At 33.2% G+C, this 144179-nt stretch overlaps 3 protein-coding genes, 1 long non-coding RNA gene and 7 pseudogenes across 5 annotated transcripts; 6 read left to right on the top strand and 5 right to left on the bottom strand.

The window, feature by feature from the left end:
• The window catches only part of LOC128166044 (uncharacterized), a 1732-nt pseudogene extending 166 nt beyond the window's left edge, over positions 1-1566 (top strand).
• A 989-nt stretch (positions 1567-2555) lies between these two features.
• On the top strand, positions 2556-4036 carry LOC128166043 (heat shock 70 kDa protein 12A-like; annotated as a pseudogene).
• Positions 4037-12735: 8699 nt separating this feature from the next.
• LOC128166750 (heat shock 70 kDa protein 12A-like) lies at positions 12736-15844 on the bottom strand. 2 transcript variants are annotated; one of them, XM_052832101.1, is made up of 4 exons: positions 15518-15844; positions 15117-15335; positions 14876-15026; positions 12736-13953 (listed from the first exon to the last, which is right to left on the bottom strand). In XM_052832101.1, exons 1-4 carry the CDS (start codon positions 15836-15838, stop codon positions 12884-12886), a joined length of 1761 nt encoding a protein of 586 aa, XP_052688061.1. In that variant the 5' UTR covers positions 15839-15844; the 3' UTR covers positions 12736-12883. The 2 variants fall into 2 exon arrangements, with proteins under 2 accessions (XP_052688061.1, XP_052688062.1); XM_052832102.1 differs by having other exon boundaries at positions 15561-15694.
• A 5140-nt stretch (positions 15845-20984) lies between these two features.
• On the bottom strand, positions 20985-23275 carry LOC128165261 (heat shock 70 kDa protein 12A-like; annotated as a pseudogene).
• A 279-nt stretch (positions 23276-23554) lies between these two features.
• On the top strand, positions 23555-29789 carry LOC128166042 (heat shock 70 kDa protein 12A-like; annotated as a pseudogene).
• A 368-nt stretch (positions 29790-30157) lies between these two features.
• LOC128166041 (heat shock 70 kDa protein 12A-like) lies at positions 30158-33487 on the top strand (annotated as a pseudogene).
• A 32815-nt stretch (positions 33488-66302) lies between these two features.
• Positions 66303-67576, bottom strand: LOC128165262 (heat shock 70 kDa protein 12A-like). Its single transcript, XM_052829641.1, has one exon. It carries the CDS (start codon positions 67401-67403, stop codon positions 66303-66305), a length of 1101 nt encoding a protein of 366 aa, XP_052685601.1. The 5' UTR covers positions 67404-67576.
• Positions 67577-69854: 2278 nt separating this feature from the next.
• On the bottom strand, positions 69855-132787 carry LOC128165259 (heat shock 70 kDa protein 12A-like; annotated as a pseudogene).
• On the top strand, positions 95799-97397 carry LOC128165264 (disabled homolog 1-like). The gene is made up of 2 exons (XM_052829643.1): positions 95799-97107; positions 97315-97397. Exon 1 carries the CDS (start codon positions 95825-95827, stop codon positions 96506-96508), a length of 684 nt encoding a protein of 227 aa, XP_052685603.1. The 5' UTR covers positions 95799-95824; the 3' UTR covers positions 96509-97107; positions 97315-97397.
• LOC128165268 (uncharacterized) lies at positions 117687-126385 on the bottom strand. The gene is made up of 2 exons (XR_008241039.1): positions 124693-126385; positions 117687-117979 (listed from the first exon to the last, which is right to left on the bottom strand). It is a non-coding gene; the product is annotated as an uncharacterized LOC128165268 (long non-coding RNA).
• Positions 132788-132956: 169 nt separating the features above from the next.
• LOC128165267 (heat shock 70 kDa protein 12A-like) lies at positions 132957-141134 on the top strand (annotated as a pseudogene).
• The last annotated feature ends 3045 nt before the right edge of the window (positions 141135-144179 follow it).

The following is a 144179-nucleotide window of genomic DNA, read 5'->3' as shown; positions in this document are numbered from 1 at the left end:
ACCGGCAGAACGTTGGAATTGTTTTGATGTGAACTACACGAAGAATTATACAAATAATCATACCCTTTCAATTTTGTCTTTGAAGCAGCTTCGATTATTTGTTGCAAAGCTCATACCATCGTGTATTTTTATACCTCGAATAAGTGTATGAAATATTAATGTGTGTCAGGTTCTTACGCTCGAAATTTGTAATATATATTTTGAGCTTCCGTGATAAGCAAAATTCATTAAATTTGTTAACTGTCGGAGTTGAAAAAGTTTACTGCAGAGTTTCATTTCAGGAGGAACAGTCGACGTCAGCGTTCACGAAACTACTGATACAGGAAAAAAGTCCATTTACGATGTTTGCGGGGGTCCGTGGGGTGGTGCCAGAGTTGACCAGCAATTTATTCAATTTCTTATCAAACTTGTGGGGGCAGATGTGTTTACTGAGTTTAAGAATGAGAGTAGGTCTGAATACCTGGAGCTGATGCGAATCCTAGAGATCAAGAAAAAGCAAATTGATTACAACTCTCAAAATAAGATTCCTGTTAGGGTGCCTACTGCTTTGTTTGAGATCTTAGAAGAACACACCGGATGCGGCATATCAGATATGATCGTCAACTCTCCCTTTGCAAATGCAATATCAAGCTTGCAGGATAAAATAAGCTTTGATGCAAGTTTGTTCAGATCCTTTTTTAGAAGTCCAATACAAGATATAATATCTCCTCTACGAAGTGTATTGGAAGACCCAGTTTGTAAAGATTTGCTGGGAATAGTTGTTGTTAGTGGTTATGCAGATAATGTGGTTTCATCAATATTCGTTGAATACCAATTTTCGTGGATTTCGTTGTTTAGTTGATCCACGAAATTAAATGTTCATTGAAAGGCAATTTTTATTAATATTTTGTATTGATAGGGTCATTGGCCACGAATTTACGTATCCTTAAAACTGTGATTTTCACTTTATCCACGAAAATTGATACCCTAGAATATTGATGAAACCACAGTAGTCGTCTAGTAATAGCCAGCATTAAAGACTTTTTTCCTGGAAAACGAATTATCGTACCTATTGAAGCTGGTCTTGCTGTTGCCAAAGGCGCTGTTCTTTTTGGTCACGATCCAGATGTTTTTTGATCACGTGTGTGTCGCTATACATATGGGGATGATATTTGTTTACCATTCAATGAAGACAAACACCCATTTAGCAATTTAACCTTGATAAACAAAGAGCGATTTTGCAAAAACATTTTTCAGAAGTTTTTTGAAAAGGGAGAAAAAGTCTTTCTTGGTCAGACACGATCTTTTTCCTCTGATTATGACTTCCGTGACAAAGGTAGAGCTGATCAGCGGAAACAACCATTGACAATTAAAGTATATATTTCAAATAGAAAAAATCCTGTGTTTATTAATGATGTGGGGTGTCGCACATTGGGCGAAATTATTGTTGTTTGCAAACACAAATCAAAACTTTGGCCAAAAACGTTTTCGTGTACGATAGGAATGGAAATAGCGGGAACTGAAATTCAAGTTACCGCAATCATCAGCAGTGGAGAAAAAGCAAAAGCAAAGTTTAACTTTTTGTGATTCCTTACTTTAATAAAACATGATTATATGATTAATGAAGCCCGTCTGCAGATTTGATTATTTTAATATTACTTTAAAAAGAATGCCTATTGAATACAAAGGCGTATTCAAAGGATTTCACTAGATTATGTTTTTATTCACATACTCTGTAATGAATTCTAAGCTTGTTTGCCTCTTTGTTTATAACTACTTTTTTATAACCTCGCATTATTACTCAAGTTATTTGAGTCTGAGATTGTATGTATGTTATAAAAACGATATAAAGGTATGGCCTCATTGGTGTGACTGTTTATAGACAAACAAGTTGGTAACACGGTTATAATTTGAGCAAAACAGAAAACAAAACAACTACAAAAAGTACGTACAGTGTCAAATCTTTAAGATACTATGTGTTCAATTTGTTCATATACATGCATTAGAAAAATCAATAACTTTGATGAACGTAGGTACTGTGAATGATTCATGTTTCATTTATTTGACATATGTTTTTGCAATATGTTTAATATAAAACATATCTGCAAATTAAAAGACTTGAAAAAAGAACCAGATATATTTTTGTAGTAACTCTGGTTTTTATATTTAAAAATTCAAAATTTAAAATTCAGGTAAATCTTTTAGAAGAGGAGAGTTTTGAGCAAGATGTTTGAGCAAGTTTTAAAGCTAAATTTTTTAGACCAGACAAATTTCAACAACATAGGTCTGCATTTATGATTCATTGCATAATTTAATAGTTCATATAATCTCACTATCGTTTCTTTAAAATCTCTAACATCCAAAGTATAGAATGTTTGTTTGGTCAAATGAGTTTCGTCATTCTTGCTAAGTAAACTAGACCATTTTTTATCAAATCAGCTATGTCCTATCCATTGTGTTTTTTCATAAATGACAACGCGGTTATTTGTTTCAATTAACTTATTATTAAATGTATATGTTTTTTCTTAAATTTTGCTTTACTATTCGATCGTTGTCATCCCTAAGGGAACATATTCATGAGTTGTACGATTATATAAAAAGCTTGAATAGTCGAATACGCTTACCAATTTAGTTCATATTAAATTATCATTCCCATGAAGCGGCATTAAAAATAATAATTCCATAATTCTTAATCTTATTTTAATTTCAATTGAATAGCATTGAATTGAATTTAAAAGTTATATCCCTCTTTGATCATATTATGCATGCTGTTTTACAGGGGGAACAGTTGATATATCTGTACAAGAAACAACCAACGCTGCCAAAATGAACACAATTTACAAGGTTTGCAGCGGAAGATGGGGTGGAACTAAAGTAGATGAAAGTTTTCTGAAATTGTTAGATCAGGTTATTGGATCAGAAAAAAATGGAACACTTTAAAAACGAAGGCAGGTCAGAATTCCTGGAATTTTTGCAAGGATTTGAGCTAAAGAGGAGGACGTTCAACAAAGATTCGATGAAAAGAGTTGTCCTGAAGATTCCCCCAGCTTTAGTGGATATTTTGTCAGAAAAAAGCGGCGAAGAATTTGAAGAAAAATTCAAAACATTAGAACGAAATAAAGCATTATCATTCAGTGGAGACAAGCTAAACATCGACAATTCCCTATTTGCATCTATTTTCGAGAGTTCGATGAATGATATAATTTCTCACATTGAAGATATTTTCAATGCAGACATTCCAATCATTCCAATGGAAGCTGGTTTGGCTGTTGCCAAGGGGGCAGTTCTTTTTGGACACGATCCTGACATCATTTTTTCCCGAACATGTCGATATACATACGGACACCAAATTGCCGTTCCCTTTGATGTTTTTGTACATCCAAAAGAAAAGTTACGAATTATAGAAGAAACACTTTTATGCATGGGAATCTTTTCGAAGTTTTATACCATTGGCCAACAAGTATCGCTTGATGAAGCAGTAGAAGAAACTACAACAGATTCGTTTGTCGATGAATATAGGAAGCATTTGCGCGATGAACCTATCAATGTAAATGTCTTCATTTCAAAAAAGGAAGCACCTATGTATTTTGATGAAAGTGGATGTGAACTACTCGGAATAATAATAATAGAATGTAAAAACGACGAAAGAAAATGGCCGGAAAGAGTTTTTGTCAAAACAAGAATGGAGATTGCCGGAACAGAAATAAAAGTCACAGCTACTACTTATACTGGTGAAAGCGTGGATGCATCTTTTGAATTCCTTTGATGAGATCTTGAACTTTCTTAAGATACGTATTTTTTAGCAAGAAATTATCATTAAATTAATGTTATATTGTTTTTAAACTTTATGACATCATTCAATTTTCCTGGTGTACATGAATTTTAATCTCTCTGGTTCACGTTTACATCCTGATCATGCAAACTAAGAATAAAACTATAATTACCAGCAATTATGAAAGATCGCGTGTAAATCAGTTGTAACATAAGCAATGCTATCTTACGGATTGTAAAAAATAGCTGGTATTCTGTGACCATAGGAAATTTACAATAAAGACCATTTATTAGGTGTAATCGACTTATCATTTTTATTACGTGCTAACTTTATGTAAATGAAATAAGGGTAGGTACATATCAAAGCATCGACAATCCATTTGGGTATTTTGATTATTATTTTAATGTTTTATGTGAATCATTTATAACTTTAAAGTAACCGTTATAATAGGTGTATTTGGAAATATGCATTTATTTTATCATTATAAATAAAAATTGTTTTTATCAGATTGTCTGAATCAAGAACTCGATCAGCTCATTGAGCCGTCCCGGTATTTTTGTGGCGTTATCTAATACCTAGAATTAAGGAATTTGGATACAAATAAGCAGATGCCATTTCAAATTACCTATGGTCATTTTTTGTTGTATACTACCAAATACCTCACGTATAATGACCAAAGGCAATGATCTAGGTGACCAACGAATCCTTCTCTTAGGGATATATATAGCAAGCGTCTTCCAAAATACTGTCATTTTTTGACATTTGGTTACATCGATTTTTCATTCTGCAATTTTACCTAGCATTAATTTATTTGTCATTTTTTCAAAACTTTTTATATTGATTAGGACATGTTCACTATGTTTGGAAAAAGAAGCTGGGACTTTAATAGCTATTATCGGATCTTAATTGCTTTTCATGTCAAAGAGGATCGTTCCAAGTATATTGTTTGCCCTAAACGTGGTACTGTTTGCCCACTTTTCCTACCTTTGATGGTATAAAGTAAAATAAGATATACATATTCTCCTTTATTAAAAAAGGTGTTAAAGTGTCCTACAATTTTGTAAGAGTTTATATAAAAAAAAGATCTATTATATCATAAAAAAATATTATTTACACCTAGCGTCTACAAAATAAATTATAACACCCAGATAGGCAAAATACGACTGACAAATTTTATATAAACGAAAACCTTACTTATTAAAATTATCTTCCTTGAGTAACGTTTTTACACAACATACGCAAACCAGAGAAAGATATACACCAAGCGAACAAAATAAAACAGATTGCAATGCACACGGTATTATTATTAATTTTTTAATCAGTTCCTGTGTAAACTTATTAATCCAAGCATATGATGACATTAAATTGAAAACAATATTTACATATAATTCATATGTGGATAATGTACGAATGATTTTTAGTTCTTTAGCATATCGGAAGTTAGTGTAATGTTCTACTTGTATGAATCTCTTTAGCTAAATTGAACTTTGAAAGAGTCATTTAGAGACCCGTAGATATTCATCATTGGTTTTTATCAGTGTTTAGAAGTTTATAGTATAGAATTTCAATTTTCATTAATAAGATATAATTAATTCTGATAAAACGTCATTAGACGTAATTCAATGAAGCTCACGCGTCACATTTAAGCATACATCCTGTTTACAGTTGCAATGGAGTCTTTACCTTAACTCCATGTTACCTTAACTGTGGAATTGAGGTACAAAATAATAATAAAAAGTACTAAAAGAAAGAAATCTTACTTTCATACCGTAAGCGGACAAAAGTTTTGACAAAAACATTTTACCCGCAGAAGGTAAAACGTGTTTGACCAATGTACAACGCTATTTCTATCCTTAACCGCAAACGTCATAAGGAATCACGTGATACTTTTAAAAATAGATAAACACATGGTCATGTGGCTGATAAATGATGGTGATTATTTGTGATTATCGTAGATTGCAATGGTTGGTAAGTGTAACACTCAGTAAATTATGGCTAGTTTTAATGAAATAGAAATGTTGCAGTTTCTTAGAGGATCGTAAAGAATAAACTGTACGAACATGAATTTTTGAAAGGGTTTAAAAGAAGAAAGAACACTTCAGAGTGTTAAAAGAAAAAGAAAATTAGCTGTCGTGATATCAGAAGAATAGATGGTGAACTGTTAACTTTCAAACGCGTTTTTGTTGTTGTTGAGAAAAGCGGGCGAGAAATGGACACCAGACTTGGTTCCAAAACAAAATAGAGGCATATTCAGTGTAAAAACATGGCGGTGTCTTTGTTTTGGTTGAGTCGAAACTTTATCGAGAGTTAATAGCAATATCAACGCTCAAATATATACATGTGTATTGAAATTTAGACAATGATTTCTGGCCTGTCCTTGTCCGTCATTTTCCCCTGGAGATTTATACATTTCTTAATGCCCCAATCTATAGGACGAGGGTTGCCAAAAAATCATTGTTAGTAACCACATTAAAAATATGAGTTGGTTGGCTCAATCATCCGGTTTAACCTTTTGAAAATATTTAGTGGTACAGTAAAAGAAAACTTCACCCACCAGCGCATTCATCGCATAACTTCGGAACATGCATGATCGACAAGACGCAGCTAAAAATTATGTACGGAGCCTCTACAAGTCTATTCCAAAGTAAGTTGCTTAAGAAGACACTTGACTAAATACAAAGGTACAGTTTTATGAATTTTATTCAGTTTGCTCAAACAGGATTTTTTTCGAGTTATTTTCCTTACGTCCGTTGCGCGACGCTATTTTTTATTATACTTGTTTATTATTTTTTTATTTGGAAATTGAGGGAGAAGCAAATGGCTTTTACGGTCAATTAGTGAATTCGCAATATATATCACTAGATATCCATCTCCAAACATATTTTTGTAACCGTGCGTTAGGGTTCTAGTAATCTTTCAATGAAAGTGCATTTACACCTGAAACTGAAATATCCTTCTGCCATTAATTTTACCACATATTTTTTTTTTTAATTTCGTTTTGATTTTCATCAAAGTCAATACCAAGAGATTCCAATGAAACATAATCAAAGTGATGAAGCGCTGCTATTTTTCTCAAAAGTGATAATGTGTTTAATCATATTATGAATAAAATTAGACATAGTGATTTAAAAAATCTAAATTTTACCATCCTAGCATGAAATTAAAAATATTAAATGCATAAAAAAAATACAAATATAGCTATATACAATGTCAAATCATCTTACAAAACATAGTGAAGCGCTGCTTTTTAGTTCAGAATGGCACTTGGTTGTATATGATTTAAGCAAAAACTACTTCAATTAGCAAGAGTTATTTTTCTTCATCATGAACTATTGAATGTATATGATAAATTACTATAGTTTTTAATTTTTCAAAAGAGGTTTTCTTTTTTTTAATTTGGATAAGATAAAAGTAAATGGATCCATATGTTTTGGAATGCTAAAAAAGTAAACCAGAGCATTTTGTTATAACACAAAAAGGAGATCAAATGAATGATCTTCCAGTAATTGGTATTAATTCAATACAGGGATATATTATCTTGAATAAAATGTGATATTGTTCTTTTTTTAAATATTGTTTCCCATATCTGATCTTTAAGAAAAGAAAAACCTGTTTCAACTTTAAACATTTGAAAAGTTATAAGTTTCAAATGATGATGATTAAGTCTATAGTTTGTAATTGTCTTAATATGTTTTTTCCAATCATTATTCATTTACCTTTGTGAACGAGCTATTAAGAGAGAAATAAAAAAAATTCCATCTATAGATTCTCTGGCCAAAAATATCAAATACGTATTATTCATGTACTGTTGTAGAACATATACTATTTAGTTATACATGTATTTAAAAAAAATCCATTGGGTGATGGGAGAACGGGAGGAGGGGTATAGATATTAACTAAAAAAAAATTGATCAATATGATTAGTTTCTTGTACCTTTTTGTAAAACTTTTCTTACTTTTTGCTCCCCTCCCCCTTCCGGTTAAAGTTGGGGCTCAAATTTCCGTTCAAATTTCATCTTTTAATATTTGAATAAATGTCGCCTTTTTTTCAGCATAAAGTGGGGCTGAATACCGCCTCCCTTGTTGTTACATACCTTGGTAATTGTGAGTTATCAGAAAGAAAGTGGGAATATTTTTTACAGAAGTTATCTCTCTTATCAGAGAGACATTCCACCTTAAAAATCTTTTCATTAAACAACAAATAAATAGCAGGCAAACTGGGTGTATCATAATGATGATAGGTAAAGAGTTTCAAAGCATTATTATAGATAATATAGACAATTTATTGCTGAAACAAGTCTTTGACATACAATGCTTTAAGGTATCCGATCCATAATAGCAGCAGATTCAAAGAATCTGGATGCATAACATTTATGTATGGACTTAATACTCAGTATAATTTTCATGTTTAAGTATCAGTATGTAGGAGTGGAATGTGTCCTAATAAATGACCTTTTCCTGTTCTCTAAGAGTTGCCTCCCATTGATTTTAATCTATAAAAATCAATTTGAATAAATTTATGTATGTTATAGAATTTATTTTTGATGGTTTTTGTACTCCTAAGGATTAAATTAATCTTTTCACCAAGCATTTATTGATATTCTTAGTATTCACTTTTTTTTATTTTAATACATGTGATCGTCCTAAAATACCTTAATGCAATATTTATCAATTTATTACTGCTTGGTAAATAATATTTTTGAAAATTTCTTCCGGCAAATATTTTTCTATACTAAAAAGCTTTGAATTGATATATAAATCTTTACGTATATTGTTAACTTTTTTAACTCATAAATTTATTTTGATTTTGCATTCTTTTTTATGATTGTGATTACAATTACAGGGGATGTCCGATATGCCATGTGCATTGTACGATATCTCATGTTACTCAAATAGTAATATGAACATTAGATCCCTTCAAAGTCTTCTCTGTGGATTAAAATCTGTAATTTCGTTATTTTAATCTCTTTCTAAAATGTGTTTTATGCTGATTTAGAAAGACGTCTAAGGAACCGACAGATGTCTTTACAGGACTTGTAACGAATACGAGATAAAAACTTTTTACTTTTTGGAAAAAGGAAAAAGTCACATGGGGTTAGAAAAGTTTTACAAGCTTTGCTCATATGTATGTGATAAAGCATTTTATTTAAGTATACGAACACGCCCAAATCCTGACACAGTGGTTCGTTTACGATAATATTTCTTGAGCTTCTTAACTAGAACCGACTTGTAACACTTTTGCCCTTCGGTACAGAATTTAAACTATATAATGACGAACCTCCTTTGTACTTATGGTTCTTTTGACAACTTAAAGCCTTCTACAGTGTTAAGTAAGCCTTATTTTGTTTCAAACTTCCTTACTGGTTCAAAACACTACACCCATGTTTTTAATTCAATTTGTGATACATTTCTAGGAATTACTTAGCCGTTTGAATTCGTACTAGTTTGTCATTTGTAATTAAATGTAAAATCCATGTGACAGACATTTTTTCAAAGTAGCTTTAAAATGCAATGCATCCGCGATAGGGATATGCCAACAGCTTTTGCAATATCACGATTCGAATGTGTATCTGTCATCACTATTAATTATTTCCCTGACTTATGAGACATTTGCCCAGCTTGTTACAGTCACAGGTCGGCCAGAATTTGCTGTATTTTTGAAGGACTTTGTACCAGTCAAAAATGTCTTACCGTCTTCAGAGCCAATAACCTTCGCCAATTCATCATTGAATGACCTGGTTTTGAACAAACTTTTAAACAAGGTCTAATTTCTTTGATATTCTTAACCCGTCTCCAACCATTTTTACAACAATGGTTAAAGACAATTGAAATGACGTTAAGTTCAAAATTATGTGGACCTGAAGACTCGTGTTTTTACTGTACGAAATGTGTTAAATAGAGCTATCCAAATGAAATATTATTGGCGAATAATATGTTTTATATCCTCATTGTATCGCTAATCCTATTTTTAGAAATTCTAATTATAGTTTCAATTTTTATGATAATTTTTGGCTAAGTCGTTGATCTTGTACCTATTTATGAATGTCTGTGCTTGTGCCTTGTTATAAGCCAATGAAATCAAGTATTCTGATCACGTGAATATCACTTTTGTTTTCATTTAAATGTGATAAGGACGTGTTTTTGTAACTTAAGCTATTGGTTGCTTTGTAAAAGTCAACCAACCACCATCCCCATCTAACCGTCGAAATTTTTTTATACTTTTAAAAGTCATGATAGACTGTGCCAATATCAGAAATTCATGCTAATGTTTACATTGTGTGCATCATGGTTGTCATTATCTATGCAGAACTGTGCACAGTATATGCCACCATAATTTTTACATTTTTATATTAAGAGAGATCACCCTGCCATTGTTGTTTACTAAATATAAATATATATATATATATAAATATATATGCTACTTCTTGTAATAGAACCTTATTTGACTCTGTTTTATTTAGGCAATAGTTTTCGATCTGTAGTGTTACCTACTTCCTTATTCCGGAAATATTCTATCTGCACTGTTTGTATTTTTTATTTTATGTTTGACCCACATGTTCCGGATAAGTTGTACAGTGTACATGCAACGGGTAGCCAAGCAGGGCTGCATTTTTATTTTCACATACCCATTTGTTTGACAAGCATTGGAACACAATGGAGTGAGTAAAATTTGTAATATGTCTAATTTCTATGAATGAATATATATGTTTTCTGATTTACAAGGCGCTATTTTTTTGCAGGTTTTGACTTTGTTTATTGTGCCACCAGTGTGCTATTTTAGAATCTCTCTATTGCAATGTTTAGTGTATTTAAGCTTAATCAGGTTCATCATTAGACTTAACATTTTTTAACTTTTTATAGTAATCAGATTAAACACATTGACAGAAAAATGTAGGAAGAATTCAGTGCATTATGACAAGTATACATGTGTATTAGGCTGTTTATTTACATTCAGAAACCGCGCGAAAATGTAGTGCAAATGGCATGTTGTAAAATGTGGATTTTCCTTATCAAATAGATCAGGTTCATTTGTTTCACACCAAAAGAGTCAAATATCTAGTCATGCAATCTGTCTTGTATTGCACAATACATCTGTACTGTTTTAGTTGTATTTTTGTATCTTAATGAATGCTTTGTTATGTTTTCAGATTTAACCACACTCACGTCAATAAAGGTTAAACTACTGCAATAGATCTTGATGTGTAGGTCTTAGGCAGCATGGCATAAAAATGACTAAACATTGTTCTATTTTGCGGGCTTGGATTTCATGCAAGCTAGTTTCATAAGATTGTGTCAATTTACGCAGATATCATTTTAATCATTTCTGTAGTATCAAACAAATGTAGATGGCAAACAATAACAAGAAATTAGATTTAATCGGTCATAAACAGATCCTCATTGTCAATTTTTTAAAATAAACTACAATGTTTTAAACTTTATACCTTTAATATTGTCTCAACTCTGGAGTCTGTTTCTTGTTGATGAATCAAGATAAACTCAACCTTGTTAGCAATACGCTTTTTATTTATTATTACTTTAGTTATACAGACTGTATGGATCAACCTTTAACGTATTCTTGATATAACTCTGATATGCATTTCAGATGTCTGAATTCGACAGACGATTATTCTATCACGATCCAAATCGTTATAATATAAAGAAATTAGAACAAACGTTTTAAGTTAAAATTGTTTTATATGTGAATTTTAACATAGTGCGTATGTCAAGTATTAAAATCAAATATCTATAAAATTTGTATCAATGTTCACAAAATTTAAATTCAAATCAATGTAATTGGGACATTGGAGTCATCGGAAATTCACTTCTCAGTTTATTTTCTTTATCTCGTTACACACTAGATTTGGTCCATATCATTTACGGATTTTTAGGAGAAATCTAAATAATCAAAAATTAACGGTCAACAAGCAACGAATAAATGTAGAAATCTGAATTTTCATAAATGATTCATATTCCTTTTCAATATGGAAACTAGATTGAGTCATGTTTTGGTGTTTATCAAAAATCAATGAAATTATTATATTCGTCCCGAGTTTTTGCTTCCACCAATTTTTGCTTGATATTTCAATAATAGTAAATACCCTTGTGCTCAAACTACGTTCATCCACTAATATGAAAAATGTCCAGATTATCTGTTTTAAAACCCCCCTCTACCCCTTCAGGTTTCAATACACATCCCAAAATTGAAAGTCTACGGAGATTTTGCATTGCATCAGCCATTAATAAGCCCGGATGATAACGTTAAAAAATTGCGCGAGGTATCCCGAGTAATTCCGAATGGAGAAAAGATGTAAACATTTCCTATTATAAATCTCCGTAAGAAAATTGTTTTCGTTCCTGTGAAATTCTATGAGTGAAAAGGGATAATTGTTCAATGAAGATGTTTTGGATATAATCCCTTTCATCGATTTCAATTGTATTTCTTTCACAGGCATGTGTATTTTTATTGAAAATCATCAAAAATTGATCAAAGCAATAATTGGGACAGACTATAGACAAGTTTCTGCTATTTTTCAAATTTTGCAGATTTGTTTGAATAGTGTTTCTTAATTCTTTTATTAGAAATAACATAAAAGTCCATCGCAAAATTCTCATTTAAGAATACAACAAAGCATTGAGAGAATGACTCCCTAGTTAATTCATGAGTTCCAGTCTAATAATTTTAGTCCCTTTCTTGTCTCTTAAACGAGCGATAATTTCTGTTCCAGCAAACTTAAGTGCAACAGTACCTTCATATTGAACCGGAAATCCATTTTCTGGGGCTTCAATTTCGATTGTTCCGTGTTCCATGCACCCCTTGTCGGTGACATACCTAACATCGTTTTCATTCGATATAAACATAGCACAACGTATTGGACGGAATCGCTTATGCTTTCTGTTTTCATCTTCAAATGACTCTTTCAAGTCGTATGAAGACCCGTCTCCTAGTTTCACGAGATCTCCAGCTTTGTAAAGAGCTCTAAAGCATTGTTTACACCACGTTTCTCCTTCTTGAACAACTTTTTTATTTTCATCATCTCCTTTCATAATCGATCTTATCGTTTGAATACCATAAGAATAAGTCCTGTCGTGAAAATACAGATACAATCAAACATAAACAGAAAGGATATAATTTTAAGTCATAAATTCTAGCCTGATGGTTTTGGTCCCTTTTTCGTCTTTTAAACGAGCAACAATTTCGGTTCCAGCAAACTCAAGTTCAACAGTACATTTATAATTGACCGGAAATCCTTCTTCTGGGACCTCAATGTCGATTGTTCCGTGTTCCTTGCATCCTTCGTCGGTGACATATCTTATATTTTTCTCCTTTGATGTAAACAGAACGCATCGTATTGGTTTAAATCGCTTATGCTTTCTGTTTTCATCTTCAAACGACTCTTTTAAATTGTATGAAGACACGTCACCTAGTTTCACAAGATCTCCAGCTTTGTAAAGAACTCTAAAACTGTGTTTACACCACGTTTTTCCTTCTTGAATAACCTTTTTCGTTTCATCATCTTTACCATCTATAAACGGTCTCATCGTTTGAATACCATAAGAATAAGGACAAACTCTTGCCTTAATGATATTATTCTCGTGTCCATACAACACTGCACCGCAGACCACTGCTAACGACGAATCGAACGGAACATACACAGGTATGTCTTTGACGTATTTCCGGATCTCAGAGACAACAACAGGATACTGAGCTAAACCTCCTACAGCCAACACACAGTCGATATCTCCATGTTTTGAGAGAATATGTTGCAGTTCCTCAAAAACGTGTTTAGCAATTGGGATAAAAAAACTTTCTAACAAAAATGAAGATGGGAAGAATAATTTCCCGCGACCTTTAACCTGCACGGCATTTATTTCCATTTTTTTAAACCGGTCTTGGATAGAATACTCCCAAAATTTTTCTGCCATTGATTTTAGAGATAAAGGAATCTGAAAGCATATCTGTTTGTCAGTGCTAGGGTCGATTAAACGTTTTTTGTTTTCAAAATTTTCAATCAGCAACAAATAGTCAGATCGATGTTCTGTTTTAAATTTCTTTAAAATTTCTTTTCCAAACACGTCCTCCAGCCACTGTATAAATTTTTCGTTGATGGAGACTCCGCCAATTGCGCCTCCACAAGCTCTTTCTACGATGTGAATTTCTTTCTCACCTTTGATCGCAATGACACTTATATCCGTCGTGCTCTCTAATAAAAAGTTTAAAAGAATTGAATATAATTTGGTTATTATTTACATTTGAATTCAAAAGTAAATGTCTGGCTGTCCTTCATTCTGTCTATGTGTAATACTTTCGTTTCTGGGTGATATCTTAAGGTGGTGTCGAACACGCGATATTCATGAAAATTAAAATTAAAGGACATTATAATCAATATACGTTCATCATTTCAGAATTAAAAAAAATATTTTGATTATATTATACTTTTATTCACATGTATATCGCTAGGTGTCCCATAGCACCTCATAATATCATCCGGAAACGAAGTGTTACACATTGACAGAATGATAGATTACAGGCAGTCAGATCGACGGACATACCCAAATTCATTATTCCCCACTTTCAGTGAAATTTAGATCAATCTTTATTTAATAGTGATTTTGGTTCAATAGTGGTTACAAAGCGCTATTCATAGTAAAATTCATTCCGAACTGCTATTTAAAAAATAGTTCAATAGTGGTTGTATTTCAAAAGTGGTTTACAAAGTGATTCTTATAATGAAATACATTTCAACCAATGTTAGAATTATTTATTTCCAAAGAAGTTGTTCTTTAGTAGTGGTTGCAACAGTGCCTAATACATGTATATCCCACATAACCAACAGCTCAAGATTGATAAACACTGTAATTTTTCAATATTGCTTCTTAATTGAGAATATGTTTTTTCTTTTCATGTATATTTGTTTTTCAACATTCTTACACATCTTTTGACTATGTAAGAGTTGATTTTAAATATGCAACAAATTTTGAGTAACAAACAATAATTTCACACAGAAAGCTTACATTAAAATATACGGTTAGTTTTTGTTTATGTAAACAGGTAAAAACTCCATTTCTCAAAAGATATACATCCCTTTACCATAACATTAAACACAAGACAATGTATACTCTTACCTCCCATATCAAACACTAACATCTTCTTTTTCTTCGAAAGATTGCTTTTATCTTTCGCATTGGCAATATTTTTCATATTTTGAAATCGGCAATACAGTGCTGCAGCCTCTGGTTTATACACCAGCATGACATCATTAGGTTTTATTCCCGCCTGATATAAAAAAGCGGATGTTTGTTATTTATGCGTTGGATATACAAAGATATATTCTAATACTACAATTACAACAACATAGTCGTATACCTCTTCTGCAGCTTCTTTGGTAAACTGTTTAGCGGCATCTGACCAAATGGCAGGAACTGTAAGAACCCAAAGGATGTCTTGATCTCTTGAAGGCATTCCTCTCTGCTCCAATCTTTTGAATAAATTATCCTTAAGATATCGGATGATCATACTGAGAATGGTAAGCCCTAGCATTGGTTTACCGCATTCATCGTCAATTGTATCTGTTCGAGAAATTTTCTGTTTTAAAGAAAAAGACGCAATTAAACACATATAAATATATTTTTTAAAAGGTGTACAATTTGTTAGTTGACTTTTATATCACATTTTAAGATCTCTCTCTCCCCTCTCTCTTTCTCTCTCTTTGGCATAAGATATTATGGCGATGGTCATTGAGGCTTTTTATATTTGACGTACTTTACCTCATGACAGAGCAGTTTCATGTTAATCTTCGTAAAGAAATACCATTCTCGGTGCTTCCCATTCTCGACAAGATTTGAATATTCTTCCTCTGCCGTATATCCAAACGATTTGAAGGTTTTGTCAGGATTTAAGAGAACAGATGAAGGAGCCTTTGGTGACATCGTTTGGGATCCATTTCCGGTCCAGTGGTTTACTTCAATCTTTAAGGGATCAAGTCGGTAATCATTCCGAAACGAAAAGGCATAACCACTGTATGCTGTCCCAAAGTCTAAGGCAACAACAAGAAGATTCCCGTCCAAAGAGCTTGTTCCGCCAGCCATTTAATTGATTATAAACAAGAAGGGTGTATTACGGTAGACAAGGAGGTTTAAAAGCTGACGATAGATTTTAAAGGTGTATAAGTTGCCAATAGAGCAATTAACGGACGATTGATTTAACTCAAACGCAATTTCTTGTATGTTTACGTTTACTTGACAATTTTCCAGAAACACCAAGAATGAAACAACTTAAGTGGCTTCAAATAAAGAATAGAAATGCACTGGTATTCTGTTTTCTCTTACGTAGGCCATATCTCTTTTAAAGATTTTAGAATTTTTTAGTTAGGTACAAGTATTTGATGTAGTTCTTTTTTAAATGGCCACTTTCCTATGTTCATTAATAGGATAGATGAAAAAGAGAGTGATTATTTATTTACTAAACTTATCAGAAGTATGAAAATAGAAGATATGGATGGTAAAAAGAAGTCATTTATGACTAATTCAACGCAGGCCATTCGATATCTCAAATAACACTTATAGGGCCGGTTAAACGACAAAAAACATTCTAGAGGCAATGAGCGTTGACGGCATTTTTATGGGTATTGACTGTTCCCGTCATTTGGCCAGACTCTGCTAATGAAAAATGACAATAACAAACTATCAAACATCTAAAAAATTCATAAAACGAAATACAAATTCAAAGCAGAGCAACACGGACCTCTAAAAATATAGTGGTAGGATCAGGTGCCTAGGAGACGTGGGCATCCTCTGCTGACCGGACTCACCCGCCTTTGCTCAATTCACAATTGGGCATGTCATAATCGAAGTAAATGTCAAATTCGGGAAAATGTCATAATAGGGAAAAAACGAAACGTTGATGATTTGGTCATCAATCATCTGCTTCCGAAAATCTCAAATATTTGATATTTTCATTAAAGCTCTAAACAAAATAATATAAAGACATTTTAGTTGGATCGACATTTTCAAAATCTAAATATTGATTGAAATTCAATCCTTGATAAGGAATTGGCGCAACGCGTTTAATAGTAAGGTTTTTAAGCAAAATCATAAAACAAATTGTAATATGTTTCAAGCAAAAAATAAAATTTCACTGGTCTGTATTTATGTTTCATTCTATAAAATTATATTGACACTTGCAAAGGATTTTCTTTATAAAACACTGTTGGTGCAATCCGTTGTTATTCCTACATAACAGCAGCCTGTGTCAAGAGGTCAAAGGACCGTATGGATAACTTTGGTCAATTCTTTTTGTATGTACTCAAACAAACCGACTTCCGCTAAAATACACCTAGGGCCTTCTATCGTAAAGAAAACAGACCTTAAAGCATAACGAAAAAAACTTGTCTGTATTTTCCTAAACGAAGTTTTATTCGTTTTTTTTAATATATGTACCATTTTTTTTCCGGGGAAAAATGTTCATGGCGTAAGATTCACGTAAGATAATGTTTATGGATCAACATTGTAACAAATCGTTCTTTAAAAATTACAATCGCAATTTGTCAAATTAGTTAAAATCAGTTATAGTTCATTTCTAATTCTCATAATAAGTCTCGATCAAAATCCCAAACACAGTATCAAAGACCTTTTGTGCTTAATGTTAGTCCATTCACAATCAGTTTTAACTCTATATTTCTAAAAAGGATTGGTTTATCTTTGTGGATAAGTAGAGGGTCTATTGCTTGAAAAAAAAATTAAAATAGAATGTAAAAACAGTCAGTTTTTTGGGAGAGTTCATGTCACAGTTAAATTGGAGATCACAGGGACAGAAATACCTGTGATGAACACCGGTAAGCAAGTCACTGCAACGTTTGACTTTCTGTAAAACTCAGGTTTTATCAGAGGTTTTCAGATAACTTTGTCTGAAGAAGTACAATTCAACTTTATGAAATGTTCATATCATTAAAATTATGTAATTATTTCTCATCTTTAGCATGAGAGAAATGCAGTGTCAACGTCAATAACATTGGAATTGGTGGTATCCATTGACGGAGATCTAGAAACTCGCATAATCTTGTTGGCCCTGTTTGAATACCAAACTAGGATGTTTAGGACGCATTCAACATTATAAGTCCATATGACTAATCTTTATCTTATTCTAAACGCTTCCTTTGATTAAAATTGTTTGCTACATTTTATTGAATTTATAAAGATCTTGTTAATGTCAAATTATGGGTTTCCCTAAATAATCATTAAGGTAGTTCTAAAAAAAGGTAAACGCTCCATATAAAGCGGTTAAACTCCTAATCCTCGCAAAAGATATCTCTATTCCAAGGAAATCAATCATAAATTGAAATAACTTTTATATATTTTGAATATTAGTTGTATTATTTTTATTTTTTAAATGTGTCGGGTGGTATGAGACACCTCCATGTTGTGTCGTATTGTTTATCGAAAAAACAATAAAATGAAGTGTACTTATATGAGTAGTTTCATTCCCAATATTGCCACCTAAAAGAGTAGCAAAGATTTACTGTGAACATGTAAGTTTTGAGTTCGAATCTCGCCGTGGGTTTTACATTTTGTTTAACCTCATCAAATATTCTTAAAGACTATTTGTTTGGTTAATAATTGTCAAACTTAAAAATTTTAAACCGATGAAAGTATTGTAATCATACTGTACTTTAATGCGTTATAATATAAATGGAATGTAGATAAAAAAAATAATTATTGTGAATCTTTGAATTAAGATTATTTACTTAATAATTTAAGAATTATTCTTTAGATAGTTGGTATAAACAATGTTATATCTTGATGATTCGCAGTTATCTATGAAATGTTTACTTGATATTTTTGTCATTATTGTAAATGTGACACAAATACACTTCCGTGCAATATCTATATAATTTATAAAAAAAAACGGACTTAAACGAAGTAAGACGTCAGTGCACCTGACTTGCAAACGACGAATGACGGTTATAAAGGCACTGCAAGCGTTCTGTTGTAATGCATTCGAGAGACTAAAGAATGTTTTTATGGGAATCACCCTTTGCGAGTGGCATCCAGTTTTGAAGTGAAATAATACAAACGTTAAATTTTAAAAAGGCATGTCAATCATTTGACTTACGATGCACTTGCGATGACTTGAATACCATTTTCCTCCTACGACCAGCCACGGTAGCCAGGACTCACAAGGTTATTTTTTACAGAATTATTTTTATGTAAACAGGGAAAACAATATTATGCAATGAATGTCACCAAAATTTACTATAGTAATGTTATTAAAGAGATTTCTTTTAATTTAAGAAAGACGTTTTAGTACGAGTATAGCGATTGTTTGGAAAGTGACCCATTACAGTCGTATGTACAGCACGAGCTTGATCGTGCATGTGATTGACAACCAAATACACGCTAAATTGTTGACGAACGGATTTATTTTTTATTTGGTGTGGACGAAAAATAGACAGGTATTATTATACACACACGAAATGAGATGTAAAATGCACGTTTCTTTTGGAGTACATATTTATTTTAAAATCATCATGTATATATTTTGCTGCCATGATGTAAATTTTGAATGTACTGCCGCCGGGTAAATTCAGAATTAATAACATGATATTGGGAATACAGATGAAGAAACAAAACCAATTGTACAAGTTATTCAACAAATATAAATTCAGACAAAATCATAACTTGAATATCACATACTCAAGTTATGAACGGATTCAAACACTTCGATTGATAAAGATGGGGATATGATAAAGACTTAATTTTTAGAAATTGTTTAATTGTTTTGAATTATAATGCATATCATGACTTAGATATTATTATTTAATTTGCCAAAGCATAATCAAAGTGCAATAAACAATGCCGTTTAGAGAAGAAAAAACCAGATGATATAAGCTATATGCTATAACGTCACAATCAGCGAACGGGGCAAAAGTGTACATCCAGGATACTAGATGCTTAAAACCTTCATAATTAATAGAACTGGAGATTTCTTGTACATATCAGCTGTGAAATATGAATAAGTATTTACTATATCTAAAATAAACTGGACGCTATTATTTTCTAGGTTTATTTTAATTTTCAGTTTCAGTTATATGTCAACTTTGTTCATTTACGAAAATCATGAGCTTAACGTTTCTTTTAGATTGTGTTCATTTTATGCCGAATGCAAGTTTTAAGTTCAACAAGAAACGATTTGACTCAAGGTCATTGATAACATCCACAAACATTGAAAAATATTTCAAATGCGTTGATTTTTAATTAATCGTCAAATGATATTTTCTGAATGATATCTATTAAAATTAGGGTATTGTTAATAAAATTACCATTAAAACTATAATAATGATGTAATTATCTTAACATTCAAATGATTTTAACAAAATAATATGTAAAACCTAATCAGGTAAACTGAATATCAAGTATTTTAACTCGAGTAATGATGCGTCGTTCACTCATTTACATATGGTTTAAATTTTCTCATTATTCATTGCCGTTTCAAAATTCCAGTAATATCAAATTATCGATTCTACGGTTTGCAAATTTCTAATTTTCTTGGTGTTGTTTTTATACGCCTGTAACCTAGTTTCCATAAGAAACCAAGTTTTAACCTTATGTTTAAATGGAAGCAACATTTTTCTTTCGGTGAAATTAAAAAGATTTTGCACTCAGTTACTATTGACAGTAAGATATTTACGACATTAACATTCCGCATAACGTGGCACAAAGGAGGGCGTTCTCTGCTGTAGATTGAACTAAATCTGCACCAATTAAGATACAAATTATGCTACTTGCGAAATTTAATTCAACGCAATTTGGTTTTATGTTTTGTAAGCACGTTGCTTTTTTCGTATACAGTTGATCAGGTGACAACCGAAATATTTCTTGTTGTTGAAACAAGATTAGCACAATTCTATACAGCCAACATGTTATTTCTTTTTGTTACCTTTAGATTAAAGATGTGTACAATTTTAAGATATAACATTGTGACTAGGGTAAAAGACTTGTTCGTACAACTCGTTGCCTAAATTTTGGCAAGTATTCTAATTCCGTTTGGGCTTTTGTGAAAAAAGAGTTGATATACAATAAATGTAAATAAATTTTGCCCTTTTTTGTCATGCTGTTTTTGCATTACTCAATTCTAAAACAATAAATCTAAAATTCCTATCATTATACTTAAACTGAGGTATGATAAACATAATTTTTTGAGAAAATACAAATACAAATAAACATAAACGCTTCATTTTTAGTTAATGAATTCTAGTCTGATAGTTTTAGTACCTTTTTCGTCTTTTAAACGAGCAATAATTTCGGTTCCAGCAAACTCAAGTTCAACAGTACATTCATAATGAACCGTTAATCCACCTTCTGGGACGTCAATGTCAATTGTACCGTGTTTCTTGCATCCTTCGTCGGTGATGTATCTTACATTTTTCTCCTGCGATGTAAAGAGAACGCACCGTATTGGTTTAAATCGCTTATGATTTCTGTTTTCATCTTCAAACGACTCCACTAAGTCGTATGAAGACACGTCTCCTAGTTTTACAAGATCTCCAACTTTGTAAAGGGCTCTAAAATTGTGTTTACACCACGTTTCTCCTTCTTGAACAACCTTTTTATTTTCATCATCTCCTTTAATAAATTGTCTCATCGTTTGAATACCATAAGAATAAAGACAGACTCTAGCCTTAATGATATTATTCTCATGTCCATACAAAACCGCCCCACTGACTACTGCTAAGGACGAATCGAACGAAACATACACAGGTATGTCTTTGACGTATTTCCGGATCTCAGAGCCAACAGCAGGAGACTGAACTAAACCTCCTACAGCCAACACACAGTCGATATCTCCATGTTTTGAAAGAGCTTTCCGTAGTTCTTCAAAAACATCTTTGACAATAGGGAGAAAGAAATTATTTAGTATAAATGAAGACTTGATGAACAGTTTTCCACGTTTCTTAACCTGTACACTAGATATACTCATTTTGTCAAAATGTTCCTCCAAAGAGTATCCCCAAAACTTTTCTGAGCTAGCTTTAAGGGATAGCGGGATCTGGAAGCATATGGGAGTATCATCATCAGGTTTAATTAAACGTTTTTTGGTTTCAAAGTTTTCAATGAGTAGCATAAAATCAGATCGATGCTTCTTTTTGAATTCCTTTATCATATCTTTTCCAAACACGTCCTCCAGCCACTGAATGAATTCTTCGTTAATGAAGACTCCACCAAACGCTCCTCCACAAGCTCTTTCTACGACGTGAATTTCTTTCTCACTTATGATCTCGATAATGCTGATGTCTGTTGTTCCCCCTTAACATAACAGTAGATAACCAACTGAAATCAGCTGGTATAAACAGATTGCAAAGGTATTCAATGATATTAATTTTATGTTTAAATATGTAAAAGTCGCAAACGTTATGCATTGTAAACCACAGTCCATAAATATGAGCAACTTTTATTTTCTATTAAATATCAATAATTTAAGTTTTTTGTAATAAGAAAAAAAAACCATTATATCTAATATTTGACTCAAAAGAAGCAAAGTTAGCATATTTGTATTGACCTAATTTGCAAACATTTGTAGAATTGAACATTGTTATCACAATTAGATAAATGCTGACACTAAAATGTTAAAGTAATAGGTCCCCTACCTCCCATATCAAACACCAACATCTTTTTCTTCTTAGATAGATTGCTGTCGTCTTTTGCATTGCAAATATTTTGCATTTTTTGAAATCGGCACTACAGTGCTGCAGCCTCCGGTTCATATACCAGCATGATATCATCTGATTTTATTCCCGCCTACAATATGATACAGTTTTTTTTATTGCAATTACCAAGGTTGAGTAAATCAAAATTATAAGCATATTTTATTACTACAGCTATATACACCTCTTCTGTTGCCTCTTTAGTAAACTGTTTGGCAGCATCTGTCCAGATAGCTGGAACTGTAAGCACCCATAGGATGATTTGAGCTCTCAGAGGCATTCCTCTTTGTTCCAATCTTTTAAATAAATTATCCTTAAGATAACGGATTATCATACTGAGAATGGTAAGCCCCAACATCGGTTTACCGCATTCATCTTCTATAGTGTCTGTTCGAGAAATTTTCTGTTATAAATAGATAAAACGATTAAACACTACCCTGCAGTAAATTAATACAACGTACCTACGAATGTTTTTCCAAAACATATTCTTATCTATAATATATACCTCCTTATAAAGCAGTCTTATTTTAATCTTTGTAAAGAAGTACCAGTCTTGGTGCTGTCCATTTTAGACCAAACTTGAATATTTTTCTTCTGCCGTATATCCAAACGATTTGAAGGTTTTGTCAGGATTCAAGAGAACAGATGAAGGAGCCTTTGGTGACATCGTTTTGGATCCATTTCCGGTCCAGTGGTTTACTTCTATCTTTAACGGATCAAGTCGATAATCACTTCGAAAAGAAAAGGCATAACCACTATATGCTGTCCCAAAGTCTATGGCAGCGACAAGAAGCTTGCCGTCCAAGAAGGTAGTACCGCCAGCCATTTTGATCAACCTTGTTTTTATTCAATAAGGAAGTTTCAAAGAAAACGCTAGGTTTTATACATGATTCATGACTTCAAAGAAAGCACGATGAATAAATTTGATTTTCAATATATACTTTGACAATTTTCCAAGGTGAGAATCTCATTTAAGTTGGTATTGCGTTAAAATTCTTTTAAATCTAGCAAGTTGGGTTTTTTAACCATTTGTGCAGCATAAAAGATCGTTGTCATATAGAAGCACCACAGCACTAGAGACAGTGTTTAGAATCGGTGGGGGAGAATGGCGCAAGAAAAAACAAATCCAAAAAGGGTAAATAAACTTTTTATTTCCGACATGTTACAATTCATTTTTTTGGTGTAAATGAAATAATTGAATGGAAATTTAATTCATTTACCATTTATCTACGATTAATCTATGTTTCCCATAAAGAAGGTGGCGAGCAGAAGAGGGAGAAAATAGTTGTTGCCGCCATTGACTTTGGGTCGACCTACTCTGGGTACGCCTTTTCGTTTCGCGATGATTTCCAGACGAATCCTTTGAAGATTCCCACCAACCACTGGTCATCTGTACAGTCTGGTGGAATATCATACAAAGCACCGACAACTGTTTTGTTAAAACCTGACCAGACGTTTCACAGCTTTGGTTTAGACGCGGAAGATAAATACGCAGAGCTGTCTGAAGCAGAAGAACACCAAGAGTGGTACTACTTCAGTCGCTTCAAGATGAAACTCATGAATGCACTGGTATTGAAATTACTTTAAAAGATCCTCCTAATAATATCAATAAGGCTTGGGTTTAAAGTTTATGCTATTTTTTCTTGTTAAATTGTCTAATTCCCTCTGTTTGTTATCAGGACATATCTAAAGATCAAACAGGAAGTGATCATCTATTTTCTAAACTAGAGCGAGATATGGAGATAAAAGACATAGATGGTAAAAAGATGTCCTTTATGACCATCATAGCACACGCCATTCGATATCTTAAAGAACATTTATTGCGCCAATTAAACGACAAGAACATTCTAGAAGCAGTGACAGCTGACGGTATTTTTTGGGTATTGACAGTTCCCGCTATTTGGACAGACTCTGCTAAACAGTTTACCCGAGAAGCAGCAAGAGAGGTACATATCTTCGTTAAGTCAAATAATTTATTTTCCCTTAATTTTGCCGTTAAAAATAAAGCAACATATCCACCGAAAAATATATGGTGTTTGATAGTCTATTCGGTCAATCGATCTAAAAAATTGTATCAAACATGATTTAAACAGTATAATAAAAAAGACGCAGTGAATAATAAGATTCAAATCAAATTTAACAGTCCTAAGCATTTAATAAGTGAGCATTGATTCCAGTGATATGATTAAACATGTATTTCGTCAAAGGCATTCAACAGTATTAGTTTAAGTTAATGATTATTTGGAGTAAAATATCATTTTCAATAAAAGTAATAAAAAAATTACGATAGAAAAAATAAAAGTAAAATGAGGTTTTAAAAACAAGTAAATAATAATATTCAAAATAAGCAGATCGACAAAAATTTACAATATCTTGCGTTATCTAGGCCGGAATTCACGACGATCAGCTAATGCTAGCATATGAACCGGAAGCTGCCGCCCTGTACTGCCGCCTACTTCCGATTGATAGATTTGGGAGTGGGGGCGAACACCAGGAGCTAGTGCTCAAAACGTTTGAACGAGGGAAGAAATTCATGGTAATCGACCTAGGGGGTGAGTCATTGACTTTACGTTTATATATAACATGTCTTGATGATTATCAAGAAAGATAATAACATCTCGGGTCTTTTGTTAAAGACTTATTCATACGCAAACAATTTTATTTCTTTAAATTCGGAAGCATTGTATAATATATTATTAACATAATAGTACTATTAAAGTAGTGTTTTTGTGAATATCAATCTAAATTTCAATATAGGCTTTATTCCATTTTTAGAGAGATTTTTTTAAGACAGACATGAATAAGCATTAAGTTGTCTTTACCTACAGAAGTAGGAAAATGCTTGCTAATAAACTTTTTTAAATAATTTATTTTCATCTTATCTAAATATAGGAGTATCTGATTAGATTGTAGAATTTCCATTTTTCATCAAATAGCAGACCCTCTAAACAACTAAACTAAAAATAAGTTTACTGAAATCAGTTTACAATGTATCAATGTACTTGAGTTATCCATTTTGCGGTGTGAGAATAGTATTAGGAAACAGATTTGTGCTAAAATGTCAAATCCTGGTGATTGCCATTAAATATCGTTATACCTTTAAACATATAATGCCACTAAAAGTATTCGTTCCGAAATCTTCTAATTTTTGTCAAAACAATGGCAATTGTTTCACATGTTTCATAGTGGATTGATGATCATTCATAACTAAGGTATGGTCACAGTTGAAAAATGTTAGTTTTATAGTAAAGGTAATCTTTTTCTTAAGTTTTGATGAACATCAACATGTATGTTATAGTCGGTGTCATTTTAAAAGAAAAACACAAGATGATGTTGCTAAATATTCTATAGGTATATTTATTAAAATTAAACGTATGTCATTACCATTAAATAATCGCAGTATCTTACTTATAAGACAATTTTATGGTTAAAACATGTTAATGTTACTAAAATTTCAAATCAATACTTATCACTTAGAAAACACCATGCTAGTTGTGAATCTTAATATCTTGAATCAGCTTATAAAGAAAAAGAAGAAAGAAAAAAATCAGCTAAAAAGGAACAATTGCTATCATATATTACAGTTAGTATATATCTGATTTGCTTTCGGGCGGTCAAAAATGCATTATGGGCACACAAAGAATGCGGTTACTGCTGACAAGCTGTCATAAATGTATTCCGTCGCAATATAATTTTGGATATTTATTTTTTTTTAACTTTTATCGGGTACGTAGGCTGGTCAATATAGTTGTGATTGGGTGCTCTTTTATTGTAAAATTAAAAGTGCGTGGCCTATTAAGTATATGAACAAAAGAAGTAATATCTTAATGTATTGTCACATTATCCAATTTACAAAAATCTTCCACCGAAATAGTAATTTGTCCTAATTTACGTACATAACAAACAAGCGTTCAGCTAACACAGAAGAGTGTACGGCGCCTTCCTGGTGCTGTGTTCCCGGGCACTCTTTCTTAAATAGTATACAGCGATTTATTTTGTGCATTTAATAACACCAAAGTTCCAAATTGATCGTGGGTTGAGATATTTCAATTAAAATATTGGTAATGTACCCACTACATTCAAATTCAATGAGTTTTTTGCAAATATGTAAGCTTTCATTTCCTAACACTTCACCTCTTAATAAATGTTTACACGGACTGAGCATTTCCTAATGTATATGGGTTTTATCGTCACTGTTTCTTAGTAATCCTGTTTGAGTTTAATTATTCATAAAATACCCAAATCACGATTAATGTAATTGAAATCAATTCATCTGTTTATTTATATACGTATTATTATAACTTATTCAAAACATCTTGTAGATGGATTGGTAAGCTCTTTTAATACAAATATTTGATTGAAAACACGTATATATTATAATTTATGTGTGCATTTCAGTTTGTTTGTTTCTCATACTATTACCGTTGAGAATCACTTATGGACATAAAAATCATTACTTGATCAAAACTTGAGATGCGTGGAACCTCAAACATTTGGATTATCTGACATCCGAATTTTCAACAGCTTTAGTAACTATGGTGACATTTAGATGAATTGAAAAATGGTCGTTCTTTCTTTTTAACGCAGTGATAGACATTGGCGATAATTCAAATACATGTACCATTATTCACTTCATATTGATAATTAAGGAGAAATTCAGATGAATATATAAACAGTGAAATGCAGTTCTTATTGGTGTTTCAGATAGGCTTTTGCAGGAGAAATATACACTTACAAATTCACACGGAATTCGCATTCTTCTACATACGCCTGCTATTTTTCCATATGGCTGTTTGTTCTAAGGTTTCTCGGCATATGATTCTAAAAAGTCGATTTACCAAAAATGCTTTGTTAGATTAGTCAAAATTATTCACTTAAAAGAAAAATAATGGCTTTTAACATCATTCATTGTCGAGATGTTAATGAGAAAAGAATTTGGTTCTGAAAACCTAGAATGTTCCATTTTTAAATAAAAAGGTATACCCCAACAGTTATTAAAAAAAACTTCATGATAAAATTTGCTATTTGTCAGTTTATGGAAGAAGTGTTTTCTGCTTTCTAGTCATAGTTTCTATCAATACCCCCAAAAAACCTGAAAAGAATTTTAAAATTTGCTTAATGTATAGATAAAGAAATATGCAAAGTCTTCTGTTATTCAAATGTCTTTTGCTTCAACTTAAAATCGATTTTATTTTAACGAGAAAAATAAGGTCAAATTATTTGAAAATTAAATGTCGATATAACGTCTGTGGTTGTACAAAAAGCCTTTTGACACGACTTGTCAAACCCGTGAATTGTATGTCGTGTGACTTCATACGAGAAAAAAACCCAAGCTAAAATATGTTGACAAACATATTGACTAGTCAGATGTGAGTTATTTATTATGATTCGGAATCTGTTTTAAAATATGCTAGCATCAGACAGAGGTACTTGAAGCGTAGTTGTCTGTGCATAATTCTATTTGCTATAATCTTATATTGACATATTAGAGGATGACCTGTTATTTGGATGATAAAATTTAGCACATAAAAGTTGTGCACCTATAAATTACAAGATACCAGAACGACCTTAAAAGTCAATATAAATATCTAACAATTATAGATTACAAAGGACCTGACAAATCAACATTTTAGTATCAGATTTAGTAACATACGTATTCTACAACCAAATAATTGTTTCCCGAGGAAAGCTTAAAATTGAATCCTAATGAGAATATTGCCATGTTATATTTAACAACTTCTTTAAAATACCAATCAACTACCGAGTCGGAATCAACCATTAGTATGGCTACTGTCCCATGTATTTTACTGGTGTTGATATAAAAAAGTTGTAATAATACCACCAGTATTTTTTAAATTATGAACATACATGTATATCTACAGTTTGCAGTGTCTTTGTCAAAAACACAAGAATTAGGTGTTGGCCGGAATTATGCTTGTAGAATAACACCAAGTGCCGGAATTTTTTTGATGTGCACTACACGAAGAATTATACAAATAATCATACATTTTCATTTTCGTCTTTGAAGCAGCTTTCGATTGTTTGTTGCAAAGCTTATACCATCGTGTATTTTCATACCTCGAATAAAGCGTATAAAAATATTAATGTTTGTCAAGTTCTTTAGCTCACCGGTGAACTACGTAATATATATTTTGAGCCTCCGCAATAAGCGAAATTCATTAAATTTGTTACCTGTCGGAGTTGAAAACGTTTACTGCAGAGTTTCTTTTCAGGAGGAACAGTCGACGTCAGCGTTCAAGAAACTACTGATACAGGAAAAATGAAGTCCATTTATGATGTTTGCGGGGGTCCGTGGGGTGGCACCAGAGTCGATGAGGAATTTACCCAATTTCTTATCAAATTGTTGGAGCAGATGTGTTTACTGAGTTCAAGGCTGAGAGTAGGTCTGAATACCTGGAGCTGATGCGAATCCTAGTGATCAAGAAAAAGCAAATTGATTACAAGTCTCAAAATAAGATTCCTCTTAGGATGCCTACTGCTTTGTTTGAAATCTTAGAAGAACACACCGGATGCGGCATATCAGAGATCATCGTCAATTCTCCCTTTGCAGACTCAATATCAAGCTTGCAGGATAAAATAAGCTTTGATGCAAGTTTGTTTAGATCATTTTTTAGAAGTTCAATACAAGATATAATATCTCATCTACGAAGTGTATTGGAAGACCCAGTTTGTAAAGATTTGCTTGGGATAGTGGTTGTTGGTGGTTATGCAGACAATCGTCTAGTAATAGCCAGCATTAAAGACTCTTTTCCTGGAAAACGAATTATCGTACCTATTAAAGCTGGTCTTGCTGTTGCCAAAGGCGCCGTTCTTTTTCGTCATGATCCAGATGTTATTTGCTCACGTGTGTGTCGCTATACATATGGAGATGATATTTGTTTACCATTCAATAAAGACAAACACCCATTTAGCAATTTAAATTTGATAAACAACGAGCTTTTTTGCAAAAACATTTTTCAGAAGTTTTTTGAAAAGAGAGAAAAAGTCTTTCTTGGTCAGAAACGACCTTTACCCTCTGATTATGACTTCCGTGACAAAAGTAGAGCTGATCAGCGGGAACAACCATTGACAATTAAGTATATGTTTCAAATAGAAAAAATCCTGTCTTTATTTATGATGTCGGGTGTCGCACATTGGGCGAAATTATTGTGATTTGCAAACACAAATCAAAACGTTGGCCTAAAACGTTTTCGTGTACGATAGAATTGGAAATATCTGGAACTGAAATTCAAGTTACCGCAATCATCAGCAGTGGAGAAAAAGCAAAGTTTAACTTTTTTTTGATTCCTCACTTTAATAAAACATTATTATATGATTAATGAAGCCCGTCTGCAGATTTGATTATTTTAATATTACTTTTAAGCAAAGACATATTATTCAAAAGTACTGTTTTCTAAAAGCTTAGAATTAGATTATGTATTATTCACATACTCTGTAATGAATTTGAAGCTTGTTTGCCTCTCTTCAAAGGCATGAAAAAAATATCAGTTATTTGTTAATTACTACGTACCTGTTTATAACTTCTTATTAGTACTCAAGGTATTTGAGTCTGAGATTGTATGTATGTTATTAAAAACGATATAAAGGTATCGCCTCATTGATGTGACTGATTATAGACAAACAAGTTATACATTGTAATTTGAGGGGAAATAAACGTACACGTACACTGTCAAATCTTGAAGAAATTATGGGTTCACTTTTGTTCATATACACGCATTAGAAAAATCAAAAACTTTGATGAACGTTAGCACTGTGAATGATTCATAGCGCTGTTTCATTTATTTGACATTTGTTTTTGCAATTCGTCAATAAATAAAAAAATACATCTGCAAATTAGAAGACTTTTGAAAAAAAGATCCGGATTTATATTTGTGATAACTCTGGTTTTTACATAATTTTTTTTCTTCTAAAATTCAGGTAAATCCTTTAGAGGAGGAGAGTTTAGAGCAAGATGTCTGAGCAAGTTTTAAAGCTAAAATTTTTAGACAAGACACATTTTAACAACAGTGGTCCGCATTTACAATTCATTGCATAATTTAATAGTTCATATAATCTCACTATCGTTTCTTTAAAAATCTCTAACATCAAAAGTATAGAAAGTTAAATTTACTCAAATGAGTTTCGTCATTTGCTAAGTAAACTAGACTGTGTGGTTTTTTTTTTTTTATCAAATCAGTAATGTCCTTTGTTTTATTTTTCTTGATATCCATTGTGTGTTTTCATCTATTCTTTTTTTAATTAAATAATTATTAAATGTATTTATTCTTGTTAAAATTTGTCTTTGCTATTCGATAATTGGCATCCCTAAGTGAACATATTCATGAGTTCTACGATTATATAGAAAGCTTGAAAAGACGAATACGATACGAATCAATCAAGTTCATATTAAAGTTCATATTAAATTATCATTCCCATGAAACGGCATTAAAAAATAATAATTCCATATTTTTAATCTTATTTTAATTTCAATTGAATAGCATTTAATTGCATTTAAAAGTTATATCCCTCTTTGATCATATTTTGCATGTTGTTTTACAGGCGGAACAGTTGATATATCTGTACAAGAAAGAACCAACGATGCTTAAATGAACACTATTTACAAGGTTTGCGGCTAAAGATGGGGTGGAACTAAAGTAGATGAAAGTTTTCTAAAATTATTAGATCAGGTTATTGGATCAGAAAATATGAAACACTTTAAAAATGAAGGCAGGTCAGAATTCCTGGAATTTTTGCGAGGAATTGAGCTAAAGAAGAGGACGTTCAACAAAGATTCGATGAAAAGAGTTGTCCTGAAGATTCCTCCAGCTTTAGTGGATATTTTGTCAGAAAAAAGCGGCGAAGAATTTGAAGAAAAATTCAAAACATTAGAACGAAATAAAGCATTATCATTCAGTGGAGACAAGCTAAATATCGACAATTCCCTATTTGCATCTTTTTTCGAGAGTTCGATGAATGATATAATTTCTCACATTGAAGATATTTTCAATGCAGACATTTGCCGTGATTTGTTTGGGGTTGTGATGGTTGGTGGATTTTTCGGAGAGAGAGAGAGAGAGAGTTGTCTCAACATTCGATAAGATTTCTCACGGCACGTGGTCAGAGCACGGGTGCTGTCACAGACAGGAAGTGTTATGTAATAGTTATACACACCCGTAAACACAAGGATAACTTTTCTATTAATTGTGTCGTTCTTGTGATTTTCTATATACCCTTCTGAATCAGGCATTATTTTATCTTCATGCAGTAAAAATAGAAGGCGCGTATGATCAGGGACTTTTATATATACGTCCCTGGTATGATATTTCTGAAAACGCCCGTTACGGAAACATGTGCTATTATGTGCATTTCAATTATGCGCCGTTACGGCTATATGCTCTACTTTAGCAGTTCACATAAAATATTAGTTATTTGAAATGAGAGAGAGAGAGAGGGGGGGGAGAGTCTCAGCATTCAAGAAAAATCTTCACGGCACGTGGTCAGAGCACGGGTGCTGCCTTGGTCAGGAGGTGTTAAGTCATAGTTACACACCCGTAAACACAGGGATGACTGATTGTCAATGTACCTGTCTGAATTATGAATTATTTCGCTCTAAGTGAGTCTCCACTCCATATCCTCCACCCCAATATTACAAAGTAAATCTATCTCTTGATCTCTTAAAACCCTTGATCCATCGAAGTCAAACTGCCGTCCCGTTATTCATAATCTGTTGTTCTTTTACTCTCGATAATCCGAAGTGGCCGATATATGCAAGCGTTACCTAATTTTAACACCTACTTTGTCATTCATTAGACGCGGGACCCGTTTTACGGGATTTGCTTCAGGTGACACTTGTAGTGCAAGGTGATAATTGTTCCATGATTGACCATACCGTTGCCTAGACTATAATAAACACCGATCGTCCTAAATGATTTATTTAAAACGAGAGAGAGAGAGAGAGAGAGAGAGAGAGTTGAGTTGATGCCTACGGTAGCGACGTTATAATAGTACATCGCACAATATTTGTCTTCCTTAAATCTGCGGCATATTTTCAACTCATAATATGCAAAAAATAATACTTTAAAATAAAATATTAATAATTTTCAAGTACATGTATATGCATGATTTGCGTAATACATTGCTTTGTTTGGGACTCTTGAACAACATTAACAAAATACATGCAGCAATAGTTTTCTAGAAGTTTTTGTTTAAAACAGTTCAAAGAAAATAATGAATTTTTCTTCTAATGATATTTATATCTAAATTCTAACAATAAATAAAACAGCGCTTGTAATCGACTTCTTGGTTTAATCCCTGATACAGATAACACGCTTGTTACGGTGTCTTACACCATCGCGGTAAAATCGTGGCCCCGCGATCACCGCGATGACAATACCGCAACGGTGTATAGCGGAAAGGATTAAAACACCATCACGGTGTCGCGGGAAAATACGGGATCCGCGTTGGCTGTAGTGTATAATTATTAACTCTGCCGTTAAAACGCTTTCCCTGGCAAAAAGTTTATCATTCCAATGCAAGCTGGTTTGCCAGTTGCCAAGGGAGCAGTTCTTTATGGACACAATCCTGAAATCATTTTTCTCGAACATGTCGATATACATACGGACGCAGAAATGGCGTTCCCTTTGATATTTCTGTAAATCCAAAGGAAAGGTTAATAATTATAGAAGAAACACTCATATGCATGGGAGTCTTTTCGAAGTTTTATACCATTGGTCAGCGAGTATCTCTGGGTGAAGCAGTAGAAAAGACTACAACCTATTTTTTTGTCGATGAATATAACAAGCATTTGCGCGATGAACCTATCTATGTAGACATATTCATTTCAAAAAAGGAAACACCTATGTATGTTGATGAATGCAGATGTGAACTACTCGGAAAAATAGAATGTAAAAACGACGAAAGAAAATGGCCGGGAAGAGTTTTTTTCAAAACAAGAATGGAGATTGCCGGAACAGAAATAAAAGTCACAGCTTCTACTCATACTGGTGAAAGCGTGGATGCATTTTTTGAATTCCTGTGATGGCATCTTGATTTTTCTTAAGATACGTATTCCTTAGTGAGAGATTATCAATAAATTAATGTAATATTGTTTTTAAAACTTTATGACATCATTCAATTGTCCTGGTGTAAATGAATTTTAATCTCTCTGGTTCACGTTTGTAACAGGTTTATCCGTTGATGTAAATATCACCGTGCAAAATTCACTGTTCAATTATAACATTATTTTGGACTTTACTTTTAAAATTTAACATCTGTTTCGTAATATTTTCTCACAGTTTATTTCTTACAAAGTTACTTATTCATTTAGTGATTGACACTTTTCGGACTCTATATGTGATTTCAAAGAGACAGATAGCCATGTCTCAAGAACTGCTAATCTCTTAAAACAACATTGTGCAATTATCAGTTTTTCATGTCTTGGACATCAAAGACTCATTGAGTTTATTTAATTATTTCATATCTGTGAACCTTTCACTCAGCTAACTTATGTCATCACCTGTCAATTTTTACTCATTGTTCAGATTCTTATAAATAGTTATGTACAATTGTCAATCGGCAGTCTGGAATACGGCGGCCAGCCTCGGCCACGTCCGACTCACTCAGAGTCTTGAGTCCGGAGGCCACTACTGGCCATATCCGACTTGTTTGTGAAATGTCTGTCTGTTAAAATGTTTTAATGTTGCCATCGTTGAGTCTCGACCAATAAATACGGAATCCTTCATCACTTGGTTTATTTCTCTGGAACTGTATACTGGTGGACCTTCGGGAATACGGCAAACCTACCCTTCGTTTTTACCTTACGGCCCACAGCGCGCCTCAACCTTATACTACTTATACATTCGACGCCAACATTCCCTCACCCCGTCCGTACTGCACACGGCGGATATACAGCTCCAGACGAATTCCCTAGCACCGTAAAATCTACGCGGTCACATAAAGAAGAAATCAAAACTCCTGTTAGGGTTCGATTAACAGGCTATTATTATCACCAGTTATATAAATAGATTTGACCCTGTAAAACAATATATATATATATATATATATATATATATATATATATATATATATATATATATATATATATATATATATATATATATATATATATATAACGAATATGAATATACGGCATAAAACACATAAACTTCAAGTAATTACGTATCGATGTACAATCAATATATTGAAGTAATTTAAATTTATAAAGGGAGATAACTCGTATAAGTAAACTACACTTTACATTGTATCTCCTTTATGTCAATTTACATGCATTTACATTTCAGTTATAAAACCATTGCTATAATTATGTAATGCATATAATACATTAATATGATATTCTAGGCATATGAACATACACATACCATTCTATGGGAATAGGCCCCATGTACAAGTTGAACCAAGTTCAATACGACTCAATTGCAAGGTTTATGTGCATTCTGTAATTGATTATATAACTATAACACTATCATAAAAGTAGTTTTAATTAAAACACATTTAGGGAGACTTCAGTTATAACTATTTTAACTTTAACTTATTATTTCAAAAGTCTCTCTCTCACTATTCATTGAATCAGAGAAAGTGCAAAAGAATTATAAATAGGATTAAATACTGGTTTGACATTTAGTAGAAATATTATAAACGATATTAATATTAGTGATATTAGATAAATTTACCAAGAAGAGATGTAATTTTTCATAAACGTCTGTACACTTTTATTACAGTCTGCTCTCTTCAAAATATTGACACAGATTAAACTAAAACCCAAAGAACTTTTGGAGGGAAATCGACCAACCAATAGACAAACAAGAAACAATCTTAAACACCAATGAGATTAAAAGATACAACTTAACTTTGACCAAAATATAATGACTGCCCTAAAGGCAACTCTGGACCTCTCTACAAATTAAGTTGTCATGAATGAATATATCAATTAAATTATCATAGAATCCAATATATATGCATTCAAAAAAATCATGAAAATATCAAAATGAAATGATGCATATGTAATATAAATGTACTTGTAATTAAATCATAAAATATGAGACTGCGTTCACATCGTGATCATGCAAACAAAGAGTAAAACTATAATTATCAGCAATTCTGAAAAACATTGTGTGTAAATCAATTGTAACGTAAGCAATGCTATCTTACGGATTGTATAAAATAGCTGGTATTCTATAACCATATAAAAATTTACAATAAAGTCCATTTATTAGGTGTAATCGACTTATCATTTTTATTACGTTTTAAATTTATGAGTCAAAATTTAAGTAAAGATTGATTATTTACTTTCATCAATCTAAATTAAATTTTTTTTTTACAAATGAATGAAATAAGGGTAGGTACATATCAAAGCATCAACAATCCATTTGGGTATTTTGATTATTATTTTAATGTTTTTTCTGAATCATTTATAACTATAAAGTAACCGCTGTAATAGGTGTATTTGGAAATATGCATTAATTCTATCATCATAAATAAAAATTGTTTTTATCAAATTGTCTGAATCAAGAACTCGATCAGCTCATTTAGCCGTCCGGGCATTTTTGTGGCGTTACTTAGAATTAAGGAATTTGGATACGAGTAAACAGATGCCATTTCAAATTACCTATGGTCATTTTTTGTTGTATACTACCAAATACCTCACGTATAATGACCCAAGGCAATGATCTAAGTGACCAACGAATCCTTCTATTAGGGAAATATATAGCAAGCGGCTTCCAAAATATTGTCACGTTTATGCTATTTGTTTACATCGATTTTTCACTCTGCAATTTTACCTAGTATTAATTTATTTGTCATTTTTTTTTTCAAAACTAACGATATTGATTAGGACATTTTTCACATGGTTGGTAAAAACAAGCTGAAACTTTTATTGCTATTATCGGATCTTAATTGCTTTTCATGTCAAAGAGGATCGTTCCAAGTATATTGTTTGCCTTGAACGTGGTTCTTAGATGGCACTATGTTGCCCTCTTTTCCTACCTTTGACCGTATAAAGTAAAATAATTCGATTTAATTGCTAAAGAATTGAATCGCTTTATTGGAGAGACCATTATTTGGGTTTGTTGGGGTGATTAGCATACCCTAATAGCTACTTCGTCAATTAGTCAACCCCACTTTTCATCGACGGAGTGAAGCAGACGAGAAATCGCTTATCTAGTTTGAAATCTGTTTATTTTAATTCTTTATTGTTAAATTTAAGTCATTCTATCGTAAAATTTTAAAAAGAGAAATATTTGACCAATATCTTATAGCTTTAGTTTCTCCATTGTTTATTTATTGCGTTTGATGATGCACGATTTTAAACAGTGTTAATCGGCCACATGTTTGAAATTTATAGTGGGCATGAATAATACATTTTCAGTAATTAATTTTCAAGTTACTTTGTTTTTTCTCATAGTTGGAAGTTAGTTTCAGATAAATAAGAGAATGCCAAGGGGGAAACCTGCTCGAAAGATACATGCTGCGTCCGCCAGCGCCGAGCGGCAACCAGCCCAAAGTACTAAGGGGAGGCATACCGATAGATCGACCGCAGATCCTGTTCCAGCTGTAGAGGACAACATAAATGCCGTGTCAAACAGTGAATCAGCTACCAATGAGGCTACTGATGCTGTCTGCACTCCAAGTTTTGATTCTGCCTCTGTCAATGGTCCTGGATCCTCTATCCAAGACAGTACAGCAGGTAATGAAGTTGCCAGTATTTATGACAGTTTGGGGGCAAATGTTTCAGAATCAGTAAAACAAAAAATAGTTAAGGGAGATTTTATTGATTTAGGTCAGCTACTATCCAATCCGATCCTGATGGATGGTAAGCAAACCCTTACAATATCAAATGGTCAAGTGGTCATTGAACCTAAGCGGGCCTCAGTTAAGATTACAAATGTACAGCAGTGGACAGATGCATTCTTGATTTTTTCATCTATATATTCTGTTGTTTACCCTGAAATTTTTTTTAGGATTGTTGAAATACATCCACACTATAAGGCTAGGGGCTACAAGGTGTGCAGGAATAGGGTGGAAATTTTATGATGAGCAATTTAGGATGAAAATGGCTAAAAATCCTAGTGCATCATGGGGAGTCGTAGACCAAGAGCTCAGGCTTATGTATATGATTCCTTCAGCTAACCCAGTGCAAAAGCCTTTAATAGGAGGACATTTTCTAAAATGTTATGATTTTTACAATTATGGGGTGTGTGTAAAACAACAGTAAAAAAATATACATATTCTCTCTTATTGAAAACGGTGATAAAGCAAAAGGTATCAGACGTTTCCCACAGAGGGATGTCTTAAAATTTTGTAAGAGTTTATTAAAAATAAAAGATCTATTATATCATAAATTTTTTTTATTTATTTTAGCGTCTACAAAATAAATTATAATACCCAGATCTATAGACAAAATACGACTGATAAATTCTATATAGACGAAAACCTTACTTATTAAAAAATTATCTTCCTTGGGTTACGGTTTTTACACAACATACGCAAACTAGAGAAAGATATACACAAAGCGAACGAAATAAAAAAGATTGCAATACACACGTAACTTATTGAAAATATTTGGTGGAACAGTAAAAGAAAACTTCACCAGCGCATTCATCGCATAATTTCGGGACATGATCGGTACCAGCAAACACTAGATTTTTGACAAGACGTAGCTAGAAATTATGTACGGAGCCTCTACAAGTCTATTTCTCGACGAATTTCGCAAGCATGTTGCTTAAAGAGACACTTGGCTAAACACAATGGTATAGTTTTATGAATTATATTAAGTTTGCTAAAACAGGTACCGATTTTTTTTTCGAGTTATCTTTCTTACGTCCGTTGCATGACGCTATTTTTTAAAAATAATACTTGCTTAATATTTTGACGGTCAATTATATTAAGCTTTCAGCAGAGCCCGGCTAAAAATTAAATTTTACATCGTAGCATAAAATTAAAAATATTAAATGCATATAAAAATACATATATAGCGATATACAATGTCAAATCATCTTACAAAACATAGTGCGTTTTAGTTCAGAATAGCACTTGGTTGTATTGGATTTAAATAAAAACTACTTCAATCAGCAAGATTTATCTTTCTTTATCATAAACTATTGAATGTATATGTTAAATTACTATTGTTTCTAATTTTTCAGAAGAGGTTTTCTGTTTTTTAATTAGGATAAGATAAAAGTAAATGGATTCATATGTTTTGGAATGCTGAAAAAGTAAACCAGAGCATTTTGTTATAACACAAAAAGGAGATCAAATGAATGATCTTCCAGTAATTGGCATACTTTCAATACAGGGATATATTATCTTGAATAAAATGTGATATTTTTCTTTTTTTAAATATTGTTTTCCCATATCTGATCTTTAAGAATAGAAAAACCGGTTTCAACTTTAAACATTTGAAATGTTATAAGTTTTAAATGATGATGATTAAGTCTATAGTTTGCAATTGTCTTAGTTTGTTTTTTCCAATCATTATTCATTTACCTTTGTGAACGAGCTTTGTGAAAGAGCTATTAAGAAAGAAATTATTTTTTTTTCCATCTATAGATTCTCTGGCCCAAAATATCAAATACGTATTATTCATGTACTGTTGTAGAACATATATTATTTAGTTATATTAAAAAAAATCCATTGGGTGATGGGAGAACGGGAGGAGGGGTATAGATATTAACTCCAAAAAAATTTGATCAATGTGATAAGTTTCTTATACTTTTTTGTAAAACTTTTCTTACTTTTTGCTCCCCTCCCCCTTCCAGTAAAGTTGGGGCTCAAATTTCCGTTCAAATTTCCTCTTTTGATATTTAAATTTGAATAAATGTCGCCTTTTTCAGCATAAAAAGGGGCTGAATACAGCCTCCCTTGTTGTTACATACTTTGGTAATTGTGAATTATCAGAAATTAAACAACCGATAAATAGCAGGCAATTCAAACTGGGTGTATCATAATGATGATGGGTAAAGAGTTCCAAAGCATTAATATAGATAATATTGACAATTTATTGCTGAAACAAGTCTTTGGCAGACAATGCTTTAAGGTATCCGATCCATAATACATGTAGCAGCAGATTCAAAGAATCTGGATGCACAACATTTATGTATGGGCTTAATACTCAGTATACTTGGACATAATTTTCATGTACATGTATAAGTATCAGTATGTAGGAGTGGAATGTGTCCTAATAAATGACCTTTTCCTGTTCTCTAAGAGTTGCCCCCTTTGATTTAAATCTATAAAAATCAATTTAAATTCATCTTTTCACCAAGCATTTATTGATTTTCTTAGTATTCACATTTTTATATTAATACACGTGCTTGTCCTATAAGACCTTAATGCAATATTTATCAATTTATTACTGCTTAGTAAATAATATTTTTGAAAATTTCCCCCGGCAAATATTTTTCTATACTAAAAAGCTTTGAATTGATATACAAATCTTTAACTAATAAAGTTATTTTGATTTCGCATTCTTTTTATTAAAACGTATTGTGATAACGATTACAGGGGCTGTCCGATATGCCATGTGCATTGTACGATGTCTCATTTTACTCAAATAGTAATTTGAACATTAGCTCCCTTCAAAGTCTTCTCTGTGGATTAAAATCTATAATTTCGCTATTTTAATCTCTTTCTAAAATGTTTTCTATGCTGATTTAGAAAGACGTCAATGGAACCGACATATGTCTTTTCAGGACTTGTAACGAATACGAGATAAAAACTTTTTACATTTTGGAAAAAGGAAAAAGTCACATAGGGTTAGAATTTTTTTTACAAGCTTTGCTTAGATGTATATGATAGAGCATTTTATTTAAGTATGCGAACACGCCCAAATCCTGACACAGGGGTTCGTTTACGATAGTATTTCTTGAGCTTCTTTACTATAACATCTCGGTAATACAGACTTGTAACACTTTTGCCCTTCAGTACAGAATTTGAACTACATTATGAAGAACCTCCTTTGTACTTATGGTTCTTTTGGCAACTTAAAGCCTTCTACAGTGTTAAGTAAGCCTTATTTTATTTCAAACTTCCTTACTGGTTCAAAACACTGCACCCGTGTTTTTAATTCAATCTGTGATACATTTCTAGGAATTGCTTAGCCGTTTGTATTCGTACTAGTTTGTCATTTGCAATTAAATGTATAATCCATGTGACAGACATATTTTCAAAGTAGCTTTAAAATGCAATGCATCCGCGATAGGGATATGCCAACAGCTTTTGCAATATCACGATTCGAATGTGTATCTGTCATCACAATTAATTATTTTCCTGACTTTTGAGACATTTGCCCAGCTTGTTACAGTCCCAGGTCGACCAGAATTTGCTGTATTTTTTAAGGACTCTGTACCAGTCAAAAATGTCTTTCTCCACTCTCGAACTGTCTTCAGAGCCAATATCCGTCGCCAATTCATCATTGAATGACCTGGTTTTGAGCACACTTTTAAACAAGGTCTAATTTCTTTAATATTCTTAAGCCTTCCAACCATTTTTACAACAATGGTTAAAGACAATTAAAATGACGTTAAGTTCAAAACTATGTGGAACTGAAGACTTGTGTTTTTACAGTATGAAATGTGTTAAATAGAGCTATCCAAAAGAAACATTATTGGCGAATAATATGTTTTATATCATCATTGTATCGCTAATTCTATTTTTCGAAATTTTTATCATAGTTCCAATTTTTATGATAATTTTTAACGAAGTCGTCGATCTTGTACCTATTTATAAATGTCTGTGCTTGTACCTTGTTATTAGCCAATGAAATGAAGTATTCTGATAACGTGAATATCACTTTTGTTTTCATTTAAAAGTGATAAGGACGTGTCTTTGTAACCTAATCTATTGGTTGCTTTGAAAAAGTTAACCAACCACCATCCCCATCTAACCGTCGAAATATTTTTATACTTTTAAAAGTCATGATAGACTGTGCCAATATCAGAAATTCATGCTAATGTTTACATTGTGTGCATCATGGTTGTCAGTATTTATGCAGAACTGTGTACACTATATGTCACCTTAAATTTTTACACTTTTATATAAAGGGAGATCACCCTGCCATTGTTGTTTACTATTTTTTGCATATATTTTACCTGGTGATCTCAATATTTGTTCAGGTGTTTTTAACTAATAAGGGAGATCCCACAGTACCTGTTCAATAAGTTATTTAACTAGACTCTTGTTGCTATAGCAACAAAAATGTCTTCCGTTCCTCATGTATTAATCTGTACAAAGATCCATTTATCTTGTTAACAAAAAGTGGATATAACATATATCGTAAAGGAATTCCCAAGAAATCAACAAAAAAAAAGGACAAAATATCAATTTTTGAGTACTTTCTGTGACGACAGGGAGTTGCGCCGGATCATACAGAACATAGTAAACATGTCTTCATATATTGCCTTGTCTTTCCCCAAAGTTTGGATGTTCAAGTTTTTGTTAGTTATAATATATCGGTGAGAAATGTTTTTTTCTCGGAAATGAACCAATGAAAGTGATTTAAGAAATTGAAAGAACATATTTTAGTACATTTACCTACGATACGTTACTGTTCATTTCATTGAGTAAAATGTTAAAAAAATCTAAAGTTAAAAAAAATACTTCTAGTGCTTGAACGCTTCGAGTCAGAACCGGAAGTGACGAACGGCCAAATGAAACCTGTTTAACATATGTTTAATCAAATGTCCATTATCCGTACAAGTTTTGTGTCTTATTCTCTCACAGTTTCTGAAAATCTTGTGGGTAGTTTGTTTTTAAAAAAAGAAGGCTACCTGAGATATTTAAGATGTCTCACCGGAAGTAGATTTTTGTTGTTGATTTTTTACCATGTGTAGATGACCTTTTGTATTTCTAGAGCTAAACTGTTACTTCCATGCTAAATAACCAAAATAATTTTAACAAATCAAAATTGGGTGTACTTCCTGTGACGACCGAAAGTTACGCCGGATAAAACACAATAGTGTAAACACATATAAAACATAGGTCTATCATCCCACGAAGTTTAGTTGTTAATGTCGTTACCCTTTTTGAAATCTCGTCGAAATAAGGTTTTTTGTCTCGGGACAGGAAACGGACAACTGGAAGTGCTCAATGAAAATTAAATTTATTATTTCTTGTTTACTTGCATATCTTACATTATTATTTATCGAAGTAACTAGAACTTTCAAATGACAACAGTTAAACGGATAAACAGCTTGATTTGTTTGAACTCTTCCGGTGTGGACCGGAAGTGACAGTTGACAAAATGAAACTGTTTAAACACATCTTCAATCAAATGTCTATAATCAATTAAAGTTTTGTGTCTTGATCACTTACAGTTTCTGAGATCTTGCGTGTACAAAATATGTTTTAAAACAGCTTCCTAAGATAATCGAGATATCTCACCGGAAGTAGAATTTCTTTGTTTATTTAACATTGCATAGATGAAATATGTAATGGTAGCCTTCTGTCTTACGGATCCAATCGAGGGTCAGCTCAAACTTAGTGATCACAAGTACAGTATTTCTTTCTCAAGCGCTTTTATTAAGCGTGATCGTATAGTTACAACAATTAAAAGCAGCCCAAATCAAGAGTCTCAGAATCTCTATAAGCGGAATCTGTTCAACATCATTTTACATGAGTATATATAATATTTTACTTATGATGGACAGTTCTGACTAGTTCGGCCCATTTACGACGATCATGAGTGAACATTTAGTGTTCAAAATTAAGATTAATATTTTATTTCTAAATAAAGTAACAAAACTGTCAAAACTGCCAATCAAAGAGTCTGGATGCAGGATTTGAGTCTCCGAGTCCTGGGTCTCAGAGTCCCCCACCTAGTATGAGGCATCACTTACTCATAATACGTTCATTCATATATTGCATAAAAGGTTACAAAGGTTAATATATAGAATACACAGACCATGACTCAATATAGAGTACCAGACCTATCGTTGCAGACATAGAATCGCCAAATATGACAATTGTTTTTAAACTCTCAATTTGATTATTATTATGCCCGTATTATTCACCTGGTTTTATAACATCATTTAGGAATGCTACGCAGTGCTACAAGATTCACAGAGTTCATTCTGTTAATTATCATTAACACCATTCAGTGCGCAGTACCTAGGTACACATAAATATCATTAGTGACAATTATGTAATACTAGCAATTCCAGGTCATAGCATGGCTATATGTTTACATACGTCCCCCAAACAAAAGAAATTTCCCGAAGGGAGATTTCTCATGCCTGGCGCCCGGAATAGGAAAGCGTCCTTGATCTACCCTTGATCAGACGAACTTCCTTGTGACATACCAGTCATAACATCTATGTTAAGAGATAGTAACAAGTGACATGTTTCCACCTCCGGCTTGGAACATCATTCATCTACAAAAACAAATCTATAACCAGGATGTATACATGTACATAGAATCATATAGCTTGATTATATCGCATTACAATCATGAAATCAATAATGAATAAAGTATGACAATAATGACCAAGATGAAATAACCATAGTTGAATATAATCGTAATTCATCATCAAAGTAATACTAAGTATGGTTAAGCTTAATGTCACATATATATACAAAGTCAATGCATGCTTGTAAGTTCACAAAATATTTCTTCCTTCTAAGGGGTGAGGTTAGCGTCATAGGTTCGGAGTCCATCGGTTTCTTCCTGAAGTTCTCCAGAGTGAATCACCAAATACAAGATTTATATTAGCACAAGATAACGCACATTTCTACTTTAACACATTTTACACAATTCACATTTTTAATTTTCACTAACACTCACAATTTCTATATAAAGAATACACAACTTCTTCAAGGCTGCAGCTTAATTATTCATCCATCATCGGCACCCGTGGATAGAGGGTCGGTGCGGATGGCGAGGCGACTTCTCGCGGAGCGTCTCCTGCGTGCCTCTGTTGCGTAGACATCGTGGCCTTCTCTTCCAGGTATTTACGTGCCAGCTTTGGGTCCGGTCTGTAATATTTGGTCCATGGAGATTCTTCATTTTTCTTCTTTCCAAGTAAATGTTGTGCTAGTTTTGTCGGAATTATCCCCGTGTTACTGGTCAATTTGCGAGTTTCGAGTCTTCCGCTCCGTCGGGGTTTCTCGTGGATCCTAGTGTCTTTCGGGATTGGTTCAAGTTCAATAATTGTCACAAGAGGTCCATTTCTCTGGTTTCACACAACAAAATACAGTGTCTTTGGAAGAACCTTTCTTATCTCCGTCACTACCCCTTTTTCGACAACCTGTCCAGCAACCACCACAGCATATACCACCCCACCTTTTTAATAGTTTTGCGTTTCTTAATACAAAGTCCTATCGTTATTGTTACCGCCAAAGCTAAACACACATAAAACCAGGGGCTTCCCACCCAAGACGAGGATTTCATGGGATGCAAACTAATTACTGGCAATTCCGCCATAAGTGAATTCATAGGGAAAACTGTAATTTCTTTAGTCTTAAGACATTGAACCATGAAAACCTTAGCAACCTTGTCCCATACTCAAGATGTCGGTCACAATTTTTAATTGTTTTTACCAATAATTTTTTTAACGACTTACAAAAATCAGTCGTATAGTTCCTTACTTAGTCGATGTGTCAAGTATTTTGAGTATATGTTAAATATCTTCAACTCCGTATATACATACAAATAACCGAGGTGCTGAGTCTGCGTTTGCTAGTCGGCGTATCTCAATACATGTTTTTATGTCACAGGGGTCATCCTGTCATACCATTTTAAAAGCGTGCAATATTTTCAAAGCTAAGCTTATTCAAGATTATTTACATCTACAATATTCGATAAATTTAACTTATTTATCCTACTTAATTGAGTAATTGCTTCATAATAGCCAAACAATCCTCAGTATGCCTTTGTTTGTTATTGTCCTTACGGGGCTTAGGGATTAGTTTACGCGGTTTAGGAATTGGTTTGAAGCCTTGACCTACTTTATTGACTATTTCATATATTTCCATATTTTCATCTAAGGGTACATTTAGGTTATCTAAGGGTATTTCATAGTCTTGACCACTATTTTCATCACATTGCTTTGACTCATGGGTCTCATCCGATTCTGAATCTACGGTCTGATCATTCTCGTGTTTATACTGCTGATCATCCATGATCTTCTTAGCTCTTATACTTGAAGTTCTGCTAGGGGAATATCCTCTTTGTCTGAAGATCCTTCTCTTTCCCATTGTTTGGACTGTATAGCTATTTCCAATTTTCTGACGACGATTCATCTTCTGGTGGCACCACATAGTTAGTTTTCCTTAGAGTTCTTCCACCATCCTCAGTAGTTTGTGAAAGGGGCCAGTGCGAAATGTATGCCAGTCTTAGTTGTCGTGCATGGCATTTGGTGGTTAATCCCGTCAATTGGTCTCTGACCACGAAACTAACTGGTCCTTTCTGCTCAATGATTCGATAATATGGTAGCCACTTTTTATCTAACTTGTTTTGTCTTCTGTTGTTCTTAAGGCATACAGGGTCACCTACCTGAAAATTTTCATCTTTGCTTTTCTTATCGGCCTGAGCTTTCTGTTTCTTCTTGGCTTCCTTCATATTACGATGTACTAGCAGGAAAGCTTTATGTTGTTCTTGAAGGGCGATCTAGTGTTGATCTTCTCCCGCATATCTCCTTCGAGGTTTCATTAACGTATCAAGAGGTATTACGACATCTCTGTTGTACATAAGGTAATATGGAGAAAACTTTGACGAATCGTTAGGATGGAAACGAATGGCTACCAACGTCTGATTAAGATATATATCCCATGTTTGAGCGTTGTCTGTTGTTTTCTTAGCCATCACGTCATGAAGAGTTCTATGAAATCTTTCTACTTTACCATTACCTTGAGGGCTGTCATAAGATGTTTTGATATGGTTGATATTCAATTCTTTCAAGGTTTCTTCCACTTTCTTGTTCACATTCTCTGTTCCGTTGTCTGTGAGGATTTGAAGAGGACAGCCATACCTTGGATATATTTCTTCTAATATAAGATGTACTATGTTGTCAGCTGACTTATCAGGAACGGGAAAAGCTTCTGGCCAACCAGAGTAAATATCAATAAAAGAAACTATGTACTTGTTTCCCGACAAGGATTTTGGATATGGTCCTGATAGATCAAGCCCTTCTTGAGCCATTGGAAAAGGTGGTATATTTGTCTCTTGAAGTGGAGGTTAATTTCTCTTATTGCTCCTCGTTTGGCATACTACACATCCTTCTATATAAGAATATAACCTTTTGTATAAATTTGGTATGTAGTACTTTTGTCTGATTACGTCATATGTTTTATCCATTCCCATATATCCAAGTCCGTCATGATACTGCTGCACTACTAAAAGTTCTAACTCACGTGGTACATACAGGCGGAGTCTTGGGCCTTCTGAGTCTCCATCTGAAATATAGTACATTAAACCATCAATTTCCAGAAACTTCTTTTCTTCGGTTGCCGTTGCTGTCCCTTTATTTAACCGATTCTTCAGTTTCTTGATCTGCTCATCGTGTTGTTGACTTTCTTTGATGTTGATATCTTCTGGTAGATCAATAAAGGGTTTGACCAATTCTTCGTGTTGCTTAACTTCACATCTGGCCAATCTCTTAGGCGAAAAGGCATTGGAGTTAAGTACGTTCACTTCAAAGAAATTGTCCTTAACATCTGGTTCATCATGCTCTGATTGTTCTTCCTCTTCACACTCGAGGTTGACTGTCGGTAATCTGGATAAGAGATCTGCACAGCAGTTAAATCTTCCTTCTATGTACTCTACCTTACAGTTATATCCTGCAATACTTAACGCCCATAGATGATTTTTCTTATTTTGCATTGGAGATTCTAAGATATACTTGAGCGGCTTATGGTCTGTTCTTATAGTAAACTGAGCACCGTGTAAATAATGGTCTAACTTCTGAAGGGCGTAATGGATTGCAAATGCCTCCTTTTCTATGGTTGACCACTTTTCTTTAGGTTTACTCAGCTTGTGGGATAAGTAATATATTGGCTTATCTTCTCCCTCATCTGTCTTTGGGGTGAGACAAGCTCCAATACAATTGTCGCTGGCATCGGTGTACAGGATGTACGGCTTATTAGCATCTAGATATGCTAGCAAAGGTACTACAGTTAAACTTTCTTTAATAAAATCAAACGCTTTTTGGCAACATGTTGTCCATTTAAACCTTGCATATTTTCTGGTTAAGTCAATCAATGGTTCTGCAATTTTAGAGAAGTTCGGCATAAATCTCCTGTAATAACCACACATACCTATAAAGCCACGAACTTTTCGGACTGTAGTGGGCGCTGGTAACTTTCTTATAGCTTCGACTTTCTTTGGATAAGGTGTAACACCATGTTCATCAATGATGAAATCAAGATATTCAGTCTGTTCCTTGAAGAAACTACATTTCTTTAGCTTCATTTTTAGTCCATGCTTTTTTAGGCGATTTAAAACGTCTTGAATATGACATAGGTGATCTTCCGGTGTCTCTGAGAATATAAGAATGTCATCCAGGTATGCGATGGCAAACTCTTCTTGTCCTTGAAGAACTGTGTTCATTAGCTCCTGAAAGACTGCCGGTGCATTACTCAACCCAAATTGCATCCGGTTGAATTGGAATAGTCCTTTGTGACATGCAAAGGCCGTTTTTTTCTTTGCTTGAATCTTCTGATTTCACTTGCCAATATCCACCCTTTAAGTCTAGTGCAGTGAAATATTTTGCCTTACCTAGTAAACAAAGGAAGTCATCAATCAACGGTAGCGGGAATGATACTGGTTTCACTATCTTATTCAAGCTTCTACGGTCTACGCACATCCGGTCTGATCCGTCCTTTTTCTTCACCACTACTAAGGGAAATGACCAAGGTGATTGTGATCTCTCAATAATCTTTGCGTCCATCATTTCCAGTATGGCCTTGTCAATTATCTGTCTTTTATTTAGGGGTACACGGTAGGGTCTGTTCTTTATTGGGTGGTGATATCCAGTTTCTTTCTTCATTTTAACAGTATCAGTCACTCCAAGATCACTGTCTTTCTTTGCAAATAAATCATTGTTTTTGCTCACAAGTCTTTTGATTGAGTGTTCAAATCTTTAAAGTACATTAATTTCTTCTTTTGTGTCCTGAGTAGTCTGTATTTCTGAGATTTCCTTCTGTTTTAATGCGGTAATACAAACGGCGTCTTTCAAATATAGTCCTGGGTCATCCATAATGCAGTTATTGTCTATGCCGTTTACTTCAACCAAGTCACTTTTTTCCAGAGGAAAATTGTCATTTATTTTTCCATAGAATACAGTCACCGTGTTTGGTCTCATAATAAGTTTCTTAGGTGTTCTGACAATAGTTGAGATGTGTAAATCTTCTTTAAGTTCCGCGTATACTTTGGCATCAATACATATGAGTCCAAGATCAAAGTATAAACGAACTATGTTTTTCTTGAGCCAATCACAACCGAGAATCATGTTTCGGTTGAGTCCCTTTGTCACATAAAGTTTGTGGTCTAAAGTTAATCCTGAAATCTTAAAGAATATATTTACATACCCTATCGCAATTGAAGAACTGCCACTTTTGCCGCTTTTAAAGAGGGGATGTCATTATTAAACAACTTGGGTCGGGGAAATAGATTATCATATATTTTCTTACTAATTAGAGATACGGCTGCACCTGTATCTACCAAAGCTCTAAATTTATTTTTTCCTACTTTTAATTAACAGCTACTGGGGTTGTTAGTAAAATTGATTTCATATGTACAATACAGCTCACGAGTATCCCGACAAAAACACCGGCCACCGTGATCAAAAGTCCACGCTGAGCGTGAAAGTGTCGGTACCTTTGATATATTGTTCTCTGTTTCGGCCACGAAACGAGAAAAAACACAGTGCGACACGGTGCAACGCGATGGAACACGGACAGTTACACGGTGTACCTGTGAAAAAATGAGGATTTAGGAATAAAACTTATAAAGAATAAAATATTTATTGATGTACGTAAGAGAATTAAAGAAAAAGAATTAGAAAATTAAAATAAAGAAAATTTGAAGGCACGCCATTTTTGAGACCTATGCGATTGATACGGTTGATTTTTGTTGATATTAAGAACAAAAAAAATCGATATCGCCCACATAAAGGTTTGATCAATTAAAACACTAACACCTTCTTTTCCTTTTTAAAATTGAAATGTACAGTTAAATAAGTTTTTGTTTCAGTCGATCCGTTTTTAAACGTAGTAGTAATCGTAGTAGTTCCACAGTTTCAATACTGCATAGAATCGTCACGTGATCTTTCCTCACTTATACATGTACTCTATTCAACGATAACATATCTAACGGGTTGTTGAAAACTGCATTTTCTCTAAATGATAGAATAGCTTTATATTTAGTATATTTGTAATTATTATACATATGTGTGATGTACTTGTCCATGTAGTATCGCACAGTACATATTCATAGCACGTGGGATCCGTGAATCGGTACTAGATATTTTTATACCCGCACTCTTTAAAGAAAGTTCGGGTATATTGTTATTACCCTGTTCCGTCCGTCCGTCTGTCACGTTTTACTTTCTCAAACTGCTCTTACATCTTATTAACCAGCAAACTGAACTCTTGGAGTATTTAGGGTATCATGTTGTTTTGTAAAAAGGTTTCAAAAATTCTCTGTTAGTCCTGGGGGTCAAATAATTGGTAAAAAATGACGTTTTTTCACAAAAAACCTTCTTCCTCGAACTCTTCCTACATTATCAACAGTAGACACATCATCTCTTGGAATATGTTTTAGGGTATCCTAAAGATGCGCAATAAGGTTTCGGAATTTTCCAATTTTGTCATTTAATGGCTGAAAAATGACGTTTTGTTTTGTTTTTTTTGACAGTAGCCAAATGAACTTCTAGAATATGATTGGGGGTGTCATATTGAAGTGTGATCAGGTTCCAGAAATTTTTTTTACTAAGGGGATCAGTGGGCAACAAAAAATGACGTTTTTTTGCAAACAAATTATGGTTCCCAGAACTTCACTTACAACTTTTGGAGTAGCTACGTCATCTCTTGGGATATAATTGGAGCTGTCCTATAGATGTACAATAAGGTTTTAAAAGTTTAAATTTCACCCAGGGAGTCAAATAGTAGCAGAAAATTGACGTTTATCACTAAAAAAAAACATAGGCCCATTACCTACATACCTTTTGATGCCCTTTAAGGATCAAGAAATATATGGTTAAGGGGTGGGGATTTCAACCGTTTTCGGGATATTCGTGCACTTCCTGTTCGAGGGGGGGGGGTCAGGACCACCCCGGGGCCCATGACCTACATACTGTTTGATGTCCCTTGACACAAGGAACAAGAATATATATGGTTTAAAGGTGGGGATCTCAACTGGTTTGATATTAAGGGACTTGCTGTTCGAGGGGGTCAGGACCACCAACAGGGCCCATGACCTACATAACATTTGATGCCCCTAGACATCAGAAACATGAATATATATGGTTTAGGGGTCATGATTATAACAGTTTCTGAGATATATGGTAATTTCAAATTCCTTGGGGTGGGGATGACCCCAGGGGTCAGATCTAATAAACCCTATTTACTGCCAGAAGCAGTCAATATATGATTATGAAAACCCTATATTATTATCTTTGTTCGTTTTCAAGGTACCATTTACAATAGAGTCTACGATTCTTCCTACACGGTTCAATGTTAGACCCCACACCCTTTTGACCCCCCCCCCCGAAAAGTGGTTGTCTAACCTAAAATGAGAAAAATTAAACCAGGGTGCACAACTAGATATGTAGGCCTGTCATATCCTAGAGTTTTGTACAATTCTGTTCAGCCATCTCTGAGAAACAAGTTCAGAGCGGGAAAGAAGAAAAAGAAGACGAAGAATAATAATAGTTACATGTATTAAGAACCGTACAAAAACAATATGTCTCCAAATTTCATTCGGGAGACTTAATAATAAAGATTAAATAGAGATAGGATCATCAAACATCAATAATTTAAAGATAATTGAAAATTTCTAATTCTAAGGGGGTCAGGATGATCGACCCCTTAGGGTCATGACTTACATGCCATAATGATCTGATGCGCCATGACCTAAGGAGGTATAATATCTTTGGATTAAGGTAAGGATCTCAATGGTTTTTATGATATTTGATAATTTCAGGAAGAGCACTTGGGATCATGACCTACATACCATCTGAAATGCCTTGAGCAAAGAAACAATAATATAACATGTACATGATATATGATTCAATTTAAGAACCCAGATATAGATCAATCATCTGTATTTTGTATATTCGCCTATTTGGGGCAATTGTAAAGTCTCCTAAACAAAGCAGTGTCATCATTAGGCGAGGAATTTCCCACATGGATCAAACACTACATATGAATAAGATAAAATACTTTATTATTTCTAGTTCTAGAATGACAGTGTCTCCAAGGGGGCATAACGTATATACAATTTGACGCGCAATGACACAGAGAGCAAAAATAAATTATAAGGTTAAGGGATGAGGATCTCAGAATTTAACAAAATATACAGTGTATCATAATTTCCTATTTCATAAGGGGGGTGGGGGGTTAAAGACAACACCTGGGGGTCATTAATGTACTTTACACCTTATGATACATCATAATGACATTACACCATATGATACATCATAATGACATTAGAAGATATTTTGTATTTTCAGTCCTATAAGGTCATGGCCTACATTGTATCTGATGCATTATAATACATTATAAAACATTAAGAAAGAAATACTTCTTCTTTCCTATTAAAACTAATATAAAAATGATAAGTGTCTACACTTACTTACGTGTAATACACAAATTTAATACGGAATTGTTTATACAGGGTCAATATGGGGTCAACTCAATAGTGTAAGTCTGACAAATGAATAAAAAATTACTTTTGCAATTAAAATGACAGAAACTTTACAAATACGATAGGATAGGTAACGGGGATGAGCTTATTTAAACAAGCTTATCTTTCAAAAAGATTGGTGAGCTAGCGCTGTGGCCATCATAAAACACAGAAGCAGATTTCTAAAACATTAGTTTATATTTCTATATCGATTAATTAAATAGGAAGGCACAGGGGTGTACTGAAATGGTACTGGAGTGGGGTCTCGATTTAGAACTGTGAATCTAGAGGCATGGCATAGCTCATTGACTGTGCCTTAATCATTATGTATCTACTGTAATTTCAATTTCAAAAAGTAAATTTTCAAGAACCATTGGTACTGTGTTGTAGCAATCGTATCTTCTCGGGCCTTTTCATTAAGGTCGGAAGTTGTTTTTCGAGCTTGAAGAAATTAAAGAAAAAGCTAGCTATTTTTTATAATATTGAAAATAACTTTGCAATATAAGATTTAAGCTACTGTTACTTTTTGACATTTACAATAAAACACAAAACTTCATGTGAAAATGATAAAAAGAAATTTAAATGGTACAGTTTATCTACAGCAGTACAGTATTCCCAGAATCCCCTACTAAAGAGTCGATCATGCGTATTCCAGTGAAAAAGACTAACGTAGTTGCTAGCGCACGAGAGCGCTAGCAATATTAAAAGATGATGATACAGTTTACTGTCAAAGGGTGCTAGATCACATTTAAAAAGTGAAAGTAATGCTGGCATCTCATTATATTGTGCTACTGCTACTACATGTATTATACTTATCTATATTAGTCAACATCATAATGATAATCCAATTAAAGCACAATAATGAATTCCTTTAGCTGATCTTAACTAATCCTTTTCTGCATATGGAAAACACAAACATGTATGTATACACGTGAAACCATCTATCGAAGAGCTGGGTAAAACTAGTACCCGCTAATGAGACCTGCAGACCTGTGCTGTGTACGTAACTTCAGACAAAGATCACTAATTTGTAACATGCATGTATTTTTATGACCTATGCTTCAAAACCCCTTGCACTCTTTTATTAGGTAAATAACAGCTTTAAGGTGGTGCAGGACACCTGCATATTGTGATGTATACTTCTATTGAGATAAACAATAAAGTATAAATATTAATTAAATATTTACCCCCAAAATAATGTTACCTAACATTGAAGCGCAATGGGTTAGAGCGTTTACATGTCTGTAAGAGCATTGGGGTCCAAGGTGTATTTTTGGTAATTTTACTATTGATATAAATGAATTTTCATGGGGGGGGGGGGTCTGGACCCCTCACTCCCACCTTCTCTAAATCTGTGCACACGATGATGTACATGTAAACCGCCACGGGGAGGGTGCATAATTTAATTTTAAATTTTGTTTGTAATAATTGTATAGACCATTATACTTTCTATGACATGAAATGTTAAGATTATTGATTATTGAAAATTCACTGCAAACAGTTCAACCCCAAATTGCACATAAAGTGCTGCTCATGTGTATTATCACATGGGAAGGGATCTCATCCATCAGTTATGAAAATTATAATTTTTAAATGTATTACCGGAGCTTGCATATGGCCTTCATTTTAAATTAAACTGGTACAAAACAGTGTTATTTATGGGCAAACACTTGGTGCGGGTATTACTGTCTAATGACGGCATCTAGTTTTTAATTTCATCTTTATCACGCAACCTAAGTTTAGAAATTATTTGTGTTCTAAAAACTACTCAGTATTGCAAAAATTATAATTGTTTGATGTCCTAATATATACATGTATGAGAGAGAGAGAGAGAGAGAGAGAGAGAGAGAGAGAGAGAGAGAGAGAGAGAGAGAGAGAGAACCGGTATGTGTTAGACTAAACTTTTAGTACATATAACTTGTGATTCAGTGTAATAAGTTAGTTTTACACTAATAGTTTCCATTATATTGACCCTTTTCCAAAAAATTGCGATAGAATCCATGCAGTCAGAGTCCACGTGCTACCCCTGTCAATCAAATCAGCCCGCGAAATACACCACGTGCTCCTTCCATGACAAGCACGTAGCATCGGGGGGGGGGGGGGAGAGAGCAGGGCTCCTGCCACCCCCTTCCCCCACTTTTTCTCGCAGCAACACAAATATTTTTAAATATACATATAAAAAATTAAATTATTAAAGAGTTGCACCCCCCTCCCGACTTTTGGAAGTATGTAAAAAATTGATACGAAAAAAAGGAAATGAGGAGTGAAATTGAAGTTATACATACTATGCCAGCCTCTCCCCCCCCCCCCCCCCCCGGATTAGGATTTTGAAGATTTAGGGAAACTTAAATTATTTCTTTTTTTTTGCTTTTCAAGAATTTTTTAGATGAGTCTGCCCCCCCCCCCCCCACTTTCAAAAACGATGCTAGGTGCCTGCATGATAAAGAAAAAAACTATCGTTGTATTGTTTTTTAAGTCAGCAAAATAGAGAAATGTTAAACAATGAAGTATTTAGTGTTTGCAATGTTTAGTTTCTTCATTCTAATACTGCATGTATGAGTGTTGGAATATTGCGTTGTTAAAACTCTCTCTCTCTCTCTCTCTCTCTCTCTCTCTCTCTCTCTCTCTCTCAGAGCATATAATTTTGCATGTGTAATCATTTTTGAATAATAAGAGTTCTATTTATATGAATTAATAACGATTTTAACACAATGACGACAAGTTTGTACGGTAGACGATGTACATGATCAGATTTTTTGTTAAAATTTTGACACTATTTCACATCAAACATATTAGATTAGTTATAAAGTAGATAAAGTTGTGTTTGTTCTAAATGCTTGCAAAAAGTTACCAGTAATATCTCATTCATCTATTTAATTAATCATGTTTTTCTTCGTACATATATGTACTCGGTAAATAATTTCTTATCGCAAGTTAATATTTTGTGAAATTCTGGCATTTATAGAGTTGCTTTTCAAGTTCTTCGGATCCACGCGTCGATAGTCTTACGTTTAGTTGTTTGTGTGCATATCTACAGAATATTTTTGACAGTTTAGTATGGGACTGTGGTGGAAGGTTTTAAGAAGAAAATAATCATTTGTTTCCAAGTTTTATTTACTCAAAATGTATAATACAGTTATTAAAGTCTCCAGTTACATCTATTTCCTGTGGGTGGCGGGAATCCAATGGGCATTGGATTTATGGCAGAAATTTGTATATGCCACCTTAATTCTTTACATGTTTATATTAAGGGAGATCACCCTGCCATTGTTGGTTACTATTTTTTGTTTATATTTTACAATGTACCTGGTGATCTTAATATTTGTTCAGGTGTTTTTTAACTAATAAGGGAGATCCCACAGTACATGTGCCTGTTACATAAGTTATTTTAATAAGTTTAAGTATTTGTGACGTGATTTATTTGTACAAGTTTTTGATTCGTCATTTATAAATGACATTATTTCGTCAATGACTATTTAGTTGTTTTTTAAGGTAAAATATTAACAAGCTGCAGTTCATAGATAAAACGAAAGATTTAAGTGTATTAATGGAATAGGCTTTAGTGGTAATTGTTAAGATCAATGTATGGGCATAATGAAATATTATTGCCAAATAATATGTTTTATGTCATTATTGTATCGATAATTCTAATTTTAGAAATTCTAATTTAAGTTCCGGTTTTTTAATGGTTATTTTTATTTTATTCGTCCATCCTGTACCTATTTATAAATGCCTGTGTTTGTACCTTGTCATTAGCCAATGAAATGAGAGTATTTTGATCACGTGGATATCACTTTTGTTTTTTTACTCAAGTGTGAGAAGGACGTGTTTTTGTAAACTAAGATATTGATTGCTTTGTAAATGATCTATTCAACTACATTGTCCAGATTTTTTGTATGTGACAGTAAAAAGCTGATTTTATTATGTCTGTTGTTGCTCAGGTGAGTGATGTGGCCCATGGACCTCTTGTGAGCTCACCTCAGCTAAAAAACAATCACTTTTTGCCCGGCGTCCGTCTATCTTCCACTAATTTTTTTTATTCTTAACCTCGTTTTTTGGAACTACTGAGGTGATTCAAGTCAAACTTAGCACTCAGCATTTTATTGGTAAAGGAGATTCAAGTTTGTAAAATAGAGAGCCACACCCTCTTTAAAGTGAAATGATACAGAATTGATGTTGTTAATGTAATAGAATTTTAAAAGAAAGTAAAGCAATTTGACAGTTAAGCGTATGAAACATCCTCAGGTTATTCAAATTCAAGTTTATTCAAGTCATGACTATTACCATAAAAGTACATAGAGAAAAATCTTTAAAATTTTCTTCTCAAAAACTGTTTGGCCAGAAAAGGTTATTATACCTGTGTGGAAGCATCCTCGGGTAGTACAGATTCAGGTTTGTTTAAATATGATCCCCTAGAGTAAAGTGGCGCCACATTGGGAGTCGAACTTTACAAAGAAAATTATTTTTAAAAAATCAGGTGTTAAAATATATGGTATCACTTGTAAGCTAGATCTTAGCATATTCTTGATTCTCGATCGTTCAGTTCAGACTAGTTCAGACTAGACAATTTTTTGCCCCACAAGGGGTTCAAAGTTAAAATAAACGTATAAAATATGTTTTATAACTGCAATGCTCAATATGTTTAACGACTCTAATGTATATATGTATGCATATGTATATAATGAAATCATCCTGTTTAAAAAGTGATCACCCTATATGAACATAGGAATATCTGAAGAAAATACAAATTTTTAAATATTTTTAAAAAGAAAAATTCATTCTACTAGATTGTCGAGATATTTTGTTCAGTAAAACACGCTTATAACGAAGTCCCAGGGACGGACAATTTTACTTCGTTATAAGCGTAATTCGTTATATCCGTCAAGTTTAAAACTTGAAATAAAATCACGGGGAATAAATATCACTTTGCTGTAAGCGTCAATTCATTATAAGCGTGTTCGCTATAACCGTGTTTTACTGTATATGGCTCCATAAAGCTGTTATTATTATAGCTAGTGATGCACAGGTGAGCGATTGGCCCATGGGTCATTTTTTTGGAGAGTTTATAAAAATTGATTTTCTTTGTTTTTATTTTCTTTAAATTGTTGTTTAGTTTTTGTTTGTTTAGTGTTATTTTTAAAACGTATGATTGGTTAATCTATAATACGACTTTTCGCTTTTGTTTCTTTTTATTTGAGTATGTATATTTGATGATATCAATTCAATCCTAAATGTTAACCTTTGTTGACTCTTGTTAAAAATGTTTTATATGTATTTTATTTGATATTTTTGAAAACTTGTTGAATTTCAAAATTATTCAAGATATAAAAATATATATCGTTTTCGATTTTGTTTATAATTCATGAATGCAGATAAAATTTATTATATAATTTGAAATACAAAATGAAATGAGCAAATATTTCTAGAAAATGTAAAAAAAAGAAAGAGAATTTAAAGGTATTCCGATAGAAAAAAAGTAGCGCTCGAAGTTTCCGATCCCAAGCCCGATGTTAAAAATCTTCTTACAGCAAAAAAGTGTATCTTTAGAACGGTCTGGAATTTCTTATACTATTGATGATACCATTATCTGATATGTTTATCCCTCAAGGGAGAGGCTTAAGCTTTGATGTTTCTGAGCCCGAGAGCTAAAGTTTCCTTATTTTAATAAATACTAGTACATGTATAGTATTTTTAGTATAATCCAGATCTCTCAAACTCAAGATGGTGCCATTACCATTTTTTCACAGTTGTTGAGCACTGAGAATTTCAACTTCTGAATATTGATGATACATTAGAAATTGCCATGAATAAATTTCACTTTTGAATTGTGAACTTTAACATGGGCTAAAAAAAATTATATAGCTTGCCGGTGTAATGAAGAATAATGACCCCCGTAGAATAATGACCGGGGGTCATTTTTCGACGTAGAATAATGACCCCCCTAGCTGAAGAATAATTGGATTTTTCTGAAGAAAAAAGACCCAGGGGTTATTTTTCTTCATGTTAAACATGAAGAAAAATGACCCCCATAGAAAAATGACCCCCCCCCCCCCGTATTGGTTACCTCGTAAATAAATTGCTGTATATAGTTTTTCATATCCGTAGCAAGCACACACAAAACACTCTTACATTGCCACAAATTGATTGTTAACAGTTACGTCACTTCTCTCGTCGACATACGGCGGGAAATGCATGACGCAAATAAAGAAAGATTCATACACAATGAGGATATTGTGTGATAGAACAATAATCATGAAAGAATAATTGTTGTAATAATATAAGCAATATTCATTGGTGAATGAATTGTCAATCTTAGAATGATACATGTATATATCTTTATGGAAAAATACTAAGGGAGCAGGTATATGAATACTTCTTATTTACATTTCATGAGGAAAGTGATTTTTAAAAAATCATTTTGCGTTTGTTTTGTTTTCTTCTACGTAATACATGAACATCATACTCTAAACATTTGTTGTAATGTTGTATTTGTGATCATGAATAGAATTTATTCTTTTATAGCAAATGTGTGAAGAGTACCTGACTATAGTAAATCTTAATAGATAATAAACATTGATCGACTATAGTAAGAAAAGATTGTTTCTAAAAGCGTTGATAAAAGGAAAGGGCCTATGTTAGGGGTTTATACCCCCCTTGATTTTGATCACACGATCTTTATTGTATTCAAAGTAATAGTGGAGATCCTCAATGCTAGTATAATTCATGAACAATATGAAGAATATAGAAGATGCGACGGCGAAGCGCGAAGATGCGAAGACGAAAGTGCTAAGTTGCGAAGGCGAAGAAGTAATACTACTATGATTTAACTATATTATAAATGAAACGCAGAAGTTGCTTCAGATGCAGAGCCAGATCTCCATTATCAAGGATGCTAAAGAAATCCCCTACCTCACTCAAACCTGCTTGATAGATAGATGTGGTTGTTATTAAATGATATAACATGATTCCTATGATATAGTATTGTATATGATATGAAACACTATTGTTTAAAAGGAGACAATATAATACCATATGTTATATTGTAAAACATTATATGATACGATATAATATTGTATCATTTTTTTTTATATTTTATGATATGATATTGTATCATGATTTTGTTATGTATAGGATTGTATATTATGACACACTATTGTATTATATTATATTGTATTATTAATTAATTATTTAATCACATGATACTATTACATATTATATTGCAATATTTAATATTGCATCCTATGATATGATATTGTATATTCTATGATATTGTATCATACAGTATTGTATAATATGATGTTGGTTTCTGTAATATAGAATTATATCAAATGAAATTGTATATATGATATTGTAATATTATAAAATATCGTATCATACGATATTGTATAATATGATATTGGTTTATATGATATATTATCATATTACATGAAATTGTATTGTATGATGTTGTAATATATATTATTGTATCATATTATACAATATGTTTAATATAATTGTATTATATAATATTTTTTTATCCAATGATATTGTATCATTTGATGTCATACAATGTTGTATCAAATTATATTGTATCATATAATACAATATCATATAATTTATCAAATATGATACAGTATCATACAATACAATATCATACTATATTATACAATATAACAACATATGTTTCAATGTTATAATGTATTATTGCAATATGATATTGTTTCATATAATACTATATTGTATTATGTTTTATGATATTGTATTATTTAATCAAATACAATAATGTATAACACAATACAATGTCATATCATACGTTACAATATCATATCTCAGAATTTTTTACGGTTTTTAATGGTAATATATGATATATATTGTAAGTATGATAGGATGCAATTTTTAATTTTATATCATTGTATTGATTAACATATGATCATATGATTATCATACAATTTTTAAACAGATGATATACGATATTGTGTCAAAACAGAATCCATGAATATCCAAGAGGATGCTTTTCATATAATATGATTAAGGTGGTCTCATAAAGGTAAGGCCTTATAAAGGTGATGCCTCGTTTCGGTGAGCTTTGTAATCTGCGATTACCTATGTTTTAAACTTGCGGAGCTCTAACGTTTAAGGGTTCTGAGGCATATTTTGGAAATTTTATTTTTATAAAATTAATAAAATTAAATTATCCAGGGGGATAGGGTCCGGACCCCTCTCCCCTCTAACTGTTTGAAATTATTAATATTAAATTTCCCGGGGGGACGGACCCCCTCTCCCCCTCTAGATCCATGCATGAGCAAGGTGTGTCGCATAATGAAATTAGAATGTTACTGTGTTTGGTCCACGGTAAACAGACGGCTGGTAAGTGACAGGAGTCTGCAAGTGCATATGTACAAATTATGATGGACAATAAATTTTGTGTGGAGTAGATAATGATAGCTAGCACTGGTGAACATATATGTCAAATGTACACATCAAAATATTTTTAAACATTCATAGTAAGCGCGATGGCCTAGCGCATGCGTACCAATAATAGCCTGGATTAATCGGAAAATCTTGGCAAGTACGGTGCCTGCATTAAATTCTATTTAATCGACCGAGACTTGCTGAATGCAATAAAAAAGGCGACGGCGAAAGTGCGAAGATGCGAAGGCCAGAGTGGAAGTTGGGAAGGAGCGTCAGTTAAGTATCGCCCCTTCGCCTTCGCAACTTCGCACTTTAGGCATCACATCTTCGCGCTTCGTCGTCGCATCTTCGCGCTTTTGCTCCTTCGCTTTCGCACTATCGCCTATGCAACTTCGCATCTTCGCCCTAAAGTCGAAGTGGCCCTATCGGAACACTATAGATATATGTAACTGTAATTGTTAAAGGGGCATGGTCACGATTTTGGTCAAATTCTAATTTTCTGTTTTCATTATTTACAATGCTTAAGGAAAGCATTTCTACTGATCAAATGGAATTTGAGGGTCAATTGTAAAGTTATAAGCAACATGCAGGGCTCACAATACTTTGTCATGTAAACAAGGCTCGTGCCCTGTTGTTGTTTACATAGGTTCAATATACCAGTTAAAAATCTTTTCAAGCTGATTTTCTATCGTCTTATTCACTGTAAGCATAAATAAACAGTTCCTTACGTTTAACACATTCATTAGGTCTAAAATTGGAATTTTCACTTCAACATTTAAAATGTAAACAAAAGCTTCGTTTACATAGCAAAGAATTGCAAGCTCTCTAACTTGCTTATAACTCAACGAATGACACTCAAATTTTGGTTGCCTATTGAAAAAGCATTGTGAACATTAAAATCGGAAAAATAATTTTTGACTAAAATCGTGACCATGCCCCTTTAAGATGACAACCATACCCCGATGCAATACGTTAATGTCTTGTTATAACGCAAGAATTTTTATTTTCTAAGATATACCCCTTCTTTCACTTTAAGTTTATTTGAATATGAATTAACATTTCTGTTACTTTCTGTAAACTGCAGCAGTAAAAATTACAATAGTGTAAAGACTATTTCACAAATAATAAAAAAAACTTTAATCTACAAGGGGGTCATTATTCTACAGGGGTCACTTTTTTCATGTGGAGTGTGCTCATTTTTATGAAAATGACACTTATTCTTCAGGCAAAGGGGTCATTTTTCGACGTAGAATAATGACCGGGGGGTCATTTTTCTGCGTAGAATAATGACCGGGGGGTCATTATTCTACGTCGAAAAATGACCCCCGGTCATTATTCTACGGGGGTCATTATTCTTCATTACACCGGTTTCAGTGTTTAAAATTCTAAATCTTTCATCTTTTGATTAAAATATATCTGACTATCTTCTACATAACAGCATGCCTATCTGTCAGTTGCCTATATACATGTAAATATGACATCAATGTATATACAAATATTATTTTCTATCTATCTATCTATCTATCTATCTATCTATCTATCCATCTATCTATCTATCTATCTATCTATCTATCTATCTATCTATCTATCTATCTATCTATCTATCTATCTATCTGTTTGTCTGTCTGTTTGTCTGACTGTCTATTGGTTTTTATTAAGTTACCTAATTAAGAGGGCTTGATAATTGTGGCAATTTTTTGACTGTATTGATCAGTCTAAAATTTTACGATATGATTTGTTAAGCTATAAACTATTATTTAGAAAAGGAAAAAATCAACATAATTTACTCTTTAAATATTGGTATTTTCCTCTGTTTTAATATAAACCAATTCACGTGCATTATACATGTATTTCTTAAAAATCTTTTTACTAGTGTTGAGCAAATTTAAGAAAATGGAATTTTTCTAGGTAAAAGGGTCATAACTCTGTCGAAAATGGCTCGATCGTATATAATATCAAATTCTACCTAAATATTATCATGATAAACCTGTATACCAAATTTTATTTCAATATGTTCATCCTCTGCGAAGAAAATGAACAGAAACTGCAAATAACTGGAATTTTTCTACGTCCAAGGACTCTGTCGAAAATTATTCGATCGTACCCAATATCAAACTTGACCTAGGTATTATCATGATATACCTGTATACCAATATGTTCATCCTTTGTGAAGAAAATGAACGGAAACTGTTAATGGACCGACCGACTGACCGACAGACCGACCGACCGACCGACCGACAGACAGACAGCAGCAAAGCAATATGCCCTCCCTTCTTCGAAGGGGGGCATAAAAATAGCCTGGATATGTATCCTGAATCTTTCTGGCATTAAAAAGTTTTGATGCAAAAAATAAGGAAAATTCGATAATTTTTTTTATCTAAAACTTAGGAGCATCATGTATATCTTTAAACTTTAAAAATATTTCCATGTAACGGGGATCGAACAGGAAAACTAGGATCACATTAAGCGCCAAACAAAAAAAGGTTGCTACCCGAATTGTGAAATTCAAACCCGAGCTTAAAGGTTTTGTTGTTGGGATTAGCTGTATATGACATTTTTGGGAGTTGATTTTAATCAACTCTCCTATGCAGTTACTTTGGCAAACCGAAAGTGAAACAGTGTTTGGACCTCAGCACAAATCATCACCGCTGACAAGACTTAGTTCTTGAAAATAATAGAAAAATTCGATGTAATGTATGCTGAAGCATTGTTTTTCAAGAAAACTTATCTATAAACTCTTTGAAAATAGTCAGATATTATATAATACGAACAATTTAGATATTTTTGTAGTCTCATGAGTTTAATAAAGTCTCGTTCAACCAGACGCTCGGCTGTATCCGTAAATCTCCGACAAGCAGAAAGGCTCTCTTGCTTGTCGGAGATCTAGCTAGATTAACGGAGACAGTCGAGCGTCTGGTTGAACGAGACTAGAGTTTGATATCAATAGTGCTTGGATCCATACGATTTTTAAAATTAATTCGATTACTAATACATAGTTTGAAATCTATCTTTAAATATTACACAACACGATTCATGGATTTCTCGAAATTCTAGTCGGAAAAATCTTAAAATTCATATAATATATAAAAAGTGCGTAATTCAAATACAGACTATAAACTAATTGCCATGCAAGATAAGCTGATTTTAAAATAAATGATAATCGATAAAAATCAACTCCCGTTAGTTCTTTAGTTCTTTGATTAGAATATAGATTTTATCTTTCAAACTACTGGAAATCAGCAATTGGTTTTGTTTGTAAAATTCATTATCCCCTTTATCTTTTTTGATCTTAATATTCTATCAGTATTCCTCTCCACATTTATGGGTAGAAATAATCGTCTTTTGGAATCACACCCCCTGAAGCTCACGTTACATATTGGAGCGTGTAGGTCTTACAGAATTTAGTGATAAAAAGAATGTAAGGCGTGTTTGCTGGTTTTAGGTCGTCACTATCTTAAGAACAAGTGCACTTAAGCTATAGAGAATGGGCCCTTTTTCAGTGCCGTTTTTATGTAGAAAATATCAACAAATTGCTCTTTTCTCGTAATAGTTAAGCACCGATGGATACCTCTGATTTACCAAATTTACCAAAATTAGCATACAATTAAAATCAAAGTACTGAAGTACTGACGGGAGTTGATTTTATCGATTATCATATATTTTAAAATTAATTTATCTTGCATGGCAATTAGTTTCTAATTTGTATTTGAATTACGCACATTTTTATAATATGAAGTATTTGACTTTTCCGACAAGAATTTCGAGAAAGCCCATATGAATCATGTTGTGTAATATTTAAAGATAGATTCCAACTACTAGTATGTATTAGTTATCGAAACAATTCTAAAAATTGTATGGATCCAAGCACTATTGATATCGAACTCTAGTCTCGTTTAACTAGACGCTCGGCTGTCTTTGTTAACATCCGACAAGCAAGAGAGCCCTGCTTGTCGCAGATTTACGGAGACAGCCGAGCGTCTGGTTGAACGAGACTATATTAACTTTGGCGTAGGAATACATGAGACTACAAAAATATCTAAATTGTTCGTAGTATATAAAATTTGACTATTTTCAAAGTGTTTGTAGATAAGTTTACTTGAAAAACAATGCTTCAGCATAAATTACATCGACTTTTTTTCTATTATTTTCAAGAACTTAGTCTTGTCAGCGGTGATGATTTGTGCTTAGGTCCAAACACTGTTTCACTTTCGGTTTGCCTGAGTGACTGCATAGGAGAGTTGATTAAAATCAACTCCCTAAAATTGAGGATTTTTGAATGCCTATAGATAATCTAAATCCGGAAAAATCGAACCGGACTTACTTGATTTGTGTCTTGGGTATATAAATTAAAAGTTTCCACTCTAAGCCGGTGTTTTTAGAAGACATTTACATTCAGCAATGCATAAAAGTTCCTTGAATTAAAAAGTTTTTAGGATAAATATTGCTAATTCTAAACTGACTTATCTCTCTTTTAGCTTGGATTCCTGCACACATTTTCACTATTTTTTTTATATCGCATACAAAATTGTCACTTGTTGCTATGGTAACTAGATTAAAAATGAGGGAAAAAATGAAGAAAACCATAGTGATTCCGAAGAGCGACAGTGCCTGTTTTGAATACAATTTAGAACCATTCTTTGTTGCTATTTGTGGGAAAAATCTAACTTTTGTATTTAATTTATTCCAGCATTATTGAGCATCGTAAAATTTCTGTTGCAAAGGAAATATGTGAACTTAAAAAAAAAATTCCAATAATTTTTATAGTTCAAATCGTCATAGCTACGACCATTCATTTTTGCTAAAATGCAGCTTGAACTGCTATTTAATGAAACTTGAGGACATATTTGGTCATTCTGATCAATTCATTTTGAAGTATCATGTTACATGTATTATTCAAAAGTACCTAAAATATTCAGATTTTTGTGATTTAGGTTGTTGTTACCATAGCAACAGATTTAATTTTATTATCTTTGTTGCCTATGTAAACCAATAGGCTTTTACAGTGAAAACGGAATTGGGTTAAATAAAAAAAATGTTATTTTAAAAGTATTGTTTAGTTACCATGGTAAGACTTTTAAACTATTTTTTTTTGCTCATGATTAAATTTCTGTAATTTGAAAATGCGTGATATTTTAACCTGATTCTTTTCTGTGTAACTGAAACTGCCGTAATTTCTTGCTATTTGTTTCCAAAAGAGCTTAAAAGGCCATTTTTTCCATCTTGTACACTTGCTAACATACTTATTACGCTTACCTTTCTTGCAGCATTTTAACATTTAACATATACCATCAGATGATCGTATTCAATCCAACATTCCGAAAATTTGTGACCGCCCTGTAAAGCTATGTATCGACCAATGAGATTTGACCAGTAATAATAAACCTGTATTTTTAAAATTATGTAGTGAAAAAATGACAATAACAAACCGTGAACCATCTCAAAAATCCATAAAACGAGATACAAATTCAAAGCAGAGCAACACGGACCTCCAAATAGATAGAGGTAGGATCAGGTGCCTAGGAGGAGTGAGCATCCACCATGGGAATTATACTTCTTCTGTAGTTATATAAGAAGTACATGTAATTCGAAATCTTTTGGTAAGCGTCCAGTATTACAGGAAGTCAAACGTTGCAGTGACTTGTTCACCGAAATGCATCCTGGGTGTTACTTTTAGTTCTGTTCCTGTGATCTCCATTTTAACCGTGACATGAACTTTCTCAGGCCATTGGCCATTTTTACATTTTATTTTAAGATTTCCAAGCAATACACACCCCTCTTCATCAACATACATCGGCGACTCCTTTTTAGAAATGTAGACAGGTATATCAATAGGAAAATTGCGCATCATCTGCGTATCCTCATCGACAAAGGAAAATATGGATCTCATTTCCACCGATTCTCCAACCAATACCTTTTGCCCGATCGTAAAAATCTTTAGGAAACATCCGGAGCAAAAGAGTTCTCCTTCAATAGTCGTCTGCCTAAATTCGTCATGTAAATCTTTATCAAACGGTTCACATATACCCTTACCATATGTATACCGACATATTCGGGAACATATGATGTCAGGATCGTGTCCATAAAGGACTGCCCCCTTGGCAACGGCCAACCCTGCTTCCAATGGAATAATAAACTTTTTGTCTGGGAAAGCCTTTTTAACGGCAGAATTTACAATCATACTTTCGGCAAATCCGCCAACCATCACAATCCCACCTAAATCACGGCAAATGTCTGCATCGAAAATATCTTTAATGTGAGAAATGATATCATTCACCGAGCTCTCAAAAAATGATGTGAACAGGGATTGATCGATACTTACCTTGTCTCCACTAAATGACAATGCAGTCATGTGTTTTGATGTTTTGATAGCATTTTCGAAATTTTCGCCACTTTTTTCTGAAAAAATTTCCACAAAAGCAGGAGGAATCTTCATGGCAACTCTGTTTTTCGAATCAATGTTGAAAGTTCTCTTCTTCAACTCAAATCCTCGTAAAAATTCCAGGTACTCTGACCTGTCCTCGTTTTTAATATGTTTCATATTTTCTGATCCGATCAATTCATTTAAGAATTTCATAAAACGTTCATCTACTTTAGTTCCTCCCAAGTTCCCACCGCAAACCTTGTAAATAGTTTTTATTTCGGATGCTGATGTCGTTTCTTGTACAGCAATATCAACTGTTCCACCTGTGTGTACAAAAACATGGTATTTCATTAATAGATATACTTTAAAAAGTTAAGAGTACTACTTAAATCTAGAATTAAATTTGAATCAAAATCCAAATTTTAGTCCAGGTAAATGTCGTTTCATAAATCGGAAATTTACGACAATTATTTGTTTACTGATGCTATATAACTGATCTATGTATAAGTAAATACCTCTTGAAACGGTTTTTCTATTGATAATTTTTTTTATCAATACTTATAACAAGAAGGCCAAACCTCTGGGTTCTTAATTCATATACATAGATTATTATTACTCTGATATACAGTGTATAAATGTTTCATGAAACTGTAAAATAACTATACATATACTTATATTGATAAAATGTTAAAACTGAAATCGATCTAGTAGGTAAAGAAAACAGATTTTAATCGGCTGGAGTAAATCATTTACCAAAATTTAGTAAAAACATGATATATTTTACTATACAGATGAACTAAAATGAAATAAAATTGTTTATTTTTAATATGAGCGAATTTACAAAAGAATTTGTGATTCAATTAACTTACGTATGAAGGAGTTTTGATGATCCATAAAATAAGCCATCACATTGACCTTACTATTTTCAAGTAATGAAAAAAAATGATTGGTAACTATATCTATATGCAAAAAATCTTCTCATATAGTCTAAAAAAAACACCGCAATCATCCAGTCCTCTTGAATATTGAGGGCCGGATGGGCGAATAATTAAAAAAAAATCAATGTGTAGTTATTCCACATTAGAACAAATTTTCACCTCATTATTTTCGAGCTTAAACTACAAATGTTTTGTCATTTTAGGAAGCAGCACATATTTTGTGAAATTCAGAACACGCAACCCCGTCTCCTAAATGAGGCCGGTCTTTGGAACAATTTACAACAACATGGTGGAGTTTGAAATTCATGTAATAATAATCAATATGGGGAAGAGTTTTACAACCTGTTAGAATGAGAATCGAAAATATTATGTTGAACTGAATACTCTCCAGTTCTGTAATTTATTGTCTAATATTACAATAAGAAAAAGAAAACAACATGAAATTATGAAATAGTCTGTTCTTCACAGATAATGGTTTAGCTTTGATCATCCAGGCTGTTTGCATGTATGTAAATATGTTTATATATCTTGTACATTACTTTTTGTACCATTGATATATGTTGAGATAATAATCGAATGGAATTGAATTTTAAAAAAATTCAAACTTTGATACTAATATTCGAAAAAAATCATAAAAGTTTTAAAGATATCAAAATTCTCTATTAATGTGACATTGTGAATTTTAGCAAAAAAGTGTAATGAACTTCTTAGTTTAATAGGTGTTGATTAACCTGACAAACATGTTTCGGAACTATTGTGTTGGTGAGAATAATAACAACGAAACATTATTCGAAATTTTATTATATTTATTTTTAGAAGACTTAACATTACGAATGAAATAATATGTCAAATAAAAAAAACACAACCGCAAAGTTTTTGGAAGTAACTAAATCAAAGTAAAAACTTCATTATAAAAGGACATATTCGTCATCAAACTTAATGATTCTCTGAAAAGAATTGTTCCTTCCAGTCATTAAAACAGGGAAAATAAAAATGCCAATTTAACGGTAGAGGTTTACAACACTCGATGTCTCGAACTTCAATTTCTAAACCAATTTGATTTTTCGAGGAAAAAAACATGGCCTCATTTGTTTCTAGACTTTGATATTTCGAGCCCCGATCTTTCTTTCAAGATAGTTCTTGATTTCTCTGGGAAACGTGAATGCAAGGGCGCAAGCGCGTCTGTGATATTTAAAGATTTTTATAGGTGACGCAACTCCTGGCTTCTTTAAAAAGGTATAGATATTTGAGAAGCTAAACCCGGGTGTTTTTTGCAAATACATTTACACAAAATTGACATTTAAAAAGAAACTGAATCAATTAAAAAGTATATACGATATCTATCTACTCAAAACCCAATCTGTATTCATGAGTAGTTGTAGCATGCAAATTCAAATTATTTTTTCCCAGTTAAATCTATCCGATGTTATAGTACAAGTTTGCAAAGACACAATTTCTTTCCTAGTTTGAATATTTCGACAAAGGATCAGGAAAATATATTGACTGACGTTTTAGTGGTATCGAACCCACAACCTGAAAAAACATAATCATGAACGTAAAACTACATATACCTTACATCTGGTGCTTAAACTAATGAACCATTTCAGTCAGTGAGTTTTTTAATGTTCAATGCGACTTCGGCTATGAAATTACGGACTTGGAACATTTTTCTAAAATGGTCATTTGTTTGGATACAAATTGATATTTTTAATGAATGGTTAGTCATATCTCCATGTTTTTATTGATCGAAATTGGTTTATTTTTCATTAGATCTCATGTAGACTATGACACAAATATGGAGCACAAACCCACTTTAACAGAAAACGCATTTAAATTCTAAAACGGCACTATTAGGAGACTTTGATACGTATACTCCAGTTTAAATTTATCCTTATATAGGCATTGTACACGCCTTATCAATCCACCTTCCTTCTGCATTTAATCAAACTTAATCGCTTGAACTCTTGATCTCTTGAAATTATATCAAAGTGCCTTGTCTTGATATCTGAGTTATCGAAACTTTAAAATACCTGTCAATCTAAGTTATGCTTTTCTGTAAATTCTAATGATATTTGAAGTACATTGTTTGAATCTGAAGAATCATAAAAAGTCAAACTTTGCGGTTGCCTTCTCCTTAGTACTTAAGGTTGTTGTAACTTGAATTTCTGTTCCGGCTATTTCCATTTGTATTTCACATGAGAAAGTTTCAGGCCAAAGTTTTGATTTTTTATTACATTTTACAATTATTTCACCCAACACCCTGCATCCGACATCATCAATATACTCAGGGGTTTTCCGATTTGAGACATAAACTTTAATGGTCAAAGGTTGTTGCCGCTGATAAGCTCTACCTTCGTCGCGGAAATCATAATCAGAAGTAAAAGATCGTTTTTCTCCAAGAAAAACTTGTTCACCCTTTTCAAAAAACTTCTGAAAAATGTTTTTGCAAAACCGCTTTTTGTTCATCAAGGTTAAATTACTAAATTGGTGTTTGTCTTCAATAAATGGGATGCATATGTCATCCCCATATGTATAGCGACACACACGCGAGCAAATGATTTCTGGGTCTTGACCAAAGAGAACGGCGCCTTTAGCAACAGCGAGACCAGCTTCTGTAGGTATGACAAATCGTTTTTCAGGGAAAGCGTCTTTAAGGCTTCCAATTACTAGACGACTATCTGCATAACCACCAACAACCACTATTCCCAGCAAATCATTACAAACTGGGTCTCCCAATATACCTCGTAGATGAGATATCATGTCTTGTAACGAACTTCTAAAAAAAGATCGAAACAGTTTATTCTTTCTTGCAAGTAGGTTGTAGACTTGGCATAGGGAGAGTTTGATATTATATCAGTAATGTTGCATCCTGTGTGTTCTGCTAAGATCTCAAACAAAGAAACTGGTATCCTGAATGGAATTTTATTTTGAGAGTTATAGTCAATTTGCTTTTTCTTGATTTCTAGGATTCTCATCAACTCCAAGTACTCAGACCTACACTCATCCTTAAACTCAGTAAACACATCTGCTCCAACAAGTTTGATAAGAAATTGAATAAATTCCTCATCAACTCTAGCGCCACCCCAAGGTCCCCCGCAAACGTCATGAATTGACTTCATTTTCCCTACACCAGTAGTTTCCTGTACGCTGAAGTCGACGGTTCCTCCTGAAACAATACTCTTCAGTAAACATTTATTCCTTTCCAACTGAAAACGTTTCGGAAATAAAAAAGATAGAACGTTAAATAAAACACAATTTTATACAGTATTTTTGGCAGTGGTCCACTTAAATCTTTTTTGCCAGAAATACAAGTCTGTAAGATAAATTACAAACTACACAGGAATGTTAAAGTTGTCATTGTGATCAATGAAAAACAATCGGTATTTGTAGTTTATTGTATGCATGTACTTTTTTCATCGACACCTTTAATTCTGAGTAAATGTGCAAATGGGCAAGGAAGAAGTTCGAATTTAATTATACAAAATGCACAGTTCTGCATATAAAGAAAAGGTGTTTATCAATGCCTTTGATTTAAAAAAAAGTAAGATAAAAAAGAGCAAAGCTCGTTGCAAAGCAACGAGTGGGTCGTCCGTTAATGTCGAGAGTAAAGCTATATGTAAGAAGCAGAGTTCTTAAAGCAATAATAATATCACCTCATACGAAAAAAAAATCAAATAATTCTTGGTACGACATAACAAAATCCGAATGATTATGAGTACGAATTAGCAAAACCTTTTCGATTTCAAGAACGACTTAACAAAAAAATCCAAATGTGTTCAAGTACGACTTAACAATTATTTTTGGAACGAGTTCATTTAACTTTTAACTTACGCTATTTTTTTAAACCATGGACGTGGATTAAAATTTTCCGGAAAAATCAATTTTAAAACCCTAATATCTCTGTATTGCATCGTCCGATTAACAAACAGTTTTCAGTGTTAGATTCAGCTTATTAAGGTCTACAAATGACATATACGTTTTTCATTTGATCAAAAAATTCAAATTTTCGAAAAATTTGATTTACTTCCAGTTTCGACCGGGAGTGACAGATTTTCATTTCATGCCTTATTACAGAGGCAAAATGATCAATATATAAGCTCGAAAAATTTAAACTTTCTATCTTGAAGCGTTGTTGAAAAAAAGCCGCAGACAAAATGAATTTTTGAAAATTTTAAAAATGACGTAACGTTAAAACGGAAGTGACATTGCTGTAGAAAATTTAACATCTTTGAGGCATTATAATTGGATATTACCTCTGAAAGTTTTATAAAAATCAGTTAAAAACATTTTAAGTAATGAAGCCGAGAAGGAGTCAGAAAAAAAAAGTATAATAACTAAAGCAAAGCTCGTTGCAAAGCAACGAGTGGGTCTTCCGTTAATGTCGGAAGTAAAGCTGAAAGTTCCTGTAAGAAGCAGAGCTCTTAAAACAATAACAAGAGTAACTGAAATAAAAAGATGAAAAACATCGAATTATTCCTGGTACGACTTAATCCGAATGATTTTAAGTACGACTTAACAAAAACCTTTCTAATGTCAAGAACGACTTAACCAAAAAATCCGAATGTGTTCAAGTACGACTTAACAATTATTTTTGGTACGAGTTAATTTTACTTTAAACATTACGCTAATCTTTAAACCAAGGACGCAGAATCAAAAATTCCGGAAAAATCAATTTTGAAACCCCGATATCTCTGTAACGCATCGTCCGATTTTAAAACGGCGTTCAGTGTTAGATTTAGCTTAATAAGCTCTACAAAACACATATTCATTTTTGATTTGATCAGAAAATTCATTTTTTCGAAAAATTTGTTTCACTTCCGGTTTGGACCGGAAGTGATAGATTTTCATTTCGAGCCTTATTACAGAGGTAAATCGACCAAATCATAACCATTGAAAATTCCAAGCCTCTATCTTAAAGCGTTTTCGAGAAAAGTCCGGGACAAAATGACTTTTTTAAATTTTTAAAATTGACGTCACGTCAAAACGGACGTGACGTTCTCTTTAAAATTTTAATACCTTTGAGGGACGCCAACTTGCAAAAATCTCTGAAAATTTCATCAAAATCGGTTAAAAACCTTTTGAGTTATGAAGCAAAAAAGGAGTCAGAAGAAAAGAAAAAGAATAATAATAATAACTAGAGCAAAGCTCGTTGCAAAGCAACGAGTGGGTCTTCCGTTAATATGGGAAGTAAAGCTGGAAGTTCCTGTAAGAAGCAGAGTTTTTAAACCAATAACAAGAGTAACTAAACTAAAAAGATGAAAAAAATCGAATTATTCCTGGTACGACTTAACAAAACCCGAATGATTTTAAGTACGAATTAACAAAAACCAATTTGATTTCAAGAACGACTTAACAAAAAAATCCGAATGTGTTTAAGTACAACTTAACAAATATTTTTGGTACGAGTTAACTTAACTATAAACATTACGCTATTTTTTAAACCAAGAAGGTGGAATCAAAATTTCCGGAAAAATCAATTTTTAAACCCAGATATCTCTGTAAGGCATCGTCCGATTTAAAAACGGCTTTCAGTGTTAGATTCAGCTTATTAAACTCTACAAAACACATATTCATTTTTGATTTGAACAGAAAATTCATTTTTTCGAAAAATTTGTTTCACTTCCGGTTTCTACCGGAAGTGACAGATTTTCATTTCGAGCCTTATTACAGAGGTAAATCGACGAAATCATAACCACTGAAAATTTCAAGCCTCTATCTTAAAGCGTTTTTGAGAAAAGTCCGGGACAAAATGACTTTTTGAAATTTTTAAAAATGACGTCACGTCAAAATGGAAGTGACGTTCTCTTTAAAACTTTAACATTTTTGAGGGACGCCAACTTGCAAAAATCTCTGAAAATTTCATCAAAATCGGTTAAAAACCTTTTGAGTTATGAAGCAAAAAAGGAGTCAGAAGAAAAGAAAAAGAATAATAATAATAACTAGAGCAAAGCTCGTTGCAAAGCAACGAGTGGGTCTTCCGTTAATGTCGGAAGTAAAGCTGGAAGTTCCTGTAAGAAATAGAGCTCTTAAACTAATAACAAGAGTAACTAAAATAAAAAGATTTTAAAAAATCGAATTATTCCTGGTACGACTTAACAAAATCCGAATGATTTTAAGTACGACTTAACAAAAACCTTTCTGATTTCAAGAACGACTTATCAAAAAAATCCGAATGTGATACAGTACGACTTAACAATTATTTTATGTACGAGTTAATTTTACTTTGAACATTACGCTATTTTTTAAACCAAGGACGCGGAATCAAAATTTCCGGAAAAATCAATTTTTAAACCCCGATATCTCTGTAATGCATCGTCCGATTTTAAAACGGTTTTCAGTGTTAGATTCAGCTTAATAAGCTCTACAAAACACATATTCATTTTTGATTTGATCAGAAAATTCATTTTTTCGAAAAATTTGTTTCACTTCCGGTTTCGACCGGAAGTGATAGATTTTCAATTCCAGCCTTATTACAGATGTAAATCGATTAAATTATAAGCTTTGAAAATTTCAAGCCTCTATCTTAAAGCATTTTTGAGAAACGCTGCGGACAAAATGACTTTTTGAAAATTTTAAAAATGACGTAACGTAAAAACGGAAGTGACGTTTTCAAAGAAACTTCACAAACTTTGAGATATAATAAATGCACATAATCTCTGAAAGTTTCGTCAAAATCGGTTGTAAACTTTTTGAGTTATAAAGCCGAGAAGGAGTCAGAAAAAAAAATAAAAAGTATAATAATAAAAAGAAACCGAAGAATAACAAGAGGGTCTTCCGCTGAAAACGGAAGACCCTAACTAGACACGATCTCGTTGCGAGCAACGAGGAGGTCTTCCGTCTGATTTTAGAATTTGTTCTATCTTGATTTTGCTATTTAACAGCTAAACATGATTTAGAATAAAAAAAAAAACAGGGTCTACATTCTAGAGGGCCAGATACTATTTTGTTACAGGTGTAAGAGCTTTGTTCAACAAGTGTTTAGAATTCGTCACTGTTCTTGAGATATCTTAGAAGAAAAAGTTTTAGGGGCCGGTCCCTTATCTCCTTATTGGAGCCGCTGAACCAAATTTTGAAGATTGCATGTTGTTAAGTACATCATTTTTAGCATCTTTTCTTCTATACTGCATTTAAAAATATTTTTTTTCTGTTTGAGATATAGGTGGTCATAGTTTTGGACTCTTGACCCCTAAAAAACCCTCATTACATAACACATGACATTACATTGCTTGGATACATAATTGTAAGATAAACATATTTGCTTCTATAGCCTTTTACAAAATATCCCTCAGTAAAGAGCTATAGATGAAAGACTTTAGAGCCCTTTGGTCCCCTAATTTGAGGGACCAGCCCCTTTTTCTTAATATCAAATAAAAGGTCATTTAAATTTCAACACATTTTGTTTAACAAGTGTTAAAAGATTTGTTACCGTTCTTGTGATATATAGGAAAGAACGTTTTAGGGGCCGATCCCATAACTTCTTATAGGGGCCATTTAACGAAATTTTGAAAATTGCATATTATTAAGTACATAATTTTGAGCATCTTTACTTCTATACTTTATTTCAAAATATTTTTCCTTTCTGAGATATGGGTGATCAAAATTCTGGACTTTTGGCCCCTAAAAACCCCTAATTACGTAACACACGATAAAATCATTACATTGCTTGGATAAATAACTGTAAGATAAACATATTTGCTTCTATAACCGTTCACAAAATATACCTCAGTAAAGGGCTACAGATGAACGACTTTAGAGCCCTTTGATCCCTTAATTTGAGGGGCCAGCCCCTTTTTCTTGATATCAAATAAAAGGTCATTAAAATCTTAACACATTTTGTTCTACAAGTGTTTAGAAATTTGTTACCGTTCTTGAGATATATAGGAAAGAACGTTTTAGGGGCAGATCCCATAACTCCTTATAGGGGCCATTTAACGAAATTTTGAAAATTGCATATTATTTAGTACATCATTTTGAGCATCTTTACATCTAAACTTTATTTCAAAATATTTTTCCTTTCTGAGATATGGGTGATCAAAATTCTGGACTTTTGGCGCCTAAAAACCCCTAATTACGTAACACATGATAAAATCATTACATTTATTGGATACATAACTGTAAGATAAACATATTTGCTTCTATAACTGTTCACAAAATATCCCTCAGTAAAGGACTACAGATGAAAGACTTTAGAGCCCTTTGATCCCTTAATTTGAGGAGCCAGCCCCTTTTTTCTTGATATCAAATGAAAGGTCTTGTAAATATAGATCTTTTTTGCATTACAAGTGTTAACAAAATATTTTACAGAAAAGAGACAAACTAAGAAAACCATCAAAAATTACGACGTTTTTTTAGTCTCAATTTTCGGGACCAGGCGAGCTTAAACGCCTTTTGAGCATGACAAATATGAACGCCAAATAGCACATCTACAATCTCTTGTCTACAATCCCTGAAAGTTTGAGTTCAATATCTTTTACCGTTTAGGAGGAGATCCCTGGACAAGCCGACCCTCTGGAAATCGTTAAAACGTCATTTTCTCAAGAACGGAAATGACGTCATCAAAATAAAAAAAATGTATATTAAGTTCGGATTAATATCTATTAGATCTGAAAGTTTCACGAAAATCGGCTGAGCCATTTTCGAGAAATCGCCTGCACAAATTTTGTAAGAAAAAAAATAATAATAATAGGGAAAAAGAAACCGAACGAAAACAATAAGGTATTCCGTTGGAAAACGGAACACCTTAACTAGAGCAAAGCTCGTTGCAAAGCAACGAGTGGGTCTTCCGTTAATGTCGGAAGTAAAGCTGGAAGTTCCTGTAAGAAGCAGAGTTTTTAAACCAATAACAAGAGTAACTAAAATATAAAAGATGAAAAAAATCGAATTATTCCTGGTACGACTTAACAAAATACGAATGATTTTAAGTACGACTTAACAAACACCTTTCCGATTTCAAGAACGACTTAACAAAAAAAAAATCCGAATGTGTTCAAGTACGACTTAACAATTATTTTTGGTACGAGTTAATTTTACTTTAAACATAACGCTATTTTTTAAACCAAGGACGCGGAATCAAAATTTCCGGAAAAATCAATTTTTAAACCCCGATATCCCTGTTATGCATCGTCCGATTTTAAAATGGGTTTCGGTTTTAAATTAAACTTAATAAAAGCTTCTTTGCTGCTTTATGATTAATATCAAATTATTGGTCAGAAAAGAGTTATTATGAAAAGACTTAGTAGCCCTTCTGGCCCCTAATTTGAGGGGTCAGCCCCTTTTTCTTGATATCAAATAAAAGGTCTCGCTAATATAAACATATTTTGTTCTACACGTGTTCATGAATTGTAAACCGTTCTCGAGATATCTGTACAAATGCGTTTTAGGGGCCGACCCTTTAACCCCTTACCGGGGCCACTAACAACACAATTTTTGGTATCATATTGTTAAGAACATTATTTTGAAGAACTTTTGTTCTACATTGCTTTCAAGAATATTTCTCCTTTTTCAGATATTAATGATCAGAGTTTTGAGTTCTGGCCCCTTGAAACCCCTAATTACGTAATATATGACTTAGGTATGGTAATGTATAGATGAACAGCTGTACAATGAACATTTTTGCTTCTATAATTAATAACAAAATATTGTTCAGTAAAGAGTTATTGTGAGAAGACATTAGAGCCCTCTTGGCCCCTTATTTGAGGGGCCAGCCCCTTTTTCTTGACATCAAATAAAAGGTCTTGTTAATATAAACATATTTTGTTTAACAAGTGTTCACAAAATGTTTACCGTTCTTGAGATATCTGTACAAATGTGTTTTAGGGGCCGACCCTTTAACTCCTAAATAGGGTCATAAACAAAAACATTTAAGGTAGCATATTGTACAAAACATTATTTTGAACAACTTTTGTTCTACATTGCTTTTCAAAATATTTCTCCTTTTTCAGATATTAATGATCAAAGTTTTGAACTTCTGGCCCCTTGAAACCCCTAATTACGTAATATATGACTTAAGGACGGTACTGTATAGATAAACAGCTGTACAATAAACATTTTTGCTTCTATAATTGATAACAAATTATTGTTCACTAAAAAGATATTGCAAATAGACTTTAGAACCCTCTTGGCCCCTAATTTGAGGGGCCAGCCCCTTTTTCTTGATATCAAATAAAAGCCCGTGCAAATTGAAACAGCTTTTGCATTACATGTTTTAACAAAATATTTATACGTCAAAAGATATTACGGAAAATGTGCGAAAATTTAGTGAAAAAATTTGGTGCCAATTTTCAGGTTCAGGCGAGCTTCTAGGCCTTGCGCATTTTTCGCAATTGGAAGCATGGAGGGAAATCTACAGACATTCATCTACAATCCCTTCAAATTTCAAGCTTTTATCATGATTAGTTTCAGAGGAGATGCGTGGACAAAATGACCCTTAAAAATTTACAAAATCGTCCATATCTGAAACCGGAAGTGACGTAATCATTTGAAATTTTATTAATCTGTAGCGACATTGATGCTTTATAACTCCTAAAAATTTGGTGTAAATCGGTTGAATAGTTTCTGAGAAATAACGATTCAAAAAAGTCAGAAAAAGAAAAAAAAGTATAACTAGAGCAAAGCTCGTTGCAAAGCAACGAGTGGGTCTTCCGTTAATGTCGGAAGTAAAGCTGGAAGTTCCTGTAAGAAGCAGAGTTTTTAAACCAATAACAAGAGTAACTAAAATATAAAAGATGAAAAAAACGAATTATTCCTGGTACGACTTAAGAAATACGAATGATTTTAAGTACGACTTAACAAACACCTTTCCGATTTCAAGAACGACTTAACAAAAAAAATCCGAATGTGTTCAAGTACGACTTAACAATTATTTTTGGTACGAGTTAATTTTACTTTAAACATAACGCTATTTTTTAAACCAAGGACGCGGAATCAAAATTTCCGGAAAAATCAATATTTAAACCCTGATATCCCTGTAATGCATCGTCCGATTTTAAAACGGGTTTCGGTTTTAAATTAAACTTAATAAAAGCTTCTTTGCTGCTTTATGATTAATATCAAATTATTGGTCAGAAAAGAGTTATTATGAAAAGACTAAGTAGCCCTTCTGGCCCCTAATTTGAGGGGTCAGCCCCTTTTTCTTTTTTTTTTTTTTTAATTTTTTTATTTTGACATTTTCAATTCACAATTGCATATAAACATGTCATTGGTATAACAGCAAGTGAAATTACAGTTTCAAAAAAAAAAATTCTCATTAGCTAGTGTCTTATATATATATATAGCAATATATATGCATATAAATATACAATTAGTGAAAGTTATAGGGGAGAAAGTTCAGAAAGAAAGACTGATAGTATTATGTACAGAAACATTGTATTGGAGCACTTAGATAAGTAAAATTGTCAATCTATTGACATACATAAATTTATCAAAGTCGATTTTTCATTGAAAATTTCATCAGTCAGAGTAGATCACAAATCTGTTTCAAGTGTTTTTCATACTGAGTGAAATTACAATTTTTTAAAAGTAAATATTTTTCAATAAGTAATCTATTGGTTATTATGGTAAACAATGCACTCATATCCAGTTTGGGTACCATTTTGTATTTACAGGCAAAAATAAACTGTTTCACAACAAGTGTCAATAAGTTATGAACTTTGTAAATATTATTGTTGTTAAATTTACCGAATAATACACCTATCTTATCAAAAACTATTGGAAAATTAAACTTTGATAAAAACATTTCTTCAACTGCACACCATATCTCTTTAACATTAGGACAATCATAAAAAAGGTGCTCAATGGTTTCGACTTCTACCTTACAAAATGTACAAAGCTCATTGTCCTTTAGTTTTAATTTTGTTAAAAAGTAGTTTGTTGCAATTATTCTGTGTAATATTTGAAATTGTAACCAGTGATATTTAGATTCCTTTGTAGTTTTAAAAGGAAGCTCGAAAATTTTACCCCAATCCGAGTCACTAAATCTATAACCTTCTTCATGCCATTTATAAACTGCTTTGATTGTTTCTTTCTTTTTACTTATTAAAATATTATACATATCTTTACAACCTTTGTTTGCTTTCTTGAAAATTGCAATTGTATTTGGTATATGTGCTTGTATTTTAATTCTTGCCTCTTTAATATTGTAAGTACCAATTCTACCCAGCACAGCCTTTTTAAGTCCAGCATATTCTAAAAAGTTTGTATTTACATGTAAATTATTAAGTGATTCAAGACTTATGAAATTGCCTTCTGGATCAAAAAGATCGATTATAAATATGAAGCCTGCATAAAAATAGCTTTTTAGGAAAGCTGAATTACTACCAATTCTAATATGTGGGTTATACCATATGTGTTCACTGTGAATGTTTTCATTTTTAAGGGCTGAAATGTCTATTATTTTCTGCCAGCTATAAAATACTTCTTTCCAAAAACAGTTATGCATTATATTACCAAGTCTGGACAGGAAGTCTGTTCCTCTTAGCCATAAATTGTTCACTGTTGTATTTAGACTTGTCTCTAACAAATTAACCCATACAGATTTTGAGTGAGTTAGTCTCCTTATCCAGCTTGACTTCAAGGCCAGAGTAAAGTCATTATAATCTACCATTTTAAGACCGCCAGATCTATAGTCTTGTATAATAGTTTGTTTATTTACTTTGTGTATTTTGCTTCCCCAAAGATAAAGGTATAATTCTCTCTCAAAGTTTTCTAAGAAGTCTTTACTTGGATTTGGTAATGTAAGTATCAAATGATTCATTTTTGGAATTATAAGGGATTTTATGACAGTTAATCTTCCTAATATTGTTAATTTACGTAGGTTCCACTGCTTTATTAGTTTTTTTATATTGTCTAGTTTTACATTGTAATTTAAGTTTATCATATCATCTAAGTTTATCGAAAATTTTATCCCTAGCAAGTCAAAGTTTGTATTGTTCCAATCAAGTTTCCATCTCGAGTGATGAAAAGTTTCTTTTGAGAATTTTTTACTTCCTATCCACACCATCTTTGTCTTAGAAAAGTTTATATTTAGTCCTGATATATCCGCAAAAAAATCTAGTTCTCTAAGAATACCGTCTAATGTTTCTGGTGATCCATTTGTAAATAAAGAGGTGTCATCTGCATATTGTGAAATTTTGTATTCAGTATCACCTATTTTTATACCTTTAATGTCTTTATTATTTCTAATTATTGCTCCTAATATTTCTGCACAGAGCAAGAATAAGTAGGGTGATATTGGGTCACCCTGTCTGCACCCTCTTTGAGGGTAAAAATATTCTGATATTATTCCGTTTTGAATAATACATGTTTTTATGCCATGATAAAAGGTTTGTATCCAATCTTTTATTGAATTTCCAAAATTAAATAGGTCAAGTGTATGAAAAACAAATTCCCATGATATAGAATCGAAGGCTTTTTCAAAGTCAATTAACATAAGTAAACCTGGAATATTGTTTCTTTCAGTATAGTTCATTAGATCATATACTAATCTGATATTTTCACCTATGAATCTACCTTTCAGGAATCCAGTTTGATCTCTGCTAATTAATTTGTCCATGTATAACTTTAACCTATTTGCAATACAGCCTGATGCAATTTTATAAATAACATTTAAAAGGCATATTGGTCTCCAATTTTTTAGATACTGTTTAGATTTACCACTTTTCGGAATGCAGGTTATTATACCCAATTTGTTAGGCTCTGAAAAATGCTTAACTTGTTTAGAAAAGTTAATAGCTCGTGTAATAAATGACCCCAGGTCATGCCAGAAGAATTTGAAGAATTCACAAGTAAAACCATCAGGACCTGGGCTTTTTTCATTTTTCATATTTTTGAGAAAGGATAAAACTTCATTTTTTGTTATGGGCCCTTCAAGACTAATTGACTCATTTTCACTTAATTTTGGCAAGTTACAAGCATTCAGTTTGTCATTAATTTCACTTAAATCTACATATTGCTCTCTTTTTTGGTATAAATTCTGATAAAAGCATTTTGTTTCATTTAATATATCAAATTGATCATATAGAATAGATCCATCATTTTTAACAAGTTTTGGTATTTGCTTATTGATATAATTCCTAGATTCTAGTGTAAGGAAATATTTACTAGGTTTTTCTCCTTCATCAATCCACTTTACTTTTGATCGTACACATTGGCCTTGAAACTTTTTTTTTCTTATATTTTCGAGCTCTTTCTTTTTAATACTATACTCATTTATATTCTGATCTGTTAAATTAAGCTCTAAGTTAAGTATGTCCTTTTCCAATTGTTTTTCTTTTTTATTTATTTGTTTTTTCTTAAATGCTGCAAAAGATATTGATTTACCTCTAATTTCTGTGAGCAGGATATCAAGGAAGGTTTGATCATTAATTGTAAATTGGATAAGCTCATTGTCTATATTTCTAACACTTTCTCTCTCATATATGGGGCATGCATACTGAAGCTTCACTTTGTTAATTTCTTCCTTAATTAAAGTAACATATTCCTTATCTGTTAATAAAGAATTATTAAATTTCCAAAAACCTTTGCCTTTTTTGAAATCACTAGTTTTACAAGATAATATAACAGGTGAATGGTCAGACCGGTAACTGTTTTCCGACTTGACTGATAATATCTTGGGTAGCAATGATTCTGATATTAAAAAAAAATCAAGCCTAGCTTGTTTAATGGGGTTTCTTCTTCTCCAAGTAAACATTCTAGAATCTGGGTAGTTCTCCCTAAAGACATCTTTTAAGTTTAATGTATTCATTAGATTATTAACTTCTTGTATAGATTTAGGGTTATTATGATGTAGGTAATTCACTGAATCTAATTCTTTGTTTAAAATCAAATTAAAATCACCACCTAATATAATGTATTGAGAAGAGTAAATATCTTGGAGGGTATTCAGTAGTTGAGAATAAAATTCTGGTTTGTCCGAGTTTGGACCATATATATTTATAAGCAGAAAGTGTAAATTCTCTACAATAACATCTAAAATCAAGTAGTTTCCGTTATCATCTCTGTATTGTTCATGAATTGTTATCTCACAATTGTTGTTAAAAAGAATAGCAACCCCTCTTGAATTAGATTTGTACGAGCTAAAAAAAGCTTTGTATCCCCATTGTGTTTGTATTAGGTTTTCATCTTCTTGAATAAAGTGAGTATCTTGAATAAAGTAAATATTATAATTTTTAGTTTTTAATATCTTAAAAACATCTCTTCTTTTATTTGGGTCCCCAAGGCCTTGACAATTGACAGTAAGTACTTTTAATTGAAAGGAACTATCCATTATCAAATTCATACACGGTGGACATTGTGCTCCAACATAATTGTGCAGACATTGTTTTGATAGAGAAGGAAGGTGCATAAACGTATATACAAAAAGTCGGATAAACAAAAGTATGTAAAACGCATGATGTCATATGTAATGAAATCATACTAGTAGGGTAGGGGGAGGGTGGGGGGGGGGGGGCCACCAAAAAATGTTTTCAAAAATACTAAATATCATTGTATTCTTTAATGAAAAATATATGGATGCGGTTCTGAGAAATTCAAGAGGTAAAGCCCTATCTCTTATGTTTCATACATATAATTATAGTCTCTATAAAAAATACGTTAACGTTAGAATATATTGTAATACAGTCATAGTCTTGATTCTGCATAAATGGAGCTTTGTTTCATAATAAAAACTTTACCTTCAAAATTTCCCTGTGTAAATGGTAACATGAAATAATCCATTGACACATATAACATACATTTTTGTTTACAGCTGAGCCATGAGTTACAACACCGGAAATAAGAAACGAAACATAATTACGACACATTAATGTAGAACTAGATATTCCGGAATTATATTAAAACAAAGTGGAACTAAATATTCCGGAATTATATGACAAAAAAAAAGTTCCGTAAGACATAAAAATAAATAAATCAATAAACAGTACACAACAGAAGAGAAGAAAAGGTAATATTGGCTCAGATTATTTTTGTGACTTAATTGAATGGTTGTGTCTATCAGAAGTAACAAACTAAACTAATTACTTTTATATTAAAAAATCCAGAAATAAGGGAGAAATTATTGCTGGTGTTTTTTGTTTATGTTTCAAATATTAATTAGACATCAAAATGTCATGTTTGAGTTTTGTGTCTAACATGCAGTATGTTTGTTAAATACAGTATATTTTACAGTGGATATGGTCACTTAAGGATAAGCCTGAACACACTACGGGGTCTCACTTTTTGATCAACCGGAGCCGGGGAGTTTCTTTAATGCACTAATCCCAGCTTCCTTAATGTGTCTAAATCTCCTCGGTCCTATCTTTGAACCGTACCAACGAGAAACAACCACAAGAGCGTTCTGTATACCGTTTTCATCAAAAGTACTGAGTAGCGCGCGACCCGCCCCATATTCACCGTCATCGTCCGAACCTTCATGTATAGTTCCGTCTTTACTTGCAAAACGGCCCCTTTTTCTTGATATCAAATAAAAGGTCTCGCTAATATAAACATATTTTGTTCTACACGTGTTCATGAATTGTAATTCGTTCTCGAGATATCTTTACAAATGCGTTTTAGAGGCCGACCCTTTAACCCCTTACCGGGGCAACTAACAACACAATTTTTGGTATCATATTGTTAAGAACATTATTTTGAAGAACTTTTGTTCTACATTGCTTTCAAGAATATTTCTCCTTTTTCAGATATTAATGATCAGATTTTTGAGTTCTGGCCCCTTGAAACCCCTAATTACGTAATATATGACTTAGGTATGGTAATGTATAGATGAACAGCTGTACAATGAACATTTTTGCTTCTATAATTAATAACAAAATATTGTTCGGTAAAGAGTTATTGTGAGAAGACATTAGAGCCCTCTTGGCCCCTTATTTGAGGGGCCAGCCCCTTTTTTATGACATCAAATGATAGGTCTTGTTAATATAAACATATTTTGTTTAACAAGTGTGCACAAAATGTTTACCGTTCTTGAGATATCTGTACAAATGTGTTTTAGGGGCCGACCCTTTAACTCCTAAATAGGGTCATAAACAAAAACATTTAAGGTAGCATATTGTACAAAACATTATTTTGAACAACTTTTGTTCTACATTGCTTTTCAAAATATTTCTCCTTTTTCAGATATTAATGATCAAAGTTTTGAACTTCTGGCCCCTTGAAACCCTTAATTACGTAATATATGACTTAAGGATGGTACTGTATAGATAAACAGCTGTACAATAAACATTTTTGCTTCTATAATTGATAACAAATTATTGTTCACTAAAACGTTATTGCAAATAGACTTTTGAACCCTCTTGGCCCCTAATTTGAGGGGCCAGCCCCTTTTTCTTGATATCAAATAAAAGCCCGTGCAAATTGAAACAGCTTTTGCATTACATGTTTTAACAAAATATTTATACGTCAAAAGATACTACGGAAAATGTGCGAAAATTTAGTGAAAAAATTTGGTGCTAATTTTCAGGTTCAGGCGAGCTTCTAGGCCGTGCGCATTTTTCGCAATTGGAAGCATGGAGGGAAATCTACAGACATTCATCTACAATCCCTGCAAATTTCAAGCTTTTATCATGATTAGTTTCAGAGGAGATGCGTGGACAAAATGACCCTTAAAAATTTACAAAATCGTCCATATCTGAAACCGGAAGTGACGTAATCATTTGAAATTTTATTAATCTGTAGCGACATTGATGCTTTATAACTCCTAAAAATTTGATGTAAATCGATTGAATAGTTTCTGAGAAATAACGATTCAAAAAAGTCAGAAAAAGAAAAAAAAGTATAATAATAAAGAAAAAGAAACCGTAGAATAACAGAAGGGTTTTCCGTTGAAAACGGAAAACCCTAATAATAAAGAAAAAGAAACCGTAGAATAACAGAAGGGTTTTCCGTTGAAAACGGAAAACCCTAATAATAAAAAGAAACCGAAGAATAACAAGAGGGTCTTCCGCTGAAGACGGAAGACCCTAATAACTAGAGCAAAGCTCGTTGCAAAGCAACGAGTGGGTCTTCTGTTAATGTCGGAAGTAAAGCTGGAAGTTCCTGTAAGAAGCAGAGCTCTTAAACCAACAATAAGAGTAACTAAAATAAAAAGATGAAAAAAATCAAATTATTCCTAGTACGACTTAACAAAATCCGAATGATTTTAAGTACGACTTAACAAAAACCTTTCCGATTTTAAGAACGACTTAACATAAAAAATCCGAATGTGTTCAAGTACGACTTAACAATTATTTTTGGTACGAGTTAATTTTACTTTGAACATTACGCTATTTTTTAAGCCAAGGACGTGGAATCAAAATTTCCGGAAAAATCAATTTTTAAACCCCGATATCTCTGTAATGCATCGTCCGATTTTAAAACGGCTTCCAGTGTTAGATTCAGCTTGATAAGCTCTATAAAACACATATACATTTTTGATTTGATCAGAAAATTCATTTTTTCGAAAAATTTGTTTCACTTCCGGTTTCGACCAGAAGTGACAGATTTTCATTTCCAGCCTTATTACAGAGGTAAATCGACCAAATCATAACCATTGAAAATTCCAAGCCTCTATCTTAAAGCGTTTTTAGAAACGCCGCGGACAAAAAGACTTTTTAATTTTTTTTTTGTAAATGACGTAACGTAAAAACAGAAAAGACATTTTCACAGAAACTTTAGGATCTTAAAGGCATAATAGTTGCACATAATCTCGCAAAGTTTCATCTCAATCGGTTATAAACTTTTTGAGTTAAAAAGCCGAAAAGGAGTCAGAAACAAAAGATGTCATCTTTGATCTTCCAAACTGTGTGCTTGTTGCACCATCAAATGTCAGAAACTTAGCAATGATAAGTTTATTATATTTCTGTGAATATTTCCTATGTAAAATTACAATGAATAAACATGCTATTCCATCTAACTGTGAAATAGTTTCTATGCTATCTGTCCATGGTGAATAGTCAACGAAAGTATTCACCGGCAGCATACGATTTCCCTCTTTTTTAAACTCGGAACACCTGTGGTATAATCCGATCACAGCATTAAATTCAAAAACCGAAAATACTAATTTGTTTATCATCAAGAAATTCTGCATCGCCAACAAATAAAGTTTTCTTCAGGATAATAATTAAGATACCTATAGCTATTTACTGACAGAAAGACAGACTAAGACTGTTGTGTTGTGTGAGGATGACAGAAAGTTTATTGTCCTTCTCAAAAGCAACTATTTCACTTGGCTTCGCCCCATGAAATAGTGGCTGTCTTGGAGGACAATAAACTTGCTATAATCCTCATACCCAGTAAATAGGTATATAATGTCCCATCCACATAAATTTCGAGTTATATAACCTCCCATTTGTAACCTGCAATTTCACAGTGTAAAGTCAACACAACAGTCTTAGCCGCAAGTTTCACCATTCAATTCTCATGTACTTATTAAACATTAGGGGTCTTCATATTGCATACCAATTCCAACAAGGGAGATCCCTCTAATGATAATCATTAAAATTCATTTTATAAATCTTAGCAACACTCATAAGCCTTCAAGTACAGCATCTCTTAAGGTGGCTCAAAACAACTTGAAATATTTTCTCAAACCAGCAGAAAATTACTTGATTACGATAGATATCATAATTGATAAGAAGTGTTTAAGCCAAATAGGCAAAAAATGTGCAATTTTTTTGATTAACAATTACATTTTCAAAAATTTAATTCAATAAACAGTAACAAAAGCTCCAGGCGGACTCGAACTTGAACGGTTTAGAAACCCAATACTTTAACCATTGAGCTATGACGATATACAACCCAAACGAACGATATGAAGAGTTCAACAAAACATTTAAATCGCCATCTTGTGAAGTAGTGTCTTAAAAAGTATAAGTCTAGGTGTAGTGATGTACCTTAATTTGACGAAAAATTTAACGGGTACTTTATCCGAATCGTCCCTTGCTACCTTTAACTTAGTACATTTTATGAACAGATGTCTTTGTCTTAGAATAAGAAAGCTAATGCAATTCTGAGAAAAAAGTATACCACATATTGACAATTCCATTGAGGTTTAATAAACATATGGTCATTTAAGTGAACCCACCATTTCCAATTTCTTTTACTCAACACAGATTTACAGAGTTCTCCATTGTAAAACATCTTTACCTGACCTTTTAGAGGTCAATTGTTGTTCAACCACCTTTAATAAGAAACCTTATCCAATACAACATGCATCTACATTATATTATCTTGATAAAAGCATCACATAACTTAGAAATGCCCCTACATGTATACCCACCTCCTATCAATTGTTTTTTTTATAAAAAGTCATGGTTTGAAATATTTTACCTAATTTTCTGAAACTTGTGGCAATTTTTTCTACTTTTTTTATGCATATATACCTTAAAAGGGTGAAAATAGATTGTTTCTTGCTCATTTCAAAAGTAATTATCATTGCTGGTGTTATTCAAAAGTCAAATGTACATTTACATATCCTACATGTAATCTTAATGGAGACAATTGGAAAGAGTTGGGTGATTGTTCAACTGTGTAAACACATCTAAATATCTTTATAAAATAAAAAATGAAGGAAACATAATTGCATACTTTTATTGAAAAACAAATTGTCACAACAATCATATTTCTTTAAACAGCCTTAATTTTGCTTTTCATAATTTCTTATCAAAAATGAACAAACCACAATAGGGCATGATGCTCTCTTAAAGTTCCATTATTGTTCATGCATTATCCAATTTAATTTGAATTACCGGTAGATAGTCTGTAGAACACAAGGAATATGCATGTGGGTAGAGGTTACAGGTTAACCTCAAGAGCTGAAACCACAAGAATCAACAGGTAAAAGCCCTGTGGTAACAAGAGTCCGTTTTAAGCTGAAATAATAAAAAAAAAATTAGCTGTGTTAACATACATGTACTTGTAATAGCTGTGTTTACATTAACATATACATAATATTTTTGGAAAAAATACACTGACCATGCAGTGTTATAAGTATGACATATCCAAATACATGACATTAACATTTAGGCAGTACAAAAACAAAAATGTGCATATCAAGTCATAATATCATAACATTAAAATAATTTCTTGGATATAGACATATCAGATTGAGAGAGAGCGAGAGCAGGAGCGAGAGAGAGAGAGTTTGTTTTACTTGAAGTGCGACAGCAATATTTCAATTCATAAACTACAAAGGAATATTACCAATCCAAACAGGGTCAAAGTATAAGCTTCTGCTACGTGTATACCATGTTTTGTCAATTCTACTTGGGTTTTTTTGCGAATAAATTTAGCGAGGGTTTTTACTTTCTTACGAATTACATGTTTTAAAAACAATACTATGTATAATGCACATAAAAATGAGGGATTGATAATACATGCTCATTTTAAAATTCAATGCACTTTGGATTTCTATTACAAGACCGAGATATTTTTGTCACAAAATTATGTTGCCCTCTGACAGTTTCAGTCTTTGCCAAGATAAAAAAAAAAGAGAGAGAGAGAGAGAGAGAGAGAGAGAGAGAGAGAGAGAGAGAGGCAGTAAAAATTATTTAAATACTATGTAGATGTGATATGCATGTAAAGCTTACCTAAAATGAATCAATATGTATAAAAGATAAACTAATCTCTCAAATTACAATGATTCTGTGAAATACTTATATCTTGAGAAGACTGTTTAATAGATATCATGGAACATTGACCTAAATTCTGAGCTTGATAGAATATGAAATTTGGGACTTTTCATCTCGCACTCTGTTTTACATGCCTGTTACACAAGCAATAACCATATATAACAGAGAGCGAGACAAAAGGTCTAATTTTAATTAGATTGAATATTTACTTTGTCAAATATATTTATTTAATTAGACACAAGCCTGAGTTTTTTAATTTATAAATTAAGTGAAGGCGATATAGTAAAGATCTGCTATATTTAAATATTTAGGGTAAAGTTATTGTAATAGGGGTCATATTTTCATATATATTTATTTGTCAAATACCTAGAACGTAATTACTTCCATTTCAATTTTTACTGTTTTCCCAAAAGAGTTATCTCTCTTTGATTATTGGGTACCTGTGGATCGATATCTAAAAATATAAGGAGTTTTCTGATCACGTGATTTAAATAATAGTATTACGTATTTATCCAGAAATTACACCTGGTCAAACCAGTTTATTGTATTTTGCGCCATTTTTTGGTATAGTGTTCACCGCAGCGAGTGTCCATGTACATCTTTCATTGAAATTTATTCTGATCACCGGCTGTGGGTTTTCATTTCACAAATGGGTTTTTATGTTTTTATGATCATTTACATTATTTAATTTAGATTAAAGTTTAGAGATATGTAAAATTATAATAAGTGTAATTTAGATTTGTTTGATTTAAAACTCCAATTCATTCATTACCTAATTATATTGCATATATTGTAAATCGATTATAGAATTTATATACAGATTATTGCCAAATATTTAGTATTGCTTTATATTTGTTTTTAGGACCTGTTTTCTTCTTGAATAAATCAACGAACCCAGCAGTGCACTTCGTTTGTTTATAACATGTACAAGTGACCCTGTTTCAATGGCGCCCACGTTGGGACACTCGCATTGACATATTTATTCTACAAGATACAGCCAAGTTTGTTATTCTGGTGATCTTTAAGGTCTGTGAACATTACCGTTTAATTCATTGAATTTTTTTTGGATCGAACTGTCTAAAGCCAGCGATTCTTATTCCGGAACTGGACATCCTGTTTTGGTTTCTTCGGACTTTAGTATTCGACGTTCTGTTTCCGGTGTAATTTGTGAATCGAATGTAAACAATAACTTTTGAGACTTCAGAATCTTGGATTGTAGCGAACTGTTAGACTTTTTGAAATATTTAACTGAATCGTTTATTCACCAAATATTTCATCATATAATAGCTATATGATTTTCATGTTTTTTTACATGTTGTAGATCAAATTATTGAATATGTCCAACAAAGAAATAGACGGAGAAGCGAATGGGGGAGAGGAAGAAGTTAAAACAGATCCATCCAAAGAGAAGGTTAGTCAGGGAGAAGTTGAAAAGATTATAGATTTTCTGAATTCTAACACAAAGTACAGAGTTGTTACAGAGGACGAATTTGAACTACTGAAAGGTCCACAACTGAAATCCACACCAAAGGATACTTTCCCACCTAAAATTCAACGACCTCTCCAAAGACGGCTACTACCCAGTGTTGCAGATATTACCCACAATAAGACGGAAGTTCCACCAGTGATTGAGGGTAAGCCAAATCTTCCAATATTTTCTGGTGAACATAAAGCTGGTGAAGTTGTGTTTGATGTTTGGAAATATGAAGCAAGATGTGTAATTAGAGAAGCTGCATTTCCCAAAGCTGTAATACTTCATTCGATACGAAACTCACTAAGGGGCAAGGCTAAATCTTTATTAATAACAAAAGTAGAAGATACTTCACCAATGGGTATTATTGAGAAGTTGGATGGGGTTTTTGGAAATGTCTGTGATAACGAAGCAGTTATTGAAAACTTTTATCAACAATCTCAAAGTGAAACGGAATCTGTTGCAGATTATGGTATGCGATTACAGTCATTAATTCAAGTTGCTTTTGAAAGAAAACAAGTTTCAGCTACAGCACGTGATGAGATGTTGTGTTCCAAACTATTCACAGGATTGAGAAATAAACAACTGCAATCATGTATTCGATACAAATATGAACAAATTAAGGACTTTGACAAGTTACTACGTGAAGTTAGATCCGTTGAAAAACAGATGGGGAATTCCACACCTGTGAAACCGGAAAGAGCAACAGTTCAACAACAATCAACTACAACTATCGAAGACATTTTAAAAACAATCAATCTATCCACAAAAGTTGAACGAATAGAAATGAGATAGACACCTTTAGAGACGGAGGAAATCACAGTGCATATCATGGTACATATAATTTCAGAAGAAATGGACAGGATTTTCCGAACCAGAGACCAAGATCATCTTTTGAGGGAAATAGATACAGAGGGATACAGTCTTCCAATGGAATTCCAAGACAATATGATAGAGGAGATTCAAATGTGTACAGAGGCCGTGGACGAGGACAAAGACAGTTTCGCTCCACTTACAGACATTTAAACGCCTAGAGGTTGCTGATAGGGAACAATCTAGTGACCAAGATTTTGAAGAAAGTCCCATGAAAGAATGTAGAAAAGGGAAGACATCAACTCTTATTGGATCAACAAATGAGACTGTTGTTATTTTGAATGATGAGAAAGTGAGTGCTTTAATTGATACTGGATCATCAGTGTCTACCCTTAGTGAACAATATTATGATAAACATTTGAAACATCTACCGATAGAACCTGTGACTGACATCATTAACATTGAATGTGCAAATGGACTGAATCTTCCTTATTCAGGATATGTCGTATTACCTTTGAAGATAGATGAATCAGATGTGACTATTGATGCATTTTTCCTGATAGTTCCTACTACTTCTTATCATCAGCAAACACCAATGCTTATTGGCACCAACATCTTAAAAATTCTACTGGAAGAAACCAAAGAAAAATATGGAAATAGATTTCTCCAAACAGCCAATTTGACAATTCCATGGTATCTATCTTTTAGATGTATAGCACTTCGGGAGAAGGAGTTATTACACAACCAAAACAGATTAGCTTACATCAAGTCAGCGGAAAAGAAGAAAATCATTATACCCGCCAATACTGAAGTAATTATTCAGGGAGCCATTCATGACGCTATACCTTACCATCCAGTTTGTGCTATTCTTCAAACTACTCCGGCATCCAAGATATCAACTGTTGTAGACAGTTCACCTGTTCTCATAGACTATCATGAGGGATTTAAAGACACTATTCCTGTTCTTGTTAGTAACATTTCAACAAAGACCGTTACCATCAACCCTCGAGAAGTGATGTGTGAAGTTCAACCAGTGAAACTACAAGATCTCCCAACAGCTGATGACTCGACAACTTATGATGACATCTTTAGCCAAGTCAATATTCCTGACAATGAACTGTCATCTACTGAAAGTGAAAGCCCTACTAATGGATTATAAGGACATTTTATCTACCGGCGATGGAGATATTGGTCATAATCAAAGTGTACAACATCGAATTGAATTGAACAATGAAATACCCTTCAAACAGCGTTATAGAAAAATTCCACCCTCTATGATTGATGAAGTTCGTGATCATCTACAACAACTACTGAAAGGAAACATCATTAGAAAATCTCACTCACCATTTTCATCCAATGTTGTTTTAGCAAAGAAGAGAAATGGACAATTAAGACTCTGTATCGATTATCGACAGCTGAATGCAAGAACCATCAAAGACAATTACGCATTACCAAGAATAGATGACATTTTAGAAAACCTAGCTGGAAACAAATTCTTTTCTGTATTGGATATGAAGGCAGGATACTACCAAGTTGAAATAGCTGAGGAACACAAGGAAAGAACCGCCTTCACAGTAGGATCCTTAGGATTTTATGAATATAACAGAATGCCATTTGGATTAACCAACGCCCCCGCTACATACCAACGTTTGATGGAGGAATGCCTGGGTGATTTACATTTAAACATCTGTTATATATTCCTGGATGACCTTATCATATTTTCTCGAACATTCAAAGAACATTTACAAAGGATGGAAAAAGTGTTCCAAAGACTGAGAGAATCTGGATTGAAGCTAACACCTAAGAAATGCTCTTTCCTGATGAAGCGTGTGAAGTATGTCGGCCATGTCATATCTGAGGACGGTATTGAACCGGATGAGGAAAAGATCGACAAAGTCATGCAGTGGCCTCAACCAAAAAGCAAAGAAGATGTGAGACGCTTCTTAGGATTTGTCGGATATTACAGAAAATTTGTAAAGAAATTTGCTAAGATCGCAAGACCATTGACAGATTTGTTACCATCAACTAGAAAGAAATCCAAAGGCAGACAGAAAATTGGTACAAGCAGTACAGAGAATCCATTTGTCTGGAATAAAGAGCAAAAAGAGGCATTTACCAATCTAAAGACACAGCTTTCCTCACCTCCAATACTAGCATATCCAGATTACTCTATTCCATTTGAAGTACATACAGATGCATCAGGAAGAGGATTAGGAGCTATACTATACCAGGATCAGGGAGGTCACAAGAGAGTTATTTCCTATGCTAGCAGAGGGTTAAGCAAGGCTGAACGCAACTACCCCGCGCATAAGATGGAATTCTTAGCACTTAAATGGGCCATAACCGAAAAGTTCAAGGATTATTTATACGGTCACAAGTTCAGTGTCCTTACAGATAACAACCCATTGACATATGTATTGACCACCGCACAACTTGATGCGACAGGGCATAGATGGGTTGCTGCTCTTGCTGCATTTGACTTTGACATACACTATAGACCTGGAAAGAGGAATGAGGATGCTGATGCCTTATCCAGACATCCTACAATTACAGACAATGTGTGCAAAGTACCACAAGATTCAGTGCAAGCAGTATGCAGTGCTCACATCATCACTTTTCCACTGATTGAGAGCTTACCTGTTTCAGCTTCATTGATTGAACATCCTGAAGTCAGCATTCCAGATCTTACATCCATCGATATCAAGAGGGCGCAATGTCAAGATCCTAACTTGTTATTCTGGATAGATGTGGTAGAGGAAGGTAGAAAACCAAGGAAAGAAGAAATTCACAAGTCTTATTTCAATACTGTGATGCTACAGAACTACCACAGATTACTCCTTAAGGATGGAATACTTTACAGAGAAATAAAATATGAAGATGAAGTGAAACATCAACTTATTGTTCCCAATAACATTGTGGAAGATGTCTTGTATTTCTCCCATAACCTCTTAGGACATCAAGGCAGAGACAGAACTATTTCTCTAGTACAAGACAGATTTTTCTGGCCTGGATTAAGTAAAGATGTTGAGTATTACATCAGTACCTGTGACAGATGTTTGCGTCGAAAAACTCCTACCAATGTAAGAGCTCCACTATTCAACATCAAGACTTATGAACCGCTCGAACTAGTGTGTATGGATTTTCTTTCTATTGAACGATCAAAGGGGGGTTATGAATACATCTTAGTCATAACTGACCACTTTACAAAGTACGCAGTTGCCATACCAACTAGGAACATGACGGCCAAAACAACAGCTCATGCATTTTACAACAACTTTGTCATCCCATATGGAATACCTTATAAGATCCATTCCGACCAGGGTGCAAATTTTGAAAGCAGTTTGATAAAAGAACTCTGTTTACTATTGAATATTCAGAAAACTCGCACAACACCCTATCATCCCATGGGGAATGGAATCTGTGAGCGATTCAACCGAACATTGATTAATATGCTTGGAACTCTTCAGCCAAATCAGAAGCAGGATTGGAAAACATACATTGGTCCCATTGTACATGCCTACAATAGCACTAAACACGATACTACTGGATTTTCCCCATACCAACTTATCTTCGGAAAGGGAGCCCAGATTACCCATAGATCTAGTGTTTGGAACCAAGCAACCAGTGATGAATAAGAAACCATTACACAAGTATATTGAAGACTTGAAGCAGAAACTTAAGAGTTCTTTTGAACTTGCACAGAAAAACACTGGTAAATCCCAAGATGCTCAGAAGAGGAATTATGATCTTAAAGTTAAGAGCACTTTTATTCAACCAGGGGATAAAGTCTTAGTGAAAATTGTGGCACATGATGGTAGACACAAGATTGCGGACAAATGGGAGCAAGATGTTTATGATGTGATCTCAAGACCTAATCCAGATATACCTGTGCTTGTAGTTAGAAAAGAGGACAACACAGGTCGAACAAGAACTTTACACAGAAATCTACTCATGCCATATAAAACCAGTAACCAAAATGAGTCACCTCCACCACCAAAGCCTAAACCAAGGAAACGCATGATTTTCATTGAGGCTGAGGATGAAAGAAGAGTGAAACCAGTTCCTGTACAAAGAAGGACAACTCTTGATGAGAGCTTATCAACGAAGGAGTCTGAAGACCACATCGATGATGTCGTTGAAGATTCAGACGATGAAGTCATTACTTATACAAACGTGAGACCAGCTGGCAGTGTTAGTAGATCAACTAACAATACAGAAGAAGAAGAAGAAGAAGGAAATGTACCGGTACAAGATTCAGATCTAAATACTCCAAATGAAAAGGATATCTTGGAACCTGAAAACAGTGATTCGTCGACAGTGAGTGAACTCAACAAGTGTGTGATTGACAATTCCATGTCAAATGATACAACGACGGAAAATGAACACCAAAGTGTAGATAGAAGTGGTGACAGTAATGACGCACAGGACACACCTCGGCAGCAACCGAGAAGATCAACAAGAGAGAGAAGACAGCCGGAATGGATAAGATCTGGTGACTATGTTTGTAAAACTATGAACGTTGATTGGATGTCACGAGCTGATTACCTGAAGTCATTGATTAACAAAGACAATTTCATGGATGATCCAGCTGTTAAAAAGACATTTCTGGAATTGGTTACATGGAAACCTGATTAAAAAAAAAAAACACTGTATGGACATTGAGTGATATGATATGTATGATATCTACATGATATATGTGATAATTGAACAGTATTGATTTATTAGATATATGTGCTAGGTCAAATCATTTTTTTCTCATGTACATTGATATCTATTCTATGAAAGAGTGTAATATTTGATGAATGTGTATATATTTTTGCTACGTACTAATTAGAAATTGTTATTATTATGATTTTTTTTACATGAATGACGAGGACGTCATTTATTGTAACAGGGGGGAGAATGTAATAGGGGTCATATTTTCATATATCTTTATTTGTCAAATACCTAGAACGTAATTACTTCCATTTCAATTTTTACTGTTTTCCCAAAAGAGTTATCTCTCTTTGATTATTGGGTACCTGTGGATCGATATCTAAAAATATAAGGAGTTTTCTGATCACGTGATTTAAATAATAATATTACGTATTTATCCAGAAATTACACCTGGTCAAACCAGTTTATTGTATTTTGCGCCATTTTTTGGTATAGTGTTCACCGCAGCGAGTGTCCATGTACATCTTTCATTGAAATTTATTCTGATCACCGGCTGTGGGTTTTCATTTCACAAATGGGTTTTTATGTTTTTATGATCATTTACATTATTTAATTTAGATTAAAGTTTAGAGATATGTATAATTATAATAAGTGTAATTTAGATTTGTTTGATTAAAACTCCAATTCATTCATTACCTAATTATATTGCATATATTGTAAATCGATTATAGAATTTATATACAGATTATTGCCAAATATTTAGTAATGCTTATATTTGTTTTTAGGACCTGTTTTCTTCTTGAATAAATCAACGAACCCAGCAGTGCACTTCGTTTGTTTATAACATGTACAAGTGACCCTGTTTCATTATCATCATGCAAACATGCACTCTAATTACAACATTCTATTCTTGTGTACCTTAGGACTCCCACCGCTTTTAATTGCACTGTTTTACAGTATGTGGTGTGTTGTTCGATACAAAGTAAGACATACATATACATAATAATAAATAGAAATTCAAAAGATGGTGTGAAAAACATACCCGTGAAAATAGCTGCAGAACTGTAGCTCTCCGGGGAAAAAATATTGACAGACCGGAGAGCTACAGGGCCACCCATTGAAAAAATTGTATATTTTTTGCACAGAAAAACGTGCGCTAGTTTTCGACTAATTTACCTGATTTCTACGCAAATTCTGTGAAAACAGTTAGTACCATTAAATTCTTCATGCAATTTACTACTGATATCGTCTCTTCACTTGCTTCGGATAGTCTTTTAAACACCACCACCAGTCCCGTAAATCCATGTGGTGCACATTGTTTATATGTAAAAATGGCGACTCTCGATCTCGATGTAAATTCAACATACTTGATTTTCCGAGGTCGGTAGCGTGTTTCGGAGAAAGTCTGAGGCAAATAAAGAGGCGATGTCAGTAGTAAATTGCTTGAAGAATTTAATGATACTAATTGTTTTCACAGAATTTGCGTAGAAATAAGGTAAATTAGTCGAAAACTAGCGCATGTTTTTCTGCGCGATAAATATACAATTTTTTCAATGGGTGGCCCTGTAGCTCTCCGGTCTGTCAATATTTTTTTCCCCGGAGAGCTACAGTTCTGCAGCTACCGTGAAAATACACTGGACAGATAATATTCCGAGATTCCTCTGACTCTAACGCCCGCTTTTATATTACAACGTACTTCAAAAGCGGAGGTTAGAGTCAGAGGAATCTCGGATTAGATAGAAAAGTGCAAATACTTTGAAAAGAAAAAGTCAATACGACATATCCTGTATTGAAACATACCTTTATAACCTGTCATACGTTAGTTGAGCTGAAATTTTCACTATCGACGTCTTGCAGGCCATGCTTCTTTTAAAAATGTAGACACACCGCTATCAGCTGTTTGTTCGCAGTCAAAACATGGCGGGTTGAAATGGGGAATCGTACGATAATTATTTCGATTAAAACTAATAAGACTAATGAAAACTAACAACGTAATTATCGATCGAAATAACGAAATTGTATCGATAAACACTTTAATTAACTATTAAAAAAACAGAGTCCGGTTTTATGACCTGCACGAATTGTTTTCAGCAGGAGTTACTTTCAGTGTGAATTTTACACTATTTTTTAAACCAAGAACACGGAATCAAAATTTCCGGAAAAATCAATATTTAAGCCCCAATATCTCTGCAATGCATCATCCGATTTTAAAACGAATTTCAGTTTTGTATTAAGCTTTGCAAACTCTACAATATGCATATATTTTGTGTTTTATATATAGTTTAATGATCAGTACGAATTGTTTTCAGTAGAAATTACTTTCAGTGTGAAATTTGCACTATTATTTGAACCAAAAACACGGAATCAAAATTTCCGGAAAAATCAATTTTTAAACCCCGATATCTCTGAAATGCATCATCCGATTTGAAAACGAATTTCAGTTTTGCATTTAGCTTTGCAAACACTACAACATGCATATAATTGTATCATTCGCTCGAAAAAATGAAAATTCCGAAAAATTAGAATCACTTCCAGTTTGGAGCGGGAGTGACAAAATAATTTTTTTTCTAAAAATGCCATAAAAAAATCCGCAGATTTATAATCACAGAAAATTTCAAGTCTATATGAACAACCGTTTACGAGAAAAGTCCTGGACAAAATCACTTTTTGAAAATTTTTAAAATGACGTAACTAGAAAACGGAAGTGACTTAATGACTGAAAGTTTAAAAGCTTCAAGGGACAAGAATTTAACATAATCTCTGAAAATTTCTTGCAAATCGGTTGAATAGTTTTTGAGATATAAAGCAAAAAAGAAGTCAGAAGGAAAAACAAGAAGAATAATAATAATAACTAGACACGATCTCGTTGCGAGCAACGAGGAGGTCTTCCGTCCGATTTTTAGAAGGAAATAGGACATCATCGACTTTGATTTTCGACCAAAACACATGATATGGAAAAAAGAGTGGAGAACTAATGCTTTTTTGTATCACATTTTATAACTTCTCTTATATTGTGTTTTTAAATATTTGTATTTCTTCAAATTAAGATAGAAAAGATTAAACCTGTTTACCTCTGGCTCCTAAAAAACCCTTATTAGGTAACGCAAGAGAAAATCATTATATTGTTAGAATATATAAATGTATTATACCTAATTTAGCTTAAATAACCTTTCACAAAATAGCTCTTAGTAAAACGCTATAGATTAAAGACTTTAGAGCCCTTTGATCCCCTAATTTAAGGGGCCAGCCCTTTTTTCTTGAAATCAAATGGAAGGCCAATTCATTCTGAACACATTTTGTCAACAAATGTTTAGAAATTCGTTACCGTTCTTGAGATATATGAGAAAGAAGGTTTTAGGGGCCGATCCATTATATCCATGTAGGGGCCGTTTAACGAAATTTTGAAGCTTGCATATTGTTAAGAACATCATTTTCAACAGCTTTCTTCTGTACTGAATTTTAAAATATTTTTCCTTTCTGAGATATGGGTGATCAGAATTTTGGACTTTTGGCCCATTAAAACCCTTAATTACATAACACATGATAAAATCATTACATCGCTTAGATACATAACTGTGAGATAAACATATTTGCTTCTATAACATTTACCAAAATATTCCTCAGTAAAGGGCTATAGATAAAAGACTTTAGAGCCCTTTGATCCCCTAATTTAAGGGGCCAGCCCCTTTTTCTTGATATCAAATAAAAGGTCACTTAATTCTAAACACATTTTGTCAAACAAGTTTTTAGAAATTTGTTACCGTTCTGGAGATATATGAGAAAGCAGGTTTTAGGGGCCGATCCCTTATCTCCTTATAGGGGCCGTTTAACGAAATTTTGAAGGTTGCATATTGTTAAGAACATCATTTTGAACAACTTTTCTTCTGTACTGCATTTCAAAATATTTTTCCTTTCTGAGATATGGGTGATCAGAATTGTGGACTTTTGGCCCCTAAAAACCCCAATTACGTAACACATGATAAAATCATTACATCGCTTAGATACATAACTGTGAGATAAACATATTTGCTTCTATAACATTTACCAAAATATCCCTCAGTAAAGGGCTATAGATAAAAGACTTTAGAGCCCTTTAATTCTTTAATTTAAGTGGCCAGCCCCTTTTTCTTGATATCAAATAAAAGGTCACTTAATTCTAAACACATTTTGTTCAACAAGCGTTACAAATTCGTTACCGTTCTGGAGATATACGAGAAAGAAGGTTTTAGGGGCCGATCCCTTATATCCATGTAGGGGCCGTTTAACGAAATTTTGAAGGTTGCATATTGTTAAGAACATCATTTTGAACAACTTTTCTTCTGTATTGCATTTCAAAATATTTTTCCTTTCTGAGATATGGGTGATCAGAATTGTGGTCTTTTGGCCCCTTAAAACCCTTAATTACATAACACATGATAAAATCATTACATCGCTTAGATACATAACTGTGAGATAAACATATTTGCTTCTATAACATTTAACAAAATATCCCTCAGTAAAGGGCTATAGATAAAAGACTTTAGAGCCCTTTGGTTCCCTAATTTAAGGGGCCAGCCCCTTTTTCTTGATATCAAATAAAAGGTCACTTAATTCTAAACACATTTTGTCAAACAAGTTTTTAGAAATTTGTTACCGTTCTGGAGATATATGAGAAAGCAGGTTTTAGGGGCCGATCCCTTATCTCCTTATAGGGGCCGTTTAACGAAATTTTGAAGGTTGCATATTGTTAAGAACATCATTTTGAACAACTTTTCTTCTGTACTGCATTTCAAAATATTTTTCCTTTCTGAGATATGGGTGATCAGAATTGTGGACTTTTGGCCCCTAAAAACCCCAAATTACGTAACACATGATAAAATCATTACATCGCTTAGATACATAACTGTGGGAAAAACATATTTGCTTCTATAACAATTTATAAAATATCCCTCAGTAAAGGACTATAGATAAAAGACTTTAGAGCCCTTTGGTTCCCTAATTTAAGAGGCCAGCCCCTTTTTCTTGATATTAAATAAAAGGTCACTTAATTCTAAACACATTTTGTTCAACAAGGGTTACAAATTCGTTACCGTTCTGGAGATATATGAGAAAGAATGTTTTAGGGGCTGATCCTTTTTCTCCTTATAGGGGCCGTTTAACGAAATTTTGAAGCTTGCATATTGTTAAGAACATCATTTTGAACAATTTTTCTTCTGTACTGCATTTCAAAACATTTTTCCTTTCTGAGATATGGGTAATCAAAATTTTGGACTTTTGGCTCCTTAAAACCCTTAATTACGTAACACATGGAAAAATCATTACATTGCCTGGATACATAACTGTGAGATAAACATATTTCCTTCTATAACATTTCCCAAAATATCGTTTAGTAAAGGGCTACAGATTAAAGACTTTAGAGCAGTTTGGTCCCCTTATTTGAGGGGCCAGCCCCTTTTTCTTGATTTTAAAGGAAAGGTCTTGTAAAAAGAAACTATTTTTGCATTACATGTCTTAACAAAATATTTTTCAGAAATTAGATAATTAAAGAAAACCACAAAAAATTACAACGTTTCTTAATCTAAATTTTCGGGTCCAGGCGAGCTTCAAGGAAAATGGCTTCTCGACAAATCTAAAACAAGCAAGCATATCTACCATAACCACTCTGTCTTGCATATAAATTTCAAGTCTCTAACTATAACGGTTCCTGAGGAGATGCGTGGACAACATCATGCTTCAAAATACAGGAAAAATGGAGATAATTCCGAAGCAGAAGTGAATTTTCAGACAGGAAGTGGGATGCAAAGAGACATTCACCAAAGACATTATCCCTGTAAAAATCATTAAAATCGATTGAGAAACGGCTGAGAAATTAAGGGTGTCTACCAAGGAGAAAAATAATAATAATATAGAAGAATGAGAACCCGTAGAAAAACAGTAAGGTCTTCCGCTGAAGACGGAAGACCTTAACTAGATACGACCTAATAATAATAGACTGTTTTTGTCTAAATCTTAATTGAAGAGTGTTTTTCAACTTGTACTACAGTCCAACAACCCTTTTATGTTAAATATTTTAGTTAGAAAATTAAATAAAAAGGAGTGAAAGAAATAAAGAGAAAGAACAAATCTTGGATCCGGCGAGATTAGAACACACAGCCTTTGCAGGTGTCTCAAAACATGGCTGACGCGAAATAATTCCCGAATTTGTCTTTGAATTTTGGGCGTTTCCGCCCTGGAGAGGAGCTGATAGTCCAGCTGATTGGTGCAAAATTTTAGCAAAATTGCTCACTTGATGAAGAAAGCATGAAACTTTCTACACAAGTTTTGTTATGTATAAGCTTCAATTTCAGCTATGGACCCACTTTTCAAAATCCAATATGGCCACCATTTTCAAGATGGCGGAAAACTGATAAAATTTTTCAATTTTCCTTTATTAAAAAGTTTGTTTTGACAAAGGAGCAACATTTTAAAAATAACTAATGATGTTTAATCATTAAGGAAGGTTTACCATTTCATGTAATTGCAGATTAAATAAAGTTAAGTAAAACGTGATGCTTTTTATGATATTTTTGCCAAAATTTTGCCCAAAATAGTAACCGTTTTTTTTATTAAATAATTATTTTATTAAAAATGAAAATTACCCGGTCTTTTTTTTTTTAGATAAAAGAGACACAAATGCTAAAGATATTTTAAGAAAGTTATACTGTTGAGAATGTTCAAAAATTAGTCTCTGTCACATTCTCCGCCACATTTACAAAGAGCAGTGCAGGTCAAATTAGCTTTAACACATCGGCACCTCCCTCTACATCCAATCTGAGGCTTGCATCCACATTTAATTAGCTCATTGCATGATGCTGATGCTTCAGGTAGTACTGTCCAAAATGGAATCCACATATTTGTTTCATTCCTTTTCCAGCCCCATGTTCCTGGATCTACTGTTGTAGAGGTAGGTTCAAGACATCTGTCCCAGACCTGGCTAGCCATATAACAGGCTCGCTTTGTGTGTTGAAGCAGTGCTGCTTCTGTAGGAGGAATATTATCTATTGCCCTTCCTTTTCTAGCAAATAGGTCCACTCTTGCGCCATTTACTGTTACACACTCACTTGCTTTATCGTACATGAGCACAACAAAACGTTGTATTTCTTCCATGTGATCCACAACGGCTGTTGGCGACAGACTCTTATCGCTTAAACTGTCAAAGGTTTCCATTACTGGTCTATAGCTTGTCCATGTATCCCATGCTCTTTTTTTACCCTTGTTTCCAAATGATGATACCTGATCACAGCCCGTGAATGCATGGAAAAATAAAAGGCCATGTGACTTCTGGGGTCCAAGAGCATTGGCAATATTGTGGACTGACAGGTACCTAAAATTTTTTCCAACTCCGAAGGCAATCCACAATTCTTTTATCCGTTCAATTTTCTTAAAACAAGATATGGCTATAACCACAACATCGGTATCAACCGTCCGAATCATGACACACTCGTGCCCTTCTGCAACTGCATCCTTAACATGAAGCATCATTCGTGTATCTGCCTCTTCATGTGTGCAAGGTTCTATTTGACTGGTGTCCTTTGTCTTTAAGCACATGACAGAGCTGCCTATAGTAGTAACGAGCTGTTTCTCAGCATCCCAACTTTGGTCTGATACCAGTTGTTTTGATAGGTAAACAAACAATTCCTTCTTGTTCTCGTCTACTCTTAAGAAACTTTCCCAATTTCCCGGAACGTTAGAGTCTGATAAAACCCTCCTTCTTATCCCCTTGCCTCTTCTAGTTCTTTCCGATGATTTTAAGCTGTCTGTAAAATATTCATCCCAGATGATATCAATTCTCCTGACAGAGTGCAGCTGAATCTGAATATATGGTTTAAAAATATCTCTGAAGTAATCTTCAAACGTTTTACTCCCCCTTGGTTTAAGCATATTAACAAGGGCAGCCCCATCTAAAACTAAAGCATCAACTGAAGGTGCCTCATTGCTTGATTCGGTAGTTTTCTCCAATTGAACAAGAAGATCAGATTTCGATCCATGGCGTAAATCACCAAATTGTGAAAGGGATGGAGGATAAGCTTGGTTTTCATGTTTGAAAAATTCTACTAGATCGCCATTTCGAACTTGACACGAAACATATAACTGTGAAAAAAGAGAACAGTTCTGTTTCAATGATACTATTTGCTGTTTCTCCTTGGATACTGTTCTTGGTTGTTGACGGCTAAATAAAAGGAGCTTGTTTTGTTTAATTGGTTCGTAAATAGATTTTGAGTTACTCTCTAAACGTTCTTTTACAAACTGGTGGAACTGCTGTTTTCCAATCATCTCTATGTTTCTAACTGTTTCAGCTACCTTTTTGTCAACAATATCATGTGTATCCAATATAAGTAAATCCTCGCTTTGTTCCATAAAAGGATTTCCCATATCTTCTACAACTGAACAGAAAGCGTTTACATGCTTTGCGAATGTGTTTTGCTGACTCCTGACCTGTTCGTGGTGTCGTATATCTGGTCCTTTGCTTTGATCTTTCTTTATTTGTTCTTGAGCAGATTCGAATTCATTTATTACTCTGGCTACTTCTGGACCCGATACCATCCACCTTTGAAGCTGAGCCATATTTTCTGTAAGGCCAATTGCTCCACCATCTCCTTTCACTAACTTATTGTTCTGCTCATGTGCCTGATCTAATGCTATTGATGAAAATCTATTATGAGATTTCTTAGCAACAAATTTACCATTTTGAAACTCTTTTTCCACTTCTGGTGCATTATCATGTAGCATAACCATGTCACGTAAGTGAACAGGTAACCATCTCGCATAGTTCGGATGATCAAGCGCAAAGAACCAAGGGATAAGAAGTGAAATTGATTCTTTATACAGTTGAAAATTACCCTCTCTCAGTGATCTGATGAAAATTAAAATTGCAATTTCAAACTTCAGTGTTAAAGACCAGAAGTTGAAAAGGGGACTTTCAATTTCTCTTTGTTCTCGCCATTCTTCAAATACAAGCTGATCATTTTCACCCTGTTCTGTTATATATCTATCGTAAGAACGCTTCATCAAAATGTATAAAGAACAAGCAGTCACCTCATGTGCGTGTCTTGTCCGTTTCACGTGGGATGCTTTAAGGAATGAATCAGCGGTGCCTGAACTTGCTATGTCGGCTTGACATAGTACACTGGTCCAGCCACTGTTTTCTAGCCAATCACCAATCGTTCTAAAAGCAGCAATTTCAATGTGAAGACCACCAAATAGGATGACAACATGTTTCTCTGAAAATCTTTCTGGCCAGGTCCATTGAATCAGCTTTGCTAATGCAAAGAGGGGTTGGTCACATGTGATGACAGGTGTCTGTCCTGGGTTAAGAAAGTTGACAATTTTCTTAATAATATCTAAAGCATGTCGAATCATTGCAACTGACTTTGCCTCTTCTTGGAATAAAGGTAACAATGAGCTAATGTCTATTACTGTCTCTGGATTATCTTGTAGTCTTTTTGCATGAAAAGCTGACCAAGAATATTCCATGCATTCACTATTGTCAGCTGCAATATTTTCATGGACATGTTCAAGCCATCTGAAATATTAATATATAAATATGCATATATATGTATATTAAATGTTAGTACTTGTTACTTAGGAACACATATAAGAATTGTGTTTGTAACAGGAAATTTCAAACTATATGATAGCTGTACCTGTATTCCTCATTCAATGCATTCGGAACTGTTACAAGTATATCATCAGTGACTAGTAGGGAACCTCTAATTGGAGAAATCTCTGATCTTTCCCTTGGAAGCACAACTGGTGGGACTACAGTGTAAAATTCTGGCAGTGGCTTTAGTTTTTCATGTCTAGCAAAAGATGCCTCTATTGGTGGGATCAAGCGCTCGATGCCATCCCCCTCATTTTCTGGATGTTGGAATACTGAAATTGCTGTGCCGTGTAAAGAGCCTTGTGCAGTTGTCGAACTAGGATTGTGGTCTATATTGTCAATTGCAGCAGTTGTAAAAAGATTTTTTCTAAGCTTAGCAGGACAAACTACATTTTCAATATTGAAAGATTCGCAGATGGAATTTCCCAGTGATGCTGATAATTGCATTATTCTGTCATAAGAAATGGATAAGCCTAAATCATACAGCTTTTCAACAAGCCCTCTTTTTCTTGTTTCGGCATGTATTAGCAAGCCTAAATATGTTGGCAATGGAGGCTCTCGGTCAGTTGCATGTGATGAATAAATTGCAGAATCTTTTCTCCTGCGAACAGATGAATTAAATTGGATCAATTGTGCAATCGTTAGAGTACACTGAGCTTCTATAAAATTTGAGGACTGCATCTCAATACTTGGCCCACCTAAAATCATGCCTACAAGTGTTTTTAAAGATTGTGGAACATAATTCTTTTGACAATCAGTTTCAAAGAACCCTTTGAAGGAATACTTTGTTTGCATCATTTCCTTCCGAACAATTTTTGCAGCTTTTGCAAGAATTAAAGCATCGTCATCATAGTGATTTGTAATTGCCTGTCGAATAGCATTCCCAACATCTTCATTGAACATGAGTAAAACATCCCGTCCTTGTTTATGGGCTTGTAAATCTGGTATTGCTGCTAGGATTCTGTCTTTTACATGTGTTGAGTTGGGTCTTTTATTCATGTCGAGACCAAATTGCTCTAAACGATTACTGTACATTGCCATGAGATCTGCCAGCCTAAATACAGCAGCTACACCTTTGTTCATTCGTGAATCCTCTACATATGATACAAGTTCAGCCAAAACTATACCATGGATTTGATTTTCGCCATTCTCATCTACAATCTTTTGTGGTCTTGCTTTGTTAAAAAGATTTAAGTAGCAGTTTTTGTGATACATAGCTTCTTGAGATATCATATCCCCTGCGCTAAGTTTCGCCAACAATACAGTATCCTGCACTTGCAATGCATATTTCCTGATATTACTGTCTATACTGAAGGTAGAAACTTTGTGAAGCTCTCCTGATGTTCCACCACAGAAAAAACAATGTCGAGCAACCAGGACTTTGGCGAGTTATCTTTCTTGATGTTTCAGAAATGTCTGATTCATTTTTTCTTTTCGAATGTTCATGTCGTTTTAATTTCATGTCTGTGTATTTGTTCCTACATGTTTTGTGCCACTTGGCTTTCATCAACTGTAACTTGGATGCAATACCATTTGCATCATTCAATTGGTCAAGTCTAATTGTCGTTGGAAACCAATTTATACTTTGACATCGAAGGAGCACTGTTTCCAGAGATCTATATCCAGCACCAACTTCAATATCAGATCTCCTTATATTTGCTGGACATTGCAGAGCTTCAGATGTGCTCTCTTGGCATAAAATACATTTTTCCCAATCAAATATTATTGTTAAATTTGACGATGAAGACTCAATGTCTGGATTTACGATTTTAATGTGTTTGGACATTTCTTATCAAAAGATAACTTTACTTCATTTCCTCAATCACTTGCCAAGCAAGATCTACAATATATTATAAAGGTTATATAAACTCGATTGTTTTGGTCAAATTGACTGAAATAAGATGACAATATTTCAAAACTTACACGCATCTTAGATGAATAGCCTACCATATTTAGCTACTTCAAAAAAATTTTATAACTGTTACCGAAATGGCGTTTCATACTTGTTTAGGGGATGGAACATTTGTTATCTATTTAACATTTGTTCTTTAACTGTTTATGTTTATGTAATTGTTTTTTATGTTATATTATATTTGTCTAAGTGTACATGTACATCACCTATTCAGAAAATTATAAATAAATTATCAAAACACAAACACTTACCTACTTTGTGTAACCATTTTGTCGTCTGCATCATGATCCAAGTATGAAACCACTGTATGTCATTGTTACATGTAAATGCAGATTCGTCCTTATTTCCTAATTAACTGATATTTGATTCCATTTTATCATTTTTATATTCAAGTGAAATAAATTCATTTATGTAAAACATTTTAATCTCATACCAGTCATCAATGAACTCATTTGAAAACTTTTATATAAAACCAGTCAGAGATAATATGGCAACCATATTGAAAGATCAAATTATCAAATTCAATCATTAATTAAGGCTCCCAAATTATTTACAATTGATAAATTCTGTTGTATTTTAAACCATCATCAAAAGTAGTATTGTTTGAAACAAACGGAGATGTAAAAGATATTTTACATGGCGGCCATTTTGAATTTGGCGGCCATACTGAAATATCATTATTTTGAATATTAGAACTTCCAAAGCATCTACTTAATATCAACTGTGTAAAATTTCGAACTTCTAGGATCAAAAATAGAGAATTTATTGAAAAAAGTTTTTAAAATGATAAGCTATATAGCGGCCATCTTGAAAATGGCGGCCATATTGATTTTTGAGAGTGGGTCCATAGTTTATATTGCTCAGTACACCTAAACATACCCACATGCCAAATTTGGTGCTTTCTTCATTAAGTGAGCAATTCTTTCACCAATCAGCCGGACTATGAGTTTTTGTATGAGATGAAAAACAACGTGTAAGATGTCTGACTATTCAGGTTTGGTAACAGTGCGAGGTCATTTGAAATATTGATGCGTGTTTGTGTCTGGAGGGGGTGAAAAACCCGAGCTTGATTTTCGTCTTAAATAAATCGAAAATAGAATTTTGAGGTGTGGATCTCGGATTCACAACAATTAGGGAAAGTCCTAAAGCAATGACTGATGCATTTTACCAATGTATTCCAGTGTTGAGATTTTTTTTTCGTGTCGTTTACTATTATGTTTGACTGTTCTATTTCAGTAGGATTGATAAAAATCTTTATAAATGTAGAAATAACGAAATTAGTAACACGTAAATTTATTCGGTAAAAATTTGATGACAGTAATATCCACATTTCTAACATTTATAAGTAGTTCACACGCTATCGTAGATACAGATTAAACGGAAAACAAGAAATACACATGCAACAAAAATATTACGCGGCTGCTTACATCCCATGTACTGTGTAAATTTTAAGTCCCCGTACAGGCTATACTCGCCGTTTGATCTCAGGAATTTCTTCTTAATTGTTCAATCCGCTGCATATTTGGCAGACAATAAGAATAGGGTCCGAGGTACATTTACACAAAATTTCATTAGGATTAAGTAAGGGGCTCGGGAGTTAGAATTTTTTTTACAGTACATGTCACGCACGCCAATCTAAACTCAAATGCCGAAAAATTCATATCTCTCTTAAAAATGAACGAATAGGTCTGGTCATTAGAACAGTAATCTCGACTTGAACTAGGTTGAAAATAAAGGTTCAAGACGAAAGATCCAGTAAAATCAGGCCAGAAAAACTAAATGATTTTGTGAATAGGAAGGGGGGGGGGGGGGGGGTCGGTGGGTGTTCCACGTATAGGCAATAAGCACCGTTTAATCTCAGGAATTTCGTCTTAATTGTTCAATCCGCTGCATATTTCACAGACAATAAGAATGGGGTCCGAGGCTCACTTTCACGAATTTTCATTAGGATTAAGTGAAGGGCTTGGGAGTTAGAATTTTTTTTTAGTACATGTCAAACACTACAATTGAAACTCAAATGCCAAAAACTTCATAACTCTTTTATTAATGAACAAATTGGTCTGGTAATTAGTACAGTAATCTAGAATGGTACTAAGTTGAAATTAAAGGTCCGAGATCAAAGATCCAGTAAAATCGGGCCAGAAAAACTAATTGATTTTATGAAGGGTGGGGGGTGGGGGGTGGTCGGTGACTTCTATATTAAACGGAAAATACTAAATTCCCAATATCACTAGAGTTTGAGATACATGCTTGACCTTTTTTTTGCTATTTACCAGCTAAACATGATTTGGAAATAGAATGAAAAATCCTTTGATTTTAAACAGACTCTTTTCTTCAATTTCTATATCCTCTTTTTCTTTTACAAATAAATCATAAATGTATTGGACTTCTCGCCCTTGTTTTGTTTCTGTATTATGTATAAGAGCTTTGATTGAAACATTTAGATCCCTCTTATCATGTAATTTGAGGGGCTAGCCCCTTTTTCTTGATATCAATGAAGGGTCCCTTAATATTAAACACATTTTGTTCAACAAGTGTTTAGAAATTTGTTACTGTTTTTGAGATATTAGGGAAAGATTGTTTTAGGGGCCGACCCTTTATCTCCTTATAAGGACCATTAAACGAAACTTTGGTGGTTTAGGGGCCGACCCTTTGTCTCCTTATAAGGACCATTAAACGAAACTTTGGTGGTTAAATATTATTACGAATATTATTCTGAGTATCTTCTCTTCTATAATGCATTTCAAAATATTTCTCCTTTTTAAGAAATAAATGATCAAAATATTGGACTTCTAGCCCCTTTAAAATCCAAATTATGTAACATATCAGAAAACTTTTAACAAATATAGGTAGATAACTGGAAGATAAATATTTTTGCTTCTATAATACATTACAAAATATTTTTCATTAAAGAGATATAGATAAGGACTTTATACCCCTCTTGGCCCCTAATATGAGGGGTCCGCCCCTTTTGCTTGGTGTCAGTTGAAAGATCTTTTATAGATTAATTTTTGATGCTCTACATGTGTTAGCAAAATATTGATTAGAAGAAAGATATTCGTGATCAAATCTCAAATTTCGTAAAAATTGTCAAAAAAATTTAACATCAACATTTTCAGTTCCGGGCGAGCTTCAAGGATGATGACTTCTGGTCAAATCTAAAACAAGCAAGCAAATCTACCATAACCACTCTATCTTGCATATAAATTTCAAGTCCCTAACTATAACAGTTTTTGAGGAGATGCGTGGACAATATCATGTTCCAAAATACATGAAAAAGGGAGATAATTCAGAAACGAAAGTGAATTTTCAGACAGGAAGTAAGATGCAAAGAGATATTCACCTAAGACATCATCCCTGTAAAAATCATTAAAATCGATTGAGAAATGGCTGAGAAATTAAGGGTGACTACCAAGAAAAAAAATAATAATATAGAAGAATGAGAACGCGTAGAAAAACAGTAAGGTCTTCCGCTGAAGACGGAAGACCTTTAAAAAAAAGCAATAGAATAACAAGAGGGTCTTCCGTTGAAAACGGAAGACCCTAATAAAAAGAAACAATAGAATAACAAGAGGGTCTTCCGTTGAAAACGGAAGACCCTAAAAAAACAATAGAATAACAAGAGGGTCTTCCGTTGAAAACGGAAGACCCTAAAAAGAAACCGAAGAATAACAAGAGGGTCTTCCGTTGGAAACGGAAGACCCTAAAAGAAACCGAAGAATAACAAGAGGGTCTTCCATTGAAAACGGAAGACCCTAAAAAGAAACCGAAGAATAACAAGAGGGTCTTCCGTTGGAAACGGAAGACCCTAACTAGACACGATCTCGTTGCAAGCAACGAGGAGGTCTTCCGTTCGATTTTTAGAATGAAGTATGACATCATCGACTTTGATTTTCGACATTAAACATAGTTTGGAAAAAGGAGTGAAGCATTAATCCTTTATTGTATCGCTTTTTATAAGTTCTCTTTGCTGTAGTTGTTCCTGCAGCAAAGCTTGATGTTCCTGCAAGAAGCAGAGTGTTTAAATCAATAAAAAGAGCAAGTTAAACTAAAAAATAAAAAAAATCGATCATTCTTGGAACGACTTAACAAAATACGAATTAACAAAAACCTTAACGATTCTAAGAACGACTTACCAAAAAAAATTCCGAATGTGTCAAAGTACTTAACAAAAATCGAATTATTTTTCGTACGAGTTACTTTAACTTTGAACTTTACGCTATTTTTGATACCAAAACCGCAGAATCAAAATTTTCGAAAAATCAATTTTTAAACCCTGATATCTGTTATGCATCGTCCGATTTTAAACCGGATTTTAGTTTTGTACTCATCATGAAAATTATCGTAAGTTACATATGTTTAATTTTAAATATTGAAAAACATGAAAAACTAAAACAAGAGGCAAATGGACCACATCGCTCACCTGAGGATTAATAGGTATGATAAAATCAGCTTAATGGAGTCACAATACAAACTAACTGGACAATGTACAATAATACATGTAGATCTTGTATAAATAAAATCCATTTCCCCCCTGGATATTCTTATGTTTATAATCATTAGTCCCTTTTCTTACAAGATGATTTTATAGTCATATCACATGTTGAGTATTGCAGTTCTCAAAAAGATCCTTAACAATAGTTTATATATGGGATATAAACCTACATCAAACTCTGAACCTTCTTGTGAGGCAAAAGAACTGTCCTGGGGCCAAAGTCTTAACAATTATAAAGAATCATCTGGCTGATTAGTTTCTGAGAAAAAGATTTTTATAGATTTACTCTATATATTCCTTTGTTAAACTTTGACCCCATTGTGGCCCCACCCTACCCCTGGGGATCATGATTTTCACAACTTTGAATCTACACTACCTGAAGATGCTTCCATATACGTTTCAGCTTTCCTGGCTGATTAGTTTCTTAGAAGATTTTTAAATATTTACTCTGTATATTCCTATGTTAAACTTCGACCCCCCCCCCTCCATTGTGGCCAAAACCTACCCCGGGGGTCATGATTTTCACAACTTTGTATCTACACTACCTAAGGATGCTTCAACATAAGTTTCAGCTTTCCTGGCTGATTAGTTTCTGAGAAAAAGATTTTTAAAGATTTTCTCGATATATTCCTATGTAAACACCCATTCCCCCATTGTGGCCCCACCATACCACCAGGGAATATGGTTTGAACAAACCTGAATCTACACTACCTGAGGATGCTTCCACTTTAATTTGAGCTTTTCTGGCCTATTAGTTTTTGAGAAGAAGATTTTTGAAAAACACCAACAAATTTTCAATAATTCTCAATTATCTCTATATATTCCTGTGTAAAACTTGATCCCTCTCTTGTGGCCCCTCCCTACCCCCGGGGACCATGATTTGAACAAACTGGAATCTACACTACCTGAGGATGCCTCCACACAAGTTTAAGCTTTTCAGGCCGAATAGTTTTTGAGAAGAAGATTTTTGAAAAATACCAACAAATTTTTAATAATTCTCAATTATCTCCCCTTTAAAGAGGGCATGGCCCTTCATTTGAACAAACTTGAATTCCCTTCACCTAGTGGTGCTTTGTGCCAAATTTGTTTGAAATCTGCCCAGTGGTTCTTGAGAAGAAGATGAAAATGTAAACATAGGTAATCACAGATTACAAAGCTCACCGAGACGAGACATCACACTTGTGAGAGTTCACCTTTATGAGACCACCTTTATCATATTAAATGAAAATCATACTTTATGACCTTGGATATTCATAGATTCTGACACAATATCGTATATCATCTGTTAAAAAATTGTATGATAATCATATGTTCACAGTGTTAATTAATACAATAATATGAAATTAAATATTGCATCCTATCATATTTACAACATATGTCATATAAAACAATAAAATACCATAATAAACAATGATGACATATGAAATTGTAACGTATGATATGACATTGTATTGTGTTATACGTTATTGTATTTGATCAAATAATACAATATCATAATATATAAATCAATAAAGTATTATATTACAATATCATATTACATAATACATCATAACATTGAAACATATGATATTATATTGTATAATATAGTATGATATTGTATGATACTAGAGAGGTTTAGCAGACCAACGTGTACGTGTACTTGTACGTGTAGGTTACAAGTTAGAACTACGCGTACTAGCTCAATTACCTTTCTTGTTTAGCAGTTGTAACGTGTACTTGTACGTGTAAATGTTTTAATGTAATTATGGATATCCTCTCCTACTAAGCTGAGAATGTTGGTTATAAACAAAAAGTAGGAATTTTGCATGTGCTAATTTTATTAAACATCATTTATTATATATGCACATTTTTATTTATCGCAGATTAATAAGATAATGGAGCCACTGCATGTTCTGGAGGAAGAGATGCGTGAAATAAAACTCCAATAACATATTAAACGCTAATGAAAATTTATGTTGGTAGATATCAGTATTCGCACTGAATATTCAGGCTTAAGAAAAGTTAACATATTTATTAAAATTAATAGACAACAGGGAAACCGAGACTACAAGTTCGACCTTACGGGTACTTTGCAATTTACACGTATGTTCATTCGGGTACATACGTGTAGAAATTCGTCATTACACAAACTGATGACGTAATGCACATATTTTCCGTTCTACACGTACACGTACGCGTACACGTTGGTTTGCTAAACCTCTCTACTGTATCATTTTTGATGCATAATATGATATTGTATCATATGACATAATATTATTTGATACAACATTGTATCATATCAAATGATACAATATTATGTGATAAAGTAAAATATTATATAATACAATATTATATTATGCATATTGTATCATATGATACAATAATATATTTTACAATATCATACAATAAAATTTCATGTGATGTGATAATATATCATATTATAAACCAATATCATATCATACAATATCGTATGATACGATATTATATAATATAACAGTATCATATTATACAATTTCATGTGATATAATTCTATATTACAGAAACTAATATCATATTATACAAAATCGTATGATACAATATTATAGAATATTCAATATTGTATCATAGGATACAATATTATATTGTGCAATATCTTATGTGATAGTATCATGTGATTAAATAATAAATTAATAATACAATATAATATTATACAAAATTGTACAATAATATGCAATACTATACATAACGATATCATGATACAATATCATAACATAAAATATCAAAATAATTATACAATATCATATCGTATAATATAACATTTTATAATATTACATATGATATTATATTGTATCATATTAAACAATAGTGTTTCATATCATACAATACTATATCATAGGAATTATGTTATTTATATCATTCAACAACAACCACATCTTTCTATCAAGCAGGTTTAATTGAGGTAGGAGATTTCTTTAGCATCCCTGATAATGGAGATCAGGCTCTGCATCTGAAGCAACCTCTGCGTTTCATTTATAATATAGTTAAATCAATTATGCAAGCTATCATCAATAAAACATGTGACCTGTTCCAAAAAAACTAAACCTCATCCAGCATCCGAAACCCATAGCTCAGATTCAGCATTCAAGCCTGTCAGGTGCATCAGTATACATAAGACACACCATCCATGCAAGTTTGGTGAAGTTCAGACCAGTAATAACTAAGATATAATCATCAGAGGGCACCTGCAACAAAAACTTTAACCAGCTCTAAAAACATTAACCTCCTCCAGCATCCGAAACCTATAGCTCAGATTCAGCACTCAAGCCTGTCTGGTTCATCAGTATCATAAGACACACCATCCATGCAAGTTTGGTGAAGTACAGACCTGCAGTAACTTAGATATTGCTATCAAAGAGCACCTGCAACAAAAACTTTAATATGTTTTACGGTGCTACCGTTCTGGCGAGCGCAGCAAGAATTACACATACCTTGCATCATTGTCAACTTATATATAGTTTTATTTATTATATATAGTTTTATTTAGATATCAACGAACGTCAAAGAATTTTTGAGAGAGTATTGCTCTACAATAAGTATGCCAAAGGTACTAAATTTAATGGTTATGATACATACAGTGCAACCCCCTTCCCAGAGAGAGAGAGAGAGAGAGAGAGAGAGAGAGAGAGAGAGAGAGAGAGAGAGAGAGAGAGAGAGAGAGAGAGAGAGAGAGAGAGAGAGAGAGAGAGAGAGAGAGAGAGAGAGAGAGAGAGAGAGAGAGCCTGGTACCTCTTTGTAGGTGTGTAATTTCCCACTTTTAAATTTAATGGTCTGACTATTTGCAATATCTACATAATTTTTTTAAACTGTTTATTTTTTCATTTTATTCCTTTTTATTTATTTCAAAATGTGCTATTGTCTATTTCCTCCCTACTCATGCATGCACAATTAGCTTAAAAATGGATCGATATGACAGTAAAGTATGGCTCTTGCTAATATATATACATAAAATCTCTATATTAAAAAAGATTAAAAACAAATCATACGTCAATGAGGCAGGTATCGCAGTCTATACTAAAATAGCTAGTACACGCATTACAGATGTTTGATCCACCTCTAAATTTATCGCGGAAATATAGCGCGAGTGCACTGTGACGTCATCCATGACTTTGTTTGTCTTTGTTTACGTTTCTCGACTCAATATGGAGGTATGGAAGCATGTAACAAATCTTTTGAGTCTCGCCAAAGCATATGCGGTACTCAAAACGTGTCTTCAAACTTTAAATCATTGTAAATTACGAGTTAAAAGTCGGCCATTTTTGGCAAAGCATCACGGGTGAAAACATTAGAGAGCATTATGGGACGTAGACAAAAAATTTTGTTTGATGAACTGTAGGTTTAGCTCGTTCTTTTTCCCGCGCACACTGGTTCTTAGAGCTCGCTTCGCTCGCCGGCGCTGCGCGCCGGCGAGCTGCGCTCGCTATTAACCAGCTCCAAAAACCTTAACCTCCTCCAGCATCCGAAACCTATAGCTCAGATTCAGCACTCAAGCCTGTCTGGTGCATCAGTATCATAAGACACACCATCCATGCAAGTTTGGTGAAGTACGGACCTGCAGTAACTTAGATATTGCTATCAAAGAGCACCTGCAACAAAAACTTTATTAACCAGCTCCAAAAACCTTAACCTCCTCCAGCATCCGAAACCTATAGCTCAGATTCAGCACTCTAACCTGTCTGGTGTATCAGTATCATAAGACACACCATCCATGCAAGTTTGGTGAAGTACGGACCTGCAGTAACTTAGATATTGCTATCAAAGGGCACCTGCAACAAAAACTTTAACCTGGTCCAACAACCTTAACCTCCTCCAGCATCTGAAATTTAGGACTCAGATTCAGCATCCAAGTCTTTCAAGTCCATAAGTAGGTCCAGATGCATCATACATGCAAGTTTGGTGACGATAGGACAAGTAAAAGCTTAGATACAGGACCTGCAACAAAAACTTTAACCAGGTCGGACGCCAACGCCGACGCCGAGGGTATTGCATAAGCTCCCCCTGACTCCGTCTCGGTGAGCTAAAAAGTTTACAACAACGACAGACAACAGACAAATTGTGATCAGAAAAGCTCACTTGAGCCTTTGGCTCAGGTGAGCTAAAAACAAAATAAAGGAAACATAATTGCATACTTTTATTGAAAAACAAATTTTCACAGCTAACAATTGTACATTACTTTAAACAGCCTTAATTTTGTTTGTTATAATCTGTTATCAAACACAAACCACAACAAGGCATGATGCTTTCTTAAAGTTCCATTACAGTAACTGTTCATGAATTATCTGATTTAATTTGAATTACTGGTAAATAGTCTGTAGAACACATTGAGGAATATGCATGTGGGTAGAGGTGACAGTTTAACCTCAAGAGCTGAAAAGAATCAACAGGTAAAAACCATGTGGCCACCAATAGCTGAAATTAAAAAAAATCAATAATTAAGCAGTGTTAACATACATGTACTGGTACTAATAATAGCTGTGTTTACTTTAACATATACATAGTATTTCTAAAAAAAAAATACACTGATATTAGTATGACATATCCCGATACATGACATTAGATTGCACAGGACAGTTTTTTTGATACATTTCATTGTAGCCGGGGGACGTGTGTCTTGTAACTAGAATTTCCTCATTTCCCATTCAGCACAAATACCTTTAATTCACTCTTTATAAGGCCAATCACTAATTTCTGAAGAAAATTACAAGTCAAAACCTGTAAAATTTTCTACATACTGATTTTTATGAGATTTTGACCCTTTCATATTTTGCAAAATTTTCATGGTTTTTCAGCTTTTTAGACCCCCCCCCCCAGCCACTTCCCTGCAAAGGGTTGACCTTTCGTAGAATGTGCATGTTGCACCATCGCATGTCAGAAACTTATCGGTGTATAGTTTATAATGCCCCATTTACCTACTTTTCGTGTTATTTACCCTCCTGTCTATAACTTGCATTTTCACTGCCTAATTAAAGTCAACACAACAGTCATAGCATTTTACTTCTGAATCTCATGTACCTCACATATGGGGCCTACATATTGCATATCAATTTCAACAAGAGACATCCCTCTAACTAATGATAATCATTAAAAATCCTTTCATCAATTTTAGCAACACTCATAAGCCTTCAAGTACAGCAACTCTCAATTTTACAAAATATTGACGGGTACTTTATTCGAAACGGTCCCTTGCTACCTTTAACTTACACTAACATTCTCTGAAAAGTCATCTTGTCTTAAACTTACAAAGCGTGTGCTTTCCTGAGAAAAAGTATACATTATTTTGCCAATTCCATTCAGGATTAAGACAAATATGGCCATTTAAGTGAACCCAGCATTTCCACGTTCCTCTGTTTAACACAGATTCATAGGGCTCTCCATAAATAAAGCATCTTTACTTAATCTTATAGAGGTCAACTGTTGTTCAACCTCCCTAAATAAGAAACCTTATTCAAAACTACATACACATACATGATATTATCATGACAAAAGCATCACATCCCTTACATGTATACCCTCCCCCTATTTTTTGATTTTCCTAAGAAGCATTAGTTTGAACACTTTAAGGATGACGTTTACTCGGAATGAAAAAAAAAGTCCACTGATGATAATGACAAACCAACTTGTGTGTGTCATAAACCTTACATGGTAGTGTTATTCTTCACTTTCATAAAAGGAGGTCGATGACCTACTTTTTGAGTTAATGGCAATTGAATATTTTTTTGAAAATTTAAGAAAAATCCATTAAAATTTTACTCTATGCTTGGGATTTTCTTAATTATGAAAATAATACAAATTGCTTAACTCTTTAACAAATGAAATACAGTTTATGAATGGTAGTGACATTAAATGGATACAAAACATTAAGTTTTCATTCACAATTTTTATAGACATTCCAGTGCGAATTTCCTCTATCAGTTTTCAAATTACTACCCATTTTTGATTCAATATAACAAAAAACTGAATGATGATAATGTTAAAACATTTATAGTATTAAGCTAAGTATATTGACCTTTTTCTGCTGGCATAAAATGTATATGAGGTCAATGATCAAAATTTCGAGATATGGTGTCTTTTATCATTTTTAAGCATTTTTCAATATTTTTGTAGTGTGTGCCATGCAATTATCTAAACGAAAAAGCGAGATAAAACGAACAGAAAATATGCAAAATTATGTTGACTTAACAGATAAAATTTTTACTTTAAATATTAAAGTACTACCAAAAATATTTCAGTGGAAAACAAAATCTGAAAAATTTAGCCCGAATTTCCGCTGTTTTTCTAAAAATCAAGATTTGTCAGAGCCTTATTCATAATTTAGTAAACATATCGATTTTTATGTCAATAATAATTCATTTCATAAATGCTTTTTGTATTTAAAACAAATTTTACTCATGAAATTGAACTTTTTCACAATCCGGATTTGAGAACTCAAACCCTGAGTAAACAACATCCTTAACCAAATATTATGAAATTTAAATGCTTCTATTCTGATCAATTTAATTTTTAAGCAACGTAAAATTAAAACCATCGCAATTGGTACTTTAAATTAAGTCTACTTTAATTTTTAATTTGTCTTAACTATTTTTTATAATATCTTTGTGTTGATAAAGGCAATTTACCAAAACGTAGTAGCTATGCATTCAAAAAATCAGCAAAATATGCAGATTTTTATTGCGGTATTCTGATTTTACCATTGAGTGCTGTGTCACTCACTTTTGTGATAAAGGAAATTAATACAATTTATTTTGGCCCAAATATTCTTATTTGGAAATCTGGATTTATTGTCAAAACTTAGCATTGAGGCAATGCAGATATTACAAGATGCATTTTCAAATAGATATGGGCATTGTCATTTACTCATGCAGCGCTATTTCATTAGACTTCAAGAATGCCTGCATTAATTAAGCGAAGACTGAGGAGTCGCTCAATGCTGACATTGGACAATTGTAGAGTCGTTCGACAACTGCATTAAGCGACTGAAGAGTCATGCACTCGATGCCTGTATTGAGCGACTGGAAAATAATCGAATGCAGGCATTGGTCCACTTTGAAGTCTTCAAATGCATGCATTAGCCCACTTTGAAGTCTTTCAATACAGGCATTGGCCCACAGTGAACTTTTTCAATGCAGGCATTGTTCCACTTTGAAGTCTTTCAATGCAGGCATTGGCCCACTGTGAACTCTTTCAATGCAGGCATTGACACACTAGAAGTCAACCAATGCAGGCATTGGCCCACTATGAAGTCAACAACTGCAGGCATTGGCTCTTTATGAAGTCATCCAATGTCTGCATTGGACGACTGTGATGTCATCCAATGCAGGCATTACGGTCAACAGTGGAAATCGAATTTTCTAAATTATTATTTCTGTTTATTTGATGTACATACAAAGTTTGAATACCTATGTTTGGACACTGATTTTATCTTCAGCACTGCGTCCATTGCCCCATCTCTGCTGTACTCGATTGCCGTAGCTCTATCTCTTTCCAATAAACGAAAAAAATATTTCAATTGATTAAATTCGTCATTACAATAATAACGAAAACGTCGTTCTAACCGACAGTGTCCTTTCCGTTTCATTTAAAAATATTTCGCGGATTTTTCTGACATCTAAAACTATGACGTAATAAAACTTAAAATAATTCACGTTCATGTGTTCCCATCAGTTATTTTGAGAAAACCGAAGATGAAGAAAAAGAAAATATTTTTATGCAAAAATGAAGCCAGAATGCAGTTTGCCAGAATTACCTACGTATGTCGTGTCTTTCAACTGGATCAAGAGTTCAAACGTCTGGATTTACCGAGCACAGAAGAGTTGCGTGAAAAGCACATGCGTTCGTGGATTGTGATCCCGAAGTCATCAAGTGGATCATTGTAAGTACGGATAGTTAATTTAATCAGTGTTGCCATATTAAGAAATTGGTTTAATGAAGATATATCGTAGCCTAGCATAAAGTTATGGCAGTAAATAATAATATTTGGGCCGTCCGAGTTTGTTTGAATGGACCTTACGCTGAACCTTATACGAATCATATTATACCATATGATTTACAAGATTAACATTTTTTTAATATTGATGTACACAATACTGTTCTTCAACATGAAAAATTGTTATATCTGTCGTTTAATTACCCATTAAGTACTGTGCAAGTTTATTGCCTGACGTCACTATGACGTGTTATATAGTATATAGAAATAGGGGTTTCCCAACTTACATGTTGAATCAAAAGTAGTGTAAGCATTTTTTAAAAACTTTTTCATGAACGTATTATTTTAACATCTTTGTTTAAATCTCCTGTATATTTTTTAATTTCGCTTCTTTAAATTTTAAACATTATTTATTGTGCTCTCTCTCTTTCTCCCCTCATCTAAATTATATACAAGGTCTGGAATACATGCTTATGCTTATTTAAAAATTATTGTTTTTGGATATCAATTACATAGTTTTAAACATTTTATTCACAACAACAAATAACATAATTTTATTTTCTTGAATTCTAGGTGAAGTTTTACCAGTAATTCTTTTCTTCTTTTTTTTTTATTTGGTCACAGCTAGGATGCTAATAAAGTATCTATAAAAGACATCAAGAAACGCACACCTTAGGATCCTGTTAGAATTTTTTTTTTATAAAGTCTGGCAATGAAAATAATGTTGTGTCCAGCCACTGCTGTTATCAATGAGGATCAAAGTAGTAAGTTTTCAAAAATACTCTTATTTTTAAAACATATCTTTTTTAATCTATATACATTTGCACATATCAATGGTAATTATATCAAGGAGGATTTTTCTTGACCATGATAATCAGAAGAATATATGTTTGTTATGGAGTAAACAGATTAGTACACTGTATTTTTTCTTTTTAGTCTGAATGACAGTCACTATGGACCTCTTTACATAAGGAACATTGGTGAAGAACATCAAAATCACCTCATGGAAGGGGGGGGGGGTTCAAAGACATTAGTTCTAAGTCGGTGGAGTTGGATCTGATGGTTCCTACTGAAGTAGTGACAGTCAGTGGGACCACAATAAAAAGCTGGATAAGTTTATTATGAGGAACTAAGCACTGATCAGAAAGTTTGGAAATGTTGAAGAAAATTTAAATAAATCATGCTTTTAAATTTTAAGGCCATCAGAAAAAGTCTGTATTCATTTTAGGTAATACATGTACTTCTAATCCCTGTGCTGCCAGTGTTGAAGGAATATTCAAAACGCTTTTCATAATGTACACAGGGAAGCCACCTAGCAGTTAGTGGGAAAGGTATGGTCAATGAAGAATATCATAAATTAGTTTACAGAATTGCAAATTATGGGCATGTGATGAGTATAGCAGAGATAAAAATATGCAGCTTTTCATTCTTATTAATACATGTAGGTAAATGTGTATCACTCTTGACATATATGCTGTATAATTATACCTTAATTATGTTTACAGGAGAGCCATTGGAACCTGGATTGAAGAGAGAATTGAGAGTGATGGGGACTGATCCTTGAATAGAAATACATGTACTACTTTCATCTGTCATATAACTTGTCCATTTATAAATCATGATATATTTTTCTTAAAGTGTCAGTCTGTGTCTGTATTTTTTTTCAATATCATTTTCATTCTATGTTTTTATTATGTAACCCTTGACATTACCACAAGATGGCTTTGTAATGCTTAAATAGGCTCATCAAGATTAACACGACATTTGTTCATACCTTCAAAATGCCATCAAATCCTAAAATGTTTACTTGCTATTGTAAAGAAATAGTTCAAAACACCTAAACTTTTGACTTGGTCAATTGATTTATATAAGGCATTATATGCATTCATTTACATCATGAATGACAAAATCCTGTAGTTCACAAGATAAACGGATGGCTCTAGAGATTCCTTCAAAGCCTGCTGTTGCTCTTGTGCGAGTTGCTCAATGCCTGCATTGGCTCTCGAGGAAGTTTATCCAATGCCTGCATTGGCTCTTGAGAAAGTCGCCCAATGCCTGCATTGGCTCTAGTGAGAGTCGCTCAGTGCCTGCATTGGCTCTTCAGAGAGAGATAGAGAGAGAGAGAGCCATTCGATGCATGCATTGGTTGTAGAGTGAAGGTCGTTCAATGCCTGCATTGACTCTTGAGAGAGTTTTCAATGCCTGCATTGGCTTCAGCGTGTGCAAGCGAATGCCTGTATTTGGTAAAGTGGCCAAATCCCTTTACATGCAGTCATACATTCCCTGCATCGGCTCCTCTAATTAACAATATCTCAGCATTCCTCGTTCATTCATTTATTAGCGTTTCATCTCTTTTTGTAATTTTTCATCGGCAAAGTCAGTAAGTCAATTCCAATATCACCAACTGCATCAGCATTTGTGATAAAAAATAAAAGCTAATTGCAATGAGAATAAAAAGGATAAAAAATATAATTGATAGTTCATCAATGTTACCATAGAAGTGTCAATTGAGAGATATTGGGAATATGTAAATTCAGCCGTAATGTGTATATTGGGCCAGTTATGTGATTGTAATCAAATTTCATTCTTAATCGGTGTAATATCACTCATTTTGATAGAAAAAGTCAATTGTTATTTCATTCAACATAAAAATTTCTAAATATATATTTAAAAAATAGTTAAGACCAAAAAAAATTAGTGTAGACTCCATTTTTAGTAAAAATTGTGAAATTTTAACACGGTGGAATTAAAACGACTTACAGTATTTCATCCGAACAGCATTAAAGTATAATTTCCTGCTATACCATTTCTTTTTAAATGAATTTTACTGGGTTTTTTTTTGTTTGCAAATAAATTTAGCGAGGATTTTTTTCTCTTTTCTTATTGATGACAGGTTTTAAAAACAATATTATGTTTAGTATGTACAAAATTCCATAAACAATTATACAAAGCTTCGGATTTTGGTTGCACATTGAAAAATGAGGGATTGCACGATAATACATGCTCATTTTGAAATCTAAAGCATTGTTGATTTGCTTTACTAGATAGAGATATGCACAAAATGATGTTGCTCTGTGATGCTTTGCCAAGATTAAAGGCATGAGAGAGAGAGAGAGAGAGAGAGGGAGAGAGAGAGAGAGAGAGAGAGAGAGAGATCTGAGGCACATGTAGTAAAAATTATTACATACATTTGTCTTACCGTAAATATTGTTTACAATGTAGATGTGTTCTGGATGTTAAGTTTACCTAAAATGAATCAATAAAATTCAATATATATAAAAGATAAACTAATCTCAAAGAAATTACAATGGTTCTGTGAAATAATCAAATCTTGAGAAGAATGTTTTATAGATATCAGGGAACATTAACCTAAAATCTGAACTTAAAGTTCTTTTCATCTTGCACTCTGTTTTACATGCTCTTTCACAGGCGATAATCATTTATAACGGCGAGCCAGACGAAAGTTCAAATTTTAATTAGATTGAATATTTACTATGTCAAATATATTTATTTAATTAAGCACAAGCCTGTCTGAGTTTTTTAATTCATTAACTAAGTGGAGGTGATATGGTAAAGATCTGCTATATTCAAATATTTAGGGTAAAGTTATCATCATGCAAACATGCACTCTAATTACAACATTCTACTCTTGTGTGCCTTAGGACCCCCATCCCTTTTAATTGCAATGTTTACAGTGTGTGGTGTATTGTTCAATACAAAATAAGAAATACATATACATAATAATAAATAGAAATTCAAAAGAGTGGTGTGCAAAACATACATGTGAAAATAACACTGGACAGATAATATTCCGAGATTTCTCTGACTCAAATGCCCGCTTTTATATTGTTACGCACGTCAAAAGCCGAGGTTAGAGTCAGAGGAATGTCGGATTAGATTGAAAAGTGCAAACACTTTGAAAAGAAAAAGTCAATACGACATATTCTGTATTGAAACATACCTTTATAATCTGTCATACGTTAGTTGAGCTGAAATTTCCACTATCGACGTCTTGCAGGCCATTCTTCTGACACACCGCTATCAGGGCTGCGTTCAAGATCGTAGCTGCTAGCCTAGCCGCTAGGTCGTAGATATCTAGGTCTATTGAACGGACCGCTAGGTTAGCCGCTAGGTCTCAGATTTGAAGTTGGAAATATTCAACTGAAGACTTATTACATTTACATAATTTGTTAATTTCAAGCGGAATATATATGTTAAGATTCATTATAACTTAAAGGATGAATAAAATATCACTATATAAAAAGATTTCGTGTTTGTTACAAAGTGGTAACTAAGGTGGCCATCTTGAATTCGATGCTTAGCATAAAATATTTAGGCTACAAATATCTACCTAGCGGCTAGGCTAGCATACCGTTCAACAACGTAGCCGCTACATAGCCCTACCTAGCCGCTACGATCTTGAACGCAGCCCTGCTGTTGTTCGCAGTCAAAACATGACGAGTTAACATGGTGAATCGTACGATAATTATTTCGATTAAAACTAATAAGACTTATAAAAACTAACAACGTAATTATCGACCCAATTAACGAAATCGTTTCAATAAACAATCTGATTAACTATATAAAAAAGGAGTTCGGTTTTATGACCTGTACGAAATGGTTTCAGCAGGAGTTACTTTCAGTGTGAATTTTGCACTATTTTTAAGCCAATAAAGAGGAATCAAAATTTCCAGAAAAATCAATATTTAAACCCCGATATCTCTGCAATGCATAATCTGATTTTAAAACGAATTTCAGTTTCAAATTTAGCTTTGCAAACTCTACATTATGCATATAATTTTATGTTTTTTAAATAAAGTTTTATGATCAGTACGAATTTTTTTCAGTAGAAGTTACTCTCAGTGTGAATTTTGCACTATTTTTTAAACCAAGAACGCGGCATCAAAATTTCCGGGAAAATCAGTTTTTAAACCCCGATATCTCTGTAATGCATCCTCCGAATTTTAAACGGTTTTCAGCATTAGATTCAGCTTAAAAAGCTCTACAAAATACGTATACGTTTTTTATTTGAGCAAAAAATTCAATTTTTCGAAAAATTTGATTCGCATCCGGTTTCGACCGGAAGTGACAGATTTTTATTATATAGCCTTATTACAAAGGTAAAATGACCAATTTATAACCATGTAAAATTTCAAGCCCTTATCCTAAAGGATATTTGAGAAAAGTCCCGGACAAAATGACTTTAAAAAAAAAAAATTTAAAAGCTTTTGTGCAGTTGAGGTAAGAAATAGGAGATATAAACCCAGAACCGAGCGCAACTTTTTCTGCGCAATAAATATACAGTTTTTACTATGGGTGGAACTGTAGCTCTCCGGTCTGTCAATATTTTTTTTCCCGGAGAGCTTCAGTTCTGCAGCTAACTATCTATATATATATATTTTAATTACGATGCCAAAACAGCATTACTTCGTAGGTAATGGTATAATATTTATTCATTTACTTTTTTAATATCTTTAAAATCGGAATTCTTTGTGTTTGCAGTTACAGAAATAAACCCATGTGTGCATTACAGCAAGGCGCAGATCTTTTGTACTGGATAACGGTAGACCGCTCGCTAGTCCAGCCGCGACCTATTTCCTCGGCCACGGGCTAGAGATCAGATACGAATAAATGTTTGCATTCATGCAGCTCGGAACCCAGCTAGATTTTAAATGCGACTCAAATGCATTGCAAAGAAGCAGTTCTTTTACCCATAATGTGTTTCCCTAGAAAAGAATTAAAAATTTAAACACTTTTCGAATGTAAGCTAGTACACCGTCTATGGTAGTAGCTGAAGGTTTTTTCTTTTTTATTTACTATTACAAACGTTAAAATAGGAATTTTTGAGTTTGCAGCTACACAAATAGCAAGACGCAAATCTTGTGTATTAGACAAGTAATAGCTTTCCAAAAAGCTTGCCTGACTAAACAAAATTATTCAATGGAAACATGCATACATCAATTAGGCTTTCTTATCAGAAATGAATTTTAATTTTCGCTGCTGATCATAAATTTATAAAAAAAAATGGAACATGCAAATTTAAGACGAAATGTTAGTCTTTTCTTCGATCTAGAACATGTACATGTACATATACGAGGGTCAATCAAAAAATACGAAGACAATGTGGCTGTGTATCATATATTTTTCATGAAAGTCATACGTAACAGATTAATCTGTGCATCAACACTTATGTTATTGATATGTGAAGTTTTAGTCCATTTGATGCATTGGTATTTTTGTTACCTCTTTTTAAAAACAACACGTTTTGTCACCACGGCGCACGGTAACGTTCAAAACATGACGTCAAGATTAAACACGCACAGTTTATAGATATACCCCATCTTTATATCACGCTTAGTCTCTTGTGCCTTTCTCCTTACAATTTAAAATGACACTGAACCACTTAACATCTTATTTGCACACATTTGTTCGAGAATAGTAATTTAGTTCTTCAAAGATTTTATTTTCTAACCGTGTATCTCTTAGTTTACAGTAAGGATAACCCTGAACGTCGGTTGACGTTACTTATTTTTGGACCAAATATTTACAGATATTCTACTCTCTTTCGGACTGTTTCATATTCAAAATACAATAACCACAACCCCCACAAATTTTTTTTACAGTTAAACACAAACCTGCAAATAATTGTTTACTTATTTTTTGCACCATTTAGCATTTTCACAGCTTGTATCGGGTTTTTCCTGAGTTAAATCCATTTTGTTTGTACTTCTCGTTGCACCGTGACGTCCGGCGACGTCGATGTTTTTAGTCTATTCTAAAGAGGACTATCTGTCTTTAGTTACTAATATCTATTCGACAAAACAGTATATCCCGTCATTAATTGGAACATAGAATACCATGACTATACTTAATTTGAGGTTTCAATATTATTTGGTTTTTAACCCCAATTTATAGAGATATTACTTTCAACATTATATAGTTTATTGATAACATAACAAATATGTTGACCGTGCGCCGTGACATCATTTTTGCAGGATTACATTCTAAATAATTCTTAGAAATAGAGTAATTTATGAACTTTTTTTCTTGCAAATTGTTAAAAACTATTGCTTAATCATGTCTACCAAATTTAGTAATGATATGACGTTAAGTAACAAAGCTATGACAAAAGTCTTCGTATTTTTTGATTGACACTCGTATATAACTTGAAATTCATTTAATTTATAAATTCAATTTTTTAGGAATGCACACATATCATATAAGTACATGTAAGTTTGAAAGCTGGATAGTAAATAGTCGGTTTTTCAAATTGTATTTGTTATATTGATTGCAAAATCAACTGAAAGGCATTTTTAAAACTTCCAACCTTATGAAATATGAGAGGGTATACAAACACGTATTGTTTCTGAATGTGTGTAGGCAGCTTCATTAAAATCATCTCGACAAGCAATTAAAAAAGGGTGAATTCTCATATTCATGAAAAAAAAACATAACTGTAACTTCAATTCAATTAGAATTCAATTAGAATTCCTTATTTGCAGAACTTTTCATTATTGCATGCTCCTACAAAAGTGGAGAGGGGGGGGGGGGCAAATCCATGATATTTACATTTATCCTATAAAGTTAAGAAAGTGCCAGCTGTCAAAAAAGAGGGGAGGGGGAAGCAGCCTCACTCACCCCAAACCCCGATGCTACGTGCCTGTGATGTAAACCCATGGTGTGATCTGGGGTATTTGCATGATCCCAACAGACTTGTCAACTAATCGACGCACAAAAACTATGAATGAGACATTTTAGCGCGAAATCCTGCTTTACCGTTTACGCAACGAATGAACTCATCCATTGGCAGAGATCAATAGGGGGGAGGGGGGGGGGGGGGTAGATGAATTGTTTGACATTTGTTTTGTAACAGCTACATATATGTATAATATACTTTGGATCGGATGTTTTGGAAGAAATCTATCGAATTAAGAAACACACTTGATTAGTAATTTTTAAATGTGGTAATGTACATTTAGTAAGACACGCGAGTTAGGTTCCCTTTTCAAGATTAATGAAATCGCCCAACTAAACGAAAATGGGGTCACATCCCGCTTTAGCGATTTAGTTCATCCAGTAATTATTTCAGCTGTATAAATATATATTTGTTTTAATCAAAACTGATGACTCTCTTGTAATAATGATAATCCAACACCAATTATTTCTTACATTGTATCGTAATACTAGACAACATGTTACAACTTGTTGCGATGACCCCCGCCCCTTTTTCCACGTTCAAATATGATGGAATGCTGATCTATTTTTAAAGCAGGATTACACACGTGCTCTGCGTTTACTTGAAAACTCTTGGTCGCTGTTGTTATCACATGCCATATAACATTTTCATCAATTATGAACGTAAATGCTGGCATTTTAAACATGCATCGGTTAATCTTTTTTGTGTTATATCATGATATTGCTTGTCCCATTGTCTGCACTGTTTCGGAGATTGCAACTTTTAAACCTTAGATATGCCTGACGTCATGACGTAAGGCAATAACGGCAGACCACTCGCAAGTCAAGCCGCGACCTATTTCCTCGGCAGCGGGCAAGGGGTCGGATACGAATAATTGTTCACATACACAGCTCGGAATCCAGCTAGATTTTAAATGCGACTCAAATGCATTGCATAGAAGAAGTTCTTTTATCCATAATGTGTTTCACTAAAAAATAACTAAAATGTTCAAACAATTTCCATAATGTAAACTGGTACCCTTTACGCACAAATACCCAGTTTATTTGCCCTATAAAACACAAACACATGGTAACAAGTCTAGCTTTTTACACTCATATTTCGCAATACCCGAACAAAATATTATTGTTACGACATTAATAAGATCATAATGAACAACTTTTGCAGCAACAGCCATAATGAAATCTTAACCGCTTTTGAGTTATAGAGCGATTACTTTCATGAATTCTAGGTCCCTAATTTGAGGGACCAGTCCCTTTTTCTTGATGTCAAATGAAAGATCTTGTAAACATAAATCTTTTTTGGTCAACATGTCTTAACAAAATATTTCCGGGAAAAAAAGATAAACTAAGAAAACCATGGCAAATCAAAACATTTTTTTTAATCTCATTTTTGGAGCCCTGACGAGCTTCGGCGCTTTTTGCGCTGACAAATTATAAATGCCCTATTACATATCTACATTTTTTTGAGTATCATTCCTGAAATTTTGAACTCAATATCTTTTTTAGTTTATGTAAACCAGTTTCGTGGACAAGCCGACCCTCTTAAAATCGTTGAATTGCTAATATCTCAAAACCGGAAGTGACATCACAATTAAAAAACATTTCTACTAAGGTTCAGAGCAATATCTATCAGATCTGAAAGTTTCACGTAAATCGACCGAGTAGTTTCTGAGAAATCGCGTACACAAAATTTGTAAGAAAAAAAAGAATAGGGAAAAAGAAACCGAACGAAAACAATAAGGTCTTCCGTTGGAAACGGAATTTAGGGTAATTCATGTAACCTCTTGTACATATAATTTCTAGAATTTCCTTTTTTTTTTCTTAGTATTAATAACCTGTAAACAATGCTCAAAAAGATACTCTCATTAGACTTTTGTACGACAACATTGAGTTGTGAACACTCACTTACTTACTGTGCCATTGTGATATGCGAGATCTTATTAGCTGATTGTAATTGTTTAATTTTTTTTCATCTTTTTTTAAATAACCAAAAATTTCACATTTAAATTCAAACTTATATGTTATGGGTAATATGTACAATCTAGGTACAATCTAGCCTTCTTAATGTATGATTAATTTTTCGATTTTAAAACTTGTCAATGACTCACCCCCCAGGTCGATGATCATAAATTTCTTCCCTCGTTCAAACGTTTTCAGCACCAGCTCCTGGTATTCTCCCCCACTCTCAAATCCACCAATCGGAAGTAGGCGGCAGTACAGGGCGGCAGCTTCCGGTTCATATGCTAGCATAAGCTGATCGTCGTGAATTCCAGCCTACCAAGCGTAACATAGTAAGAATCACAATTTTATTAACAATTTCTGATTTTAGCTATTCATTCATATCCTTTCAAAATAATAAACCTTAACAAACCAATGGTACATGATTATTTTTCTTCAAAAAGTAGTACTATTCAAAGGTAAATTAAATCAATTAAGTCAACAAATAAAGCTGATATAATCACGTATCCTGCACAAATTATCAAGAATTTACATCCAATAAATGACATGCGATGCACTAATGGAGTAGCTGAAAGAAATACATTTAAAGATAAGCTCAATCAAAATCTGTATGTGTGAAATAATGCACAAGGACTTAATTAGATATGTACCTCTTTTGCCGCTTCTCTTGTGAACTGTTTAGCAGAGTCAGTCCAAATAGCGGGAACTGTCAACACCCAAAAAATACCGTCAGCTGTCAATGCTTCTAGAATGTTCTTGTCTTTTAAATGGCGCAGTAAATGTTCTTTGAGATATCGAATGGCATGTGCTATGATAACCATATACGGCATCTTTTTACCATCTATGTCTTCTATCTCCATACTTCTCTCAAGTTTAGTAAATAAACGATCACTCCCTGTTTGATCTTTAGATATATCCTAATAATGAACAGAGGAAAGTATCCATTTAAAAAAAAAATTAATTGAATACTAGTACCTGACTCAAAACCTATAAGATCTTTTAAGGAGATACAAAAGAGAAAACAAAATACCAGTGCATTCATGAGTTTCATCTTGAAGCGACTGAAGTAGTACCACTCTTGGTGTTCTTCTGCTTCAGACAGCTCTGCGTATTTATCTTCCGCGTCGTAACCAAAGCTGTGAAATGTCTGGTCAGGTTTTAACAATACAGTTGTCGGTGCTTTGTATGATATTCCACCAGACTGTACAGATGACCAGTGGTTGGTGTGGATCTTTAAAGGATTTTTTTGGAATTCATCGCAAAACGAAAAGGCGTACCCAGAGTAGGTCGACCCAAAATCAATGGCGGCAACAACAATGTTCTCCCTCTTTTGTTCGCCACCTTTGTCATTTGAGTTAAACAGCATGAATTATTAATGAGATTTTTATTTTATTTTACTTTATTTTTTATTCATTTACATTTTTGAGAAACTGATTTCAAAAGTATTTTCTTATTAGTAAATCATCGTTTTTAACTTACCTTTTTTGGGATTCTGTTTTTCGTGGGCCATTATCTGTTTTCTAACACTGTTTTTCGTAGTTTAGATTATCAAAATAACAGAAAAATCATCTCTGCTACACTGTTTGTCAGAACACTTGTTAGATTGAGGCGCAGTTATTTGTTTAAATAACAACGTATCAAATTAGAAGATCTCTGGAAAATTTTCAAGTAGACAGATACATTGCACAATTTGCGTTTGAGTTTAATCTATCATCCGTGGTTTATTGGCAATTTTTAAAACATGTTTAAACCTATCGTCATCTTTAAAACTTCCTCATATACCGTAATACGTCTTATTTAGTTCATGAAATGGCTGGCGGTACTAGCTCCTTGGACGGGAAGCTTCTTGTCGTGCCATAGACTTTGTGACAGCATACAGTGGTTATGCCTTTTCTTTTCGGAATGATTACCGACTTGATCCCTTAAAGATTGAAGTAAACCACTGGACCGGAAATGGATCCCAAACGATGTGACCAAAGGCTCCATCATCTGTTCTCTTAAATCCTGACAAAACCTTCAAATCGTTTGGATATACGACAGAAGAAGAATATTCAAGTCTTGTCGAGAATGGGCAGCACCAAGAATGGTACTTCTTTAGAAAGATTAAAATGAGACTGCTCTATCGTGAGGTAAAGTACGTTCAAAACTAGACAGAGAAAAAGATGAAAAAGTAATTTGTATACTTTGAAAAAAAATATTTATATGTGTTTAATTGTGTCTTTTTCTTTAAAACAGAAAATTTCTAGAACAGACATTATAGAAGATGAAAGGGTAAACCGATGCTAGGGCTAACTATTATCAGCATGATCATCCGATATCTTAAGGATGATTTATTCAAAAGATTGGAGCAGAGAGGAATGCCTTTAATAGATCAAGACGTCCTATGGGTGCTTACAGTTCCCGCCATTTGGTCAGATGCCGCTAAACAGTTAACAAAGGAAGCTGCAGAAAAGGCATTTGTAATTGTAGAATTTGAATATATTTTCGCAATTCTAATGATTAAATAAAAAAAAATCCCTTATTATTGCAAGGCGGGAATAAAATCAGATGACGTCATGATAGCATATGAACCCGAAGCAGCAGCACTGTATTGCCGGTTCAAAATATGAAAAATATTTCTAATGCGAATGACGACAGCAATCTAGCGAAGAAAACGAAGATGTTGGTGTTTGATATGGGAGGTAAACTTATACATTGTCTGGTGTTTAATGTTTATGGTTTGTTAAATGGAATTTTTCCTGTTGTTTTTTTTAATTAAGCAATGATCTTTCTTATCCTTAACTAAGCCACCATGTATTTATGTTTCTCGACAGGTACAAGATATGAAAAAATATTACAGTACGGTTAATATTCAACATACATGTATTTATGTTTCTCGACAGGTACAAGATATGAAAAATATTACAGTACGGTTAATATTCAACATACATGTATTTGCGATAACAAAATAAACGGCAAAAAAAAGAGCAAAAATAAGTAGACTATTTCAAGTAGATATCTCTAAAATAAAAAGATATCTTTCTGTCGATGCGTAACACCTCGTTTGTGGATGATGTTTTAAGATGCTATTGGATCACAGGGGCATCGTATCCGCTCTACACTCTATGACATATATATATATATATAAATAATACACTAGGGAAGAATCGAAAGTAGGACACGATTTGTAAATAATGTCAAAAAACAACTTACTTGACAAAAGTTACGCAAATCCTCCCACACAATGTTGCAAATGTTGTCAAAAAACATGTTCACACTCAAATATTCCTAATAAACTCGGTAAAAAGCGTTTTTATCCCATTAAAACAGCTGTCTGCTGCAGAAACCTAATCCCTTCGCCCAAGAAAAGATAACTCTGTACTTTCGCCATCCGAAAAATCTCGGGACTCTCTATATGTTCAGTAATGATACATAGTAAAATTCCGCGAAACATCAATAACAAAACAAAGAAATAAATTTTATACATCTTCAGATCTGAACTTGCAGCACGGGTAGGGGTGAATTTTGAATGATGGACAATCTTATTTTAAATAAATAAGTAGAATTCAGTTTAAAATGTCAAAATATATGTATATTTTTTTGAATAATGCATATCTGCTGTCACAATTCATATATTTGTGGTCTTAAAGATACATGTAATGATAGGAAATTAGAGAACAATGAATATTGTTCGACCTGCTACTGCAATTACTTTATGCTGACCACTAGAGAATGACCATTTGATTTAGAAGAAAAAGACTCGTATAGTTTAAATTTAATTAAGGAATTTATTTTGTAATTTTAGAATGAAAATTAATGATGATGAAAAAGTGTTGAAACAGTATCTAATTTTAGATATTTTTTTCTTCTCTAAAATGTTAATGAAAAACTACGTTGGTGTTGACATATAATTTTTTAAATTATTTTTTATTCAACAATTAAAATACTCATAATTCATTTATTGTCTTTGCAACCCATTCCTTCAAAATTAATTGTCGTTGCCTAGAATTTCAGCATTTTTTATTGTCAATATCAAATAACTAGTATATTTACATTTCTACATTAAATGATAGCAAATATATTTGTTTTTAAACAATTGTATATGAAATGACACTAATTAAAGCACATGCCAAATATATCGGAATGAATGTTATTATGCTTACGGTAGTTACATATTTTATTAAGACAAAAATTTCCCCAGTTTACCGCCGAAATTTCTATCATTACTGAACATTTATAGAGAGAGAAAGTACAGAGATTAGGTTTCTGCAGCAGACAGCGGTTTTATTGGAATAAAAACGCTTTTTACCGAGTTTATTAGGAATATTTGAGTGTGAACGTGTTTTTGACAACATTTGCAACATTGTGTGGAAGGATTTGCGTAACTTTTGTCAAATAAGTTGTTTTTTGACATTGTTTACAAATCGTGTCCTACTTTCGATTCTTCCCCTGTGTATTATTTATATATATGTCATAGAGTGTAGAGCGGATACGATGCCCCTGTAATTGGATACTAGTACCTTACGATATTCATATGAATAAAAGTATATTGAATTCAAAATACTTTTTATGACCATCGTCACGTGTCTCATACCACCTTAAGATAACACCCAGAAACGAAAGTATTACACACAGACAGAATGAAGGACAGACAGGCATTTGCTTTTGAATTGAAAAGAAAATAATAGATTTAATTCACTTCTTTTAAAATTTCTATAAGGGGGTACAACAGATATAAGCGCCATTGCGATCAAAAGTGAGAAAGAAATTCACATCGTAGAAAAAGCTTGTGGAGGCGCATTTGGCAGAGTCTACATCAACGAAAAATTTATACAGTGGCTGGAGGACGTGTTTGGAAAAGAAATTTTAAAGAAAACATCGATCTGACTATATGTTGCTGATTAAACATTTTGAAAACAAAAAAACGTTTAATAGACCCTAGCACTGACAAACAGATATGCTTTCAGATTCCTTCATCTCTAAAATCAATGACAGAAAACCTTTGGGAGTATTCTATCCAAGACCGGTTAAAAAAATGGAAATAAATGCCGTGCAGGTTAAAGGTCGCAGAAAATTATTCGTCCCATCTTCATTTTTGTTAGAAAACTTTTTTATCCCAATTGCTTTAAATGTTTTTGAGGAACTGCAACATATTCTCTCAAAACATGGAGATATCGACTGTGTGTTGGCTGTAGGAGGTTTGGCTCAGTCTCCTGCCGTTGTCTCTGAGATCCGGAAATACGTCAAAGACATAATGTGTACGTTCCATTCGATTCATTCTTAGCAGTAGTCAGTGGGGCGGTGCTGTATGGACATGAGAATATTATCATTAAGGCAAGAGTTTGTCCCTATTCTTATGGTATTCAAACGATGAGACCGTTTATTAAAGGAGATGATGAAAATAAAGAAGTTGTTCAAGAAGGAGAAACGTGGTGTAAACAATGCTTTAGAGCTCTTTACAAAGCTGGAGATCTCGTGAAACTAGGAGACGTGTCTTCATACGACTTGAAAGAGTCATTTGAAGATGAAAACATAAAGCAATAGCGATTACGTCCAATACGTTGCGTTATGTTTATATCGAAGAAAAACGATGTTAGGTATGTCGCCGACAAGGGGTGCATTGAACATGGAACAATCGAAATTGAAGCCCCAAAAAATGGATTTCCGGTGTAACGAAGAATATTGACCCGGGTTGAAAATTGACCCGGGGTCATTTTTCAACGTTGAATATTGATCCGGCGGGTCATTTTTCAACGTTGAAAATTGAGACCAAAATCGTGAAATTTATACCTGGGGTCATTTTTCAACAGTATGAGAAAGATTTTTCTAAACTCTGATAACATCGACACGTTGAAAATTGATCCTGTTGAGAATTGACCCCAACCTCAGAGTTTTGATCTGAACTGGAAGTTACTCTACACAGTTTAAATGTACAATCATGCACATATTTGAAAGTTTTAGTTTTAAAATGTTCATATTGTCCGATACATATGCGAACGGGCTAATTTCTTTTAGGTTGATAGGTCCAATTTATCATTTAATTTTGAGACTGAAAATATGATATCCATTTATTATTACTATACTATGTAAATAAAGCTAAGTAGATGACCGTTTGCTTCGGAATGGAACAGGCGAGTAGGGCTAGAATACTTTTTGACATAGTGACATGGTTTTCATTCCCTCATGTGACAGAATTTTAAGTTTCAACTTGTCATAATCTCTGATAAATATATCTAACAAATGTATTGCCCGTTATTGTCACTTTTAAGGCAATTCAACAGAGCCCTATTCGACAGGCACCTGGCGTTGTATTTTCTAATAATTGAAAATATAACCTCTATACTGTTTTATTGGGTAAAGGGTATATATATTTATATCAAGACAAAAGGATATAATGTCAGATACCTATGCTTAATTTGAAGAAGTCAGCATCCCTGACAAAAAAAATAAATGAATGGTTGTCATAGTTTTATCGTTTTTATGTATACCGTATTATACATATATACTTGACAATAATTTTTCATAAACTTGTCGGATTAACTTTATTGAAGCACCATCCAATTTTCTGCATATGCAGAGTCATAGTTCTTTTAAAAAATGCAATTTATTTCTATCATTTTGAGTTTTTAATTCCATCAAATTAGATACACAGGCAACTGACGTAATATATTTCCTCAAAATTAAAAACATATAGCATACAGCAAAAATGTTATCAATTTAAAAAGAAAAAAGTAGGTTTGCATCTAGATATACAGTCGGAGGATGGTTGATCTAATTATATTAATGGTATACATGAAAAGGCATGCAAAAAGTTGAATATATTAAGATTACTCAAGCATACAATTGATAGATAAACACTTGTTAAACTTCGGCTTTTATCAGACCTAGACTGGAATATGGTGATGTTGTTTGGAGCAGCTGTATCAAGGAAAATCCGAATTGCTTAAACATGTACAAATTGAAGCAACCAGAACAGTGACAGGGATCAGAGTTAATTCTTCTAAAATAATTTTATATAGTGAGCTTGATTTGGAAACCTTACAATCTCGAAGGGATAAACATAAACTAATTATATCCTCCAAGATTATAAATGGTTAAACACCACAAAATATGTTAGATTGAATTCAATCATATTTTCTAACTGAACATACATGTAATCTTAGGTCAAATGAGCTTATTTTTCATCTACCACTATATACTTATTACAATAGCTTTGCTCCGTCTACATGTAAATTATGGAATAATCTTCATGCAGGAAAGAAAATTCCATCAACTTTATCCTTCTTTAAGTCAAAACTTAAAAAACAAAATTTACCTAAAGCTTACAAAAATTTCAGTTAATTATTTTACGTCAATTACGGAATAAAGCTAGTAAAGCTTACTTTAAGGATTTTTTTTAACTGATGGGAGTCGATGTTTATAGTGTAGGTCTAAATCTGAAGGAAATGTGATTCCCCCCCCCCCCCTGAATATCCAAGAAGACGAACTTTTTAAACAACTTATTGACATTAGTGTTCCTTTTTATTTGAACTATATACTATATGGTAGTTCTGATTTTTCATATAGATAAAACTGTAAAATTGTTTCCCATGTTTATATTTATATTAGAGCTCCAAAGCGTTTTTGATTCTCTTAGGTTACACGATTTAAACCTATTTAAGAATTATAAATGTATATTTACTTAATATATAGCCCCCTTTTATTTACTGTTCTTTTCAAATGGGTTGGATCATGAAAATGTCATTCTTATGTTTATATCCCTGCAAGTATAAATGAAGGTGATAGGTTTGTTAATGTAGGTGCGAGTGAACATGTATACCAACAATAAGTCATACAATCATATATCATAAATATTCAGATAATTATTTAATATTCAAGTATCCCCTGTCTTATATGCACATACATGTAATATCAATAATATTCTGTAAACTTGTAATACTATATTCTTATGACTATAGATAATTTCTTCTTGACTTTGTATGTTTGAAAAGGTTTACATAGGCTAAGACTCTTATCCAATCCATTCAATAATTTGATCATTCCGTTCAATAAAACACGTTTTAATTGATTTAATAATGTAGGTGGCTGTGATGGGAAGGTCAATCATCTACTCCAACGCTGCTGTGTGATCTTCTTCTTCTTCTTCATATTTCTATTCAAAAAATGCAATTCACCTATTTATTGACGAAAACAATTACTGTTAGTATTTATGATAAATTTTTGTAATCAAAGCAATTTAGAAACTATTAAAGCAAAATTATTTTATTGTCATCCTGTACAAAAATTAGGTTGCTAACTTGCTACAGATTCCATGAAGGAGAAATGTTTATGCCTAAAAAAAATCAGCGATTTGATGATATTTAGTTACCCTAGTCACCACGTAACAAATAAAATTTTAAAAAATGGCTTTCAAGATAAAGTTACTACAGCATTGTTAATGAAAGAGAACATGTGAGCATATCATCATTTTGTACACTGTTATTGGCTGGATAGGTGTGAATACAAAATTCAGATAATAACAGTTTTAATAAACTGAGTGGGTGCGAGCACAAAAATCTCAATATGACATACTCTACATTTTGTATTTGCACACACCCAGAAAATCTACAATGAACAATATCAAAGTTTCAATTTACTGGATGAACGAAAAACCAAAATTAAACAATATGATGTATTGTAATTTTTAAGATATTTACATTTGTACACTTCTCCAGCGAATTTAAAAATAGAGTTTAACTGCATTGAACATTTTAACGTGTAATTATGTATATGTCAAGGGGTAGCTGATATATAATATTCTGGGCTACATTTGGGAACAATTAAGAACTCCAAGACCTTTTGTGGAAATGACGCTGAATATTTATTGTTGTATTTGTATATCGAATAAATGGTTTCCTCAAGTACAGCTAGGTGATCTATAATTATATAAAATTATAACATTACTAAAACACGCTCATTCTCTACATTCACTCATTAAATTTATCTTTAGTTGAATAATATTTGAATTACACATATTTGATTAAAATAACCCATCAAGTATAACAGCAATATGAACTGAGATAATAGTCGGGTTGACAAGCTATGAAGCTTAATAATTCAACCGTCTGTCTTGGGTGGCGACGTGACATTAAATCAGAGTTCGTGCTAAAAATTCGATAATGCAAACGGACATGCGCTCTCACTCACTTAAACCCGAAAAACCAGTCTAACACACCCATTCATTCACTGATCCACCCGCTAAACGTAACCACGTGACCTCTCGTACTACTGTCATACTATGAATGATTGTATGAATGAAGGAAGCGGTGTGAATGTAAACAAATGAACAATGGGAAATGAAAACATGAAATGTTGAAATAAGTGAACGCAAATATGAATACTAATTAACTAAAACAATTAATCCTTTGACATATACAAATATTCTTTAAATAACATATATTTTTTTAAAGAAATATATAGATATCACACAAAACAGCAATTATACGCGAAAAATTATTACATATTTAAAGTGATAATATGTAAATTTAAAAATATTCATTTATAAAGTCTCATTTTTAACCCCCCCCCCCCCCCCGTTGAAACATATCAATATAAAGAATAAATATGTGTAAACTGATAATTTTTAATTAAATAAACTCAAGTTATAATATTGATTCGTTATTTTGTGCTTCTTTGCTGTTGAATTTTGAACCGGTTTCATGATCAAAATTCCACGATGCGGGTCAATTTTCAACGGATTAGGGTCTTTATTCAACACCTTTCGTCTCATTATTCAACGTGGAAAAATGACCCCCGGGTCAATTTTCAACCCGGGTCAAAATTCTTCGTTACACCGGTTCATTATGAATGTACTGTTGCACTTGAGTTTGCTGGAACAGAAATTATCGCTCGTTTAAAAGACAAGAAAGGGACTAAAACTATTAGACTGGAATTCATGAATTAACAAGGAAGTCATTCTCTCAATGCTTTGTTGCATTCTCAAATGAGAATTTTGCGATGGACTGTTATGTTATTTCTAATATAAGAATTAAGAAACACTATTCAAACAAATCTGCAAATTTGAAAAATAGCAGAAACTTTCTATAGTCTGTCCCAAGTTATTGCTTCCATCAATGTTTGATTAAAATACAGATGCCTGTGAAAGAAATACAGTTGAAATCGATGAAAGGGATTATTTCCAAAACATCTTAATTGAACAATTATCCCTTTTCACTCATAAAATTTCACAGGAACGAAAACAATTTTCTTAAGGAGATTTATAATGGGAAATGTTAACATCTTTTCTCCATTCGGAAGTACTCGGGATACCTTGCGCAATTTTTTAACGTTATCATCCGGGCTTATTAATGGCTGATGCAATGAAAAAGAGGGGCGTTTCAAAACAGATAATCTGCACATTTTTCATATTAGTGGATGAGTGTAGTTTGAGCACAAAGGTATTTACTATTATTGCAATATCAAGCAAAAGGTGGTGGAAGCAAAAACTCGGGACGAATATAATAAATTTCATTGATTTTTGATGAACACCAAATCATGACTCAATCTAGTTTTCATATTGAAAAGGAATATGAATCATTTATGAAAATTCAGATTTCTACATTTATTCGTTGTTTTTTGACCGTTGATTTTTAATTATATAGATTTTAAAAAAAAATCCGTAAATGATATTGATCAAATCTAGTGTGTAACGAGATAAAGGAAATAAACTGAGAAGTGAATTTTCGATGACTCCAGTGTCCCAGTTACATTGATTTGAAATTAAAATCTGTGAACATTGATACAAATTTTTTAAATATTTGATTTTAATAATTGACATACGCACTATGTTAAAATTCACATGTAGAACAATTTTAATTAGAACTTTTGTTCTATTTTCTTTATATTTTAACGATTTGGATCGTGATAGAATAATCGTCTGTTGAATTCAGGCATCTGAAATGCATATCAGGGTCATATCAAGAATACGTTAACGGTTGATCCATACAGTCTATATAACAAAAGTAATAAAGAATAAAAAGCGTATTGCTAACAAGGTTGAGTTTATCTTGATTTATCAACAAGAAAAAGACTCCAGAGTTGAGACAATATTAAAGCTATAAAGTTTAATACATTGTGGTTTATTTTAAACAAATTGACAATGAGGGTCTGTGTATGACAAATAAAATCTAATTTCTTGTTAATGTTTGCCATATACATTTGTTTGGCACTACAGAAATGATTTAAATGATATCTGCGTAAATTGACACAATCTTATGAAATCAGCTTGTATGAAATCCAAGCCCGCAAAATAAAACAATGTTTAGTCATTTTTAAGTCATGTTTGATCGAACACGATTGCCCAAATAAAACAGAGTTGCATGAGGTTCTATTACAAGAAGTAGCATGGAATAAATTTGTTAGTTAAAACAATAGGCAATTTCTACGACGAATAATTTTTGTTTTATATACTAGTTTTCGGAAAACCTTTTGCTTTATATTCTTAAAATCTAAGAATATGAACGCAACAGTATTAGAGATTTTTCAGATCATGCTCTTTTATGATTAGAATTTGGAATAAAGAAAGAAGACATATACACATAGCTCTATTGGTTATCACAAGATATCCAATGACTGTTTAATTTATAATGTGTAGTGTAACACAGCACAAAAACGTTTTATAAGAATTTGTAAATAATAATACTTTATGCCCATACATTGATCTTAACAATTACCAATAAAATCAATTCAATGATAAACTCAAATCGTTTGTTCCATCTATGAACTGCATCTTGTAAATTGTTCACCCTAAAAACAACTAAATAGTCATTGACGAAATAATGTCATTTATTAATGATGAATACAAAACTTGCACAAATAAACAATATCACAAACAGGGAGATATCTGACAAAGTCAATACTTAACTTATTAAGGTCTTCCGTTTCCAACAGAAGACCTTATAGTGATTGTAGTGGGTTTTTTTTTTCCCGGGTTTTTCCCCCTTTTTGTCGGCAGAATTTCTCAGAGATGGCTTGATAGATTCCCTGAAATTTTCTGAGATGATAGAGACTGATAATATCTCTAGCTGTTTTTTTTATTTTTTCAAAATTCATTTCCGATCGTCCGTTTCCTGTCCCGCGTCAAAAAATCTTGTTTCCTCGAGATCTCAGAATCGGCAAGCACTCGAACATCCAAACTTTGTGTGATGATAGAACCATAGTTATAGATGTGTTTAAACTATTTTGTTTTGTTTGTCATAACTTCCAGTCGTCACCGGAAGCACTTCAAAATTTCTTGTTTTTACGTATTTAAATTATTTTCCGTAGAATAAAGATATTAGTATAAATACTTTCATATGTAATCTACGCAATGTTAAATAAACAAAAAGAAATTTACATTCGGTGAGATATCTCAATTATCTCAGGTAGCTTTTTTGAAACAATTTTGTTCCCACGTGATCTCAAAAACTATTCGTGATACAGACACGAAACTTTCATGGATGATAGACAATTGAATGAAAATGTGTTTAACTGCTTTCATTTTGTCGACCGTCACTTCCGGTCCACGTACACCGGAAGAGTTTGGCTGTTTTTCTTTGACAATTCTAGATAAATTGATATGCAATAAAGTCCTGTTTTCTAATGTCTAACAAATACTAACTTTCATTTTCATTGAGCACTTCCGTTTTTCCGTTTTCTGTCCCAAGACAAAATACATTGACTCCCCAAGATCTCAAAAACGGTAATGACTTGAACAATCAAACTTTGTGGGATGATAGATCTATGTATGTAAATGAGTTTACACATTTTTGTTTTGTTTGGCGTAACTTCCGGTCGTCACCGGATGCACTTAAAAAATTATGTTTTAAGGTTTTTTATCTATTTTCCGTATAATAAAGATATTAGTATGAATCTTTACATGTAAACAGATAGCCATGCTATGACCTTGAATTGCTAGTATTACATAATGGTCCCTATGATATTTATGTGTACCTAGGTACTGCGCACTGAATGGTATTAATGATAATTAACATAATGAACTCTGTGAATCTTGTAGCACTGCGTAGTATTCCTAAA

The sequence above is a fragment of the Crassostrea angulata genome, chromosome 10 (assembly GCF_025612915.1).
Source record: "Crassostrea angulata isolate pt1a10 chromosome 10, ASM2561291v2, whole genome shotgun sequence".
Classification (NCBI taxonomy): Eukaryota; Metazoa; Mollusca; class Bivalvia; order Ostreida; family Ostreidae; genus Magallana; species Magallana angulata.
The sequence above is the reverse complement of the archived record's forward strand: the minus strand, read 5'-3'. Positions and strand labels throughout refer to the sequence as shown.

Coding starts and splice junctions, on each gene's coding strand:
- LOC128165264 (XM_052829643.1), top strand. CDS start 95,825: ATGCCATATAAAACCAGTAACCAAAATGAGTCACCTCCACCACCAAAG.
- LOC128166750 (XM_052832101.1), bottom strand. CDS start 15,838: ATGGCTGGCGGAACAAGCTCTTTGGACGGGAATCTTCTTGTTGTTGCC. Junction 15,336..15,517: donor TGAAACTGCTCTGTCATGAG/GTAAAGTACGTC, acceptor TCTTTAAAACAG/AAAATTTCTCGAACAGATAC. Junction 15,027..15,116: donor CCAAAGAAGCTGCAGAAGAG/GTATACGACTAT, acceptor TTTTTATATCAG/GCGGGAATAAAACCTAATGA.
- LOC128165262 (XM_052829641.1), bottom strand. CDS start 67,403: ATGAAATACCATGTTTTTGTACACACAGGTGGAACAGTTGATATTGCT.